Source organism: Lampris incognitus, chromosome 14 (assembly GCF_029633865.1).
Source record: "Lampris incognitus isolate fLamInc1 chromosome 14, fLamInc1.hap2, whole genome shotgun sequence".
Lineage (NCBI taxonomy): Eukaryota > Metazoa > Chordata > Actinopteri > Lampriformes > Lampridae > Lampris > Lampris incognitus.
Window position 1 is genome coordinate 25166376 of NC_079224.1, and position 142423 is coordinate 25308798.

The following is a 142423-nucleotide window of genomic DNA, read 5'->3' on the forward strand; positions in this document are numbered from 1 at the left end:
GCCTAGAGGTCGATTTATTGGGTCACAAAAAAACAACAGAGATGACGAGTCACCATGGTGATGTTGCCGCTCGATATTACCATCACTGGATGGCAAGAGAAAGCCAGTCAACAAACCTGAAGAAAAATATGTGTGACTCCACTGAAATCAAATCAGATCAAATCAAATCAATTTTATTTGTATAGCCCAATATCACAAATTACAATTTGCCTCAGTGGGCTTAACAGCAACACAACATCCTGTCCTTAGACCCTCTCATTGGATAAGGAACAACTCCCTAAAAAAAACAACCCTTTAACAGGGAGAAAAAATAGGACGACACCTCAGGGAGAGCAACAGAGGAGGGATCTCTCTCCCAAGACGGACAGCGTGCAATGGATGTTGTGTTCACGCAATTTACACAATACAACATTGAAAGAGGATAACAGAATTATAATGGACATAAAATTTATGAAGAGCATGATGCACAGGATGCCAAGCAGTGTCCACATGCCATCGGAACAGTCCAGGACCCAAGCCATGTGACCAGCATCACCATGTAAAAAAAAAAAAAAACTTATGAGAGGAGTGGAAGGGCAGGCAGCATCCAAATGGCGACCACCATCACCACGGCGACCTGGGAGGAGAGCCGACTGCACGTGCACACAAGGGAGACTCACATGACACCATTCAAACACAGAAAAAGAGAAAGGAGAAGACATCACTCAGAGAGAGAAAAGACATGTGAGAGAAGAGAACAGTTTGCAATAGTCATTAGCCATAATCAATTAAGTCACCAAGTAGTCATAATCGAGCAAGGTGTAATCTTTTATCTCCATCCCCGGCCTTGGATGACAGAATTCTGTCAGATGGAGGTCACATGTCCAATGTGGTGAACCATACTGTAGAAAGACACCAGCTGGGGAGTCCGGGTAGCGTAGCGGTCTATGCCGTTGCCTACCAACATGGGGATTGGCGGTTGGAATCCCCGTGTTGCCTCCGGCTTGGTTGGGCATCCTACAGACACAATTGGCCGCATCTGCGGGTGGGAAGCCAGAAGTGGGTTTGTGTCTTGGGGGGGAGGGGGGTAATAGCATGATCCTCCCACGCGCTACGTCCCCCTGGTGAAACTCCTCACTGTCAGGTGAAAAGAAGCGGCTGGCGACTCCACGTGTATTGGAGGAGGCATGTGGTAGTCTGCAGCCCTCGCCGGATCGGCAGAGGGGGTGGGGAGCGACTGGGGCGGCTCAGAAGAGTGAGGTAATTGGCCAAGTACAATTTGGGAGAAAAAAAGGGGGGGGGGAAAGACGCCAACTTACTAACACACACACACACACACACACACACACACACACACACACACACACACACACACACACACACACACACACACACACACACACACACAGCTGAAGTTTTGAGGCAAAGCTTGGAGGATTTAAAACAGGTACTGCTACATTAAACAGGGAACCTATGGCAACCTCCAAAAGACAAGCTCATTTGCATCAGTTCCTCTTACTCACTTTAAACCACTTTAACACAGAGGAAAATGAAAAGCAGTGAGGGGGGAAGAGTGCATGAGCGAGAGTGAGAGAGAGAGAGAGAGAGAGAGAGAGAGAGAGAGAGAGAGAGAGAGAGAGAGAGAGAGAGAGAGAGAGAGAGAGAGAGAGAGAGAGAGAGAGAGAGAGAGAGAGAGACAGAGAGAGACAGAGAGAGGCAGACAGAAAAACGAGGAGAGAGAAAGCACCACATACAGAAAGGAACAGGTTTTGAGAGAAATAATGGATGCTGAAACAAACGACACTTAAAAATCATCCTCATTATCCAGACTGAAAAGGCCCTTCACTTCGACTCTGGGCCACTCCAACACCGTCTATTACAAATAGACCAAAAACCCAGGATCAATATTCCTATTCTTTCTGATTTGCCCAAGTGTATGCCAAGCCATGTGGGTTGGGGTTGGGTGTTTAGCATATTGCAGCTGCTAGCTATTAGTTCCCAAGGCAGATGAGGGGAAGAAGTGGGCATGTAATGAATTCAATGAATGACTTGCCCTGTCTGCTGCAAGCTATCCCTGAAGGACCTTTTCATATTCTGGTGCTATCCTCTGCACCCCACAATCTGACTCTTTCTCTTATCCCAGTCCATGGGTGGTATTAATGGTAATCTTCCATACTGTGCAAGATGCTTCCCTCCTTTGTCCTTTCCCTCCCCAACATTTATCTTCATTACGCTGCAGTTTGCTTCCTATCCTTGCCTTTTCATTTGCTCGGGGAAAACCTTCATCCTGTTGGCACTTCATAGCACATGGTTGCCTATAGCTGTCCGAACTGTTTAGACTTTACACTAACAGTATGGAAATGTATGATGTTAGCATGCAAATTTAGAATGGGAACATTATGTGCATGCATCGTACATAAACACAAATACCGAGGATGGATTTTATGGCCATTAAACAATCAAAACCGTCCCATAATTCTTTGCACCTTTGTTGTTTCCGTGAGAACGACTGGCCAGGGGGAAATTTTCCAAAGCACTAAGGTGAACAACCATACAGTTTTGTAACAGTTTCATTATAAAACGTTTTCAACATAAAATACAGAGCTAAGTCTAAATTGAAATGGACAGAGCAAAAGCGACTAAGTTCTTCTGGCGTTACGAAGGATCATTCCTGTTTGGGTGTGAGTCCATCAAGTGTAATGTATGTAGTGTACACTGCATACTGTCTTCTCCATACTGAATAGTATGCCCCAATGGTATGCAGTATTAATTACATATACTTTGAGTGTATACGATGAACTAACAATTCGGACACTGCTTGTGTGTTCTGGGATGATCTGCATTACTCTCTATGGCAGTGGTTTTTCAGTCCGGTCCTCAGGGACCCTTAGTACTGCTGGATCTCTATTCTACCAGGTAGTTCATTACGTTTAGCTGTTGTGTCAGGTATTCCAGCCATCTAATCACAATAGGCGAACATAATTAACTATCTGGCAGAACAGAGAACCGGCAGAACCAGGAGTACTCGAGGACTGGATTGAGAACCACTGCTCTGAGGGAGATGCTCAGTATTTTGTGGCCTGTTGTCCTTTGCTCATTTCTTGCTCGTCAGCCTTAAATACAGGAATAAACTGGAGCTGAATGGATTGATGTTTTTTTCATTAAGCAAACGGCTTCACCTCAGTCAATAGAGTCAATGCATTTAAATGCACTGTGTTGTGGAGCAAGTACCTCATTGAGGACTCAAAGCCCTACACCTGCTCAGAATTACAGAAAAAAAACAAAAAACGTTTAGCGGCACAAGTAGGTCTACTTTCTGAGTCTACATAGAGAAGAGATCAAAAAACAAAAACAAGGAAGAGGGTCGTTTTTAAGAACATTAAGGATGTTTAATTATACATTAAATGTTAAATCTCCATCTCAATTAATTTTTTAAAACTGCAGCATTTTCTGTGGGAGGGCTAAAATCCTCAGAGAGTGCTTTTTCCCCTTCTAGGGGGAATAGCATAAAGATTCTGGCCATTAGCCCAGCACGGTCATTTTGCTCTTGCATTTTCAAATTTAATGGAAAGGTTTACGGCAGATGATCATTTTCATAAACACACACGAGAGGATAATGGAGGCATCCAGGTCCAAAAGTGGATCGGCGGTACATGAAGGGCTGATGAATGGAGGGTCAAGGTCCCACAAACAGGAGAGCTATGTCCTGTGTGTCTCCTATGATGTCTTTTTTCAGGGTTGTGTAGCAACAACTACAGGATGACAAACTCTAAATGGAAATCAGCCTGTTGCTACTTCCCTTCTGACCGGGCTGTGGGGAATTTACCAAGCTGAGCATCATTTATGCACACAGACAATGGCCTCTCCATTTTTGAACATTAATTTGGTGTGTCCCACTGACCTTTGTGTGTGTGTGTGTGTGTGTGTGTGTGTGTGTGTGTGTGAGAGAGAGAGAGAGAGAGAGTGTGTGTGTGTGAGAGAGAGAGAGAGAGAGAGAGAGAGAGAGAGAGAGAGAGAGAGAGAGAGAGAGAGAGAGAGAGAGAGAGAGAGAGAGAGAGAGAGAGAGAGAGAGTGAAAGGTTGTGTGATTGTTTTAAATAGAGCCTGAGCAGCTGTGTGTCCTCTAAAATGCAAAGTTTTCATGTCTGATATCATCTGGGATCCCTGTAATCAAGTTTTAGGATGTTCCCACCTCACCATCTACTTTATAGGGAGAGCAGCTTGGTGGCTGTTGACCAGAAACCATTTGCCAGCTCTCATTTGCCTAAATATGGCTGCCCTTCCTCTTCTTTGGGGAGAATGAAATCAGAAATCTTCTAGCAGAAAAGTAACTGAAAGTAGTACCAGGTTTAAAGGAATGCTTGGAAGTACAGGAAAAGCTCCTGGGTGTCCTGGACTGCATTTATATATCGCTTTTCTAGTCTACTGACCACTCAAAGCGCTTTACAATGTATGCCTCACATTCACCCATTCTCACACACATTCATACACTGATAGCGGAGTAAAGTGGTATTATTTAAGACCCGCACTGGACTCACACCCAAGTACATATCCGATCCTCTGACACCATACATGCCTAGTCGCAACCTGAGGTCCTCGACCAAGGCTCTGCAAGCCATTCCACAATCTAGGCTGAGGACCAATGGTGACCGGGCTTTTCTGTTAGGGCCCCCCACTATGTTCTGTTAGGGCCCCTACTATGTTCTGTTAGGGCCCCTACTATGTTCTGTTAGAACCCCCACGCTCTGTTCTGTTGGGGCCCCTACTCTTTTGTTAGGGCCCCTACTCTGTTCTTTCAGGCCCCCCCCCTCCCACACTCTGGAACAACCTCCCTGACGAGATTAGACTGGCCAGCTCCTTATCCTCCTTTAAATCCCTCTTGAAAACATACTTTTATAAGTACGTTTATTTGGGATTTGTGGTCTGAATTTATAATTTGTTTATCTCATTGACATTTTGTTACTATGTATTTACTAATTATGGATTAATTTAATAATTTTACATTGTTTTATTGTACTTATTTTATTTTCCCTAATATGCGGCTCCTCTTGCTTTTGTATTTCCTTCCCAGTGTCGTTTAACTTTTAAGCTTTTTTAAAATTGTTTTCTATTATTGTTTTCTACTTTTTTTGTCTTGTAACTTTGTTTTGAAAGGTGCTATATAAATAAAGTTATTATTATCAGTTATTATATTGCAAAAGCAAGCAGTATGTGTGGATTATGACAAGTAAAATGATTTGTGGCATTGTCCACCTAATTTGTAATGCAAATCCACTATTACACAAATCACTGTTGGCGATTTACTTATTGCACACGTACGCTAATTGCGCTTCACTCGACATGCACTTTTGGCTATAATATGAGTACTATCATGTGTGCTAAGATGCCTGTAGGTTGAAACTCAACTATATCTGCTAATTGCTGAGTCTCCTGTAAATTGCTTTGGATAGAAGCGTCTTCTCAATAAGACAATGTAAATAAAAATGCAGGATTATTTCAAAAGATGAGGAATTCTACAATGGATAAAAAGAAGAAGAGAATTATGACCATAGCTGAAGATAGTCTTTAATGATTTGATCTTGGTGTCTCTCCTTGCTAGGACAAAAGTTCACCTGCAAAATGAAGGAACAAAGTACAGTATACAGTGAACATACCATGTAAAACCCATTTGCCATCCATTAAAATTTGATTTATTCCAGTGCTACTACGTACATTATGCATTATGTGGCAGTGTACACAGAACAATGATGGTTTACATTTTTTCACTTTTTGGGGTTTTTCATTCTGGTTTGTTTCAGTAGGATATTTTGATGCTTGCTCTATACAGAAAGCCTACTTTTTCTCGATAGTAAAATACTCTGGGATGCATTTTATCACTTTCACTTATCTACCATCATCAGAATAACACCATGGATGTCCCTTGCCTCACTACGATGGTGTGGGCTTGTTTTTTTTTTCCTAGTGAAAAGAATTAGGTCAATATCAAATATTGGAATGGTGTTTGGTCAGTTCTTTGTTATCGACTGGTTGCAAAGGAAGGAGAGAGAAGAAAGTGCGATCACGATAAGGGCAAAAAAAGCAATCTGGATCATCATCTCCATCGGTAGAAAAAGGAAAAGTTATTTAAACAAATAAAACCTTCTCTCTTCATGTGTTTTAACTTTAGAGACCATAATGTCCCTTCTATATATTGTTTTGTTTTTCTACTGCATATCTGCAACATGCTGTGCATTTCCCCCATCCAGATATACCCCTGAGGTACACCATTTGTCCCGCTTATTCGGTGACATCTACAGTAAGGTCATATTCTTCGGGCACACACTCTTGCTGTTCCCAACCCCAGCGGGCCAAAATAGACATTCTGTCTATGAATTAGCCGCAACTCTTATATTTCTTACTCTCCATTTCACTTCCTCTCTTTCTCTCCTCTAGTAGTACTGGGTGAAGGTTAAAGTACAAACCTATTGGTAATAGTTCTCTCTCTCTCTCTCTGCTCTCTAAGGAAAAACCTCCCACTCTTGTGCTGCTTCCTGACAAAACTGAATATTGCACATTGAGGGCAACGTTGAACGTGACCCAGGGAGCTTTCCCCCCTGCCACATTCCTTTTCTCTCTCTCACTGGAACCACTCAAAGCTCTTTCCTGCAGGCCGTTCAGGAAGCCTCTTTGTGTATTGGGACAAATGGTCTTAATGATGACAGATGACAAACGAGAGGCTTAACTCTCCAATGTAATGAAGAGATGGAAACCTTTAGATGCGCTCCGAACAGACAGGTGAGGTCATAATGAAGCAGCTAGTCCTCCACTCGCCATCCAAGGCACTGACTCACTGAAGGACGCTGATTGGAAGTGAGCATATAATGAAATGATAGATCCCTTTATACTGAAGAGGCCTATCGGAGTATAGCACTGCGGGAGAGTTGGAGGGGCGGGGGCAGCAAAGAGTCATGCTTCATTAACTCAAGTTGAGAGAAAAAAAAAAAGAAGAAAGATACAAGATCCATGCTTGATTAAGTCCCATTCACAGTAAACCATATACTATGAGTATGTTTTTAAATGGAGTGCTCATCCCAGTGAGAACGGGTACTTGCTCACTCACTCACACAGGGTTTGATTTAGATCGGGTTTAGCCAAAAACATCTTAGGATTAAGATCATATTCGTCTGCTGGTAGTAAAGATGATCTCCATGCCAACATCTTTTTGGGGAAGCCGTGCTTTGGTTTACTCATACAAACAACCTATCATATAAAATTACTTTACAACAGCATGCTAACCCATGAACCCACCGATTTTCCTGATCTGCTGGCAGCAGTGTGAGAGCTGCTTTGTGCTCCGTGTTGCTAATTCATAGGCTAACTTTTGGGATTCTAAAAAAAACACCTGATTTTTCTCTCCGCGGACCAAACTGACACACACTTTTGTTGTTTTTTTGATTCAAGTTTTATCGTTGTTCATTTACCTTTCGGTTGGTGGTTCAGTATTTTTTTTTTTTTTGGCATGGAGAGTTAAATCCTTTCGGGCGAGGTGAGGTTCTGTAAAGACTGACTTGAGAGGGACCAATTCACTGCTCTGTAACCATCGACTTTTCTTCTGCAATTTTATTCGTTTTCCTGCGCGGTTCTCTTTTAAGTAGGGACTCTTCATCCACATCATTTGAAACAGGGAATGCATTGTTATATATAGTACTATCACGTTACTGCAGCTCTCTGGATTCTGCAACTCTAAAAATCCTAGGTATCCGATTAAAAAAAAAGAAAATTAAGTAAAAAAAAAAAAATATATATATATATATATATATATATATATAGGAAATCACCCTCCCTCCCCCCAAAAAATTAAGCATAATAAAATCAAAATCTTGTTAAACATCAAGCCATCCAAAGAAGCATTCGCTTCTCTGTTGTTTTCGCACGGATCCATGCAAAGGGGGTGGTGTTGAATTCTCAGTTCGGTGTGGCTAATGTATCCCCGGCAAACCTCAAGCCATGCCGTTATCTGAAGACCAGTGGAAGTTCTGACGGGTGGCGGTGGTGAAAAAGGCAGACTAACATATTATTTTGGGTACGGGTGTGCAGCTGAGCTAAAAGTGAACTCTTTGTGTTGACAAGCACACTCACCAACTCTCTCCAAATCTGTCTCTTATTACTCTCACCCTCTGATCTGACTTTTTTTGTTTGTTTTTTCAACGTGTTAGTATAAATAGAAGAAGGAAAAAAAAGTTTTTTTTCTCAAAACATTTAGAGTTACTGTGAAATGGAGGCAATGTTATGCAATACATTAAGACATTTTCTTTTGAAGTTTTGGAGAGGAATGTATCTGAAAAAGGAATGCAATGCTTGTATTCATACTGTTAACATTGTAAAAAAGCTCTGAAATTAGTAATTAAATAACCCTCTACTTTTTATACATTCAGGCACTGAAAAATCACATGTCAATATGTAACTAAAAAAGATAGTCACTCTCAACTTTCCCTTGATAAGAACAAGGAAACTGAAACCTTGAAGTTGGCAATTGTGTAAATTTTTCCTACTCAGTAGTAATGCCATGTGCATCTCCTTTGCTTCTCTTTAGCGGGACCCTTTGCCCTCTCCCTTAAGTGTGGTTCAAACACTGAACTGTGTCAGCGCTCTCAGAGGCTCTCCTAGAGCCATCTCTGTAGCTTACGGGGAAGAATCCATGACAGTTAGTCTTTTAAAAGGGAACTCCACTGCTTTCATTTGCTCCCCCTTGCCGGACAAACGGGTAGACAGACGGATGGATGGACGGATGGACACAAGAGTCCTCTGTCCTCCGTGGCCACGGCAGGCCAGCAGGTAAGCTGAAACCCTCTTCTCCACAGACCAACTTCTCCCCTCTTGGTTAAGGACTCTCCGGTGTGATAGCCAGCTCTCACCCCAGCGAACCTGAACTCAGTCATATTTTAACTATACAAGGGCTTTTACAAAAAAGCTAACTTGAACAGCCATACAATGGCTAAAACATAAACCATATCTCTACTTTATCTCGGTTTTTCAGTCATTTTTTAGATTTTTTTATTTGATATTTTTTTGGGATATTTGTATGTCTGTACTGTATGAATTTGTATGGATGTGGATGTGTTTGTGTGTGTGTGTGTGTGTGTGTGTGTGTTTGTTCTGTATTCAAGTGTTCTGTTGTCTTCCTTTGTTCCAATTGAGTACCTTCGATTCAGTGTTGCACTTAGACACTCAGTTACAGAGGGACTGGTTTTTGGATTCGATGTCTGGTGGGGAGGAAGGAGAGCGGGAATGGGCAGGTGGGTGATCTGGGTGGGGATAGGTTGAGTAAGTGGGTCGAGGGGGTAGAGAAGTCAAGATATGGGTTCTCTGTGACTCCAAATCTGGATTCACCGATGGTTGTAGGTTTCGTTTCCGATGGAATGGGATGGGTTGCCGTGTTGGTCTGGGAACAGTTGGGCTCAAAGGGGGCTTTGCCAGTGTTATCCACTATCAGAAGAGGTGTGTGGCGCTGTGGAGGGTGAGCGCCGCCGGCGGGCGGTGGAAGTCCAGGAGCGTTCGGAGCGCTCAGAGCGCTCTGAGCCTAGCGACGCGGGCCGGAAGCGGTGCACGAAGCCGTCCAGGAAGTCCTGCTGCTGCTGGGTTATGGCTTGGGAGATGAGGCAGGGCAGCGCCTGCAGGCTGCCCGTCACCGAGTCCAGCTTGTCCTCTAATGTGCCGATGCGCTTGTCCAGCTCCTCGCTGCGCTCCTGCAGCTCTGACACCAGGTCATACATCACATTCTGGGTCTAATGGAGGACAGAGAGTAAGCAGTAAATATGAAGAAAATAATGCCATGATTTTCCAAAAACACCCCAAATATCAAGATTAAAAATATCAGTTTACCATAAATAATTATATCATTGAACATAGTATAAATCATACCTACCTTGATATAACCATAACAGCATCAGAGAGTTTCAACATGGCAGTAAATGTACTAAAAGAAAAAGCTTGAAGAGCTCTAAATGCAGTTAAGGGAAATTTTTATAATTTCCAAATTCCAATTAAAATCTGGCTGAAAATATTTGATAGTGTCATCCAGCCCACCGCGCTGTATGGTAGTGACGTATAGAGTCCACTCAGTCATCACTGCTATTCCCATTGGGACAAACATCCAACAGAATCTTAACATGCAGAATTCTGCAGATTCGTTTAACACGTACACAGAAAAACACCAACAAATGCATGTAGAGCAGAATTAGACAGATACCCACTGATAATTAACATTCAAACGAGAGCACTCAGATTTTTTAATCACCTTAAATCCAGCCCCCTAGACACCCTCCATTCCAAAGTCCTTCAAACCCAAGAGCTGAGCCCAGAACAGAGTCCCCTAGGACAGTTGGTGCTGAGACTATCTGTCCCTTCTCAGACACACTTGGACCAGTATCACACCAACACCGCTGTCCAAACACCAACCAGAGTAAACCAAATTACAACACTATTTAAAGAAACTTATTCGGAACATTGGAAAGAAGAAACCAGAAGCCAAAGTGGATTATAATGTGACCTGGCCCTAAAAAGAGATTATGAATTGGCAGCATATCTCTCTACCCTCAGAGATAGAAAGCAGAGACAGATCCTAACCAAGTACAGGTTCAGTGACCACCAATTGGCAATCGAAAAAGGATGACAAAAAAATCATGGCAACCAAAAGAAAACGGAGCATGTAAGTCACTGTTTGACAGGTGAGGTTGCGACATAGATGCACATCCTCCGACAATGTAAAACATTCAATGAAATGAGGAACATTTACTTTAACAAGTTGAACTTTGTAATTTCAGATTCTAAAGAACTTAATGACCTCTCAAAATTAAAAATATTCATAGGAGAAGGAGACAGCATATCTTGCTGCCCAATATACACTCACCGGCCACTTTATTAGGCACACCTGTCCAACTGCTCGTTAACGCAAATTTCTAATCAGCCAATCACATGGCAGCAACTCAATGCATTTAGGCATGTAGACATGGTCAAGACGATCTGCTGCAGTTCAAACCGAGCATCAGATTGGGGAAGAAAGGTGATTTAAGTGACTTTGAACGTGGCATGGTTGTTGGTGCCAGACGGGCTGGTCTGAGTATTTCAGAAATTGCTGATCTACTGGGATTTTCACGCACAACCATCTCTAGGGTTTATAGAAAATGGTCCGAAAAAGAGAAAATATCCAGTGAGCGGCAGTTCTGTGGGCGAAAATGCCTTGTTGATGCCAGAGGTCAGAGGAGAATGGCCAGACTGGTTCGAGCTGATAGAAAGGCAACAGTAACTCAAATAACCACTCATTACAACCGAGGTATGCAGAAGAGCATCTCTGAACGCACAACACGTCGAACCTTGAGGCAGATGGGCTACAGCAGCAGAAGACCACACCGGGTGCCACTCCTGTCAGCTAAGAACAGGAAACTGAGGCTACAATTCGCACAGGCTCACCAAAATCGGACAATGGAAGATTGGAAAAACGTTGCCTGGTCTGATGAGTCTCGATTTCTGCTGCGACATTCGGATGGTAGGGTCAGAATTTGGCGTCAACAACATGAAAGCATGGATCCATCCTGCCTTGTATCAACGGTTCAGGCTGGTGGTGGTGGTGTAATGGTGTGGGGGATATTTTCTTGGCACACTTTGGGCCCCTTAGTACCAATTGAGCATCGTGTCAACGCCACAGCCTACCTGAGTATTGTTGCTGACCATGTCCATCCCTTTATGACCACAGTGTTCCCATCTTCTGATGGCTACTTCCAGCAGGATAACGCGCCATGTCATAAAGCTCGAATCATCTCAGACTGGTTTCTTGAACATGACAATGAGTTCACTGTACTCAAATGGCCTCCACAGTCACCAGATCTCAATCCAATAGAGCACCTTTGGGATGTGGTGGACCGGGAGATTCGCATCATGGACGTGCAGCCAACAAATCTGCAGCAACTGCGTGATGCTATCATGTCAATATGGACCAAACTCTCTGAGGAATGTTTCCAGTACCTTGTTGAATCTATGCCACGAAGGATTAAGGCAGTTCTGAAGGCAAAAGGGGGTCCAACCCGGTACTAGCAAGGTGTACCTAATAAAGTGGCCAGTGAGTGTATATCAACATGTCACAACCTGAGGGACAGCAAGTGATCTAGACACACACACACACACACACATACATACACACATACACACACACACACACACACACACAGGACATAGTGTACCCTATCCTCCCACTTTGAGTCACCTGATGTAAATGCACAACTATTATTTAATCCTAATATCAATGTTAGGTCAAAAAATAAAGAAGCAATTGTTAGCAAGGTCAAAATTAAGAAATCAACTCCTCTCTGGAATTAATTAATGTTGCTCACATTGCCTACAGTACACATTTTTATATATATATATATATATATATACACACACACACACACACACACACACACACACACACACACACACACACACCTTATATTATTGTATTGTTGTAACCCAGCCACTGAGGATGCATATTGCAGTGCATTCTTAGTGCCGGTCCCAAGCCCGGATAAATGGGGAGGGTTACGTCAGGAAGAGCATCCAGCATAAAACCTTTGCCAGATCAAATATGCAGATCAGAAATCAGATTTCCATACCAGATTGGCCGAAGCCTGGGTTATCTACCACCGCCACCAGTACTGTTGGCCAGCAGGGTGCCGGTGGAAATTAAGCTAGTGTTGGGTGAAGGGACAGCGGAAGATGCAGAGGATATGAAGAGATGGAGACGGATGATCCACTGTGGTGACCCCTAACGGGAGCAGCCGGAAGCAGTAGTAGTAGTAGATATTATTGTATTGTTGTGCTGTATAGTTTATAAGGGTGGGGATACCGGCAGTCAGTTTAGACTGAAGAGGTTACTTAGATGGGTGATGAAACATTTCTCTCAATAAATACTGTGTCCAGATGAACTGATTCAACTTTCTTTGACGTCCAAATATTTGGACAAATTGTACTTTGATGCTTTGGCAACATATATGTTCTCGAAACTTTCATGCCATTAAGCCATCTGTATTGAATTGAACCGAATACGCGTGTTTGGTGGGGAAAGACAAAGAGCAAAGGGGAGGAGAAGAGGGTAGCACTGCAAACATGGCATGTCAAAACTAAGACAAAATCTAGCATATTCAAGAAAATCTACAAAACAAGCAAAATAATCTGCCAGCGTGGTAAAATATTTCAATTAGCTAAGATTTCTTGAAACAAGATAAATATTCTTAAATCATAATTGTTTTTATATAGTTAGTTCTTGATGACCAAATGTTTCTTGAAAAACAAGATAAGATGTTTCTGTTGGGTTTTAAGATTGTCAGACTTGTTCAGATATACCATTCTTGCAGTGAATGCTATGAATGATGCTAATTACAGTTTATCTATCTGTTAGTATGTATACTGTTAGTGTATCTGTTAGTATGTCTACTGTATCTGTTAGTATGTATAGCCATGTAAGTATACACATATGTACTGTAGGCTATGTGCGAAACATTAATTGATTTCAGAGATGAGTTGATTTCTTAGTTTTGACCTTGCTAACATTTGCGTGTTTATTTTTTGACCTAACATTGATATGAGGATTAAATAATAGTTGCGCTGTTACATCAGGTGACTCCAAATGGGGGGATAGAGTATGTTCGGCCTCACAGACCTGCTCAACACATTGGTATGACTCACTGTTTACAAATGACTACAACTTGATGAATAAAGTGTGAAAATCTGCTATTTGAAACTGTTATGAAGAGTTTTGGACTTTCCTTGACTTTGCTCACCCTAGCGGACAAAAGCGTTTGTGTTTCAGGGAAGAAGAACATTTTGCACAAGCATTGCCTCTTGTTGCAAAGATCTACATTCACCCTCTGGTAGTTCGTGCATTTGTTTTGAAGAGAGGAGTGAGAGATATAGCAGTGTTTTGGAGAAACAGGTCTTTGCAAGATACAAAAAATTGAGGTAATGTATCTCTAATTGTGGCTATGTATTCAACCTGTGTGCTGTAAATCCTTTCATCAACTTTTGCGGGCAATTTAACTCCAAGACAAGGATTTGAAATCATTATATAGCAATATAATGTTAGTCATACAGAAGCATCAAATTAAATTGAGACTGATAATCAGCGGAAAACTTTGTTTTAAGCAACTTTGGCAATGCCTTACTTTCACTTTTTCAGTTTTCCGGCTTTGAGAGATTACTCCACTTCAATTTTTTCTACACAAACCAATTAAATGTATCATCAGGCTAAACTCTTAATATCTTGATTGCATAGCAGATCTTCAAATCATTGACCCATCGGTGTGTATACACTATAAAAAGCAGGACTGAAAGGGGTGGCTCTCTACAGCGATCCGAAAACAGACATGAGAAGACGCCTGGAGTTGAACTGCTGTAGGAAGTACACAGAGGGATCTGACCAGCAAGCGGGGGAAGGACAAGTAAACACACATTAAAGGAGGCAGCGTTAGGACCTTTTAAAGCAGGCAGCTGGAGTACAATTGCCATCCACTTCAAATGAAGCAGCAGCCTCCTGCCTGCCTTTGAACCCCTCTGTTCTGCTCCGGGCGGTCAACCCCGCTGTGCGCAGAGGGCCAGTGACCCAGGCTACTGCAGGGTTTGATTGATAGCAGTCACCCTCTTGCAATCAGATACCATATTTGGGGATATTATTCCAACTTTTCCAGCCCAAGATCCAAAGTAAGCAGATTTAGTCTCGTTCTGGGACCCAGGTCGGTTACGATATTACGAGTGTTGCCATTTAGGGAACCACCAGAAACACACCTACGATTCAGCTTGATGCATATCTAAAGTTGGACTGAAACTGAAATACTAATATTTTCTAACATCACATATTACTTTAGTCATCATACAGGTTTTTTTTTTACTGTCTTTCTACTGACAACATTATAGGGTATAATTCAGTTTTTCTGGTTTTCTCTTTTTAAAAGAGCTCCCTCTGTTTAAACTTCTCACAGCAGATCTTTGTTTCTGCTACTCATGATGTCATCAGACATGCTTATTTACATGCAACCTATCAGACAAATCATCAAAAATATGAAACCCCGCCCACCTTTACTGCCAACATGTACTTGTCACACAAAGGCTGGCTCATGAATATTAATAAGGATCAGACCACTCCCACACAGGTCTTGAGACAATTGAACCAGTTATGGATAAGGCTGTAAAAAAACCCCAATATTTGTCATTTGCAAATAAAACATCCCTGCTGAATGTTTTATTTTGTTGTGTTCATGGGTTATAGACATTCGTCTGGCATTATGTGCCCATTGCTGAATTGAGGATCTAAGAATAGAGGGTGTCATTCATTGTCATTTACTGTATCTACCTGTTTTTCACTGTGTTAATGTAAAGCCCTCTGACACGATTACTGAGATTCAGGGCTATGGAAATAAACCTGACTTGACATAACAAAATATGGTTGAGAATAAATGAAAGGTGGCAGGGGCAATAGGGGAGAAGCTACTCTATCATCCTAAAAGACGCCCCCCCCCCACCAAACTCAATTAAAATTGAACTGATTGAAAGTTCATGTTTGCCCCACATCTTAAGGACCTAGTAACAGGATTGTAGGCCAGAATCTTGCTTAGTATACCTTTAAGATAAGTGTGTTTACTCCATGATTGCACGGAGGTCAAATAAAAAAATATATATACCCGTGGTCGAACATTTATTTACATTCGTATTTTGTCAACCACCTCTCCATGGCCTCATCCCTCATCCGTAAAACAGCATAAACATCTTGTTCACCTTTGCCAGGTCGACCAAGGTGTTGGCCTGGTCGTTGAGTTTCCTCTGCTCCATCTTCACACTGCGCAGTCTGGATGGAGGCACAGGTACGTTCGATGGGGAAGAGGAGAAAAGACAAGTAGTACATAAAAGACAGAAGGACAGCGTGGAGGAGGAGATGGAGGAATGACAAGAGAAAAGACAGGAGGAGGATGGATGGATGGAGGATGTGAGCAGTAGGAGGCCAGGAGGAGGTTTGTTTGGGTTTATGGGGGGGGGGGGGGGGCAAAAGGGAGCAATTGGGAAGAGAGAGGGAGAAGGAGGGAGAATAACACACATTTTGTCAGCTGTTTTACCAGTGATACTGAGGAGAGAGAGAGAGAGCAGCCCACATGCATAATAGATGTATGGCTACAGATATAGATATGTATATATAAACAAGCATTCCCAGTCTTGGTCAATGCAAGTCCAACCAAAACATGCAAAATCACGGAAGCATACTACATTCATTCCGAAATACAAAGTAAAACAATAAAAAAAAAGGCTTTATCACTTGCAATAAAATAAAGAGATGTTTTTTTTAATCAAAATGATTGTTTTCTTGCAATAAAGAGAGTTTGCACACTCGATTGATTATAAAAAAACTTGATACTGACAAGGATCATGTTAGATTGAAAATCTCCATGAGAACCCATTTTTTTTTCAATAAAGTGTCTAATTTTTAAGAGGAAAAATGCTGTTCTCTTTCCTGAAAGAATACAATATGCTTCCATGCAACGCTAACAAAACCTGTGTTTGAAATCAACACAACCAATCCCTTCCCACTGAAAACAAATTGAGAAAGAAAAAATGAAAAAACAGTAATATGACATGCCTTCTCTCAGTGGTACAAACAACTCAGTAGTAAGCCATTAGATATACACAGTAGTCATTCAGTAAGCGTGCAGTGACTGTGGGTGACAGTACACTTGCAATGAAATATGTTGTGACTTTGCGCATATACCTGTGTTTTGGTTTCGGTGTGTGTGTGTTTCGATGGGTGTCTGTGTAGGTGCATGCCATAAAAGAGGATGCTTGCCAGACATAAGCCGTCTATTAGGACCGCTAAACACACAAAAACATACATTTCAACTAACTTGCTCCATATTAGACTGGGCATGTTTTGCGCAATATTACATCTCATTCTCTATAATCATATGTTATTCCATCATAAGAGCTGTTTTCATTTATGATGTGCATAATGTGTCATTGTTAATGGTGGCATCACGCAACCACAGCCTGGTTGTGAGCGAGGAAGAATCTCCCCATTCGGCAAATTAGGAGACAGGGCGACATTCAAGGGCATTCATTCATGTGCAAATCAGAGGATCATTGCAGAGAGGGGCATGCTAGCTTATGGCTCTATCTCTGTGGGAAATAATTTTCGGCTCACATTTATCTGTTAGTGAGGCTATATGCCTTGGGGCTGCTGGGAGAACAGGTCTTTATAAAAGGGTTTCATATTAAAACTAGAAAGCAACCTCAACGCTAAAAAAACACTCAGATGGTTCTTATTTCTAATAGGCCAGAGTTTGGTGCTGTGCAGCCATCTTTTGTAATATCAGTATCGTATGAGAACTCCTGTCCTTTTTTTCTGACAAGAATATGCGGTAATTTAAATTAAAATATAAATAATGGGGAAAAAAAAACTCAAACCCAAATTGTATAATAAAAAAAGCAATATTTTAACCTTTGTGCTAGATCCTGTGGTTGTATGTGAGTGTACATAGTGCGCGTGTGCGTACGTATATGTATATATATGTTTATACCATCACAACATCATCAAGTGTAGAAGATGAGTTCTGTCAGTGCACGTTAATATAGCCCTCAGAGGAGCTATATTAATCATGAGCAACATTTTACAGTACATGGCAACGCCATAGATGAATATGAACTGCTGGCCAGGCCAACAAGCCCAAAGCTCATTCTGTGCAAGATGCGTCTCTCACACACGTTCGCTCCAGACAACCAACCCACCACTACCGACACCGGTGGTAAAATGTTGATGCTTGTTTTTGGGTCATTCCATTCAAGAGATGGGGCGGGTGTGGGGGTGGGGGTATGGGGGTAAATGGAACACTGGAACACTGAAATAAACACAAAAAAAAACATCCGGGCATCCAGCATTTCTTAAAACAAACATTTTGTTTGTTTTTTGTTTTGTTTGTTTGTTTGCTGCTGTTTTGTTTGGAAATATTCATGCGTGTCAAATGCAGACATGGCGGGGGCGGTAGAATGTTGAGGAAACAGAAGGAGAAGGAGAGGATACATAGAAGACTCAACTTACTTCTGAGCTCTGCAGTGATAGAGCGAAACAAAGACAGAACACAGTACAGAGTTTTAACCTCACGACATTCACAAAACAAGTCAAACTATCAACACTTCTCACTGTAAGCACGGGGTAAAGGGGGTCGGAGGAGGGCAGGGAGGGGAAGAGGAGGGACCATTTACAGTACATTGTAGTTTAGACTGACAGCATTGTCGGTGCATGTGTGTGTGTGTTGGAAAACGTGTGTGAGCAAGATGAGAGAGACAGAGAGAGAGAGAGAGACAGAGAGAGAGAGAGAGAGAGAGAGAGAGAGAGAGACAGACAGAGAGAGAGAGAGAGACTGAAGCAATAGAGAACCAAGCAAGATAGTGAAATATATTGGGAGGGCAGAGAGAGGAGCAGCAGCTGAGGGATGCCATGTGTGTGTGTGTGTATAAGTCTATGTGTGTATGTGCGTGCATGTGAGCTTATAGTAACAGTCATGAAAACTGGCAAACAAGGTGAGGACATTTTTACAAGGGCTAGTAGTTTTAAACCAATGTAACTAAATCACCACGCTATAAAACCGACGTTAAAGACGATAACATAAATCGAACATCTTAGAATATAGAAATACTTCTCTATAGCCTGGCTATAGTGGTAGTGTTTGGCTTGCTGAGTGATCCACCTCGATGGTCCACAGTGTACAGTATTTCTGTCAAACTTCTCATCACATACTGCGTTTCATAAAATGAGTGCAAAGAAATACTTACTGGTGAATGGCTTGTAGAAACTTGCGCTGGTGTTTCCGCACCTTGGCATGATCGATCTTCTTGACCAACTTGGTGTGTTTGTAGATGAGCCATGTTTCCCTGAGTACATTGGCAGCTGTGTTCTTTACCTGTTGTGAAATGACAGAAAGACAACAAAAAGTCACCGTTTGCACAGTATTTGTTAACAGACTCTAATGCTGGTCTAACACATTACAACAGCATAACAATCAGGATGGGGGACCAAGCAATTAACATTCATTATCCTCTGGCAAGACAACTTTAACACAAGGTTTAACATTCCCCTACATTACCGGCAAAATGTGATTCTAAGAATTAGAGGTGAAAGTTGCACATGTAGCTCTGGCAGTATAATGAGATGATGCCAACCAACTGAAAATAACAACAATCCAGCTGTGCAGCCATACACATACATGTATAGCATCAGACATGACTTACTCGTTTGCAGAGTTGCGTGTCCATCATGAAGTTGTGGACATGCTTCTCAGCCTTGGTCAACTCGAGCTTCCTGGCCACCACTGCAACAACCAGTGCAGTGCACCCTGCACCCTAATGCACAAAGATTTGGTCTTAATCGGAATAGTTCTCTTGGTTTTGACTTTACGATCTCACAATGACATTAACACATGAAAAGGGATGTGAACACAATAAGATGTACTGATAGTTTGTGCGTATGTAGAAGTGTATGTGCTATGTTTAAATCTGTTGCTGTGGTACTTACTGTTGTACCACTGGTAAAATATAAATGATTAATCTGGCGTCCTACAGCACTAAAACCAAACAGTCCTTCTGTCCCCAGACAATGTCTTTCAAACATATTTCTGAATGAAAGGGGAGTGAACCTACCATGATCCCTGTCAGCAAACACACGCCTTTCCCACAGTACGTGTGAGGTACCATATCTCCATAGCCAATGGAGAGGAAGGTAATCGAGATGAGCCACATGGCTCCCAGGAAGTTACTGGTCACTTCCTGTTTGTCATGATACCTGAGGCAACGAAGATAAGAAGAAGCGAGAGATGCCCAATCAGTGAAACTGAACACCAGTAGTGGAACCTGAGCATGCCGTTGGATGGAGTGGTTGTGTATGAGCCAGCAGGGGTGGTAGGTGAGGAAGTACAGGTAGTAAGGATAGAAGACAAGAAAGAAAAGCTGGCGCAGGGTCTTGGACCTGTTTTGTCATGCCTTCACGGCACACAATCTAGAAATGTAACAAAAAAAAACATGTTTTTTGTTAAGGATGCTATCATATGTTCCCGTCTCCCTTTGTTTTTATTTTTCAGCCATTTTTCTGCAATTTTAATGGAGACCCTCATTTTTGGGGTATTAGAATTAAAATGACATGTCGGCAGCAAAAAGAAATGTAAACTGTAGCTGATATTTTCAAAAAATTCTGAACTGAGAGCAAAACATTGATCATCAATGTCCGTTCCAGTGTTTGTCCATAAACTTCTACCAGTATGAAAGATGAATGATGTAAAGGATTATTTTTAAAATGTGCATGAAGCCAATTTACTTACTGTTTCTGTACATTATAGTTTTTGAAAACATGATTGGAATTACATGGAGTTACGGCTACAAATGTAGCTACGACTTACCAGATAAAGAAAGTGTTGTGGACTGTAACTGGTTCTGAATATGACCACCAAACAAATGTAATATCAATTCATCCAAAAATGCACATACTGTGTCGCTGCAAAAAACAAAAACAAAAACCCACGCCTGTTTTTGTCACAGTTGCAGCAAAACTTCCTCCAAAGAGCGTACACTACCTAAAAAAGCAAAGGCCCAAAATTCCACATTGCACACACTTATACGTCTATTAAAACACTGTAAACAAAAAAAAAATCAGCGATGATGATGTCATAGCAGCATGACAAAGTCAATCGCAGAGGCAAACCTGCCTTGTCCACCCAGCCTCGCTCAAGTTTATTTACCTTGTCTCTTTTCAGTGGGCTGTCTAGGAGGAGATCAAATAAAACTTCAGTTTGGACTTAGACAAATATAATTAATTCAAGCAGCATGAGACAGCATCTCGCTAACATCCATATTAAGAAAAGAACACTGACGGAAATGGCAAATGGAGTCGAATTTGGGTACCAACGATTTGTCTTTCTTACAAAAGCTCATCTCTGGGGATTCTGGCTAATGCCAGTCATGAATTGTTAATGACTTGAAATTACCCAGTAGGGACCCAGCATGGGGAGTCTGAATGGTCAGCACAACCACCTCTAATTAGTGCATTAGCACAATTTGGAGCCCCTTGGGACCAGAGCATGAACCTCTTAAGGTTTCCCTTCACAAAAAGGCAAAACAGATAGTTGTTGTTGTTGTTGTTGTTGTTTTTTTTTAATGCCCACTCCTCCTTCTCCTCCAAGACAGTTCACTGTTGTCGAATATCATAAATGAACTAACCATGCCTTTAGCGGTGAAGAACTCCTGCTCTTGTGTGTCTACTCATGCTCAAAATTGGGGGGGGGGGGGGGGAAACCGTAGCAACTTTTTTCCCTTTGAATGACAAAAAAAGTGTAGTTTGTGGGATTCAAGCCTTTCAAATGGCATGCAGAGCAGCAGTCAGTACAAAATAGTCAGTACAATACCATGCAGAAATAGAAAAGATGTCTGCATCCTGCATGCTGAAAAGCCAGTATATTGAGAGCGGGGGAGCGATGGGAAAATCCTCTGGTCCATTAAGAGATGAAAAGCATCTCTGACAAATATTGCCAAGTGGAAAGGGGCTGTACGTCTTCTCGGACAGGCTTTCGTTTGTAAACGGTGGGGTAGGATTGGATGAGTAACAGAAGGAGACGCTCAGTGAATTTGACACCTCTGTCTCTTTTACCTGCATCCCAACACTTCACCACTAGCCCTTTGATAGCTGCCGGGGGGGGTAAACTTCATCAGCTGGCTAAATATTGTAATTACACGTGACTAATAAATGAATCTCATTCAACTTGTCATCAAAGAGGGCAGAGAAGTGAGCCATGCCTTGCAGACTGGGGTAAGGCTTGACACAAATCTCTAGCGCTGTGTCTTTTAACGCACAATGCCTTTATAGTGTGATACCATGGGCTCCTCTCCGTCCCCAATATTCCCTATTGAATAAGCATGGTGGGGAAAAAAATCACTGATCTGAACTTGAAAGTTATTTTCTACAGAACGTCTCCTCGGACTATATCTTCCGCCCTACTGCAATAACTTTGGAGCAAATGTTTACTCAAAACATGTTTCCTTGAAAAGGGGCATGTGACAATTTTTTTTTTCAAGGTCAACATCGATAGGGAAACAGAGACAGAGACCGGGGAACTAATCAACGGCATTTTGAAGCTCTCAATATACTGTGTAAAGTTTTAGAAGAGCATGGAGAAGAGCTGGCACCACTTTAAACCTAGTCCGGGACAAGAGGGGGATTGTCTAGATTACACGGTTGTCTCCCACCCCTTTTCAATTCTCCCCCTGAGAGATACTCCACGGCGAGGGCCCATAAAACGACGAGGTCTTTCTTCACACTTGTGTCGTTTTTGTGAGATCGCTCACTAGATTGCAGAAAAAAACCAAACTTTTTGCCCTGTACTGTGTAAGAAAATAAAAATAAAAAAAACTACACGGGCAGGAAAAACTTAAGCCCGACTTAGCTCTGAGGGCTCTGAGGGCTTTTAGCAGATACAAGAGGGTAGGATGAGAGTTAGAGGAGGGAGTACAGCTCAATTTAGGGAGTGTTTCGCATGGGTAAAAAGGTACTTCTCTCTGAGGTTCGCACCGCGAACGGAACAAACAGCCTTGCAAAAGTATCAGCTTAACACAAACCAGAACATAAACCAGAATCTGGCATGAAACATGGGATCCTATACATGATGCATGAAATTTGTTCAAACCCAGTATCATCTGGTCATCCTGGGAGGGGGAGACTTCTGAGTTAATGGGCCCTTGCTGTTAGGTCACCGATTGTAAAGGACCGCAGCAAATCCATTTGTATGACGGTAAGTCTGTGGGGGCTGTGTATTTGGCCTCTTAAACTCGTCCCAATATTTTAACCTTGGCTGTGTCTTATCCCCCACACTTCTAAATGGGGTTGAGCTCATGCAAGAGGCAGACCATAGGTCCTGGGGACATACAGTGGCAACAGCTGACAATTCATGATCTGTACAGCAAGAGAGAGGAACACAAATGACATTAAATCAAGTCTCTTCTCTCTTTCTTACTCTCTTTTCTTTCGCTTTCTTAACTGTTTCCTTCTCTGCTGTTCTCCCACTTTCTTTTGCTCTCTCTCTCTCTCTCTCTCTCTCTCTCTCTCTCTCTCTCTCTCTCTCTCTCTCTCTCTCTCTCTCTCTCTCTCTCTCTCTCTCTCTCTCTCTCTCTCTCTCTCTCTCTCTCTCTCACACACATACACACACACACACACACACACACACACACACACACACACACACACACACACACACACACACACACACACACACACACACACACACACACACAAATTCCATCCAAAACTTTTGAAGGGTGTAAATCCTAGATGCTATATTTACATTTGGAGGAATGACTGTCAGCTCAGGCTCACTACTCAGTATTTCAGAAACATGGATAAATACGAACTGTTTACTTTATAGTATACAGTTATATAAGGAGTGGTTGCTAACTTAAATGGTTTTTCTCAATACATTTCCCTTTTAGATTAAGCTTAATTTAAATTGTGAATATTGCTTTCAGGGACAAATCTCCTCATTAATTTAAAAGCTGTCAGTTCCAAAGGAAATGGTCACAACACTAAAATCTAGGGCTGTGATGTGGAAGCTTCCAGAGAAGATCTCATCACACAAACACCACTGGCTCATGTGTTCATAGGGAAACACACCTCCAGCAGAAAATAATCACTCTGTATCATGTAATACGAGCTCACACATGCATGCAAACCTGATGCAAATCCAAAATTCAAATTTCACGAGGAAAATGCTGCACAACAGATCATGTCATGGTTTCTGCTTCCTCTTTTATGAGCTCATCAACCACCCCAGTGAGGCAAACTATAGCTCCATATGTAGGGTGTCAGACTAAAAAGATGGATCATAACATTATCTAGCTCACGTCTGTGCATGACCAAAGCAAAAACGGCACTTTCCCTACATTAGCTGTATTTTGCTTTCGCATTGAAAAAAAAACAAACAAAAAAACAGCGCTGGCTAAGATTACTGGGGGACAGATATGTTGGGATGCTCCTTAGGGAGGGTGCTTGCTGCAGTGAACATGAGCAGATAGGATTAAACTGAAAATGATGATGACCAAATTAAAAAAAAAAGAAGGAAACACAAACCTAATAGGGTTTTTACAGTACAGCCAAAATGCAAAGCACGTAGGAGCAGCGACATGTTTGCAGGACAAAAGAAACACTGGGGCTGTTGCACTGTTAGAAGAGAGTATCTCTCAAAACCTCCGTTTGCTGGCGAAATCATGAAAAGCGGAGCAATTAAGCTACAGGCTAGTGTCTCAAGTGGGACTGAGGGCTTAACCCAATTAAAAGTGTTTTGATGCAGTTAATGTAATTCCATTCAGGTTTTCTCACACACCAGGCAAACTTGCTAAAACTGACTTTCAGTACTTTAATATAGAGCATGCAAAAGCAATCCTGGTCAAGTCTATCGCGCCACACCTGACAACGCCCAAATTTTGATATTAATTTCAATGTAATTCGAACTGACCTGAACCCAATTGTTAAAATACAGAATAAATTTCTGCTTGATTTTCTTTTGGAAACATGTGCAGATAGTGTGAAGTGACATCACATCACATCACATTAGGGTAAAAAATCTGATTCAGCTAGAAATGCACCTGCATCTGTGTGCTGTAATTATAGATCTATCTACTATAGATTTATCTCAATCTGCACTGTTACATCTGCCCTTCGGCGCCATATATTCCCTTTATTATCTAATGAAAGGGAGAGCAAAAGGCTCATGAAGCCTGACATTCGAGTAAAAATAGCCTTAGCTCTGCGGGCCGTGGTAAGACTCTCCCGCGCCTTAAGTGTAATTCACCCTGCGACATAAAATTGACGTAAAGGTCATCTCGTCGTGTCTCTGCACCTCGTCTGGAGGTATCAGTGAGCTGTAAGTAGCGCTGACGAGTGTCTCCGTGAGGTGCGTGCATTAATCACAGACAAAAGTGTCTGCTATTCAAAGGCCAGATTTCTGAGATCTCTGACGGGTGTTTAAAACACTCAGTGTGGCTTATCGATATATTGAAACGATGCACTTTGTGGAAGTCATGTGTGAAATTTTAATCTAGAGTCTGTAAACACCAAATTAAACCATTAACCATCTACAGCACTTCACTCGCCACTATTATCTGTCGTTCACATCGCTTTCTTTTAACAGCGCACCCCACCACTGGGCCAAAAAAAAGAAAAAGAAAAAGACAAAATAATCATGGTTGACATTGAGCATTGCAACGTGGCTCAAGTGTCTTGTGCATTAATGCAGCTGCTGAATAGAAAACATTCAGCTTTTCAGAAGAACGACATTTGAAAGAACTTTCTTTAAAATACTCCCTCTGCGCACTGTCACAAAGACAAATGCTTTCTGAGGTCATGGCGATGCAGATGACATGTTGGATGATTCCTTTCACTGTTAAAAAAGATCATGCCTTGTTTGCACTGTATGCTGCTTTGGCCATTAGAATGCCTCTGTCGCTGTGCATGAAGAAGAAAGTACACATAGTCACACAACAACACAGGATTGCTATCAGAACTTGAGTCATCAAAATATAAGGAATCCACTCACTGACAGCTTCCTTAGAGTTGTCGGTAAATCAGATGTAATGCAACACGTATGTCATTTCAAAGGGAATTTGTGAAAGGCTTAAAACAACTCTCGCTTCGCTGTGTCAACAGTTCAGACAAGCCTCTTGAGTTGGCGCAAAGTCACAGTCGTTTCCCTGTTTGCCTCTACAGTACCTATCAACACTTGACTAAAGAGTGTGCACAGCTTGAACTGCATGATTCATCTCAAAAATTGTGAATGGCAGTAAAGTTGTAAAAAAACAAAGCATGCCTGGATATTTCAACCAAAGCTCACTTGTCATCGGTGTGGGAACGTTCAACTTGTATTGGTATATCTCAGGTTAGATGAGTCAGACAGGGTACTTTCGGCTAGCAGCATTTGTATCTAATAGCTTAGCAATGACGCACCCTGGGTCTGTATGCCAGACGCTGGGAGTCGGTGTAGTTAACTAGTAGGTCAAGCCAAGTAACCCGGCATTATGCAGTGAGATGGCTGAACTTTCCAAAAACCCGACTGTTAGGTGGCCGACAGGCTTCACTGGAGGCAGATGAGAAACAGCAGCCTCACACTGACTTGTAAAAAAAACCCACCCAAATAAACAAGAGCTTTGTTTCAGAGTAACAGATGAGAGTTAGAAAGCCATAGAGAGAAAGAGAGAGAGAACTAGATGAGTTAAAGAGAGAGTTAGGGTGAGGACCAGGGAGGCAAGCAAGGCATGCATGCAAGTGTTTAAGTGAGTTCAGGCTGGATTAGGCCTCCTTATAATGGAAAAAGGAAGGGACTGGGCAATAAGTCATGTGGAGAGATTGGGAAGTACTGCAAAGCATGCTATATTAGATGGGTTCAATAGTAGGAGATCTGCAAAGGGTCAATCTGGAGTAGGAAAGAGAGGTGAGGAGCCTGATGGCAGCGAGGGAGAGGCCAAACGAGTTAAGCTAAGAAGCTTATTTGAGGTAGGTTGGCTTTGGAGATAGGCTACTTGAAGAGAGGAAGGAACAGGGTCATGTGACCAGTGTTAAAGACCTCTGCTGTAACCTCTGACAGTCCTACCGAATCCACCCTTCCTCCACCTCTCCATCCCTCCCTTTCTCCCCAGTGGTGTGTCTTTCATTCCCCCCATCTAGGCGTTTTCCAGACAGACTCCATGCTCATCCAATCTCACACCGTACGGCCCTTTGATTGGCTCAGGAGCATACTTGACAGTGTGCCAGCGCGTATGTGTAGCAGAGGATACACTTAGGAAACACACACAGCACTTTGGGAAACAAGCGCCTCTTTTGAAAAAAAAAATGGTAATAACAATAATTCAGCTCAGTTTTTCCTTTTGGGAGTGATGACATTGAGCGGTAAACATGAAAACTCCCATGCTGTTTCAATGTTTACTGAGGCCAGGATGGGTGTGTGTGTGTGTGGGGGGGGGGGGTGAGAGCATTCAATCCATGGATGGAAACTTAAATTGGAGACACCGCATCGGCCGAAAAACAAACTCCTCCTCCTACTCCAAGAGTGACTCCATTTTAGGCAGTGTGGAAGAATGGAAAGCGACACCCACGCTCACTGTTCACCTCCCTAGCGCAGGAATGCATTAACGCTTACTCATTATATATAGTGGTCAATACAAATCATGCTGTTCTAGACAGTGAGAACGTTCAAAACTGAGATCAAATTTGACATTAACAGTCGTGTGCTACACAAAATGACCTGACATTTATTCTCTCTTTGCATGCTCCAGGATGATTTTATCAGTATGTAACTCCATACAGCAGAGGAGATACTGTCCTAATTCCTAGATCAGAATGAATCATCTGGGGGGGGGGGGGCAGAAGCGACAAAAGTCTCTAAAAGACCGTTACAAAGTTGTTTAATTAATTCTGCGAGGGGAGACATATAATGGGATGGTAATGTGTGTGAACACAAGGAACTAAAAGGCTCTTTGCTCCTCGACACGTCTTTGGAATGGATTCTAATAGGAGTTAGTGCAACATGGATCTATAACAATTGCATAAGGAAAAAAAAAAAGACAAATTGCCCTCTGGCGCACTTGTGAAGGTGACTTGAAGGAGCTGCTCCATTTTAGCACAAACCCCCTCCCCTCCTTTTCCTCCTCCTCCTCTACCCCTTCACTGATCTGGCACAAGACAGTCAAGAAAGAAAGAGACGCTTGCTTCAAAGTGCTGCTTAAAGCTTACCCCCCCCTTGCTCCTAAGTTACTAACAACCTGGATAGGTCTTGTGAACACAACTCGGAGTTATCAGGTCGGTGCCACATTCATGCCAACTACAGGGAGAAACAGCCTAATCCTCCTTTACCATACGGAGTTTGGAAAGGATCGTAGGTTTATTGTTTTGGGCTGGGGGGGTGGGATGCTGCCCCTTCTCCCACTACCACCCACCCCCAACCCAACCCCGCTCAGGGCAGCAGTGGCGCCAGCTCGATGCAGAATGACAAGTTGGGTTTTTTGGTTTGTTTGTTTTTTTTGTCACGGCTAGAGAACGAGGACTCACATGGTATCCCTATGGAGCAGCGTAGTGGGGAAATAGAAAGTACAACATAACATTATAAACGCGCACACACACGTGCAAACACGTGTGCACACATTTACACACAAACACACACATACATATGCAGAACTCTGACACACAGACGTGTAGAGACAGTCACACCAAAGTACACCCGCATAGGCATGTGAGCACCTGGGCAAGCATACGTACATGCATGCACACAAGCACCCATACACACAACCACAGTAACACAAACTCACACGTACTCACATACACACACTAAAACAATACATACGCACAATCAAAGAAATAAACACACACATACATATACAATCACAATAACACACACATACACAAACACACAAATAAACACACACTCACACACATACAAACACATGTTATTCTTGAACTGAAATCAAAAGACGGAGTATGGGCATGCATTGCTTAGCCCCTTTATAGCAATGAGTGTGGTTAGCTCGCATTTCTGTGTGCATGTTTGTGTGTGTGTATATATGTATTCATGTGTTTGTGTGCTGAGAAAACCATAAACCAATCTAGCTCGACCTCATTAGAGATTCTGGGTTTCTCGTCTAATCATCCACTCCAGTTTTCTATCCCCAAATAGACACTATCAAAGGATTAAGACAGAGTGGTGTCAAGTATTTGCTGTTTTTTGATTTTAGCATGATCCAGATGAAATTCCCAGTTTTTGATAAGACGTCAGATAACTAGGTCTTTTCGATTTGTTGTGGGAAACTAAACTCGGCGTAAACTGTCTTTTTCACGCATTTAGGAAAACTAGACTCCTTCATGGTTGAATCTAAACCAGTGAGTAGGAGAGAGTGGTATATGCAGAAGCGGCAGCACCAGCACTCCCAAGATATGTCTCATCATACAGACGGGCCTTAAAGTCCAACCGAAATTTGAAATCCCCTAAAATTTTAATGTAAAAAATTATAGTGATATCAAAGGTATAGGACCATTTTTTTATTTTTAAAAAGGTTAACTATAATTTTGGAGTTGTATGCTGAAACGGCATCGAGACCTCACGCCGCGGAGTGGGCGTTCCCATGATATTCCACTACTTCCCTGGTCATACAGCTGCGCACGATTTTACAAGGCAACACATAGCACACTTTTTATTACCATCTAGCACGGCGAACTGTCCGTCGAATCACACCAATTCAGTATTTTGAATGACCAGTTGTGAGATGCTGCTCAGACAGCAATGGCACCCAAACCTTTACTCAGTGCTACTTTTTATGGCACTATTAATCAATAATATGACATATTGAAAACATACATATTCTAAAAACTTGTGCGTCAGGCAGCATTGTAGGGATATCCCCTGGTTTCAACAGCAGCTTCGAACCAAGGCTGCGGTTTCTGACCCCAGCTGATGAATGCAGCCGGTTTGAAGCTTGTTAGCTACACACTGGCTAGTCATTTGCAAAAGCCATTAACGTTAGCTTTACTGAACACTAAAAATCGTTACCGTGATCTGCATAGACGTCAATCTCGGAACATCCGGGGGCAACGCATGGATTAGTAGAACTACTATAATACATCCATGGGGCAACGGCCAATATTTTCAGGTGTAGCTGCTGGCTGCTCGCTTCCGTTTCCTACGAAAACTTCCTCTTCCATACATATGTCGTTTGTTTACAGTCGGATTAGCAATTTGAGACGCGACAATGGAGTTGGATTCGAGAGACGAGTTCTATCACCGGATTGTTTCACAAGTATTCGACACGAGTCGAACGCTTCGCCACACAAACATCGATTTTTGTAGGTGTTTTAGGTCCAGACAACATTTCAGCCAGTGCGTTTCGCCTCTTTCGCTCCCCACACGGACCGTTACCAACATGCAACCATGTTTGTATTATAGTAGAACTGGATACCAGATCTATAATGGCGCCAGTCTCTCGCGATACGGGTTCGCGCCGCGGCAGTTCCTGTGGTTGTCCCACGAATTCGCTACAATATGCTTTGTTTTTGAGAGAACTTTCCAGGTGGTTGAATAATTAATGTTTCTGCCCGCCAATGACCAAATATAACGGCTTAAAGATGTTACATTCTTTAAACGATTGTTTCTGTAACCGGTTGTTTTCTTTCCCGGGGCGGGATTCGACACGGAGTGTACTGCACCACAAGGCGACATCACTAACCGCTCGGCTAAGGGGTCAGACTCGTTAGCTAGGGGCTAACGTGTCTTATTAGTAGTTTACATTTCTAAAGCTACACGTGAGTGAATTAAACCTTTTTGAATGTTCCCTCTGTTAGACCGACGTATGGCTCTATTTTGCCGTTGTCATTTCTCGTCACCGTAGCTTGGTAGAGGACTCCTTTTGTCTGGCATTTACCTTCGAGGGGGCATGAGTCGTTCACACGGCAGCTGCAGTTGGGTGTCCGTTTGTGATGAAGGTGTCATTGATTTGTTCATGATTCTTGTGTTGTGGGACGATATTATTTGTTGACTGTTAGGCATGCAGCTATAACTAATTTTGATGGTGTTCTTATTGAATATATTCCTCAGTTGATGGTCCGGGGTGAAGCACTTCTCCAAAAGTTTAAAAAAACTGTTTACCCATGTTTGTGGTCACGGTGTCACTGTAGGGTAGGTAGGTTGTACCAGGTGATGTTTCGTCTTCTGCTACGTTTGTTGATTTGCTGGCAATCCGTATTTAATGGTGGGTTGTACTTGTTCTTAAAATTCTAGCCGCTCTTTTGTAGTAAAATGTGCAATCTATGTCTAACTGAAAAATATTTTATCACTTTCAAACCAGAAATATCTACATTGAATAACAGAAATGAATTGGCCAGAAGTTGCAGACATAGCTATAAGCATCTATTTTGTAATTATAAATAAATTATGCCAATAGACAAATACCATTAATCTTGTATGCAACCTACCCCTCCCCTTACTGGATGGTTAGCAATCACCATGTTTTTGAATTTTTGAATGTAGGCAAAAATTTGTGCTTTTGCCTTCCACATTGGACGTTGTACTTCCCCATCGGACGTCGTGCACGTGATGTGCATGTCGAGGCAGTTAATATGTTATTTCCCGTATAGCTTTATTGACAGCTGTTGACTGCTTATGGCATGAAACAGCCTTGTACTGTCTATTAAAGAATTTACTTGACTCTCTAGATTATTTGGCTCCTTATTTGTTGAGCACTTTTCCTAACGTTGAGTTTTCTTTTAATGAAGTTTTATATATAAGGATTACATAGACGTTGGAAGTAGGCGTGCCCCCCATTAACAGCGTTCTTTTACTGCAACAATTTTTTTTTGGTTTACCAAAGAATTGGTGCTTAAGTTGGTCTGACTTTAATTTCTGTCTTTCATATTTCCTTACAACATAAAGAATATATGCTTTCATAGCCTAGAGATGTGATTGTCAGAAATAAGTCTGTCTCCTGCCCAAAGCACTTCATGCGTCTTTAACTATGCAAACAAATAGCCAGGCCAGTGCGCTTCACATCATCTTGAGCCAAGAAGGGCTCCTTTGCAACCTAGCAAGAAAAACCGCTGACCCGTGTTAATAAAGTTTAATACAACATATGCTGCGTATTTCGTATTTTATGAATGCACATATAGCCTATATGTGCATTCATAAAATACGAAATAATTAATGAAAATGTGTGCAGTCGGTTATTGGCACATATTAACATGATGTGCACAAATATGCAGTCTGACGTGGTGACGTAGACGTATACACACACGTTGACAACCTGATTAGCTAGCAAGTGGGGTCAGATTAGGCTTGCGGTTCAAGGTCTCAGTACCCAATCCTTGCCGGCTGGGTATTATAACGTGCATGGATAAGTAGACACGTTAGCCCTTGGTTAAGGGGTCGGACCCTTTAGTCGAGCGATTAGCGATGTCTCCGGAGATACGGGTTCGTGTCCTGGCTGCGGTGGTTGCCCCCCGAATTCGCTGCATTGGTGTCAGAAGCGCTCGTGCACCCAGAGGAGTCACGAATAAGTACACGAATAAGAAGACACGTTAGCCCTTGGCTAACGGGTCGGAACCTTTAGTCGACTGGTTAACGTTGTCGCCTGCGGTGCAGAAAATACGGGTTCGCGTCACGGTGGTCCCGGACTGCCCCCCCCCCCGATTCGCTGCAATATTCTGCAGCGCAAATTTGTAATTTGTGATATTTGGCTATACGAATAAAATTGACTTGACTATATGGAATGGCCAGCCTTCTTTCAAGTCAATTTTATTTTATTTTATTTATTCAGAGGTGGTATCATTTTCAAGTAGGCTACAAATATTTGTACCTTCAAGTGCCTATGATTTACCTAATGACTTTTGATTTTGTCCTTTTTGTTAAAGGATCTTAATAAGATTTCATGTTTGATATGAGCATGTGTGACATAAGCTATGCCTCTTTGATATGAACCATTTTTTATTGTCATAATAATAAAGATGCTTTGTAAACATGTAAATCTTACCTCCTAGTCCTCAGGAACCATGACTTGGATGAATGAGAACATTCACAGACACTTACTTCCTAGTTTTCTTAATAGCTGTATACTTTTCAACAAATTTAGACTTAAAGCCTTGGGTTGGGCTCATTAATAGCTCAGTCTAACCAGAACTGCTGTGTTGGACAGCGCTGTCCAGGGCGGGGCTGCAGGGGCACCACGAAAGAGGTGATAATGGTGCGAGGGGTGACGTAGTCCAACCCCCACATCCCACCCCAATTTACAGCACTCCCTCCCAGAAAATAGTTCCAACGTCCCTGTTGGTCTGCAATCCAGACTCGGGTGTGTAACATTAGTTACAGAAAACACACACTGAAGTTGTTACTTGTGCACTGTTGGCACTGAGAGCAGAAGCCACTTTGTTTCTGACCCCAGTTGATAAAGCACGATGGAGCAAAGTGGAGGCTACAAATCCGCACCGCAAACTCTGACGTGACATGCTCCCCTTAAAAACCTCACCCATTCACATTTGGTGCCTGCAGGGACTCCTCACTACTGCACCACACTACACAACATCTAAACTTAGACACTGCAGGCCAGCCGAAGTTAGTGCGGTACACACATACAGATGTGTCGTGGTGTATAGACTGCTAAACCTGTTCTAACGGGCTGGCCTGGTGGGGGGGAGGGAGCTGTCCTCGAAATAAAATGTGCTGATTGACTATTACCAAACTACGTGATGGATAACCAAATCCACACCTACCAGTAGAAGCTGGGATAGGTGGCACCTTCATGAGAACAAAAAATCTAAAATGCACATTTCTTCCTTTTGAGTCGCGATTCTGTTTTTCTTAAAATGGGACTCGACAGACCACACACACAGAGCAGATCTCTATTTTTTTGTTTTGAAGAAATTCAATTTAATTTCGGTTGGACTTTAAACCAGGCAGTAGCAAGGAAGGTTTTCTGAGCTGGAGAGATGTTTTCAATTTGTGCTCGATGGTGTTGCTCCTCACCATCCTGCGTTTGGGTGCAAAGGAAGCTAGTGTCACATTTCAAGGTGACGTCTTCACTGCTGGTGTCCCCGTGGGGGTTTAAGCTAACCGAGGGAGTATGGGGTTTGTTGAGAGGACAAGGCAATCGTGCGAGGGGTGTTGGTTAGTGAGAGGTGTTAAAAGGGGGGGGGGTTGTAAGAACACAGTAGTCAAGGAAAGGGTAAGGGAGGGGGAGGGGGTCTTGGCAAAAGCAGGCAAGGTGAACTTCCGGAGAGCAATTTTACGAAAAAACGTTTGTGCTGAGTCTGACTGAGACTGTCCGATTGGCCAGTCCGGCTGCTGGTCTAATCGCAAATCCCCCAGTGAAGCGATGCTGGACATCATACAGCATGGTACGTCGCTAATGACGGTTTCATACGCGAACTGTGGCTGTGTCTTCCACTCTCCACCCATCCAACTCAAGTCTCCCTTCCACTCCAACTAAACCAAGATGACTTTAAAACATCAAAGCTGGCATTAACTTCTCATTTCCATATGCAAATAAAAAAAATGAGAAGACATTTTCACTTTTTTTTCCCCTGCCTCTTTCATTTCCAGTCAGAATCCCTGCTGCCCCCTTGAGATGCAGCTCGATGCACAGTTTTGAGGGGGGGAAAACGGGTTGGGGATCCGGGGCTGCTCCACATTACCAAAACAAACCATTCAGCAAACAGACAATTAGACACTCATGAATTATGGACAAGCCTGCTAAAATAGCCATAAAAACAAGGAGTAGGGAGTTGTGGAGTGATTGCTGAGCTAATGAAACGCAAAACAGTTGTTTTTTAACACTCAGGCAGTGAAGTGTGGCCGCATTAGCGTATACGTATGTTGCGCGCGCGTGTGCTGGTTGGCGCGTGAAGTAGGCTGTCCCACACGTTTCTGCGGACCACTTGGGATGAGCGATTGTGCTATGACGCAACACCGAGAAGGAGGAAGGCAAATAGGACAGCATGGAGGAAAAAGAGTGTGTCGTACTTCACAGCAGGTGAATGTGTCTCCGCCATTTAAAAAAAAAAATTTTTTTAAAACAAAATTAGTTGTGACCTCCATTGCGTTTTTACACCCTCTATTTACCTCTCGCAGACACGCACGGTCCATGCGGCGATGATCCAGGAGGATATACTGAACACCAGCAGAACGGTTCCTGGACAGATGGTCATGAGGGTCTTCATGACAAAGCGGGTGTTGAAGTTGATCTTGTTGAGGGCGCCAATACTGCGGGATGAAGCGTCCGTGAACAGCTTGCTGTGGAGTAACATGACCCTGCCGATCAGGTAGAGCCTCAGGAACATGGGGATGGAGAGGATGATGTCCACGTCAGCGTCTGCCACCGACGCTGTGTAGGTAAAGGCCAGCCGCGCTGTCCAGGTGAAGACGTACTGGCCTGGGATGGGATGGATGGCACACACCAGCAGCTCCAGCACGATGAAGAAGATCCGCTCATACGTCATGGCTATCCTCCAGTCGTCCGCACCGTTGTCAACCATGAACAGCTGGAGGAGAGCACGGATATACATGCTTGTTTTTCTGTTTGTTTGCTATTTGTTTTTGTTTTTTTAGCATCCAATAGCTAATTTAAAGTTGAGCTCTATCCACCATTAAAGTTACTCATGTCTATCTTGAAGCTCTCTACGAGAATTACAGTAATTCAGGACATCTTTGATGACTCAAAATAAAAGTTGCATATTGTCATTTAGCCAACTATGCACATCATACCGTTTAATCCCAGCATAGTAACAACATGATGGAAGCATGGTGAAATGCAAATAGGACTGGAAAGAGGACTTAACAATAAAATATTATGAATGATGCCAATCTTCAGGGACATGCTATCAAATCTGTGGGTGATCTTTGTAATTTCTACTGGAACTAGAGAAAGGCTGGAAGGAGTTTAGTTGGGTTTATTTTTCGCTAAATCCCTGACTGTACTCAACTTGCCTGTGTACAAAGTCATTAACACTGAGTTATTTACCTCTTTAAAAGACAAACTGTCGCAATCCACTCATAACAGGCACAATTTAATCTAAATGTGTCAAGATAATTGAGCTTGGCTTCACTGCATTCTGTAGTTGGATTGGGAAAATGTCTCATTTCAGAACCATCCTTATCATAAGCATCATCATTGCCACACGGAGTCCATAACATGATTGTGTAATGACTTCATTTCTTGCGATACACTCACCTGGATTTCCCGGGCATGGTACATTATTATAAGACCAAGCAATATAACAGTGGAAAGGCTGATAAGGCATTTCAGTGCAAATGAGTACGAAGATTCCTATGGTGAAAGACAAAGAAATGGGGGGAAAAAACGATTAGAAATTCACTTATATGATCATAATATACATTTTTCATGCCGATTTCTAATACATTACATCAGTATACAAAAAATGCAGTACAGACATACTGTGCAACCCTGTCCTCTGGCCTGCATCAGTTATACTATTTGCTGTAATATTGTGTATGTCTTCTTCCGTAGTTGCAATGCCTTTTTTCAACCTCAAAACACAATTGTACACTAAAGCCAGATCATAGCAACTATACGGCCTGAATTCTGCAGCTAAGCAACAAGATGAAACAAGATGGCCATGAAAGCAAAACAACGGATTCTAGCTGAAGCTGAATCGCTGCCCCGTAACTCTGATGTCTTCCAGATGGAAAAAAAAGGTAAAAATACTAAAAAACGGCTATTGTTGAGAAGGCAGATAATTATAATCATTTGAAGAGCTCCTATTCAGAGTGGCTGCAGTAGTAGTGTGAGGTTCACATCCGTGCCTTGGGGGAGTAAAACCAAGATACACCCACAAACACACATGTGCACACATGTACATTCGCTCCAGCAACTGAGTATATATGCGCGTCTCACACACACACACACACACACACACACACACACACACACACACACACACACACACACACACACGAACAACAACAACAGCAGTTATTATTAGCTTAAAATGCAAACAAACAGCAGATAATTGGTTTTTGCAAACAACACAGTCAGAATACTGCCAAACAATACAACTGCAGGTGCATGGAGAAGGTACAGCACTGTTCTCCACCGTCCAAACCACCAATTAATCAACTTCAAGCACTAAAAGGGGGACTTTCCATCTAATGGTAGGTGCAGGAGAGACAGGGCTAACATTAGCAGGAGGCCACCATACTGAGCAGTGCTGGTGATGAATAGACCAACAGGATACTAGTGCTGCAGTCCTCTCTGCGTGTGTGTGTGTGTGTGTGTGTGTGCGTGCGTGCGTGCGTGCGTGCGTGCGTGTGTGTGTGCGCGCGTGCGCGCGTACGTGTAGGGGCCATAGATCTTGGGAATGAGAACCTGTGCTACTCAAGTCACCCCCTCTCTGTTGGTAAAATGCCATTTGATAAATCAATTCGACAGCTGTGGTGTAAAAACGCCGCTCTGCAGTATACTAATGATGGAAGTACTTTTATGATAATCACAACATCCAGCAACAAATGACCGACACAACAAGTAGAAACATCACTCACAATCGTCACGTTGATGACAGTAAGGGCTCCCTGCTAACACTTTGTCCTTTGGTGGTCCTTATTAGAGATATTTAGCTATCAACTAGATTGCTTTGCCCCTTGGGTCTGCAACATGTTCTCAAGACACTCTAATGTCTGAGATTGTTTTGAAGAGCCCCTGGTGGAATAACATTGAGTAAACCAATTAATCCAGCCCAGCCCACCCCACCCCCGCCAGAGGTTCAAGGATATTTTGGTCCCAATGCCCACTGCCTGTTAACATGTTTCCCCTCCTTCAGGGCCTGGAGAACCTTGGCTGTGACTCAGATGTTTAGTGTGCAGTGTGACATGCGAGATTGAAAATGGACCATCCACGGTGGTGCCTGTCTTACTTATCTGGGCGAGCTGTGGTACCGCACATCAATGGGACTTCCAATTCTATTTCAGCTGAGGTCACCTTGATGAATGGAGGGAAACTCCCTCAACAACAGGCCTTTAAAGACAAACCTGCTGGCTGTCTAAAAACCACATAGATCATCCCATAGGTTATTTTATGTCATCAATTAAGAGGCACATCAATTTTACAGGGACACAATTACAATTTCATTTAGCAGATGCGTTTATCCCAAGTGATCTGAGAGGGCTTGTGTAGCATTAGGAGCCATAGCGGGGTTTGAACCCCCAATCTCTGGCGGGAAAGCCGGCAATCTTACCTACTGAGCTATCCAGTTGCCACACAACATAGAATAGAGAACTCTATTTAAATGTTTTCATTGTTAATATCCTCCAAACCTTACTCGCATATAGACTGCTTTGAAAGGACGCAGTGATCTGTTTTGCCGTGATTCAGTCGTGTGCTATGTATATCAATCCAACACTACACCTGCTGATTTCACCAATTAACACACCTTCAACCAGACAAGACTAATGATCTATCACATGCTATAGGACTGACTGTTGTATATTGACTTGTCAGGTCTCAAGTGAAAATGGCCTTGTAAAATATTGTAAAGGACCCACTTTTGTGTGCTCTGACAGTAAGCGAATGGGACTGACTCTCTTCAATATGCCCTGACCTAATGGAAGTGATTAGCTGATACAAGGGGCCAATGACGGGTCAAGGGGTATAGTGACCAGGTTGGGTCACAACATTCCTGAAACCAAACCACCACACGGAAGTCCGTGCTCGCCAGTTCCTCTTGTTCGCACTATGTTGGGTCACCGCCACTCAAACCAGCGGTCAAAGATATTGTCTGACAGTTTGAAGCTCATGAGATTTTACATCTTTTATTCCAACTGATCTTTATCGTCCTTTCTACTCATCTCCTTCTTTTCCCCTCTTTCCCTATTTTTTTTATCTCTAAACCTTTTTCTCTCCTGCCATGTTGTTAGGTTTAAGGGGCTGACTTCCAATTACATGACAAAGAAAACTCCAGTAATTATAATAAACAAGCATAGCTTCTACATGTTATCGTAGAAAATCCAATCAGTGTGAATGCCTGGAGGCCTCTAGTGGAGCTGTGAAAATCTTTTTTAAGCCTTTAAAATCATATTGAAATGACATATCGTTCAGACTGTCATAGTCCAGACCTTATGATAACTCAAAGAGTATATGAACCTATATGTCCATACTGACGCAAATCCGAAGTGCTGTTTTTCAAATAACTTATGTCAATTATTATCAATCAGTTTGGTAACAATGACAACTCCACAATGCAACTCACACCTTTAAAAAAGAGACATTGTAGATGTAATTGTATAGGTAGATATATAATCATTAACCACAATAACAACCGCAACACATAACTGCAGATTCACACACACACACACACACACACACACACACTCAAACCCCGCAAAACACATGCACATACCCACCTTAGTATAAACCCCCCATGACAGTTCCGTTTCCGTCACCATGACAACAATCCCAAACATCCCAAAGATGAGTGCGTAGTCGCTGAGCCTCTTGCGCTTCTCAAACAGTGCCCTCCGGTGGCCGAGCTTGTAGCCAATGTCCTTGTTCTTCTTCTGCGGTGCACCTCCACCTCCGCCCCCGCCGCCCTCCCTGACCAAGCTCTCATTGGACGCCTTGCTGGGGTCCTCGCCGCTGTTGCCCTTGGACACCACCACCTCCAGGCCAGAACTGTGCAGCGTCTGCAGAGGCTGCGTCTCCGAGTCGAGCTCTGCGAGGTTGCGGCGTGACGAGGAGGCCAGGCTGCCAACTAGTGGTCTCACCACTCCGCCATTGTACTTGCAGGTGTTCATGGCTATCTGAGGGAGTCGGCTGCTGCTCTCGGAGAGGGAGGGCTTGGATCCAGCATGGCTCAGCTTCTTCTGCTCAGTATTGGCCTGCCCAGCGGAAGGGAGAAAGAGAACACACGTCACATTAGAGGCAGTTTGTGTGTTGAAAACATACACAGGTACAGACTTGGGGATGGAGCAACAGTGTAGCAGGTTCCTGAGATGAGCAAGAGAGGGAAGGGCTCTTACAAAGCAAGTTTAGCTACATTTGGTTACGAACTCAAAGTGATTCAGAGCTTACCAGGACATGTCAGAAGTTAGGGGTAGAAAAATATCTATGACCTGATATTGTGCCACTGGTTACTTGGATTTAGAAAGGTCAGCGTACTCAAGGCCATTTTCCTTGAGTGTCATTTAGTCAGCGCTGACAATAGGAAGGCAATTTGTTTACTTATAATGCTTTGAGTGGATATTGGCTTTCCTCTACAAACAAGATGAAAAGCATTACAAAAGAAACAGGTATAGAATAAAGTTTGACTAAAACTGCTCACATCTCCATTCGTGTTTTCCATTGTACAGTATGTTGCATGTATATCAGCTTTCCCTCAAGAAAGTGCCTTCAAGATTGGATGGCTCAAAACTAGGGTGGCTACTGTCAAGGCCCCCAAAAGGAGGACACCCAAGCCCAAAAAGGGGGACATCCAATTCAAAAGACACATAATGAACACAATACCTATTTAACAGTTGCGATCAAATTGAACCAAAACCTGCTCTATAAACTGACAGGATAAAATAAATGTTCTACCCACAAAAGATGTCTACTTGTAATATGTACTCCTTTCCCAGCTGCTTCCAAGATTTTCCTATTGGAAAGGAATTTGTGGTACATCTCTATACACTCCTCTGGAAAGTTCAAACAGATTTGGAGCTCTGCCTTGACAGTGCAATATCATTGTCCCGACGGCCCACTATCCTGAAACCCCCAATAGTCTGAAAAATGTCCCATTGGATCGAAAGCCCATTTGTCCAACAGCCCGTTATCCCATTGTGGAACAGCAAATCATTTTTCTAAAGTGTGCATGAAGAGGAGCCAATCCAACTGAAAACAGCAGACACTGTGGCCCATGAGGATGTGGACGGGACCAACACAGAGGCCCACATCTACTCAACTGAGCACATAGGAGCAGTTCAAAGACAGGGAAAAAAATGGTTTGCCAACATAAAAATTAATAATGAGTCTCAGAGATGTCAGTTAGATTCAGGGGCAACCTGTAATGTGATGAGTCTAAAAGATAAGAGGAGACTGGCACCTGAAGTGAAGCTATTACCAAGCCAAACCAGGTTGGTACTGTACTCAGGTGAAACAATGTGCTCTATTGGGATATTCAGCACAAAGAGTGTAATGAGGGACAAAACACACAAACTGGACTTTGAGATAGTGAGAAGCAATCAGAGGCCCCTGTTGTCAGGCTCAACCTGCGAGCGCCTAGGGTTAATGCATTTCACCATCCCTGAGGAGCTTCTTAAGGTAGAGCATAGCAGAACAGATTCACTAACCAAGCAGCAGCTTGTCAATACCTATGATGATATCTTCAATGGCCCAATTGAATCGCTCCCAGGGAAAGTTCATTTTGAGCTAGACAGTAAAGTAGCCCCAGTGCAGGCTTCTCCATGTAAAGTTCCGGTGGCACTTAGAAATGCAGTTAAGGCCCAGCTAGACAAGCATGAGAGAGAGGGTCACTTAGCCCCAGTGTCACAGCCCACGAAGTGGATTAATAACATGGTGATAGTCAGACAGCCAGAGAAACTGAGGATCTGCATTGAGCCCAAGGCACTCAATAAAGCTTTGAGGAGGTCTCATTACATAATGCCAACCCTTGAGAATGGGTATATAAACTGCCCAAGGCTCACATCTTCACCCTTATCGATGCACGTGATGCCTTCCTGCAATGTAAACTAGATGAGGACAGCAGTTATATGATCACATTCTAGACACCTTGGGGCAGGAAGCGCTGGTTGAAGCTGTCATTTGGTGTATCCGTGGCCCCTGAAATATACCAGCGAAAGCAGCATGAACTACTGGCTGGGCTCAGTGGTGTGGAACCCATCGCAGACGACATACTAATAGCTGGCTGTGGGGAGACAGATGACACAAAGATGATAGCATTCATGGAGAGGTGCAGAGAGGTCAAACTGAGACTGAGTCTAAAGAAGCTAGGGTTAAAGGTCAAAGAGGTCAAGTTTTGTGGGCACATTCTGTTGGCAGAGGGACTCAGGGCAGACCCAGAAAAAATCAGGGCAATCCAAGAAATGCCCCAAATCCAAGAAATGCTCCACCCCACAGACACCAGGGCAGTGCAACGGTTCAAAGGGTTTATGACCTATCTCACAAAGTTCATACCACGCCTTTCTGAGGTATGTGAGCCACTACAGAGACTACTAGACAAGGACGTGACATGGCACTGGGTACCAAAGCACGAAGCAGCAGTTGAGGATATCAAGCAACTGGTCGCATTAGCCCTGATCCTGAGGTATTATGATGAGACCAAGCCAGTAACCATACAGAGTGATGCGAGTCAGAAAGGGCTTGGCTGTTGTCTACTACAGGAAGGTCAGCCAGTTGTGTTTTCATCCCGAGCATTAACACCAACAGAACAAAATTATGCACAGATCAAAAAGGAGTGCCTGAGCATTGTGTTCACATGCCAGCGCTTACACTATTATCTTTTTGGGAGAGGGGAGATCACAACAGAAACAGACCACAAACCACTTGTCTCAATCTTTAACAAGCCCCTCCTCGGCGCACCCAAGTGCTCCAGAGCATGCTGCTCACACTTCAGAACTACAGCCTCAAGGTAGTGTACAAGCCAGGCCTGGACATGCACATCAGCGACACATTGAGCAGAGCCACAGCACCATCAAAGAAAACAGACACAGAATACACACGCCATACAGTTTGCAAACTACAGAGGACACTAAACAGATAAATCAAGCTGATTACCTAAATGTCACCAGCCAGCGCCTGATTCGGATCAGGAAGCATACGGAGTAAGATGTAAATCTCCAGATACTGAAAGCGGTAGTGCTACAGGGGTGGCCGGACCACCGAGAGGAAACTCCCCTAGCAATCAGAGAATACTGGTCAATCCGGGATGAGACTGGTGCACAGGACGAAGTGCTTTTCAAAAGTCAACAAGTGAGTTCCAAAATCACTGCACACAGAAATGCTGAGACGCATCCACGCCAGTCATGTAGCAGGTGAAGCACACTACAGACAGGCCAGAGACACACTGTACTGGCCCAACATGCAAGGTGAGATCAAGGACTGTGTGAGCCAGTGCTCAGCATGTAATGAATACTCACACGAACTACAGCGAGAAAAAATGATGTCACATGCACTTCCCACACGGCCATGACAGATCCTTAGCATGGACCTGTTCAGACAAGACAAGCAACGACTTCCTGCTCATGGTAGACTATTACTCAGATTTATGGGAAATAGCGCTGCTCCCAGATCTCTTGACAGAAACCACAGCACTGAGATACAAAGGCCTATTTGCACGACACAGGCAGCCTGACTGGGTGATTACAGATTGTGGATCCTAGTTTGGCTGTCAAACATTCAGGAAGTTTGCAAAGAAATGGGATTTGGAACATGTTATGTAATCACCCAGACACCCAAAGTCTAATGGGAAAGCAGAGTCGGCTGTGAAGATAGTAAAAAACCTATGCAAGAAAGAAGCTAGTGCAGGTAATGACCCATGGATTGCCATTCTGCAGTGGAGAAACACACCCACAGAGAGCATGCATAGCAGTTCAGCACAAAGACTACTGGCTCAGAGACTGAGGACTCCTCTCGCAGTCTCTGACACACTTTTGGAGCCAAGTGTCATCGCAGGAGTCCCTGAAAGGCTGCGGATTAAACACCAAATAGTCAAATTCTGGTACGACAAGTCAGCCAGAGATCTGCCCAAACTGTCTATCAGCCAAGACATCAGAATGAAGCCTCTACCTGGAGACAGGACAGGCAGGTGGAGGAAAGGAGTGTGCCTTCAACAGGTGCATCCCAGATCATACTTGGTGGATGTAGAGGGGACACACTACTGATGCAATCAGGTGAACCTGAGACCAGCGGAGAGAGAGACTCTCAGACACCACCCTGAGCAACACAGCAAGCAGCACAGTAGTCAAAAACCACAATGGGCAAGGATAAGGATTGTGACACTGTGGACAGTGACACAAGCGACCAAGAACTCAGCCCAGCCAGGCAAATTGACCTGCCCCAGCCTGTAGGCAGCTCACCACTCACAGCGCACTACAGGACAAGTAGTGGCAGGTTAGTGAAAGTGCCAAACAGACTGAATGTATACAAAGGACTGGATTCTGGGCCATGGGTTTTGTTAAAGTTAGAAAAGTTGAAAGGGGGAGGAAGAAGTTCTGAATCTGAAAAATATGATTTATTGATAGACTTAAACTCAGTGTATAGGTGGTTACTCTTACACTGGAGGCACTCCGGGAATCAGTTATACAAGGGTTCATGTTAACTACAAAAAGGGAGATGTTAGATGGGACTGTTGGTCTAAGCCCCTCCCCGAGCATTGTGTGAATGATACACCCCAGCAGGAAACAGGGATTGGAGTTTTACGTCATACTAATGTCAAGTCAAGTCAAGTCAATTTCATATGTATAGCCCAATATCACAAATTACAAATTTGCCTCGGTGGGCTTTACAGCAACACAACATCCTGTCTTTAGACCCTCTCATTGGACTACAATAAAGAAGTCATGCATTGTACATACGCTGCGGGTCTCCAATGTGATTATTTACACAAACAGCAAGAGATGTGAGATTGCAATGGTTTGGACGTGCAGAGGAGGGATGCTGGGTACATTATCGGCTCGGGAAAGCTTGCAAAATGCATGAAATTCATCCTTGGCACTTTCGTAAAGAATGTATGTTCTTTACACCACTCAGGGTTATATACAGTTTTTCGTTTTGGCATTTTGATTGACTTTTGGTAAACTAGATGAGATAAGTTCAACGATCAGCTGGTGCCAACTTTAACAAAACTGTTATTACACTGCGTGTTTGGTGATTGGCGACCAATGAAATACAAGATCATTGATTTGACAGGTACATCAGCCAATAACCTGTACAATAATAATATTGACGATGAAAATAACTGCAATCATCAATACGTACTTTCAGAGTGCTCACACACACCATTAGCCAATAAAAACACAGACTTCTTTCACAGTAGCCAATAGAAGCAGTGTAACAAAGTCCGCTCTAGCACTCCGAATGAATTTATGAGCGCACACGATTTTTATTCATTATCATCAAGCGGAGGACAAATAGGCATCCATCCAGAAGTTGCACAAGACGCCGGACAGAGAGCTGAAAAACCGGTCTGTTCGTCCAAAGGCCAGACATATGTACCACCTTATTAAAAAAAAATAAGGAACAATATATGGAGTAAGACGTCTTTTTCGAAGCGCCTACATGATTTGATACTAAAATGGTTTTGTTCGTATCAAAACCAATAAAACAACTCACACCTTAAAGATACAAGAACCTAAATTAAGTCAGGAATATTGACTTGGATGGCGGCAAATCTCGAAAATGTAAATATAACTCAGCAAGGCCTGCAAACACCCCCCCCCCCCAATGCACGGTGCTTCATTTAGCCAAAATCAAGCCTCGCCCGCCCGGACTGAAGTTACAGTTATGACCGCTGAAGCAATCAAGTCAGATGCCCTATCATCCCTGAGAGGGCTACTTCTCCATGAATTGTCACCTTGTCTTGGTGGAGAAGCTTTTGATATCGTCCATGAACTGCTACTTATAAAACTAGAAGCTTATGACTTCAAACTCTCAGCTATTGACTAGATGAAAAAGCTACCTATTCAACAGACAACAACATGTCATGTTTAATGGAACTTTGTCAAGTATCAAGACACTACAATGCGGTGTTCCTCAAGGAAGTTGTCTTGGACCTCTACTATACTCAATATTTGTAAACGATATGCCACATATTTTTAAAAATGCTCACACGGCAATTTACGCAGACAACACTACAATATATGCTTCCGCAAAGAATGCCACAGACTTGAACAGTCTACTTCAAGACGAGTTAATGCAGATTTCTAATTGGGTCACTGAAAATAAGCTGAAACGAAATGTCTTGTTATTTGCTCAAAGCATGTTCAAAGAAAGGAACACAGACTGTGTATTTCTTTGCAAGGTATTGATATTGAACAAGTTAAGGAGGCCAGGTTGCTGGGGGTTACAATAGATGAAACACTCTCTTGGGCTACTCACATTAATAATATTGTAACAAAAATTGAGCAGAAGTATATCAATCATTAGAATGAGTGCCTACTTTCTACATAATACAACTACTAAGCAAGTCATACAATCCCTAGTCTTGTCACATCTTGACCACTGCCCAGCAATCGTCAAATGCATCTAAACAAAGAACTAAATAAAATCCAGCTTACCCAAAATAGAGCTGCAAGACTCACTCTGCATTACTCAATTAGAAAAAGTGTTGAAAGAATGCATAAAGAATTGTCATGAGCGTCCGGGTAGCATAGCGGTCTATTCCACTGACTACCAACACGGGGATCGCCGGTTCGAATCCCCGTGTTGCCTCCGGCTTGGTCGGGCGTCCCTACAGACACAATTGGCCGTGTCTGCGGGTGGGAAGCCGAGTGTGGGTATGTGTCCTGGTCGCTGCACTAGCACCTCCTCTGTCGGTCGGGGCGTCTGTTCGGGGCGGGGGGACTGGGGGGAACAGCGTGATCCTCCCACGCGCTACATCCCCCTCGCAAAACTCCTCACTGTCAGGTGAAAAGAAGTGTCTGGCAGCTCCAGGTGTATCGGAGGAGGAATGTGCCCTCCCCGGATCGGCAGAGGGGATGGAGCAGTGACCGGGATGGCTCGGGAGTGTGGGGTAATTGTCCAAGTACAATTAAGGAGGAAAAAAAAGGGGGGGGGGGATTGCCATGGATGAGAGTCAATGAGAGATTAGCTTGTAGCCTGATTCTATTTATGAAAAACATTTATACACTACATAAACCTGTTTGCCTCTCCTGTCAGCTGTTTCTTACTAGTGATGGTCATGACTATGGCACTAGACATGCTGGGAGGGGTCATTTCACCTTGCCTAAACCCAGAACTGATGCCTTAAAAAAGACTGTAACAGGGCAATTACTTACTGGAATGGACTTCCGCAACATTTGGTTTCAATTACCAGCAGAGTTGGATTCAGGAAGAGGCTGAAAAAATATGTAATGCAGAAAGAGATTGTTTTAGATTAGGTCTATTTTTACATCTGTTTACTGTATTCTGTTATACCTCGTGTCTGCTTTATTTTAATTATTTTAATTAATATTTTTTCTCATTCATGGTAATTGTTTTTGTTTTTGTCTAATTGGGTATGATGGATATATTGAATTTCGTGTAGTGCTCAAAGCTGTTTGATAAGTATAGTTTTGTGTGATGTTTCTGGTTATTGCTGTTATATTGATATATGTTCTGTTTTTGCTTGTTGACTTTTAAATTAACTATTGTACTGTTAGACCCCAGGAAGAATAGTCGCTGCTGAGGCAGTTATCTGGGGATCTGAAATAAAGAATAAATGAATAAATGGTCCTGAGCTCCCGAGAGCAAAGCCATCCGGAGCTATGCTCCTGGTATGGTCACTCATGGCATTAAGGTCAAGGGGGGGGGGGGGGTCCCTGACAAAGAGCAATCCAACCAAGACCTCAACGGTGGAACAGGCGGAGGATGATGTCTGATTTTAGGGAAGCATCACAACGGCTGGGAAGGCGGATGAAGGCTGCTGCAGAAATGGGCCCCCAGTCATCTTGGACTCCATGTCACTGGATCCTGACCCAGATCTGTCAAGGACCGTGTGGTGGCTGTCTGTGCACCACTCTCCCCACGTTAAACAAAGTCACGCACAGGCGTCCTCCATAAAGGGAATCCACCCTAACATCCCATTCCTGAGGGAAGATTGAGGGAAGAATTGAAGACTGCACTAGCTGAAGACTTTAATGCCCTGAAAGGTGAATTGCAAGCCATAAGATCAGAAATCACTGATAATACGATCGCAATTCAATCTGAAATGGATTGTATGAGGGAGCGTCCTCAGTCCTATGTTCCCTCAACCCCTATTTCATTTAATTGACCTAAACTTAACCTAACCTACCTTAACCTGACTTAACCTCAACCTCTATCTTACCCTAACCTTAACCTAAACTTAATCAATAGCTAACCGATTTGATAGCTAACCCACAGGACTGAGGGAACATATATATAGGGGCTGACCCCTTATATACAGACGAACTTTAAAACATGGAGGGAGAACTATCGACATGGTCTGACGAAGTGGCTTCACTACAGATTGCTGTTACCTGCCTTGAAAGCCAAGTTGAAAAACTTAAAGAAAGGAATGAAGACTTGATGGGTAAAATTAGAAAGGAGAATGTACAGATAGATGGAGACAATGACCAACCAGAGTCGAGTTCTCCCGCGGCTGTCTCCAAACTTCTTAAAATAAGTACTTGCAGATGGACTGAACAGGGTGCAAAGTACGGGGAGCCAATAAGACCCCGTTTACACTTGGTTTTAAAATGCTTTTGTTTTTCTTTGTTTCGTTTTTTTTTTTTTTTGCAATTGGATCACAAGAGGACAGCACTAAATACAAGTGTAAACGACCACCAAAACGTTTTGTGAACCGGTTGCTCAAACCACTTGCCGAGGTGGTCTGGGACGCATTTGACCACATACTATATTTTGCAGTGTAAGTGTTAATGTGTCCTGATGCGCCCCCAACAAGACGTAGACAGTAACAAAATCTTCTTCTTCTTCAGAGTAACGAAATCTGATCACAAATGGTCAGCAGGAAGCATTTGGAGATGCATGATAGACACAGGTGTAAACAACGATGTGTCTCGCTGTCCACTTGTGATCCGATTGCCCAAAACGCATTTTAAAACCAAGTATAAACAGGGTCTAAAACATGAGCTTCCCTGAAAACAGGATTTGTGAAATTTTGGGAGGGCTCTAAAATATTGACAATATGCTATGCATTTCTATTTTTCTGTGTCTTCATCATCATGGATCATGCGTAAAATTAGGCTACTATTGATGCATGAGTCATACATGAGGATCACTATTCCCTTTTAAGATACCGGCATGCATGCAATTCTTGTCATCGCCATCGAAGCGTGGCGGCGCAATCAGGGGAAAAAAAAACTCTCTTCGTCCCACTCAGCCTACGCGCCGAATAGCCATTATTCGTTTCTATTTTGTAGTCAGCATACAGATAGCTATGTCAAAAAGAAAACAAGGGAGCTTAGTCGCAAAATTTGGATTTACTAAAAAAATCTAAGCCAATCTAAGAGCAACCAGAGAAAAAGGCGTCTTCTACAACCGACGCTGATGCTACACCTGCTGGGGTAGGCTCCGGCAAAGTATGCTATTCTTTACACCATTCGGAGAGAGAAAAGTGGCATATCCATCCTAATACATAGACACGTCAATTTCTTTTTCTTTTTTTTTTTTTTACACCTTTATTAGACAGTGACAGTGAAGAGGCAGACAGGAAATGGGAGAGAGGGGGGGGTATGACATGCAACAAAGGTTGTCGGCTGGAATCAAACCGGCAACTTTGCAACCATGTGGCATACACTGTAACCATTCAGCTTCAGAGGCACCCCCAGATTTCACACCTACATTAATACCTAAAGAAAATTAGGGTAGGTATATCTTGGGTAAATGAGTAAATTGATGGTACTGAAATAGCCACCAAATATGAAATATCCACCAAATGATGATGAACCCAGATTCATTAAAACAATCTTCAACAATACAATACAACATAGCTCTGGACTTTTACTGATGGGATGTGATTTAAACTGTGTTTTGTCACAACTCATGGGTAGACAACCTGCATCGGAAACTCCCCTCCCCAAAATGAGTAAAATGCTTAAACACCTATTTATTGAATCGGGCCTTGTGGATGTCTGGAGAAGAAAGTTTACTAGGAACAGGGACTTTACGTACTATTCATGTAGACATGCATCCTATTCTACGATTGATTGTTTTTTCACTTCTAAGTCAGACTTGCATAGAGTAGTGGACATAGAAATAATACCCATTACTGTCTCTGATCATTAACCCATCGCACTTACGTGGGCAATAGGTCATACACCAACCTCTAAACGATGGAGATTTAATGAGTCCCTGCTTAATGATAAAGAATTTGCCGCCTTTATTACGACAAACCTTGATAACTCCCTATATACTAATATCTCATCAGAGATATTAGTAAGGACAACACACATGATTCAACATTTCTGTAAATGTGCCAGTGTTAGCCAGCTGGCTAATTTTCAACTGCAGTCTTTGCAGTCCTTAAAATCTATAAAATGATAAAATTACAGAATGAAGACAACAAGATGCCATACAGACAGCAACAGTAACAAATGAAAATGCTCAACACAGAACACAAGCCATGCATAGCAACGGGAAAGAGCAAAACATCAGTACAATAATTCAGCATTAGCAAACACCATTTTGGCACATATAGCCATGCCAGCAGCACAAAGCAACAAGATACAGCCAAGCAATACTGACCACAACCATCATTTGATACATGCTGACATGCAAAGCAACAATAAACAGTAGAAGATGCAGTTATGGGTTAGTAATACAGGAATATACCCCTAACACACACGTCATGCAACACAGAGTTGTAAGACACAACTATAGACAACTATACTGTGGGACTATGCTAAAGTGTACATCAGAGGTCACATTATTTCATTCACATGTGCTAAGAAAAGGATGCCAAACAGCGGGAACTGGAGGATAAAATAAAGGATTTAGAAAAACAAAGAAACCATATTTCCTAGTCTTATTAAAACTGTTAATGCAACCTGTAGAGAACTCATCAGTTTATAGTGTCTATCGGTGACCTGTGAGGGCACAGCACTAATGGCAGTCATTGTTAACACAGGCCTCGACTGATCTGGTAGTGAGCCTCGACCGATCCGGTATGGTCTACTCAATCCGCATAAGGATTTGGCAGAATTGTACGTGAGATGCCCTTCCTAACACAACTGCTAACCCTGTGGACAGGGGCACAGATAAAGCACTGGATGCCATCCCAGTATTCATGGACTTGCGCCCATGCCTGTCGTAATACTACAACATGCAATAAAAAATAATCAGAGAAGATGGAGCTTAAGATTCACTAACCAGCGATATCATGAATATAGTAACGGAGCAAGTAGATTACTGGCATTTAGATTGAAAAAAAAAACAGCACCCACCTAACAGTGTGTAGAATAAAATACAAGAACTCCAAAGTCCACACTAAACCAGATTAGATAGCAGAATCCTTCGCAGAGATTTACAACTCTCTATATAATAACTCAGACACTTGCTCTGAGGATGCACAACTTGAAACATTTCTGAAAGACATAAAATTGGCAGAATTAACAGAATCATTGGCCAAGGAATTAGATGAACCAACAGAGGAATGGAAAATTGAGCAGGTGATCTCCACTCTGAAAAAATAATAAAAGTCCAGGACCAGATGAATTTATTAATGAGTTTTACAAAACCTTTTAAGACATGTTATCTCTCCTGTTATTAAAAGCATACCATCATGCATTTGAGTTAAAGGTTATGGCCCCCTCCTGGGGAAAAAAACACCATAGTGGTAATACATAAAGAAGGTAAAGACCCTACTGAATGCCAGCTGTATAGGCCAAGATCACTATTGAATGGAAACTTGTGCATTTTAGTAGCAATTTTGGCTAGATGGGTCAGTAAGATTATCACCCAAATTATCTATCCTGATCAGACTGGTTTAATTACTGGAAAATACAGTGAAGATAATATCTGGTAATTACATAACATAAAGGATAAGGAAAAAGAAGCAGTAATCATATCATTAGATGCCCAAAAGGCCTCTGATTGTGTATCATGGCAATACTTATTTCAAACTTTAAAATGGTTTAAATGTGGCTCCAATTACACTGCTCAAAAAAATAAAGGGAACACCTAAAAACACAATATAGACCTCGATGAATGAAATATTTCAGCTGAAAATCTTTATTTATTAGACAGAGGAATGTGTTTAGAGCAAAATAACCTAAGAATGATCAATGGAAATCAAAATCATTAGCCCATTAAGGTCTGGATTCAGAATCATACTCAAAATCAAAGTGGAAAATGAGAACATAGGCTGATCCAACTTCTGTGGAAATTCTTCAAGGCGATTCAAAATGAGGCTCAGTAGTGTGTGTGGCCTCCATGTGCCTGTATGCACTCCCTACAACGTCTGGGCATGCTCCTGATGAGACGACAGATGGTCTCCTGAGGGATCTCCTCCCAGACCTGGATCAGGGCATCGGTCAACTCCTGGACAGTCTGTGGTGCGACATCGCGTTGGCGGATGGTAGGAGACATGATGTCCCAGAGGTGCTCGATTGGATTCAGGTCTGGGGAACGTGCAGGCCAGTCCATAGCATCAATGCCCTCGACATACAGGAACTGCTGACACACTCTGGCCACACGAGGACGATCATTGTCATGCATGAACAGGAACCCAGGGCCCACTGCACCAGCATATGGTCTGACAATGGGTCTGAGGATCTCATCCCGGTACCTAATGGCAGTCATGGTACCTCTGGCTAGCACGTAGAGGTCTGTGTGGCCCTCCAAGGATATGTCTCCCCAGACCATCACTGACCCAACGCCAAACCGGTCATGCTGGAGGATGTTGCAGGCAGCAGAACGTTCTCCATAGCGTCTCCAGACTCTCTCACGTCTGTCACATGTGTTCAGTGTGAACCTGCTCTCATCTGTGAAGAGCACAGGGCGCCAATGGCGAATCTGCCAACCAAGATGTTCTCTGGCAAAGGTCAATCGGGCTGCACGGTGTTGGGCTGTGAGCACAAGCCCCAATTGTGGACGTCGGGCCCTCATACCATCCTCATGCATTCTGTTTCTCACTGTTTGAGCAGAAACCTGCACATTAGTGGCCTGTTGAAGGTCGTTTTGTAGGGCTCCGGCAGTGCTCCTCCTGTTCCTCCTTGCACAAAGGACCAGATAGCGGTCCTGCTGCGGGGTTGTTGTCCTCCTGCGGCCTCCTCCACGTCTCCTGGTGTACTGGCCTGTCTCCTGGTACCTCCTCCATGCTCTGGACACTGTGCTGGGAGACACATCAAATCTTCTTGCCACAGCATGCATTGATGTGCCATCCTGGATGAGCTGCACTACCTGAGCAACTTCTGTAGGTTGCAGATACCGCCTGATGCCACCTCTAGTGGTGAGGGCACTAGCAAAATGAAAAACTAACCAAAGATCAGCCAGAAAAGATGAGGACAGGCAAATGGTCTGTGGCCACCACCTGCAAATCCATTCCTTTTATAGGGGTTGTCTTGCAAATTGTCTAATTTCCACCTGGTGGAAATTAGACAATTTACCAACAGGTGAAATTGATTCACAAATCAGTGTTGCTTCCTAACTGGACAGGTTGATATCTCAAAAGTGTGATTGACTTGGAGCTACATTGCATTGCTTATGTGTTCCCTTTATTTTTTGAGCAGTGTACATAAACTGGCTACAAACCCTTTATTCAGATCTGCACGCTGCTGTCAAAATTAATCAGAAATTGATCAGAGAATTATTTTCTTTTTTTGGGGGGGGTTCTTCCCATTTTTCTCCCCAATTGTATCCAGCCAATTACTCCACTCTTCCGAGCCATCCCAGTTGCTGCTCCACCCCCTCTGCCGATCCGGGGAGGGCTTCAGACTACCACATGCCTCCTCCGATACATATGGAGTTGCCAGCTGCCTCTTTTCACCTGACAGTGAGGAGTTTTGCCAGGGGGATATAGCACTTGGGAGGATAACACTATTCCCCCCATTCCCCCCGAACAGGTGCCTCGACTGACCAGAGGAGGCGCTAGTGCGGTGACCAGGACACATACCCACATCTGGCTTCCCACCCGCAGACACGGCCAATTGTGTCTGTAGGGACTCCCGACCAAGCCGGAGGTAACACGGGGATATAAACCGGCGAGCCCCATGGTGGTAGGCAATGGAATAGACCGCTACACTACCCGGATGCCCCAGATCAGAGATTTACATTAGAACGCGAATGTTGACAGGGCTGCTCTCATTCACCCCTCCTCTTTGCCATTAGTATTGAACCGCTTGCACAGCTCATTAGAGATGATAACATAAAAGGAACAGAAAAAATTAAGAAGAGCATAAGTGGTCCCTTTAAGCAGATGATATGCGACTATATATGATAGAAGCAACAACAACGATGCCAAACCTAAAGGAAGTTATTTCTCAATATAGATATTGTTCAGGATAAAAATAAATGTGGAAAAAACAGAAGCCATGGACATTAATAGTAGAATATCACAAACTATAAAACTCCTGAATGCGTTTAAATGGTCAAAAGATGGTATTAATTACCAAATCGGCACAAAACTTTTATGATGCCAATTATAAGGAAATAATCTGGTGCATTAGTAATGATTTGGATTGATGGTCCGTGCTCTCTCTGTCTCTACTAGGCCATATTACATATGAATGTTTTGCCCGGGCTGCTTTGTTTACTTCAAATGTTACCTATTGAAGTCCTGAAATTTACTTTTCATAATCTAAATGAATTTATTTCTCAGTTCATATGGCAAAGAAAGTGCCCAAAAATCAGGCTTAAAACATTACAGCTATCTAAGCCAGATGGGAGGCTTAAACTTCCTAACTTAAGATATTACTTTTAGGCCACACAGATGAAGCCTCCAGAATGGTACACATACATACTGGCTTGATATTGGAAAAAAAAGCATGTACCCAGGTCCTTACACATTCTACCATTTTTGATGCCCCTATAAAAGAAATGGGACAATGAACTGCAGTTACCTTGAAAATATGGGGAAAAAAATACAATCAGCATGTAGGCTACCCAAAATAATATCACCGCTAACAAGCACTTAATGTATGAAAACCTTTATGCCGAACAAGTTAGATAAAGGTTTGAAAATGATCAGAATAAGGTTTAACTAAATTACATCAGATATTGAACCGTCAATCTTAAGACATCTGAACAGTTAAAAAAGGAACTCAATCTCCCTAGGGCAGACTTCTTCAGATATTTGCAACCAAGACATTTTCTGACTACACACAAAGAAGGGGGAAAATTCATAAATCCTACCCCAATAGAAAATTGTATCATTGAATTCCAAATGGGAAACAGAGAAAAGAGAATAATTTGTAAACTATATCAAATATTTTTGACTATGAACCTAGATATCTCCTTAAATATAAAGCAGAGATGCAAATCAGAAATAATCGTGGGTATAACACAGGATACCTGGAAGGAAATATGCATAGAAGCAAACCTTGTGACAAATTCAAACACATGGAGGGAATTTAAATGGAAAGCAATCACTAGATATTTTTAAACACCAGAGATAGTGTCAAAGATGGGTCCAACACACACCAGTTCATGTTGGAGAAAATGTGAAGAACAAATTGGAAACCATACTCACATATGTTTGCTATGCCCTAAGTTACATGTCTTTTGGAAAGAGGTATATTTGATGCTCTTAAAGAATTGTTACAGCAGAATATTCCACAATATCCCATGGTGGCACTACTGGGAGTAATACCTGATAGTATATCTAGAGAGGAGGTCTAACAAATATCTCTTAGGAATACTACTAACAGCAGCCCTGAAATGTATTAGATGTAATGTATTAGAATTAGATGGATGAGACCAGACACCCCCCCCCCCACACACACACACACACGTGTAACTTATGGATCCAAAAGGTGTGGGATGTTGACCAGATGGAGCAAATAACATATTTATATTAAGGCTCCAAAAAAGTATATTTTTAAGCGATGGGACCCTGTCATCCCTGTCATGGATTTGCTGATACAATGACGGGTTACTCTTTTTTTATTTAATTTATTTGTTTGTTTGCTTGTTTATTTATCATTTTCTCTTCTCTCACTTTCCCCTTTCATTTGTTCTGTCTCTAATTTATAACACACCCCTTGCTTATGTGGCTATTGTTTTGCTTTGTGGTGTATTTCCTTTGTTGTTCGTCTCCTAATATTTGAAATTCAACTTGAAGAATGTATAGATACAGCTGGGAAAGGAAAAGCGTCTTTGTATGAAAATATATTGTACGATTATTTAAAACTAAATAAAGATTTAAGTAAAAAAAAACAAACCACATAAATAATGAATGGTCTTAGATGTATAAATAAACCTATATAACTAATAGGCGAACCTACAAAGTGCAGAAAATTGAATCGTTGCATGGTTCAGTTTTAGATATGAATGATTGATGCACAGTATGACCCTGTCTTCTGTGAGGAGAAACACTCTTCCCTGCAAAGATAGGCATTGGGGTGTCCAAAAGAGAAGAGAAAGTGGACCCTTTTAAATCAAAGGGATAGAATGTGAGTTTCTGCCCATTTTTACAACGAAAAACGGGGTCAAGTGTTTTCTTCTCAAAAGCCTTGCAGGACACTGTACACAGCACATCTCTCTTTTGGGGTAAAGACCTTTAAATTTTGCACAGGGCAAAGAGAACGTCTTGCAATGTCTAACATTCAAGTTTGATGGGGGAAAAAAAGCAATGCACGGGGCTTTTATCCATGCTGTGTTGTTGTTACTGACTCCTGCGTGTGCAAGTCACAAAACCAAGGGACTCGTATGTATCATGTATATTAGTCCACAAATATTGAATTCTACAACTAAAATGTGAACTTGCAAGATGATGTCATTCCCAAAACGATAAAACTGCAAACAACAAGTTAAAAACAGAGGAGGAAAAGAGAAGAGAAGAGTGGTTCTGACACAACCTTGGCCTGGATCAATTAAATGTTTGCGCAGCTGCAGTGGCATTTTTGTGTGCTCCTCAAATTGAGAAATTCTGATCTAATAAACAGGTGTACAGTGCATTAACACACAGGTGTCCCAAAATACTCTATGGGCAGATCACAGATCCATTGAGCTTTTAACCTTACAAAAAATATTATTATTATTTTTAATTTTTCTCCCTTTTCCTCCCCAATTACACTTGGCCAACTACCCCACTCTTTGAGCCGTCCCGGTCACTGCTCCACCACCTCCGCCGATCCGGGGGGGGGGGCTGCAGACTACCACATGCCTCCTCCCATACATGTGGCGTCGTCGCCAGCCGCTTCTTTTCACCTGACAGTGAGGAGTTTCACCAGGGGGACGTAGCGTGTGGAAGGATCACGCTATCCTCCCCACGCTATTCACCCCGACCGACCAGAGGAGGCGCTAGTGCAGCAACCAGGACACATACACACATCTAGCTTCCCACCCATAGACACGGCCAATTGTGTCTGTAGGGACACCTGACCACGCCGGAGGTAACACTGGGATTCGAACCAGCAATCCCCGTGTTGGTAAGCAATGGAATAGACCGCCACACTACCCGGACACCCCCCACAAAAAATGATTTTTTTTTTGGATGGTGTGCCAACTTCAGAGCACAAAAAACGGAGGACAGGTTGATCGAATGACTTTCCCAGTGTGATTTGCTGAGCCAGAGAATGCAAAGACAAACTGAGACTTAAGTTCCTAACTGGGGCCTCTTTGGCCTTTTGTTGTGAGCTGCACCTGCATTATATAATGGGATGATTATAGAGGACCACACAGCTGACAAGGAGAAAGAGGAGGATGGGATGGATGGTATATACATCCAGGTCACAGATGAAGAGCATTCAAAGGGAATTAAAAAAAAAATCCTGATGTATTTTTAAGCAACAATCAGAAATGTATTTTCTTATTGGTCTAAACATGATTTTTTCTTTAACTAACCCTTAATTTAATGACTGAATTAATTATGTGTCATACATATTTTCTACAGTAGACACCAACAGGCCTCCTATCTCTGTTTTTGTTATATGACCCAATATCAATAGAGAGGCCTAGCCTACCACGTATCATTTGCATTGGTATAATTTCCCGTGAAACATAACGGCCTTTGGCAGAACAGAATGAATGAAATTTGGGTATGGCATGTTTATCTTTTGGTGTATTGTCAACTAGACAGGGTATTGACTATGTTAACTTCAGATTGATTGCAATGAATAATGCTGCTTTTGCTCCTGCAACCTCGCACCGTGTTTCGAGCACCATCGAAGTGTCCAGGCATGCGCGGCAGGTATTGCTAAACCGGGTGCTGCAGCGAAACTGAGACGGCGTTTGGAAAAATCTCGGCAGAACTGGTAACCTTGTGTTTCCTACGAACGAATCAGGGAAGATCCCTGCTTCTGCAGAAAGAAAATGTGCAATCTCTACAGAGGCAGTAGGAACAGTCATCCCAGACACATCTATCTGCCTGTCTATCCGCTGCCCTTCGGAGACCCACGGGCAGATTATCATAATTGGTTATGAAAACTTCACATGGAACAGTGCTTTTTCCGAAACAAGTCGGGAGTGTGTGATAGCACTGCTGGTCCTTTTTATAAGGCTTGACAAAGCATCACTAATGCCTTTAAATGTGCTGGTGGGAATACAGAGGCCTGGGCCTAATGGAAATGTATTAAGACTGGTCCTGTGATGCTATCGCCTTGCACATATCGTGGCTTCATGAGAATGGGACTAAAGGTTAGGGATTAATGCAGCCCGTAGTGTTTCTAATCCCCTTTACTGTTCTAAATAGCATTTTAATCATTTCCATTAGGACCCCTCTGCAACTCTGAAGACTGTACGGTGAACTTTAGGGTTTGCATGGCAGGAAACAGATATGGCAGTAACATCCGTTTTCTTCATATGAGAATAACAAACAACAAGAAACAGAACAATGCAAGCGAGTTGTTTCTCTTGTTACTCGACCGGCGTTCACATACACCCAAGCCAGTCCCATCTTTTGTAAAACAGAAGTCACGTCACGCAGACCGGTGTGAGGGGGAATACCTAGTCTGGCAAACTACAGCTCATTGACTTTTATCATGTGGTAAATTCAGCACATCCTGTCGATGTAATCTGTTTATATCGTTCGTCTTTTATTGCGCGCAAACCACTGTGAGAAATAACTGGCGTGTCAGAATATCACTTGATCAGGTTGTTTCCCGCAGCACATGTTAAAGTAGTACGATTACAGCAGACTCTGCAAAAGCCAACAGTTATTGATCATCCCTTTTAGATTTCCCCTTTCAAAAACACTCTCCGTACATCGTGAGCAGAAACACTGAGAAATGACACGTGTACTTTGCTTTCCTACCGGTAATTACACGGTGATCAGTCAAAGTAAAAGGGCCATGTTGTGACTGTAATAGGACCACACACGAGCCTGTCAGGTGAATGGAGAACGCCCATGACAGCTTGTTCCAGTAATGTATATGTACAGGAATGATGGCGGACACCGGGGGGGGGGGGGGTAACGGCTGTTGTTACGTTCCCGGCTTCAGTTAGCCGTTCTTTTCTGTGGGGGAGCCAAAAATGCCTAATAGTACCTTGAGTCCATTTGTATGAATATTAACTGCCTGTCTAATGGCACATTTATTTCATAAGGGAAAGGAAAATTAAGTGTTGGCTCGTTCTCTCCCCCCACCCCCCTCTCTCCTTCCTCCCGTGTGTGTGTGTGCACTTTTGTCTGTGTTTGCTTGAATTTGCATGCATTTGGAGGAGGTTGAAAAGGAGACACAGGGAGAACCAGGAGGTAACCTTTCCCCTGGTTGCTCTCGCACAGTATGACAGACCTCCAGCTGAGCAAGACAAAGTCTATGGAAGCAGTTTTTTTTTTCTTAGGGTAAAAACCTATGGGTCCTTCATAGACTCAACAACCGGAGCCCCTCACATCATATTCCAAAACCTCACAGCACTTTTCCTGTTACTACTTAGCCAACTACACAAGGCCCTTTGCCATTTGCCCAACACCCAACATCAGAAGTGCAGTGGCAGGCCACTGTTGCCCTTGCCGTCCACTGATCCACCCCCAGAGGAGACACAGGCAGCCTGCCTGTTCCCGCCAGCCGACCGATGCTTCAATTTCACTCTGAATGGCGTGCAGCATCCCGGCCCTATGAAATGGAGCCACATAATCAAATAGAAAAGCCTCAGTGCAGAACAGTTTGAATGAAGAACTGCACCTCTGCCTATCTCCCCTCTCTCTCTGTCTCTCTCTCGCTCTCTTGCTCTTTCACACTTTCTCGCTCTCTCTCTTCCTCCCCGCCGTCCTCCTCTCTCTTTCTGTCTGTCACTCTCTCTCACTCTCGTTCTACTGCTCTCTCATCCACCCTGACATTTCTCTCTCTCCCTCTCCCTCTGTCTCTCTCTCTTTCCCACAAGCTAAAATCTAATAGAAACCTTCCTTTTTTAATATTATGCGGTGCTACTGCACTGCAGTTTTGAAGGCAGGCATACCCTAAAAATGGAACTGCTCATCATACAATCAAGTGTGAGCAATTATGTGTGTGTGTGTGTTAGTGTGCTTGTACATGCATACATGCGTTTGTACAAACATGTAAGCACCCGTTTGCTTAATTGTGTATGCGTGTGTCTGTGTTGGTGTGTTCAAACAAACAGTGCCTCAGCCAAGCATTTGATAATGGCCGATATTGATGCAGACAGTTGGCAGCTGATTAAGAGGCACAAGAACAAATGGTCAGCAGATAAGAGGTGTGTGCGTGTGCGTGCGTGCGTGCTGTCTTTTTTCTGTGCGTGTTCTCTGGTGTACACCCTGTCTGCGCCGCCCGGAGAAACTGATGCAAAAACAGGCAGGTGAAAGGGTGAGAAACGAGGTAGAGACCCAGAAACTGATGGAGCAAAACGGGAGAGAGAGAGAGAGAGAGAGAGAGAGAGAGAGAGAGAGAGAGAGAAGGAGAGGGAGGGGGAGAGGGAGAGAGAGGGAGACAGAGACAGCGACAGAGACAGAGACAGCGAGGGATGGGAGGGAGGACAGCCCCCTGTGGGTGTTTGTGCCAGCCCCTGCAGAGATGGAGAGCTGTAAGCTATAGCATCCAGTTTGTCCCTGCACATAAGACAGTGTCACATTTCCCTGACAGGCCAGCGGGCATCGGGGCTCCTCCGCCCTGCCTCCAGCAGCCTCCAGCAGCCTCCAGCAGCATGTGCATCATTACTAAGCACTGCCAGAACACAGGAGCATCCAGCAACTGGGCCAAGCATTCGTTTTAAAGAAACACACCGCCACTGTTTGAGAGTTTGCTTGTCTAATAAGAGCTTTTTTTTTTTGTCAAGTAAATGCTCATAGTAACATTTGGCTATTTACTAAGTTGTTCGATTATTCAAAATAGATAGAGACGGGTACAACACATTGTGTTTGGTGAACATACCGGGAATGAGGCGACAACATCCCTTCTCATTTGTGTTTTAGCTGGCGTGGATGCGCCCCTCCATGAGGAAGCAGCGTCTTCGTCCGATTCATTGGTTCGTTTTAATCCATCGTCTCTATTCGTGTCATCCATTTATTTGCCAAATTAAAACGTAAATGTTGTGCTATAAGGGGAAGCCAGGGCATCCCAAATCTCACCCTCATCTATTCCACGGGCCTCGTGCATATTTCTACCGGGAAGTCTGTTGGAAGGAGGTTGCTATGAATGCCTTTCACTTCGTCTGGGGAGCGGGGATAAATAATTGTAAGCATTTTAAATATTTTAGTAAGATAGAATAATCTTTGTCAGCCTCCGCCAGTCTTTTCGGTCTCGCTGAACAGAGACGTGGTGCACGACGGGTTTTCACAACATATTGCTTTGAAACACTTCACACAAGTGCAGATAGCATTGTATATGCAGGACACGTGTGTGCAAAGCCACCTATAGTGTGGATACGGGACATTACAGACACCCAGTCCCCTTTCTTTATTCACAATCAGTCAGTCCCAGGTATGCTGACGTCATATCGCTGCAGAATGTGCACATGGATTAAAACTGAGTCGATGGTTGGAAAGCTGATCGTCAGCAAGATGAATTTGGGGATTTTCCATGAAAAACATCAATGGCGTAGATGAGACATAAGATGGAAAGAGGCGGCACACTCATTTAACGCTGTGATTAGATGCCTCAATACAGAGAAGGGCCACGAGCAGGAAGTGACCTTATGATTATGCAGACCATGGCACCAGTTATATGTGTTGGAGCATTTTGGAACTTTTTTTCGCACAATGATATATTTATAATATCTATATTTCTTTTCTTTTTTTTCTTCTTTTTTTTTTTGAATTTCCCCCCTTTTTCTCCCTATTTGTATTCGGCCAATTACCCCACTCTTCCAAGCCATCCCGGTCGCTGCTCCACCCTCTCTGCCGATCCGGGGAGGGCTGCAGACTACCACATGCCTCCTCCCATACATGTGGCGCCGTCAGCCGCTTTTCACCTGACAGTGAGGAGTTTCGCCAGGGGGACATAGCGCGTGGGAGGATCACGCTATTCCCCCCAGTTCCCCCCCGCTATTCCCCCCAGTTCTCCCCCCCGCCCCGGAACAGGCGCCCCGACCGACCAGAGGAGACGCTAGTGCAGCGACCAGCACACACCAACATCCAACTTCCCACCCGCAGGCACGGGCAATTGTGTCTGTAGGGACGCCCGACCAAGCCGGAGGTAACACGGGGATTCGAACCAGCGATCCCCATGTTGGTAGGCAATGGAATAGACCGCTACACTACCCTGACGCCCCACATCTATACTTCTCTACCTAATAATACTGTAGCGAATTCAGGGGGCAGCCGGGAACCGCCGCAGCTGGGACGGGAACCCGGATCTCCCGCACCACGGGCGACTACATTAACCAGTCGACTAGGGTCCGACCCATTAGCCAAGGGCTAGCGAGTCTACACATCCGTGGTCATTACACTACCCCCCTCCTTCGGGAAGCGCGCTTCAGCATATGTATCAGCTCCCTCACGCCTCTGGGGGCACACACTTCCGATGGCCTCAGGGTCTCACCATCCCACTTCTGACACCAATGTAGCGAATTCGGGGGGCAGCCGGGGACCGCCGCAGCCGGGACGCGAACCCGGGTCTTCCGCACCACAGGCGACTACATTAACCGGTCGACTAAAGGATCCGATCCGTAAGCCAAGAGCTAGCGAGTCTAGTTATCCTTGGTCGTTACAATATTAATAGTAGTAGAAATAGTAATAGTAATAGCATTCTAATAGGAGTAGCCATAGCAATAGCAATAGTAATAGTAATGGTAATAGCTAAGTTTTAGGCCCATCTTGCTCAGAGAGATATGCATTTGCTGAGAGTAAGTGCAGAGGTGGATGGCTCTGAATTAGCTGGGCACAACAATAACTGGTAAGTCATGGGAAATGGCTTCCGGTTATCCTTATAACAGGCCTGCAGTCTACCACACACCCCTTGCCGCACAGCCGCCACAGAGTCATATGGCTCAAGTCACAATTAAACACTCACCTGACTTTAATAGCACGGGGAATGGTTCACATTTACATTTTACATTTTCTCATTTAACAGATACTTACGAGAGTCAGCAAATTAGCAGGTGTGTCTGTGCTTCAACCTACAGGCATCTTTGCACAATGGAGAGTCATCATATCATATTATGGCCGAGAGTACAAGTCGTGTCAAGTGTAATTAGTGTACGTGAGCGACTAGATCACCAATAGTGACACAAATAATTGGGGATCCAAAATAAAGATTAACTGGAGGGTGCTCCAGAGCAGCGTCACTGTCATGCCTGGGGTCGCCTATGGGTTAAATCAGCCCTGGATGGTCCCTTAGATCAGCTCCCGTGCATTGGTAAAAGGTTGATGGTTGTCTGCAGTGGCTCCCACTGTAAATGGGAGCCTACAGGGATTGCAAAGGTATGCGTCAGGGATAGGACCAATCCAGCACCCTAGATCAGTTCATTCAGCCAGAGACTTATAGGTTTCAGTAAAGCCAGTTACCCCCCAACAGAGCTATAAATTACATGATAAACGGCAAAACCACGCCGTAAAAGCCAGCAGGGACACATTTCTCCCCCTACAGTATCTGCAAAGATACCGTGGCCTTTATGGAAGTAAGGCCCATGACATAAAGCACCGATATCACAGGAAGAGGTCGATCTGGTACACAATGACAACGTTAGAAAAATGTCAATGTGTTTCTTCTAGAAACCATATGGGCACGATTTAGGAAGGACACCAAATGCTGTTTGCAAGAGAAGTCATTTGAGCAATTGTGCACGGTGTGAAAATACAGTGGCAGGAAGCGCATAAACAAGAAAAACAAATAACTAGTTTGCATGAATGGCATTTAAAAGCAAAATAAACTCAAGTGTTCTTATGCATGCATCTGCTCTGAAAACAAAGAAAAAAAACTGCACATCTGATGCAGGGATGTGTTTGTTCATTGGCTGCCATTGTACATGACGTCCAAACACACAAGGTGTAGGTGGAGATCATGTCAGGTGTAATTCTGTGGTAAAACCAGCTTCTGCATGATTTCTTCCCCACTAAGCATCTTGTTAAAAATGAGAATAGTTTGATAACAAAGACAAGTGGAGAGCTCGTTGTCTCTTTTACCTATTTGCCCATCATGCTGGAGATTAAAGGAGAATGAATCATGCCTCCAACAAGACAAAAAAAAAACACCACGGGGAAAAAGAGAAAGGTACTTGCTTGTGGGGACGTGTCATTGTTAGGGCTAATAATGCACAAGGTGTTCAACAGAGACACAATGCTCTTGTGGATAGAGCCAGCAAGGTGACTTCAATGGGTATGCGCGTTTGCATGAGTGTGTGTGTGTGTGTGTGTGTGTGAGAGAGAGAGGGGGGGGGTGTCTGGTTGTGTGCGCAAACATTTGTGCGAGCATGTGTGTGTCTTTACAGCTTCTAAGCATACAGTGTGTGTGTGTGTGTGTGTGTGTGTGTTTGTGTATGTGTGACACTTTGCATATGTGGACGAGAGCATGTGTGTGTGTGTGTGTGCATGACTTTGCATATATGACGACAGCGTGTTTTGTGTGTGTGTGTGTGACTTTGCATACATGGACAAGAGCATGTGTGTGTGTGTGTGTGTGTGTGTGTGTGTGTGTGTGTGTGTGTGTGTGTGTGTATGTTGTGCTGTTATGTGAATGTGAGTGTATGTCTATGTGTGAAAGTCTGTGTGATCATATGTGTTTGTGTGTGTGTGTGTGTATGTGAGTGTATACGGGCAGAATGAGTGCGTGTGTGTGCTTCTGTGTGCGCGTTGTTAAGTAGGTCCCAAGGAGGCTGTATGAGGCTGTGGGCAGATATGGGGGGGGGGGGGGTCCCTCTCCCTGTGGGAAACCCACTGCCTCATTAGTGACATAATGTACTTCAATTTCCAACAAATTAAAGATGGGGTTAGTTGGAAACTTGATTTGGAGATTGGGGTCATAGACGATGGGCTATTCTTGGTGAGAATATTAAGAAAGTTATTTGTCGTGTTGCAGATGTGTTCCAAAATAAATGAAGTTTGGATAGGACGTGATCGACTCCACCCCATCCATACACTTCCTGTATGTAGTTCCAAAATACACTTAAAGGCATAGTTCACCTTTTATTTTCATTGGTAAATCGGTACCTCTTTATAACAAGACTACCCTCATAAATGATTGAAAAATGGTTTATAATTAGGTTATTTCTTGGATTGTGAACACTATAAATTATTCATAAACAATTCTAAACAAGTTGTAACAGTTTTCATACATCGATGCGGGCTCGCTCTTTCGCAAGATCCAGTTACGGCTGCACTTTTTATCTACCTATCCTTATAGAGTTCAGATCTTGCTAGGCGCTAGCAGGTCTTTCTTGTGTAACAGTCAGCCCGGTAAATATAAATGCAATTCCGAATAGCGCCACAGCGTGGCTCTTCATTTTTGTTTTGTTGTGACGCGCTGGAGTAGAGCCGTTCTCAGTGCTGCTTCGACCGACGTCCACAAGAACGAACTCTCACCGCAACAAGTTGGTGCAGATTATGGTTTTTATATCTTACTGTTCATGTATGATCGGTGAGCATAGTGCCGTGGAGACCTGTCATTGTATGGTCGATGTATGCAGAGGTGGAAAGTAACGAAATACATTTACTCACGTTACTGTATTGAATACTTTTTTTGTGTATTTTGTATTTTTTAAGTACAATTTAAAATCGGCATTTTGTATTTTACTTGAGTACGTTTTGACTCAAGTATTGTACTTAGCTACTTTATAAATCCTATCCGTTACTGAGTAAAAATAACAATTCAACCTACAGGGGAAAAATACGCGCCAGAACCATAGACAGTAAACCAATGGCCAGAACCAACAGTGACAAATGATGATGTGATTAGCACTGGCGCGTGAACATAGAGGGCGTGCGCGGACAAGCTAGGTTAGTGGGCGCGAAGTTTTTAGTTTCTAGTGCTAGAATGGAGGTCGACAAAGCAGACACGGCCAGCGGTCGCGGTCCAGAAGACCCGGACCTAGAAATAATAGATGAAGCTCAAGCTGAAACATCGAAGTCTGTAGAACTAGATGCAGAAAAAAATCCTTGGCCACATTTGGAAGATTTCTTTTTGTTCAAGCGTAGGAAAGGCAACAGCATCATCATGCAGTGCAAGATGTGCCTCCCAGCAGTGAAGTACCTGTCTGCTTTCAACAACTCCACTTCAAATCTGCAGAAGCATGTTTTGGTAAGTATTTCTGCTGTCTCATTAGTAGTTTTATTTAATATAGCCAACCCAGGCTCACCCCATTTCGTGGGCATTTTTATGCTAGCACCTGCAACCATTGACAGTAGAAGAAACACACAGCTAGCCAGCACATTCTAATTAGCTGCTATGCTAACATAATCAAACGTGACACATCATTAAGTACCAAATGAACTCGCTCCAGCCGACAACCCGCATGTTTATCGTACTTCAAACAGATACAAAACGCGTAATGTATATTTGCAGTCTGTTTAAGTCTTTAGGACATTGGCTAAATTTGCATAACAGCTAGCCCCTGGTACTTGAGTGTGTAAAGGCTAGCTGTTAGTTGCTAGTAGTCTTGAGTGGACTCGGGGAAATTAGCCTTGGTTAAGAGGGTCCCACACCTTTGATGTCCTTGCAGGGGCACTTGACGACATACACTGTCAGTATAGAATTAGGGGCAAAGTGGTGAGAACCACAACAGATAGTGGCTCAAACTTCGTTAAAGCTTTTAGTGTCTTCGGAGAACATAGCCAGAATCAGATGCTGAGTCGGACAGAGATTCAATTGATGATGAGCCCACAGCCAACTACCTGGACACATTCAGCCTCCTGGAGCAAGATAATGGCCTGGAGTACCAACTTCCTACACAACAAAGGTGTGCATGCCATCTTCTCAACTTAGTTGCCACAACAGATGCTGAGATAGCAGAAAAGAAGATGGACACATACAAGAGACTATCACGTGCAGCCTTTGGGAAATGTCAAGCCATGTGGAACAATACGGGTCGTTCATACATGGCAGCAGAAGTTGCGGAAGATCATTGCCGACTCCAGCTCATCCGACCAAATCAAACACGGTGGAATTCAACATTCATGGCTGTGGAGAGAATCATACGGATCATACAAGAGAAAGGGGAGGATGCAATCAGGAATATTTGTGAAGAATTCAAATTGAAAACGTAAGTTTTAATTTGCATTTCAACAGTATGAAAGTGTGAATGTGTATTTACATACTTGAAACTTAACTTTTCCTGCTTGATTTCCTAACAATTGTTTGTATTCTATTTATGCCAGGCTGACTCAAGCAGAAATTGCTTTCCTGACTGATTACTGCTCAGTGATGAAACCTCTGGTAAAGGCCTTGAACATACTTCAGGCAGAGACCAACACACACTTAGGGTGGCTTCTTCCAGTGATATGTCAGCTACAAGTAAAACTCAAAAGGCAAGAGACCTCATCCAAGATGTGTCTACCACTCATCAAAGCCATTCAGGATGGTGTCCAAAAGCGTTTTGGTGAGATGATGATGGACCCAGAACTGATTGCGGCAGCAATACTTCTACCGAAGTTCAAGACCACCTGGACAGAGAGGCCTGATGTCATAGAAACAGGTATGATTGCATCTTATAATAAACTGCTTTTCAACAGTTTATTGGAGATCTACTTTGTTTTATACTCAATACAACGTGGTCAGTGCTATAAGGCATTATGCATTATGGTGCACTCTTGGTAAATTAATCAAGTCTTAATTGTCAGAAATGTGTTGTTTGTCACTCGACAGGTCTGGCTTATGTCAGACAACACCTTGACCAGATGGCAGAGGTGGAAGTGGAGCAAGTTGGATAACATTCCTCAGATGAAGATGATTTCTTCTCCTCAATGAAGTCCAGAAGGTCAGAAGGTACAGGGGAGTTGGAAGGGTACCTAGCCTGTATCCCAAACGATATGGATCTGCTAAACTCCTTTCCAAATTTAAAAAAACTCTCTCTGAAACTCAACACTGGCCTGCCTGCTTCAGCTGCCTGCGAGCGGCTTTTCAGTTGTGCTGGATTACTGTTCACTGCAAAGCGAGCAAGGATGAGCTCAACTAACTTTGAAAATCAGCTGCTGCTTAAACTGAACAAGAAGTTTGTAGACTAGGTTATAGGTGATTTAGGGTGTCACAAAACTAGTGGCCTTGATTTGCAATATTCCTCTCTGGAATATTGCTGCTCTTTTATGTTAGTTTCTTTAATTTTGTAACACTTGTGAGCGTCATCATGTGGACATTACTTTGTAGTTTGTACCTCTGTGAGAGAGAAACAGAGAGAGAAAGTAGGCGTGCACAAGCCTGTTTAATGTTTTTTACCACTAAATGGATGAGCTCAATTAACTTTGAAAATCAGCAGCTGCTTAAACTGAACAAGAAGTTTGTAGACTAGGTTACAGGTGATTCAGGGTGTCACAAAACTAGCGGCCTTGATTTGCAGTATAACAGCTGTTGCTGTTGGTGTTGACATGTATGTTATTGTAATTACACTTACATTTGTGTAGGTATTCTTTGTTGTTATCGCACTTACACACACATGCCCTCTATAGCGCTCTTGCAGCTGTGGAGATGGCATTAACACATTCTCATTCTCTGACGGTTTAACAAACACACACACAGACACACACAGACACACACACACACACACACACACACACACACACACACACACACACACACACACACACACACACACACACACACACACACAAGCATGTCTCCTCTGGAATATTGCTGCTCCTTTATGTCAGTTTGACTTTGTAGCAACACTTATGAACGTCATCATGTGGGCGTTACTTTGTACTTTTTACCTGTGTGTGTGAGAGAGAGAGAGGGTGAGAGGGAGAGAGAGGGAGAGTATGTGCGTGTGAGAGAGTGAGAGAGAGAAAACGTGAGAGTAAGCATGTTTAATGTTGTACCACTAAATGGATGAGCTCAACTAACTTTAAGATGCTACTTAAACTGAACAATAAGTTCAGTTGTTGTGAAGTTGTTGTTATTGCGCTTACATTTGTTACACTTGTTCTTTAATTAAAAACAAAATAGTTATGGATTTCTGACCCCTTGTCCTATTTCTACTACCCTCACACCCCACACAAAGAAAGTAACTAAGTAACTTTTACTTAAAGTACATTTCAAATGAACTACTTTTTACTTTTACTTGAGTACATTTTCAGATGAGTACTTTTACTTCTACTTGAGTAATATTTCATCAAAGTATTGGTACTTTTACTTGAGTACAATATTTTTGTACTTTTCCACCTCTGGATGTATGTATGCTAGAATAAAGTAGCAGTGTGGAAAGCCTCATCTCGTCTGTCGACTCTGAGCTAATCATCCATCCTGGGGCTATTGCTAACTAGCCACGTATAGTCTCTCCACCTACATCAGCCTGGTGGTACACTAGGCGCTAGCAGATCTTGCTAGTTGCTAGCTAAATAACCAGTAAGAGCTGAGGCTTAACAGTACAGATAAATGTGGGCTCACGATTTGGCAAGCAACGTGTCCCTGTTGCCCATTTTCTCTAATATGTTATAACAGCTTATTAATGATTTATGAAGCGTTCACAACCTAAATAATAAACTAATTATAAAACCTTCATAAGCGTAGTGTTATTGTGAAGGGGTACCGATAAATCTTGTGTTATCTTATCGTAGCGCTCCCCTCAACAATTATATCAATAAGGGCAGGGCTTTTGGGTTCTTTTAATAAATTTTAACCCTGATTAATTCAGTTTTAATTATTGTCCTGGATCCCTTTTTACAGTAAACACCTGCGGTTTTTTAAACCTACCTATTATGAACTTACCTTTAAAGCTACCTTTAAAGTTATTACATTACATTAGTCATTTAGCCGACGCTTTTATCCAAAGCGACTTACAATAAGTGCATTTAACGTAGGAAATCAGGAGAACTACTAGTCATCAGAGTTCATAAGTGCATCTAAACAAGCATCTAAGAGCAAAACCAGTGCTAAAGTAAAAGTGCAAGAAAGATTTTTTTTTTAAATGAGTGAATACAATAAGTGCTAAGAACAAGTAACAGGTTGGTAGTTCTTGAAGAGGTGAGTTTTCAACCTGCGCCGAAAGATGGGCAGCGACTCCACTGTCCTGACATAAGTGGCGAGTTCATTCCACCACTGTGGGGCCAGGACAGAAAAGAGCCGTGACCGGGTCGATCGGCAGCACGGGCCTCTGAGCAATGGGGCAACCAGGCGTCCCGAGGCAGCAGAGCGAAGTGGTCGGGCAGGGGGGTGTAGGGCTTGACCATGGCCTGGAGATAGGAAGGTGCTGTTCCTTTCACTGCCCTGTAGGCTAGCACCAGAGTCTTAAACTGGATGCGAGCAGCTACTGGGAGCCAGTGTAGGGACATGAGAAGGGGAGTTGTGTGGGAGAACTTAGGGTGGTTGAACACCAGACGAGCTGCAGCTTTCTGAACAAGCTCCAGAGGTCTGATGGCCGACGCCGGGGTGCCAGCAAGGAGGGAGTTGCCGTAGTCCAGCCGGGAGATGACCAGAGCCTGGATGAGCACCTGTGCCGTCTTGTCGGTGAGGAATGGGCGAATCCTCCTGATGTTATAGAGGAGAAATCTGCAGGAGCGAGCAACCGATGCAACGTTTTCAGCAAACGGCAGTTGGTCGTCCAGGATCACACCCAGATTCCTCACAGTCCGATTTGGCGTCACCACGGTGTTGTCAATGGTGATGGCCAGGTCTCCGTGTGGGCAACCTTTCCCCGGGAGGAACATCAGCTCTGTCTTGTCCAGATAACCATAACCAGACAACCATAACCAGTAGTTATGGTTTTAATAAAGATTTCTAGTCTGTATGTCTCCTTCAATATGAAATCATTCCCTCTAAGCAGGTAAGTATAATAAAATCACACAACTCAGGTTTTACAGAAAAATAAGTCTCAATTATTTACTTAACTAAGGTTAACTTAAGGTTTTTCAACACTGTAAGTGCATAACAAAACACTACACTTTAACACCAAAATGGATTCTCCTAGAAAATCACAATTAACCAATCTCAACGTCACTTAAATTCAACCAATATAATTCGTGAGCCCCCCCCCCACACACACACACACACGCCTGGATACTGTCCCCTAAAGCCGGCAAAACCAAAATTATGTTAAAACAAAATATAAAGTTGCAGGCTTGGTTCGGTGCTTGTGATTGTTGTGGCCCAAAACTTAATGGCCCCTTCGCTCCTCCGTGAGCAAAAGAACAAGTGTGGTACCTGAGACGATGTTCCCGGTTTGTCTTTCTTCAACGGTCACGGTTGCAGGTTTAGCAGCAGGTTGGCATCTCGCACAGTCACCGTCTGATGTCTATCCTCTCTCCCGCGTCGCCAGAAACACGCTGAGCGAAGCCCTGGTTGCTCCACACTTCGTCTCAGGTCTCTGCTCTGCCCTCTGGTTGGAAGCAGCAGCTCACCCCTCCAACAGTTCAACTGAGCTAGTTAAACTTAAGCTAGCAAATGTCCGTCCACGGCTAATGAACAGACTCTATGCTACACGTCGAGCGCTTAGCATTAGCAGTAGCACACACCTGAACGGTCTTTGAATTTCGGGTAGAAATTCCTCACGTTCCGACAACATAAAATTTATACTCTCACCCCGACTGTTGTGTAAACAATCCTAAAATATAAATTACACAATGGTTTGTACACTCTAAACTTAACATACAACACATAAGTTATCTGTATCGCGCTCACTCGCCACTATCTTCCGGTTCCGTCGTCCACCGTCCCTCCCCTCTCTCGTCCGTGCCGAAACACCTCCCCGACCGGTACTCCTGCAGCATATCATTAACCCCCGTACATGCTGGTTTAGACAGTTTCCAGGAAAACATTGTACTCTTTAATAAACAAAAACACATCACACTTTTTAAAATGATTTTAACCTTGTTAAAGCCTTTTCAACTAAACCTTATTTAAATTTTTAAACACTATTCATACTATAGCATCACCCCTTATAACCACATGTTTTAACTGGGTTACATCATGAAACGGCATTTCTTTCAGTCCATTCATAAAGCGACTGCTCCAGTTAAGATGCCGTAGTGAAAGCCAACCAGATTGGAGATCACTGCTCAAGAAGAAAAAAACCGTGTAGGCTATTGTAGTCCAAACCATTTTTATCTGTTTCACAGGATGGCCCCCCACATACTTCTCTTCACGGAACTGGTTTTGGATCTCAGTGTCTTACATTATCTCACTAACGAGCTGTAATAACCCAAACCAGTATTTCCAGTTCTGAGCTCTGATTGATGGGAGTGACCCCTCTTTTAGATCGCCTCTGTTTTGCACTGCGATGCACGTATGCTCGGAGGAGTACGTAACTCTTTCCATCTTTCCCCTGACGGGGATATGTCCACTGCCATATTTTAGTGTAATAGCGATTGCATGTCATAGCCTGTTCTTTACAGTTATTCTGACCTTGAATTGACATGAGGATTTAAAATTAAAATTCAGAGAACATTTCGGGACGGTTAAGTCCCCTCCCCTACTTTCATAGCCTGGTCTTGTAATTTTCCCGCTACTTCCCAAAGGTATGTGCCATTTGTGTCATATTGCATGTAGCAAATCAAACATTTCTGCCAATCTTTTCTTGGATTACAGTGAATTTACTGTGTCTCTTTTAAATTCACCTTGGAGAATGATGTGTGCATATTTCTGTGATGATGAATAAAGAAAATCTATTGGAGCGCAATGTCTGTCTGAAATTTTGAATGTTGTACTGTCAGATTTTTTCCAATGATGACTTGTTTTGTTTGTTTTTTTTTCATTTAATTTATGCCCGTTCCTTCATGAAAAACATGCTTGGCGGATAAAAATTGCTGATTTTCTAGGTAAATATCACACAAGATTCTGAATTTTCAATGCCCAATACATTGGTGCAAGTCCATTTTTGTATGGGCTCAAAAGCCACAAATCGATTAAGATTCTGGAAAGGCCTTGTTGGTTCTTTTAGCTTCCCTTTTTTGTAAATGTATTTTAAAAACAGCAAATATGCGGCAGCCCTGTGTCAGACCAGTTGGTCACTGGTATAACTCCCATTAAACCAATCAAATGGTGTTCCAAAGGAGTTGAATCAAGTGCAACTGGACTTGGTATATATCCGTGAAGACGTTTCGCCTCTCATCCAAGAGGCTTCCTCAGTTCGTGCCTTTCTGACTAGACTAGCTTCGTCTAGTCAGAAAGGCACGAACTGAGGAAGCCGAAGCTAGTCTAGTCAGAAAAGCATGAACTGGGGAAGCCTCTTGGATGAGAGGCGAAACGTCTTCACGGATATGTACCAAGTCCAGTTGCACTTGGTTCAACTCCTTTGGATAACCATGACCTGGACGAATGAGAACATTCACAGACCAATCAAATGGTGGTGTGCTGACTGATGGTGTGAATCACACCACTAGCTTACTTCTTGACCTTTGACACCACAGATAGAAAGGATAGAATTAATCCATGTAAAAAAGGCCATTTTGTTTTAGCTGTGCAAAATGTTGGCACATTTGGTCTTGCAGACTCCAGCGGCAGCTGGTTAGCGCTGATAACCTCCACATGAAGGCCTCTCTCTAACTGGCCTCTAACACGTTCCCACGGACCTGCATCATGCTCATACGGCTCGCCCACGTCGTATGGACGTTGAAATATCACCTAAGCCAATCCTGTGGACCCAAAAGACCAAGCAATCTTCATTAGGTGACTGTTCCCCTGGTGGCTATTTGACATCCCATTATGGCTACTATGGGCGCGCAAGTTTTGTGTCCCAGAGATGATTGCCCCTAAAGTGCCATATAACCCATAATACAAGCACGGGGTCTTTAACCCTTACGACACCGCATTTTTTTGTGAAATTCAACAACAATAATGATGTATTAATGCCAGAAACTACCCATTTCTTTTTTCGATGCAAAGGGGGGGGGTGTTGTAAGTCATTTTAAAATCGTCCCTCGGTAAATTCAGGCTGAGGCAGTTTCTCTTTCCTTCCAGATGCACAAACATCGATAGCCGGGAGAGAGGCCAGCTAGGACAACCTATAGCATAAGACAGATCAATAGCACAACAAACTCAGTAAAGATTGACTGGAGAGCTGCCTGGGTATGCCCTGGTCTAGATTTATGATAGGAGGGGGGCGCGAGCCAACAGGAGAAGGCAGGGGGGGCAGGGGGAGCGCGAGACAGGGATAACCGATAAGGACTCGATGTGATTCCAATCTTTCAGCATTTTAGGGTCGCACACAATCCTCACCGATGTCTTTTGGAAGGCGCATCCGCCTCAGACATGGGCGTTTAAAAAAAATACCCGGATGCGTCACCACCCCTGCTCATCCGCATGCATTCTCCAGCCGGAAATACACACGATTAAAAGCCCGCCTTACCTCACAACCGCTCACACTTGAAAGCCGCCCTCTCTTATTTCGCGTATTTTTAGATGTCTTCCGTCTCTATCGGTTCGCAAAACCGGAAAGGGAATCGCCATATTTCATCCGCAGAGAATAACGAATGCGATATCTAGGGCAGCAAACTGGGCACTCCAGGTTTTTCTATTGACGGGTAACTTGCTGAAATAGGCGCGAGACGCCAGGAGGAGGTCTTGGGTTTCGTTGTTCTCCCGCTGTGACGGAGAACCTCCACTGTGTTGTCCCCCAGCACCAGCCAGCATGCCGCCACTGCTGCTGCAGCCTGCTGCACCCCGAGTTATCTGAATAACCTCATCTGCCCCCCCCCTCGTTTATCTGGTAGATCACACAGAGACCATGCGAAACATCAACACATTTCCCCTCACCCACAAGACCTTTCTCATAGGCCGTTATAAGGGCTATGTACATAATGCACCACACACACACACACACACACACACTCACAAATGCAGCTATTATACTTCACAGCAGCGATCGTGTGTGTGTGTGTGTGTGTGTGTGTGTGTGTGTGTGTGTGTGTGTGTGTGTGTGTGTGTGTGTGTGTGTCAGTCATGTTATGAAATTAAGTGCCGCAGTTTGTATGCCCTCTGGGCCCCTTACAATAAATGGAATCTGTTTGAAAGAAAAGTCTTTTTTTTTTTTAGTCTGATGAAGGAGAGCGACGGCTGGGGAGCTTAGGTGAGAGAAAGAAAAACGCTTCTCGGGGAAAGAGGAGGAAGCTCACAGAGAGAGAGAGAGAGAGAGAGAGAGAGAGAGAGAGAGACAGAGAGAGAGAGAGAGAGAGAGAGAGAGAGAGAGAGAGAGAGAGAGAGAGAGAGAGAGAGAGAGAGAGAGAGAGAGAGAGAGAGAGAGAGAGAGAGAGAGAGAGAGGAGGGCGGCTTGGCTCCTGAAAGGGTGAAGCAGAAAATCAGTGACAAAGGAGGTGCCGTGTATAGCGCCGGGCCATGAAGGGGTTAACAATCAGAGAGAGGCCTATAATGGTGGCTCTCTAGGAAGTACAGCACAGAGGAGGAGGAGGCAAACACCATGGAGAATACCAACGCAAACCACGGGCTCGGCTTCAATGCGGACAACCCCATCTGAAGATGGACACACAGATGCAGCCCCAGTCCAACCAATATGCACACACCCGTGCAGTGCAACCGAAACAAAGCAGGAGAGACAAGGAGACTGAGGGAGGGAGGAAGAGAGCGACCCTCTCTCTGTTTTCATTTCAACACGTTATCTGCAGGAGCTGCGTGAAAAGCAGCATATTGAACAGCGCCCTTGCGGACCACACGCTGATATTCATGGATTTCCTCGTGAGCGTAGATATTGGCTCTCGCACATGCTAAGCCCCACGCAAACGTACGCGCGCAACCAGCCGCGAGTGTACACGCACGCGCCTTCAGACGCGCATTCACCCCATTTATTTATTTTTTGTAAACAATATAGCTGCATAATCAGCTGCGGAACCAGATGCTGCGACTCAGAACAGGAAGACACTCCGGAGGGCGAGCGCGGCTCGCACACGCACATCCTTCACTGGAGAGGAAGTTGCGCCAAAAGACCTGAAGGAGCGGGAGAGTTAACTTGACCTTTAGCATCTTAAGGCAAGATTGTGGCATCAAGATGAGAATGATGCACTAAAACCTATCCTCCCACTCATCCATTCACTACTCCCTCTCTCTCGCTTTCTCAACAAGCCACACACATAACGGCATGCATGCACAGCACACATTATCACAGAGACACACAAACACATGCACACAAGCTAATGCGCGCTCGCACACACACACACACACACACACACACACACATACATATAATGGCATGCACAGCACACATCACGCACACAAACTGATGCGCACATACACACACACACACATACACACATAACAGCATGCATGCACAGCACACATTATCACAGACACACAAACATATATACAAACAAACTAATGTGTGTGCGCGCACACACACACGCACGCACACACACACACATATAACAGCATGCATGCACAGCACACATTATCAGACACACACAAACACGTACACACAAGCTAATACGCGTGCACACACACACACATAATGGCATGCATGCACAGCACACATCACAGACATAAACTAATGCGCACATACACACACATAACAGCATACATGCACAGCACACATTATCACAGACACACACAAACACATATACACACAAACTAATGCGCGCTGCGAACACACACACATAATGGCATACATGCACAGCACACATTATCACAGACACACACAAATACATACACACACACTAATGCGCGCGTACGCACACACAAATACATGCACACAGTCACAAATATTTTCAATATTCAATATGGGAAACGGCTTACTGCTTTGTTTTCAATCAAACAAGACCAATTCAAATCCCTTCATTGTTTTTTATCTCCTCCTGTTTCTTGCATTTCGCAGGCAATTTGCACTCTGTCTGCAGTTTCCTCCCTGTTCCATAAAGACTTTTGACTGGATATACCTCCTGGGAATGGCAAAAAATGGGCCATTTCTTAAACCTACTGAAGAGCCCCCCCCCCCCCCCCAAAAAAAACATCAGAAAGTTCCCGAGGCAACAACAACCGATATGCTGCAGAGCAGTCTCCGGGATGCGCCCCTTGTCATCTCGTAAAACAAATGCAACACATTAAGCCAAACCGTAGCCTTTAAATGGCTCTTGTAATCATGCGGCCATCGCCTGCTTTGCCAACTGCAAAGACCGCGGCGGGGCCATGAGTCACGTCGCTGCCACATTATCATCGATGTGACCACATTATGATGCTCTGCGTTATCTGCTGTACTATACGCTGCAGTTTGGTTATAATGGGTGGCCGAGTGGGAAAAAGAAAGGAGCAATAACAAAAAAAGAGCAGTTGCAACTTTGTGCTGTATGAGTTGGTGAAGCCTCCCCGTGGACAGGGTCTTCTTTTCCCCCTCTGTGACTCTAAGTTGGATTAAAGGCAGCAAGATCTGGTTTTTCACAAACAGTTGAAGGTAGACTACCTAAAAAAAAAATCAATCCTTCCTTTCACCTCAACTGAGCTTTTTGTTCTTCGCTGGAAGTGTTATCTGCTGGCCAGAAGGCTCTGCGGCTGAGCTGTATAGAAACAACAGCTGCAGCTCAGGAGCTTGGTATGAAGAGGTGAGGCGGCTATCAGCAGTCAGACCCTCACCCGAGGGCACGAAGACCTGACGAGGATGAGGGTCTGACCTCAGCACAGATGGGTAATACAGACACCTCATAAAATCATCGGGACAAACACGCACGCACGCACGCACGCACGCACGCGTACATACATGCATGCACACATGTAGAGACGCACATGTTCACACACAAGCATACTGTAATACACACATCGGCATGCATGGACATGCACTACACAGACTTGCAAACACACACACACATATTTTGGCATGCACGGACACGTACTGTACAGACTGGCAAACATACATACACTTACAAACACACACACACACACACACACACACACACACACACACACACACACACACACACACACACACACACACACACACACACACACACACACACACACACATTTTGGCATGCACGGACACGTACTGTACAGACTGGCAAACACACATACGATTAGAAACACACACACACACACACACACACACACACACACACACACACACACACACACACACACACAAACCTCTCTCTATAAGGAATTTCACAAAGATGATTGCATTTCTCACAGTGGAATTTTCAAGGGCAAACAAAGTGAAAAGCATCGGGACTGTCGTGTGGAGAGAGAAATCAAATCGCGGGTCTCCGCGGTCCACTCCGCTACTCCGTTTGCTGCAGAAACATTCAGGGAGAGCCGTGTCCTGCTGGCATAAGAACGGGATCACACGTTGGTGATAATGTGACGAGTTAGGAGACGCGAGCGAAGTGTGCACGAACACAAACGAAGCCATTATGAATGACAGATATCTCCTTACAGCCACATTACTCGTGTCCTCATACTCTTGTGTTTCCTGACGATGCCCTAACGCAGGAACAGCCCCAGATCAATAACCTAATTAGCCATAAAGCATATGCACTGCCGTAATAAATTATATGTCCGACATCACTTGGCCGGGACCGCGAAGGAATTACCATATAAATGAACCCGGGGTCATTTATTAAGCAAAGGGCAGCGGTAGGAAGGCGGCGTGATGGGGAAACGATAAATACATAGAAACGTGCCCGTTGCTAAACACACAAGAAGAGGGGAAACACCGAGAAGAAGAGGGTGGAAACGTCGGCGTTACGAAGATGCAGTGACGGCTGGCGGAGCGGAAACACCTGCCACGCTGGCATCCCTGCCCCACGGCGCGGCAGGCGGGGAGGCTCACACCGCCACGCTCTGGGCGACCCGCAAACCCCCGCCAGCCATTGTATTTAACCGGGCTGCAAGTAATCCAATACACACCTCTCCTTGTAAGAACTCACTCAGATGACACACGAGACGGGGAAGACAGAGAGAGAGAGAGAGAGAGAGAGAGAGAGAGAGAGAGAGTGATGTCAACTACATCGAGTGGAAAATCATCTGAACAAGTCACAATAATAGTTTGCATGCAAGCACATATTTAGTGCGTGCGTGTGCGCGTGTGTGCGTACGTGTGTGTGTGTGTGTGTGTGTGTGTGTGTGTGTGTGTGTGTGTGTGTGTGTGTGTGTGTGTGTGTCTGGTGACACAGGTGAAAGGAAATCGAATCCCAGATCTTCAGTTCAGCAGAAGAGAAGAGAGGGAGAGCGACAGAGAGAGAAAGGGGGAGAGCAAGGGAGGGAGAAGCCTCGCGCCGCCATACAACACCGGCTCGGGCTCTCCATAGCAACAAACGTGGTAACGCAAGGCTATTTCAGAACAGGAGGAGCGCATACAACCTAAATGCAGCGGACGATATTTAGGGAGAAAAACGGCGATAAATTATTAAGGGACCTTAATGTCATACTCACTCCCCTCCGCGGCGTCAGCTATAGCGGTATATGGGGGACCCGAACAACCCGTGCCTGCCTCTCCGCGTGCAGGCGTTATCGCACATCTGCAACCGCTCCTTTTGCGCGCGCACCGGATGTGTGTACACCCCGTTCAGCCGGAGTTCTTGACGTGGGTTCTGAGGCGTATGTTTACTTTCAAGGTGTTGGCCGGTCCTGCAGACGGGAGGTTGAGGCCGGGGAATAATGAACGGCCGAATGGCAGGAAAACAAAGGGCAGCCTCGTGAGAACCCCGGGGGTAGATGACCGATAGAGAAAGTTTAAATCAACACCACGTTACTCCGAGGCAGGCAGGTGCCTGCTAATCACAACACTGCAAACGCGCCATTGTCCACGTCAATGGCTCCGAAATCCATCCTTAATTGCCACAGCATTATTACATCAGGCCATATAAATACACAGCCACTAAGATCTTCTTTTGTTTTGTTTTTGTTTTGTTTTGTTAGGGAGAGTGGACTTGTGTAGCATTCAGATAGTGAAAGAGCTGAGAGGGACGACGAGCTGACCAGAAACAGGAGCAAAGGCCCTGCAGGAGTCATCCCCGGACCCCAAAGCCTACGTTAGAAGTCTTAGATACTGTGTCATTTGTCTAAAAAGAGGAGGAATAGATAAGGTCTCCAGCCGGAAATCTCCCACCCCTCCATGCCACCCCACCCCAGGAGACCAAAGACCAAAGAAGCGTATAAATGAACTAACTGTTCAAATTTGCCTTTTGTGGAAGAAATGTTCCCGTTTTGGCGGCACGGTGTGGTTAGCGTCTCACAGCAAGAAGGTCCTGGGTTCGAACCCCGGGGTTGGCCAACCTTGGGGGTCGTCCCGGGTCGTCCTCTGTGTGGAGTTTGCATGTTGTCTGCGTGGGTGCTCCGGTTTCCTCCCACAGTCCAAAAACATGTAGATCATGCGAATCGGCCATACTAAATTGTCCCTAGGTGTGTGTGTGTGTGTGTGTGTGTGCGCGCTGCCGCGCGTGTGTGCGTGCGTGCGTGCGTGTGTCGGCCCTGTGATGGTCTGGCGGCCTGTCCAGGGTGTCTCCCCGCCTGCCGCCCAATGACTGCTGTGGATAGACTCCAGCGTCCCCGCGACCCTGAGTACGGATACGCAGTTTGGGTAATGAATGAATGTTCCCATTTTTGAAGCTGCCTGGGATGTTTAGTTTTCAGCCCACTGACGAAGCATTTAGTTTCAGACCGAAAACGCCTTTCCATCTTTTCCACAGGTCAACACGTATCAATCCTCCGAACAACGTCAGGGAGCCCGTCAGCAGAGCCTGTGGTACTCCAGTTCGGTCGAAGGGTTTTTCCTTTTCCCTGTCACGGTTTTCCACCCATCCTGATGCCCCACGTACCGCCCAGTGCGCCACTGGGCTGCCGGCTGGCTCTCCATCAGCACACACAGATAAACCTCAGTGGACGCAGGATACGACAGTGGACCAAGACAAGAGACAAGCTATAGAAAGGCATGTGCACAGTTCATCACAGATGTGAGAGGCGAGTCACAAGGAACAGGACACGGTATCGCCTGAAAATTCCCCACGTCCCACGTGCACCAAGTCGCCCACTGTCCTCCCTGCGTCCCCGCAGGGGAAACCGCCATAGCAGTAAGTGGCAGGAATTAGAGTGCTTACACAGGGCATCACAATGGAGGCAGCGAGGTACCTTTCAGAGCACAATGTTGCTGCGGCAGGACGCAATATCGTAATACCTGCCATCAGCTCAGTGGGCCGGCTATCGGGTTTCGGGGTGCATTGTGGGCTCCTGTAACCGTATACCCCTTATCGGTCTTGCGCTGTCGCAAGTGTTTTGTTAAAAGGTTTCAAACGAGGTGGGGGGGGGAGCGAGCTCATTAATGGCGAGTCAATAAGATGTAACCACGATCCTACAAATAAACATGCTAGATAGCTCGCCTGGCCCTATCGCAGTACGCGCTTGGCAGGGTCCGGTCCGGATGAGCGGGAAAGGGGTCGGGCGCTTTGGAAGGGCCTGTCATGCTGAGAGGCCCTCTGTCTTTCAGACAGGCTGTTTATGGCCAACCTGGGAGTGTCGAGGGAGTCTCTTCTGAACGACAATAGGAACTGACAGAAGTCATAGTCAACTCCTTTCACCGTGTGAGTTGGATTCAGATGATACACTGTGTAATATAGCGTCTCCCTCGGCCTAATGACCTCTTCCTGTCACGTGTTCCTGACTGTGGGTATCATACCAACGCCTGGCATCATGCTCCCTCTCGTATCCTTTCCCTGGTTTGCATTTTAACTTACCTGCCAGATCTGGGCAGCAGGGGACTACCATGATTATCTGAGGTCTTCATAAAGGGGATGTTTGATGAAGGAATGAGGAGCAGTTTAAGACGATGATCGATGATGTCGCGCGGGAAATCCTGATGCATGACACGCAGTGCAAGAATGTGTTGCAATTATGTCAACTCGTTTCCACTGCACGCGCAAAAAACAAACAAACAAACAAAATTCGTAAGAAAACAAGAGACTAGAAACACTGTGCAGAGAAATAAACTACGCATTAGCCTTATAAGTGATAATTTGCCTTTTAATAGCCCCACACACACACAGCACACACACACAAGCACACACAAACACACACACAAGCACATGCACACATGTTCACACATACTAACACACAATCACACACACACACACAAAGTACATGCACACATGTTCACACATACTAACACACAAACACACACACACACACACACACACGCATTCATTCGCTTGGGTAAAAAGATCGACGAAGCCTCTTTTTGTTTTTTTTAACGTGAAAGTGTGTTAATTAATCGACGAGGCCTCTTAAAGAAAGGGGGACATCCTGCTCCATTTAGAAATACTCTGTCCTGCAACTCGCCACAAAACCCACGTCTCTCATTAACGCTTTCCACTGAATATCGTTAGACTTATGAGGGCACATTAGCATTATTAATTATTCTACCCTGCATGTAAATCCAGGAATTTCACTGACTAACCTTTTAATGATCTCCCAGTTACGCTGCATTCTGGACAGGCAGCGGTTTGTTGTGGTAAGTGGACGGACACCAGAGGAAACACGCGGTGGTCCTGTTCTTGAGGTTTGTGTTTTGTTTGTTTTTTTTGTTTTTGTTTTTTTTGTTAAGGGGGCTGTAAAATGTGCGAAAGCGATGGAAGCAATAGCTGACAGGCATCCGTGCGACGCCTGTGACCTGGCTCCGCTCTACGCTGGACTGCAGCAAGCCGAGCTGGACAATCACAAGCACTTGCAGTTGCATTTGACACGCCCCCACACACACACACACATACCCCCCCACACACACACATACCCCCCACCCGCCACAACGACCTCTGCTCTGCACACCGCATCACATACGTGGTGACGGTGCAGGCCGAATCATGCTCACGTTGTCAGTTTCCGGATCCCGGCAGCCGTAACGACGCGGGACCCGATGGCCTCGTAATCTCCAGAGACCTCACCTGAACCACGTCTTGACCTGGGCGTCAGAAACACCAAATAATGACTCTGTCAAGTTCGCCGTGACTCAGGCGCGCGGGAAGATGTTTTAAGGAGGGGGGGGGCTGCCAACTGAAACGGAAAGTACTGTGGCGAGCCGGCGTGAGTCGACAGGCAGAGATCTCCTTTCAGTCGCAGCCCCCTGCTCCATACTCCACGCGACCCGGGAGCGCTCTCTTATTCACACCGGCCAGAACGGACCAGAATGGACCAGAACTGACAACAACGTAACGAGCCCCCCCCCCCCCACGTCACAAGTGGCGACATCAGTCCCAGCACGGTCCTACAGGTACTTAGCCAGTAAACGGTCTCCTGCTTGGTCTGAGTCAAACCCCCCAAAACAACAACACAACAATAACCGCAACACGAACACCACGTCATTAAAACACCATTTTAAATCTAACACTAACAGTCCCATCAGCCATTGCGCTCCCCAGCGCAGAACTGCCAGCAGTCAGGGCGACCGCCTCCCCCGGTCGCTACAGTATGACGTCCTTGTTTTGTTTGTAAGGTGCGTGTGTAGCAGATTTGGACTGGAGTGTTTACTCACTTTATTATTAAACATGTACATCCCACACAGCCCGGCCCGCTGTTTAACATAAAGGCACTGTAGCGAATTAGGGGAGCAGCCCGGGAACCGCCACAGCCGGGACGCGAACCCGTGTCTCCCACTCCGCAAGCGACAACGTTAACCAGTCGACTAAAGAGTCCGACCCGTCAGCCAGCGGCCAACGTGTCTACTAATCCATGCACGTTACAGTATGTTTTCTTTTGGTGCATTTGTACGTTAGGAAAAGTTAGGCATACTGTTGGGTCTAAGATGTTACACAGCTACCTGCCACTACTGGGAGGTGCAGCCCCCCCCCCATCTCCCGCGCTAATGCCGTGACTCGTGAAATCTCAGGAAACAATTTGTTTTGCCCACCTTTTCCAGTAATGTGCAACGTGGCTTGGCACGTTATGCCCGATACCTCCGGTTCATTCTGGACGTGCAAAGCAGCCAATGCATGTGGAACATAGTCTGAGACTTTGACTCCTCTGTAGTACACTGCAGCCTCGTCTATGTTGTCTCCTACCGATTTCATCCTCTCATGTAAAAAAAACAAAACAAAACTTAACTTCTTCCTGAAGCAAACACAACACTGGTCTCAGGAGACATCTCAAATGGTTCCAATCAGTGCAACAAAACATCTTGAAATATGAAATGAACTCAGTCACAAATATGGACAAAACAAAACCCAACCAAGATATTCTACTAAACAAATGCCACATGACAAATATGCCGAGTCTCACCGACCAAGCTTGCAGGAGCAATGACCGACACGATTCAACTTGTAATATACACATCTGCCATTTTTCCCACAAAGTGACTAAAAGTCTACAGGTCATATCAACAAGATCATGACAGGCGACTTTCAACACATCTAGTTTTCCTGTATCTCACGTCCTGGGACATGACTTCTACCTGTCCTCAGGAGCCGTGTTCATGAAGGAAATTAGATTCACTACTTAAAAAGCTATTTAATCAAACCAACATTTGCGTATAACCCTGGACATCCCAGTCGACTTTCAGCGGGATTGACGGGTTTATACTCACGACACGAGAAACTCAACTTGCACTTTTCACAAAACCCCAGACAGACTCCTTCACCGTCACTCCTTCAAAACGACACGGATGATTTCCACTGTGCAGCAGCTCAAGTCAAATTCCAAGTGAATCCACGTCTGTTGGCAATTTCAGATGAGCTGTCTGGTTTGCCAACAAGCCCAAGATGCCATGAATATTGAATAATACCTTTGTACAATGACGTGATACTGACTGCAGTAGGAAGTCTGCCATCACGGGAAAACTAATTTCCAAGCAGCAGATGCAACTTGAAAAGATGAGTTTTCATGTATGAACACCACCCAGTAGGGAACTGCTCTTGCTGTTAAGCAACTTAACACTAAGCATGTTTTTCATAATAAGTGGCTGGAGGCCAAAACATCCAGAGTCCCTAGCTGAGACAAATACGGCTAAGAGGATGCAACAGACTGCCGAGGAGACCCGTTTAAATAGGTTCAGCAGAAAGAGGCCTCAGCAACACCGCAGCATTTAACAGGTGTGTGTGTGCGCGCGCGCGTGCGCGCCAGATCGCACATATGCATGCGCGTACAGCCAAATTAAACAAAGACTAGCTTAAAAGGGACGAGCGTTTCTGTGTCGGGATACAAACGTGTCACAGTTTACATTGTTGCTTACATTGTTGCTTTTCAGGCAAGCTGGCAACGTATGAAAGCCTACCTGGGAATTAAACGTGACCAAATACACAACTACCTCCATCGAACCGAATACCCCCCACAACAACACACACACGCACATACACGCACACAAACGCACGGCTGTGGTTTATCAAAACCAAATGACAGGCGTGGTCATTGAGTGGAATCGTTAGGGAACTGTCTGTGTTTGTTATAAGAGCCTCGTCAGTTTCGATTTTGCAGCGGCACGTAAAAAAAATGAAATAGGCGACATCAAGCAAGCAAAAAAAAAAATCTACCTTGTGTTGATCGATGCGTATCCGCTCCTCTCCTTTATGCGGGCTCTCGGGCCACAGGTGATAGCTGGAGCCGTAGTTGGGGCTGTTCTTGCCGCTACCGCTGCCAGCCGCAGACGAGTTGCCCGCGCACGCTTGCCGTGTCGCCGCGGGCTTCACGCGGGGCTCGCGGCTGCGTTGCTGCGCCTGGTCGCCTTGCGCGGCGACTCTGCCGGACTTATTGCGGTCTTGTTCACAGTGCTGCGGACGCTGGGGACATGGCCCCGGTGCGCCTTGCTGCTGCTGCTGCTGCTGCTTCTGCTGCTGCTGCTGCTGCTGCTGCTGCTGCTGCTTCTGCTGCTGCTGCTGCTGCTGCTGCTGCTGCTGTTGCTGTTGCAGCAGTGGAGCCTGGTGAGTCCTACATATCTCTCCAGAGCCGCTGGCGCAGTAGTTGATAGGCAAGCTGCTCCCCACCAGTAGTTGTTGTTGCGCTCGTAATTGCGGGAGCTGTTGCAGGTCCTGAGTCTGACACTCGAATGCTCTCTTGTTTGCCTCGGTTGACTCACATACATTTAAAGGGCGCCCTTTCTGCGAGTTTGCACGGATTCCTTCAGGGGAGGGGTCCCTGTGCTGGAGTCTTAAATGACTCCGCTGTTGACGCTGCTGCTGCTGCTGCAACAACTGCCTCTGGTCTCGGTGCCCTCCCGCTCCTCCTCCTTCTCCTCCTTCTCCTCCTCCCCCCCTGCAGCGTTCCACGATGCTCGCCTGTTGGTGATTATTGGCGCTCCTTCGGCAACGATTCCCCCTTTTAGAATCCCGGGAAAACGGCAGAGAGGAGGAGCGGGAGGAGGTGAAGGAGGAGGAGGAGGTCGGTGGCGGCGGTAAAGGTGGCGGAAAAGATGGGAGGGCTGCGGCGAAGGATCGAGGGGCTGGCGTTGGTGATGAGAGAGACTCGCCTCCTGCTCGGAAAAACTGCAGTGGCAGCTTGGAAAAACAGGCTGCCTCTCCGACTGCGGCGGCGGCGGCGGCGGCGGCGGTGGCGGCTGCTGCTGCTGCTGCTGCGAGCCGGCCGCGGCCCAGGGATTGTGCTGCAGGTGCGCCGGCTGCCCGGTGTCGGTTTCACCGCCCCGGTGCGGAGGTCGCCGGACGGTGTCGTAGCTGACCAGAGGAAGCGGGTCGCCGCTGCGAATGGGTCTCCGGGAAGGCTGGCTCAGACAGGGCAGCTCCTGGAGGCTCTGGCGTACGCGGCGGTGGTGGACGAGCGGTCCTCGGTGGTGAGAGGAGGGCGGGGGGCGGCAGACTGAAAACAGGGGCAAATGGTGGGTCTGGACTTCCTTGTTTTGGGTCGGGGGTCTGCTGCTGGTGGACAGCGCCCGCGTGTCGATGCCGCATCCCTTGATCGCCGCGTCTTGCTGTGCTTGCTCCTTTGCCGTGCAGAGCTCCGACACCCGTTCATCGCGATCAGTCCCAGCAGAATAAAACCGACTTGTATCATTGGTAGGTTTGGTCAGAGACCTGCCTTAAAACGTCACCGTACAGCCAAAACACCGCCTTCGGATGAATATTGGTCCATCTTCTGTTAAGCGCACAGGTTACGTGCAGGATCAACCGCTCCGCAAACCGAAACAAAGCTTAAACGGTTTTAAGACATATGACGAGGGAAACAGGATTACCGTGGAGACATGAGGGTGTTTAAACCCTGTTAATGTTGGCTGATCGTCCTAAAATCGGCTGTGGATCTACTAGATCGACTTTCTTACTGTTGCCATAACCACCATGCATAATCAGAAATCACTTCTGCCCCTACACGTTATCACCATAAAGGCTTTTCAAAAGATATAGACTAGACTGGATACGCGCTAAACAATCGTCTCCCCGCATATCATCATATGCGGACCATAATGAATGAACAAACGTGACGGGAGGTGTGGGAATCATGATACGAACATTAGACAGACTTTCATCGCGTTTTCCAAGCTTATTCCCACTTGTTGGCCGATAGAAATACGTGAAATGAATGAGGCGGTGCACCATTGCCTGATGCGATGACGCCCGAGTCCCGGTGGGTCAGTATCGTGTTTGATGACTGAACAACAGCAGAATATGCATGGGGGTTTTATATGCATGCACCAGGCAGGGAAAAAAATGTTGCATGTGTGATGCATTCACAGAATCCAATCGGCTCGAAAAAGCGCAGCCGCGGTTTGGGTAGTTAGGGAGCTGCTACCTGCTGTCATTGCGAATCGTGAGTGAACGTCGGGGCTTCATCTTCCATCGCCACCGCAGCGATGATGCCCGACTCTCAGAATGGACTGCATTCGAGCGCTCGTGATCATTTAAATATCTGAGAATCAACTCTAGAGAGGAGGGGGGGGGGTGTCTGGGCGCATGCGTGCGCTGTCCACGGTGCTGAAAGCGTGAGGAGGCATGTCACCGAAATACATGGTCTCTACCGGCGGTGTCAAGTCGCCAAACGATGGACAAAAAACAAACAAACAAAACCAAAACAAACGCGGAGAAGGAGAGTACAGCCCGACATCCCCTCCGCTGTGAAAGCTTTACTGCTGATGACTCTACTCTGCAATAGAAGTACTATACATGCAGCGGTACTTCATCAGTTGTTGCCAGGCAAAACCAAAATGTTAGCCCACAAGAGAGGAAGACAGAAACGAGGCCGACTCGGGGAGCTAGAAACGCTAAGGAGGCCGGGTAGGGAGCCAAGTTTTACATCATACATTAGCCGTTCTTAATAAGTAATAATGCTTTCGTAAAGCTTACTCAGCCATTTGGACTTTTGATATGTCTCATATACTGCAGCACAGGCACACTTTGCCTAACCACCCGAAGAAAGCTTGGGTACACTCTGTTTTATAGCCTCCGTGAGTGACTGCCGAAATTTGGAGTTGCTCCGGCCAGGGCCGCATTAGAAACCCGATCATTTTCATTAAGTAATTGGTCAGTGTGACCTGTGTGGGTTCCTTGGCAAGATGGGGTTTCATTTGCTGGTTTGGAAGCAATGTTTCTGCTTTCACATAAATAATTAAAACAAACTTACAACTTCCGTCGATACACTCTCTCTCTCTCTCTCTCTCTCTCTCTCTCTCTCTCTCTCTCTCTCTCTCTCTCTCGTTCGCTCTCTCGCTCTCTCTCTTCTTATTCACTAACAGCTATGAATACCACACGTGCAAACGTACTCTCTCTCTCTCTCTCTCTCTCTCTCTCTCTCCTCTCTCTCTCTCTCTCTCTCGTTCTCTCTCTCGCTCTCTCTCTTTCTTATTCACTAACAGCTATGAATACCACACGTGCAAACGTACTCTCTCTCTCTCTCTCTCTCTCTCTCTCTCTCTCTCTCTCTCTCTCTCTCTCTCTCTCTCTCTCTCTCTCTCTCTCTCTCGCTCTCTCTCTCTCTCTCTCTCTCTCTCTCTCTCTCTCTCGCTCTCTCTTTCTTATTCATTAACAGCTATAAATGCCCACACGTGCAAACGTACACACAAATCTCTCTCTCTCTCTCTCTCTCTCTCTCTCTCTCTCTCTCTCTCTCTCTCTCTCTCTCTCTCAACAGCCATGAATGCACACACACACACGCACACAAAACCTATCAGAAACTTATCAGATTTTTTTATTTTGAATGTGTAAAAAACAATAAAAAACAGATAAAAAATCAAGAAGAATATGCACACAAACAAACAGAGAAGGAAAAAACAGTCCCTAATACTCTTCTCATTCTGCTGTATCTCTCTAGCAAAAACTGCCACCAAAATGTAGGGCTTCTTGGATTCATCCCCCTTTTGGCAGGATCTCCTGTGCTAAAACGCATATTGTATGTCTTTCTCTGGTGACATACTGTGTTGGCTCCTGGAAGGAACACAGTGGAAGCTCTGTGACACTAATGGCAGAGGAGGGAACATGGAGGAGGCCAATGGCTCCATGTAACACAGGAAGCAGATAAGAGGCCTATAATTACAGGGAAAGAGAAATCCAACCAGGAGAGGCAGGCACTATGTGCATTGTATATGTGTGTGTGTGTGAGAGAGAGAGAGAGAGAGAGAGAGAGGAGAGAGAGAGAGGAGAGAGAGAGAGAGAGAGAGAGAGAGAGAGAGAGAGGGAGAGAGAGAGAGAGAGAGAGAGAGAGCAAGAGAGAGCAAGAGAGAGAGGGTGAGAGAGAGAGCAAGAGAGAGAGGGTGAGAGAAAGAGAGAGAAAGAGGGAAAGAGAGAGAGCGCTTGATCAAGAATGAGTGAAGTGTGAGTGACAGAGAGAAAGAGGTCACGATGAGTGAAATCTAAAAGGAGCAGGTACACGCGTGTGGCGTACAGCAGATGAGCTGAATTGAAAAGGAGTTGAAAGGGACAGAAGTATGTTGAACAGTCAAGCTACCAAAAATAACCATTCACACACAGCAAGATACTAAACACTACAGGTCTTGAAGCCAAAACATTCCTCTCTGAAAATTAAAAAAAAAAGCATCCAAAGTTAATGTATTTGTTTTACCAGGTGATGACAGTGGTTCTGGTGTCTTTCTCCTCTATTCATCTTTTATCCATACCCACGTAGTCTAGTCCAGGGTTGCACGGGGTTTGAGCCTATCCCAGCAGGCATCCGGCAGAGAGACGCCCTGGAAAAGTCAGCAGTCTTTCCCTGGGCCTTATCACATAGTAGATACCCATCACACTTATGTGCAATTAGGAGAATCCAATTCATCTAATATGTACACTACCGTTCAAAAGTTTGGGATCACCCAAACAATTTTGTGTTTTCCATGAAAAGTCACACTTATTCACCACCATATGTTGTGAAATGAATAGAAAATAGAGTCAAGACATTGACAAGGTTAGAAATAATGATTTGTATTTGAAATAAGATTTTTTTTACATCAAACTTTGCTTTCGTCAAAGAATCCTCCATTTGCAGCAATTACAGCATTGCAGACCTTTGGCATTCTAGCTGTTAATTTGTTGAGGTAATCTGGAGAAATTGCACCCCACGCTTCCAGAAGCAGCTCCCACAAGTTGGATTGGTTGGATGGGCACTTCTTTGAGCAGATTGAGTTTCTGGAGCATCACATTTGTGGGGTCAATTAAACGCTCAAAATGGCCAGAAAAAGAGAACTTTCATCTGAAACTCGACAGTCTATTCTTGTTCTTAGAAATGAAGGCTATTCCATGCGAGAAATTGCTAAGAAATTGAAGATTTCCTACACCGGTGTGTACTACTCCCTTCAGAGGACAGCACAAATGTGATGCTCCAGAAACTCAATCTGCTCAAAGAAGTGCCCATCCAACCAATCCAACTTGTGGGAGCTGCTTCTGGAAGCGTGGGGTGCAATTTCTCCAGATTACCTCAACAAATTAACAGCTAGAATGCCAAAGGTCTGCAATGCTGTAATTGCTGCAAATGGAGGATTCTTTGACGAAAGCAAAGTTTGATGTAAAAAAAATCTTATTTCAAATACAAATCATTATTTCTAACCTTGTCAATGTCTTGACTCTATTTTCTATTCATTTCACAACATATGGTGGTGAATAAGTGTGACTTTTCATGGAAAACACAAAATTGTTTGGGTGATCCCAAACTTTTGAACGGTAGTGTATGCCTTTGGACTGTGGGAGGAAACCGGAGTACCTGCATGAAACCCATGCAAACATGCTCCACACAGATCGATTGGGATTGGACCGAAGGGCCTCTCAGTCAGGCACCACACGGGGGACGTTTGGTCTCATCTGCTGTGGTTTGGAAATTTGTCGTGACCCTGTAGCTTATCCTTTGAAAACTCCTCATATGATTTATTTATTTATTTATTGTGCAATACAAGTGACCGACGTGAAGACACATGTGACACAGCATAAGACAAGAGGGAGAACTAGACTCAAACAAACCAAAACAACGGAGGGGGGGAGGGGGAACAACAGCAATCATAATAACAACAACAACAAAACAGCCGCACAACATTATATCAAAAACAACAATATAAAAAAAATGTTTGGCTTAGATTGTCTTATTGCAGTACGTATGCAAGTAGCTAAGTGTGTGTGTGTGTGTGTGTGTGTGTGTGTGTGTGTGTGTGTGTGTGTTCAGTGTGGGAGATATAGAGGGGAGCGAGAACAAATGGGGGAGACAGTGTTAACCAAAAGAAGAAAGATAACAGCTTTTGTAGCTATGATAACATAGCTACAAAAGCTCTTGGAGGGCATCTCTGGTTGGGCTCCATAAGGACGAAGAGGTTTTAGTCCCCCCCCCTCCTCTTCCTTGTTTTCTTTGCTCTTGCCTGCTTTAGGCCCTCAGCAAACCCATAGGAGGTGGCTGGCCTGTTGCAGGTCAGACCCCTTTTAGAACAAACCCCTCCCCTACAGGTGGGGGTCTGTCCAACTGGGTCGGAGGAGCAGCTTTCTGTTTGTAGAGGGGCTTTGTGGGAACCAGGGGTCTCACGTATCAATTGTTACTGTGGGCAAATTTGTTCGTACACACCCATGGCATTGTTTAGCCTTCATGATTGTCTAACGGTCAGTAGCAAGGCATGATGGTTATTTGTAATTCCTTCCTCCTAACATCTATTGTCTACCTCTTGCAATGAGCAATCACCCAGGCCTGCAAAGACATCAGTGTTAGGCAGTTGGTGTCTAAATTCAGGGGTTACCCAGGTTCTACACTGGTCTCTGAGACAAACTTCAGGGCAAAAAAAATCCCATGGGTGTGTGAGAACAAATTTGCCTATAGTAACGATTGATACGTGAAGCCTCGGGTCCTCTGACTCGCCACTGTCCCAAATCAGCCCAGTCCCCCAAGCCCCCCCCCCGAGTCACAAGGGCCCAGTCTGAGGTGGTCCCATCATTCAGATGGTTGGGATGAAGGGATGAGCAGAATGCTAAAAAAATAAAAAATAAAAAAGAGAGAGAGTGAGAATAGAAGGAAAAAACAACAAGTAGGTGAATAGGGTGGGTTGTTGAGTAAGGAGGTTCGGTGTAAATGTAAATTATATGTCTGTGTATGGCCTGAACATAAAGAGGTCTGCGCATTGTCGTGCTTGTAAAGTGGCAGAAATGAAAACAGTTAAGTAGGTTCAGTAACTGAACTGAACTTAAAAGAATGAAATTCGTTCTTTTACCAAATACTAAATTGTTCTTAATTCTTAGAGTGATATCAACAATGAATATTAATATCCATAATAGTAATAATAATAAGCATGACATTCTAATAATAGTATTGTTATATAACATTGTCATCATCATCATCACCATCCTATTAATATGTATAATAATAATAATAATAATAATAATAGTAGTATCATCTTTTTCACCCTAATAATAATCTATGCAATAATGGGTAGTCCATTTGTGTAGTAATAATAGTAGTCTATATGATGATAATACCAATACACAACCTCATCCTTCTCCTGACTTCAATAATGGCTCATGTAATAGCTTTCTTGATAACTATACTATAATAATGATAATGATATAACAATTATAATGACAAATGAAAACAACAATCATAACTAGAAAAGTGCAGTTTCTGGGGAAACTGCGTGGGCTAGCTAAAGGCTGAAATCATTTGTCAAGCATTGCTGAAAAAGGCTTAAATCTGAGCTGAAAAGGCTGAAATGCACTGCATTGCTTTATTGACAATCCTGGAGGCTCAAGTGTAATATTTGCAGAGTTGGAAACTGAAGTCAGTACCTAAAGAAGATGGCAATGCTGAAATCTTAAAGTTCCCCTCCACACAAAAAATGTGGTTTTTCTTATGTTTGTGTCTCCTAAAATGTCTGGCCTTGACTACACCGACTTGTGCAAAGTTTGTCACCAGAGCTGTTTTCACATCCTCTACTGGAGGAGGAGATGCCTGTGCACTTCGCTGAAACCTGATTCATACGTACCCCGGGCAAGCTCGATTTGGTACGTCACAAATCCAGAAGCCAATCACTGTCTAATATGCAAATGCAGTGCGGACAAAGAAAGCTGAAACCTCCTGCGCAGAGCGGACTCGTCGGTACGGAGAGTCAGGTTGCATTAGTGTAGTAAGACCTTTGACAGCGAACATGGTAGAGTGAACCGTTTTTGGACGGAAACCGGACCCTGGCGCTTCCATCCCACTGTGCTGCTGAAGAGGCTGGGAGTTATTAACAGACAGGCTCACGTGCCTACAAACCTGGACGAGCCGTGTATCTGCAATGTTCATTTCAGGGAGGAGTGTCTCCATAACCTAATGGGTTTTCACAAGAAATTAGATTTTAAGTCGGATGCTGTGCCGGCTATGTATCCTGCGACAGCGAGTGGGAGGGTCGGTTATGTATTTCTTCTACTCAGCCAACAGTCACATGAAAGCTTTCTGTATGTGACGTGTTCCTTTGTGGCTTATATAAATAGCATCACCTGTGTTATCTTTGTGCTTACATGTTTGGTAACAGTAAAACTGTAGACTACGTATCGGACTAATGTTTGGAAGTTGAGCCATATGAAACGGGGTGGTCGTTTTTCAGCCGTGAAACGGCGCGGTGTGTGATGTACTCCTCTATTCTAGTCTTGACTTGGATCCCAACCGGGGGCGGGTGGGTGCGCGTGCTCCAGCGGCGCCACTACAGGCGTCCTTCGTCGTGTGCTCCGAGGGTTGAAGGAGCGGCAGCAGTGGCGTCGGGAGCTGTCGGCTGTGGAGGGGGGGGTCGGGGGGTGTTCCTCCTCCTCCTCCGGGCTTGGTCCAACCAAAACAAAACTCTTGGAACTGTAAACTAAAGTGAGGTGCAGGTGGCCTCGCCCTGATGTCCCGCCGGTTTTCAATTTTAGACCACTGCCAGTGAGCCAGTTCCCAGGCAAACGTGGTTGGTTGTAAAGATAAAGAGATGTTACACGTCATATAAACATCTCAGCCAGACTGAGTACATCTCTCTGCAAACTTTGTGTAGACCTCTGGTATATAATTAGGTCATAATGTGACAATGTGAACACACTGTAACATCGTAGCAGATGTCATTGTATGTTTCACAGCCACTGCTGCGTCAGCCACCGCGTGTTACAAACTAACAAACAACATATCAATCAATCAATCAATCAATCAATCAATCAATCAAGTTGCATTTTTAAAGCGCTTTTCTAGCTGCAACAGCCACTTTAAGAGATGCTAACTACACTTACCATTCTGATGCGTCTGATAGCCGCCACTTTAAGTGCACAACAGAGTCTGGGTCTGGGTCTGACTGAGGCTCAATCACGTATGACCGAATCTCTCCGATGTTTGCTCTAACGCCAGCCATCTTGATGCACCGCTCACTCACCGGCCAACCCAGCGCAAGCAGTGGTGGTGGGCGGGGCACGAGACCTGGGATATTTGCATATTCATAGATCCTGAATTTCTCAATGAGGGAGAACGAGTAGATGTGCTTCCAGCCCTTTTCAGGGATTTTTTTTAATGTGGGAAAACCATGTTAAACAATATATCAATTATCTCAGGGTATTTTTAAACTCCAAAATGTGTCTGGAGGGGAACTTAAAAGGCATTTGCTGGAAAAAACTGGAAGCTGAAACATAATCGCCTACTGGCAAAATTGGGAGTTGAAGTGCATTCCCAAAAGAAAAACACTTGGGAAGCTTAAGAGCTGAGAAGTGAACTGTTTTTGCCTGAGCATGGAGCTTAATGGCATTGCCGGAAGAAGCTGAAAGGCTGAATGACCCAAACAAACATGTGCCAATGAAAAATAGGATAAATACATTGAAAGAAGTAAGAAGAACATTAGTTACCCATAACTCTGTTTTATATTATAGTTCACACATGCACAAGAGGCCATGTGATGCAATGACAAGCTGTCAAGGGTGTCTCCCTGCCTTCCAACCAAACATCTGATGGATATACTTCAGTCTCCTGCAATGCTGAATTGGATTAATAGGGTATATGGATGGACGTGTACAATAGTGACACATAAATTTGAATATCGTCTTAATTCTCATTTTGAGCTCTGCAAGTTGGGAGCAAAGCAGCCAAGGTCCTGACTGCTGATGTTTTCAACAGACAAAAGCTGAGCTGCTCCAATAATGAACTGGAGACAGAATATGTGACTGTATGTGTTTTTCAATCCATTCAAAGCTGATCTCACTGTTGTGTCAAAGTGGGTAATAGTAGTGTAAATTTGCCCTAAATCCCCTCAAATGATCTGAATTACAGTCACTGTGCCCACAAAGTAAATCTCCTATTTACACAGTTAAAATAAATCTTCTCTCGATTACATTCTCAAGAGCATTACTTAACCACGTGCCACGGAGAGCCACGCGTAAGCAGGTTTTCTATCCAACCCAACACTAAACACCGTAATTTCCTTAATTAATCCTCTTCTGTGTGATACAAGGTGCGTTAATTGGTGAAATCAGCTGGTGCAGTGTTAGTTTCAAAAGAAAACCTGTGTGCACGTTGCATGAAGCATGATGGAGTGCTAGCGATGCATTCTCATCCCACGGCTTTATGTGTATTGACGCTTTGCTGCGGCGTCGATATCGTATGACGCACAAGGTACCCTTCAGGTGCTCCATACACTCCAAAGACAGACTTCCAGTCTGGTATATGAATATCATTGAAATATAGGTTAGGTAGTGGTTAAAGTTAGAGTCAAGCTTAGATAGTGATAATACCGCTGTGTCTTATACAGATGCCAAAGGGGGCCTTGTACATCATATTTCAACACTTTAGCCCAAGCGTCGTTATACACTGATGAGCCAAAACATTATGACCATTCACTGGTGAACCGAATAACGTTGATCATCTCCAAACAGGCGCACATGTCAAGGTCTGGGTAGATTAGATGGTAAGCAAAAAAAAAAAATCAGTTCTCGTAGTCAACGTGTTGGATGCAGGAGACATGGGCAGGAGTAAAGACCTGAGCGGCTTTAACAAGGGCCAAAATGTTATGGCCAGACGACTGGGTCAGAGCATCTCTGAAATGGCAAGGCCTGTGGGTGCTGAGTACCTACCGCCAGTGGTCCGAGGAGGGACAAACCACAAACCAGCGACAGGGTGTTGGGCGCCCAAGGCTCATCGATGTGTGAGGGCAACCAAGGCTATCCCGTCTGGTCCGAACCGACAGAAGGTCTATGGTGGCACAAGTCACAGAGAATTTTAATGATGATTACAGGAGGAGTGTGTCACAACACACAGTGCATCACATCCTGCTGTGGATGGGGCTGCATAGCTGCAATCTGGTCTGAGTGCCCATGATGACCCCCGTCCACCATCGAAAGCACCTACAATGGGCACGCCAGACAGACAGGCAGATAGATGGATAGATAGATAGATAGATAGATAGATAGATAGATAGATAGATAGATAGATAGATAGATAGATAGATAGATAGATAGATAGATAGATAGATAGATAGATAGATAGATAGATAGATAGATAGATAGATAGATAGATAGATAGATAGATAGATAGATAGATAGATAGATAGATAGATAGATAGATAGATGATGCTTTATCATTGCCACGCAGCAGTGTTGGTGGTAATTGTTTTGGTGCAGCATGGTAATTCAGTTCCAGTGCAAAAAGAAAGAGAGAAAAACAAGCAGCATCATAAACCTTTACAACAACAACACACACACACACACACACACACACACACACACACACACACCACACACACACACACACACACACACACAAACACACAAAGGAAACACATGAATGTGAGAATATGTATAGTCAATATGTATGATATGTACAGTTCAGTTCCCCAGCATATCAAGTAGCCCAACAGGGAGAGAGCACAATGATTGGTGCACCAGTGAAAACAAGTCCAGTCTGAGTTCAGTCCAGTGCATCCAGTGCATTCAGGTCAGTATATGGGATCTTGTAGCAAGCGGGGCTAGCAAGGGATGTTAAGTGTTCTGACTGCTGTAGGAAAGAAGCTATTCTTGAATCAAGTGGTTTTGGTTGATATGGACCTGTAGCGCCTTCCAGAGGAGGGAAGCTAGAAGAGGTGCTGGGCTGGGTGGTATAGGTCACTGGTTATTTTAGCTGCCCGGTTGAAGGTGCGCTTTTTATACAGTGGGTTGACTCGGGGGAAGGGCCCCAACCAATGGAGGCTTTATTAACAATCCGCTCCAGTTTCCTCCTGGTGTGACTGCCTGAGCTCCCATACCAGACAGCGAGAGATGATGTGAGAATACTCTCTATGATAGCCTTGTTAACTTTGACAGATTTAATTCTGTTTCTAAGAAAGTCCAGTATCCAGTCACACAGAGCTGGGTTGATGTTCATGTCTAGAAGCTTGGTGAAGAGTGTGGAAGGATTAATGGTGATGAAAGCCAAGCTAAAGTCTATAAAGAGGATGTGTGCGTAGGTGTTGGTTGATTCCAGGTGTTGCAGAGTGAAATGAAGAGCCAGGTTTATAGCATCCTCAAAGGATCTATTAGCCTGATCTGATATGGATCCATTAGCGAGAGTCGGAACTGGACCTTTGAGCAGTGGAAGAAAAGCGCCTGGTCTGATGAGTCTCCTTTTCTTTGAGATCACGTGGATGGCCAAGTACGTGTGTGCTGTTTACCTGGGGACGTGATGGCACCAGGATGCACTGTGGAGAGATGAGGGGGGAGAGGTGGAGGGAATGTGATGCTCTGGGTAATGTTCTGCTGGGAAACCCTGAGTCCAGCCATTCATGTGGACATCAATTTGACACATGCCACCTACCTAAACATCGTTGCAGACCAGGTACACCCCTTCATGGCAATGGTATTGCCTGATGGCAGCGGCCTCTTTCAGCAGGATAATGCGCCCTGCCACACTGCACACATTGTTTGGGAATGGTTTGAGGAACATGATGAAGTGTTCAAGGTGTTGCCCTGGCCTCCAAATTCTCCAGATCTCAATCCCATTGAGTAGTATCTGTGGGATATGCTGGACAGACAGGTCTGATCCACGGTGGCTCCATCTCGCAACTTTAAGGACTTGAAGGATCTGTTGCTAATGTTCTGGATCCAGATACCACATGACACCTTCAGGGGTCTTGTAGAGTTCATGCTTTGGCAGGTTGGCGCTGTTCGCGGAGGACCAACAGCATATTAGACAGGTGGTCATAATGTTTTGGCTCATGAGAATAAGCCCATACTACTGCTCTGGAGAGATTTGGTTAACTGGTTTTGAAACCAGTTTAGGCTGAACTGCCCAGGATCACTGAAACACGGGCCACTTCTGTTTCGGGTTGGAAGTTCCTGTAGTGAAAGCTGGACTCTTATGGGGATAAAGAGGTTCAGCCATGAGTCATGAAAACCAAGTTCCTGATGCAAAAGGCTGGATTACCATGAGACACTGGTTTCATTTAAACAAAAAGGCGACCTATCTTTGTGCAACCCTTTACAACCTGGGATATATGAACAGTAATTGTAGGCAATATACAGTCAATAGGCAATTAACAACTTTGATTTCACGAAAAAAACTTTTAGCTGCTTGTGGTTCTTTGCAGTATACACGCATGTATCACGGTTTTCCAGAGGCAATATATGAGAAGAAAAAAAAACATTTGTCATTTAAGCCCATTTACATTCCTTCCTCGGTCAGAGAATGATGAGCTTTTTTTTCTGTCTCCTGAGTAGAAAAATGTGTGAAGTACTGAAGGCCTCTTCATGAATCTATCATACGTAAGGAGATGTGTGCTCTCTCTCTCCCTCCGTCTCTCTCGCTTGGCTCTTTCTCTTTTCTCTCACATATTTAGAGCTTTCCTCGTTATGTCAAGCAGTTTGACAGTTGTGGTGGAGACAGGAGGAAGGCAGACGGAGAGAACGCGACAAAGAGAGTGAGGTGAGAAGGGAGGAGGACAAGAAAAGCTCGGAAAACTGGTAAGTGCTACTGGGTGTCCGCAGCTGATTTTAAAGAGATACAGAGGACAGAACTTTCCGAAGACACCTCACCCCCTGCCTGTGTGTGGCGTCGAGCAAAGTGAGAGCCTTTACACTTGCTCTGCTTTGCTTTACACTTTGCTCTGCGTTGCTTCACACTTTACTCTGCTCTGCGTTGCTCTGCTCTACTTTACACTTTGCTCTGCCCTGCTTTACACTTTGCTCTGCTCTGCTTTGCTCGGCTGCTCGGCAGCCGTGGAATCCGAGGCAGCCATCTTGGATTACCCTGTCAACTCACAACATGCTGTGACTGAGCAGCGGCGGTGTTATCTTTCTCAAATGTGACAAACTGAAGTGATGCCTCGAGGGCGGAGAAGTGTGCGGCCACCGAAGTGAAAGGACGCCTCGATTCACTGTTTTGACTCTTGAATAATGTGACACACATTTAACCGGACCGATGCAGTCAGGCTGCATGACTGCCACAATGCTCAACAAATTATAAACAACCAGCGATCCTAAGGATAACGAACCAGTTCTCACTCAATTGAGGCATCTGGCATCCCTAACATCCAGTACAGCATTACAGTGGGAGGATGCAGAGGGCAGGCTTGAGAGAGCACGTTGGGGGCGATATGGGCTGCCAGCGATAGCAGCAGCAGCAGCAGGGCCCCACGCCCAGTGGTGGAATATATCTTGGACAAGTAAGATCATTAGATAGATTCGCCCCGGCTCCTCAAATGACTAAGCAGCTTCGCCATCATTCAGGTAAAGGCAGGTACACGGCGAGCCTTTGTTAGATATCAGCTGACAAGTTAGCATCCTGCGCTCCCATAAATAAGTGGGAAGACTCGCGAAGGGGTAGACAACCTTGATGAAGTGTTTTCTATTACCTCCACAAGCCGTGCCAGGGTGCAGGGGAATGATGAAGTGGCCTGCACAGACAGCAGCTGTAATGCATGGCCGTGCCAGGCAGCGACCCTGGATGAGACGAGATCCTATTGAGGGAAACATGGGATGTTGGAGGAGCACACCCCGGGTAATCCTCGGGAGAGACTGTTTGGAATGCAGGCACCAGCCCAAAGACAGGCTTGGGAATAACGTGACCTCAAACATCTGAGGATGGAGAAGGGGGGCGACCAGCCGCCTCCTTCTGCACATTTGCTACAGCCGCCACTGTCACCGCTCCCACCACGTCATCCCTTGGCAATTACATTCTCTTCAATGATCCTTTATAACCGTGTCCAGGAGAGTAAAATAAATATTCACCAAGATGCAGATTGAAATGTCGAATGTACATAGGATTATAAACCATTAAGTCACAGGTTTTGAGGTTTATGACAGCCTACATACAGTTGCAAGGTGACTGCCACTGAGATAATAATATTTGAGTCAGATACATGTAAAAGATGTCCTACAGAAGTCATGAAGCGGTTCTAGCTAGCCTTGAAACAGCGCCTCCTGGCCAGCTCTACGCGAAGCGGCGCTAGGGGCTTGTTTGTGCAGGTTGCGTGGCGGCAAGAAAAGCATCAGCGCTGTTTCATTTTGAGAGAAAAGGGAGTTTCGTCTCGTGATCTTCTCCAGTGACAAACCAGTATTGTGCTCTGAGCGGTTGGTGGCTGTGCACGATTGGTTTTGGGCACACTGCACCAATCAACATCCCCCTTCCTTTTTTCCATAACGTCACCAGGAGAGGAATCGGACCATCAGCCTCTTTTCACAAACCAGAATGATGTCGCGAGATAAAACGGGCCAGTCAAGGGAAGGGAAGGTCATCGGGACCCACGGAGAGACAAAGAAAGAGGAAGAACGGGGCGAGGTCCATCCATAATGGAGTCTGGCACTGCCATGTTTATCTTTGTGTTTGGGTGTGTGTGTCTGTGTGTGTGTAGGGTGATGGACTATGTGCGCAGGTGAATCAAATGTGTGTGTGCGTGTCGCATGTGCACATTAGCGTACATCCTGTGTGTGTGTGTGTGTGTGTGTGTTTGCGCGCGAGCATATGTGCATGCCTGCGTGGGCAGATGGGACCAGTGTGCAACAAGAGAAGAAGCTCAGTCTCTCTCTCTCTGGGTGCAAATTATGGTGATGACAGGGAGAGAGAAGAGAGCGCTCATCACTGATGCAGAGGTTCAAAGGCTCGGCCCTTGTCTCATCTTCACAGCCTCAGCAATCACAAAGGAGATGACCAACTGACCCCCTCATTAACCAGCAACACAACGGACAGCACACTCTCCCATGAAGGGCATCGTCTGTGATAAACCCCCTTTTACTATCCCTAACAGACTAGGGGTAGTCTAGTCGTGCCTATAGGGACTCTGGTCCTCCGCCTGAACCCTAACGCAGGGAATCTGCCTTCGCGTTACACACCTCGCATCCACAGCAGCTGAGCTCAACATCAGCTGGTTATCTTAAGCGTAGATGTTAGCAGACAATTTGCTCAAACAAAACGCCAGTAAATCGAGCAATGGGGCTGCGGGTTGCAAATATTAAACCAGGCGAATGTAACTTAATCATACATATTCATAAAAAAGGAATGAAATGAGAAGGAACGAAATGAAATGACGTCCCTAGGATACGAAAGTTGTAGCCTATATACAGGACTCTTCTCACGACAGCAAGAGATACAAAACAATAGCCTCTTACCCAGAAAAAAAGGGGGGGGGGTCTCCCTTTCATTCAGCCTCCCGTAGCTTGTGCCATTGCAACGGGGAATACACCCGTCGGATAAACGGTGGCAGCGCGACGCGGATGCTGCTCCGCTGACGTTTTGCGGGAACGGGTTTGTAGTGATTGGCTGTTCCGGGTTTCCTGCGTGATGCCGCGTGTGTGTTTTCTCTCCCGCTCGCCACGTGTTTGCACATTGATAAAACTGGCTATTGGTCGTTTAGAACACGCTTTTTTTTAACACACACACACACACACACACACACGTCTGAACCCTTGTCGCGGTTAAGAAAGCCCGTTCTTTCCTCGGTGGCACGACAATAATAAAGGGGATGGGGGGGGGCTTTTAATATGATTTACAAGGGGTGGTCGATACGATTTCGACTGTTATCAGTTTATCAGTCAGCTGAGCAAATAAAAAACCGGACGTGTGTGCGTGCGTATGCGTGCGTGTGTATGTGAAAGAGAGAGACGCTGGTTTAAGATGTGACCAATAAACAAGCACTCGGGGTATTTTATGACCTTGTGTGTGTGTGTGTGCTGACGTTGCCCCCCCCCCTCCTCCTCCTCACCACCACTCCCTCCCCTCCTCTAAATTGATGCGGGGATTCCTGATTCTATTTTTAGAATGTTGGCGGTGGAGAGTCGCGCGTGGGTGGAGGAGAAGAGGAGGAGGCGGAGTGTGTGTGTGTGTGTGTGAGAGAGAGAGAGAGAGAGAGAGAGAGAGAGAGAGAGAGAGAGAGAGAGAGAGAGAGAGAGAGAGAGAGAGAGAGAGAGAGAGAGAGAGAGAGAGAGAGAGAGAGAGCGAGCGAGCGTGAGAGAGCGTGTGTGTGTGTGTGTGGGGGGGGGGGGTCCCATGCGGACTTCAACTGCAGCAGGCAGCACGAGCACAAAGGAAGCCCCGGGCTGTGAAGGCTGTGAATCGTGACCAGGCAGTCGGATAACAACAAGCAAGGAGGGCGCGTTCTGCTTGTTTTGGTTTGGTTCTCCTCACAAGGCGGGTATTCCTTCCTCTAATCGGGATCCCCCCTCCCCCCACTGGGTCTCAGCTAGGTCCTTTCGAGATCATTTGCAGGTGAATTTGATCTAATAGATGTTGAATTAACGTTTTCTGTTTGGAAAAAAGAGGCAGCATTAACAAATGAACGTACGGGGTTGTATTGGGCGTTCAGGGGGCGTTGCAGACAACAAAAGGGGCAAAGGGACGCTGGTCAGGGAAAGCATCTAAAAACAAATCCTCTGTGCTTTTTTGGGGGGTTTGCTTAAAACATGGCTTTTGTGCATTATTGTTGCATAGGCCCGTGTCGTGTCTTTACCTATATGATGAAAATGACTGATTTCAAGACTTAAATATCTAATTATAACAATTATTGCAATTATAATGACCTAAGTCGTGACACGCAGTCTAGAAAACATTCATTCTATGATGAGGACCAGGACTGCAGGAAATATTCTGACATTTATCTTCAACATGTAGCCCGCTGTTACGCAGCCTGGCGACGCAGGGTGGAGGGGACAAGTTTATTATTCATCACCAGCAGAGTATTTTTAGATGTGCAAGCGTCGAGGATCTCCGAGCACATTCATGGCAGGCATCCCCGTCATAGGTCAACACACAGTGTGTGTGTGTGTGTGTGTGTGTGTGTGTGTGTGTGTGTGTGTGTGTGTGTGTGTGTGTGTGTGTGTGTGTGTGTGTTGGGTGGGGGGTAGGTATTACCCATTCCTGCCTTGTTTAGCCAGGCGTGTAATCAGCCGTGTATAATTACAGAGACACCACAAAGCAGTAAATTGCCATAGAAGGGACGTCATCCATAAGACATTAACAATATGAAAACAGGGGAAAAAAAGATGGGTACATTTGGTTGGTCGTGAAATGCATATATTGTATTTGACTTCCATATATCTGCTTAGCTGGGGGTGCATTTGGCATTTGGCATTTAAAATGTACAGCCACCATAATTCAGTTACAGCGCTGCTGCCGCAAAGACCACAGCCCCATTACATGATGGGTCTGGGTACTGGCCAGCTGACCAACAAAAAAAACAAAAGATTCAGAAAATGTTTTTTTTTAAAATACCACTATGTCATTGCTCACCAGTGTAAAGCTCATTACATTGAACCTCGCAGAGATTGGCTAAATCAAGGCACTCAAGAACTGATTGAATCCCCCCCCAATCAGGACAACTGTGATTAAATGCTAAAAAAAAAAATAGATTGAGCAAGGAGCAGCACTAGATAAGCTAGCTCTCTAAACAGGGGTCAAGACATTAATCAGGCCGCCATGGTGCATTATTACTGCAATGAGAAACATCAAGAAATGGGGACTCATCGAATTCCCCCCATGTGGTGGAGCCTAACTATGAAGATAGCCTTCTTTTTTGGTCTGTTTTCCATACAGGCGGAGAGAAAGAACAGGGGGAAGAGAAGAGAGGGAGAGAGAGGGAGAGATAAAGAAAGTGTAAGGAGACAAAGCAGGAGACTTAAGGGGAAAAATGAAAGTAATGGAGCAGTCTTAAGAGGTAAAGGATAAAAGAGGGGGCTGTCTGATAGTGAGGGAGAGGGGAAGAGAGACAGATGGTATCGGAGATGATGGGAGAGTAGCGATAGAAAGGGGGTGGAGGATGGGGTAAATGTTCTGGATGATAATGCTGCCTTATATCCTAATGAAAAAAGAACAGATCCTATCTGGCTGCTGGTAATGTATAACCTCTCTCTCTCTCTGTCCCCCCCCTGCCCTCCCTCTCTCTCTCTCTGTCTCTGTCTCTCTCTCTCTCTCTCTGTCCCCCCCTCCCCGCTCTGTGCTGGGGGATGAGGGAGTGACTGGGACCAGGTTTTCTTCCTGAAGGGCCCTAGCTAACTAATGGTGGCTGGGGATTAGCTTCAGCGTCTCCTCTCTAGCAAAGTGTCCTCGAGGTGTGGAGAGTGGGCCAATCCATCCCGCTGCCTGCCTGTCTTTCATCCTCCTCTCTATCTCTCCGCTTGCGAGGATTTTCCCCCCCAGACAGCTTCGCCCGTATGTCTGCCTATCTCTCTTGATGCGTGTCTTTGACATCCGCTTGCCTGTCTCCCGGCTGGTCTGTGGCTGGATGGCCAGCTGGTCTATTTTCCATATTTGTGTGGTTGACTCTGTCGTCCTCATTGACAGCCTCTGTCTTTACACTTCTGCACATCAACGCTGTGTGTCACTCTGTTTGACTTCCAAAACCTTTGCTGGGCCTCTTCACCACCCTTCTGTCTGCTTCGCTGCCTTTTTTTTTCCCCCGGCCTTCACTGTGTCTCAGCCTACTCACCCGAGAGACAAATTGTAGCAAGTGGAGTGGACCCAGTGCTTAATTTGTGCCAGATTAGACAGGAGCAGCATCCGGCACCACTCAGGTTTGGACCACCTGCGTGCCGGCATCTATCCCTCACCTCTTGTGGCAAGCAAAGTTCATTTTTTGTTTGCTATGTTAATTATACAAACACTGGCCACTTTATTAGGTACACCTTGCTAGTACCGGGTTGGACCCCCTTTTGCCTTCAGAACTGCCTTAATCCTTCGTGGCATAGATTCAACAAGGTACTGGAAACATTCCTCAGAGAGTTTGGTCCATATTGACATGATAGCATCACGCAGTTGCTGCAGATTTGTCGGCTGCACATCCATGCTGCGAATCTCCCGGTCCACCACATCCCAAAGGTGCTCTATTGGATTGAGATCTGGTGACTGTGGAGGCCATTTGAGTACAGTGAACTCATTGTCATGTTCAAGAAACCAGTCTGAGATTATTCGAGCTTTGTGACATGGCGCGTTATCCTGCTGGAAGTAGCCATCAGAAGATGAGAACACTGTGGTCATAAAGGGATGGACATGGTCAGCAACAATACTCAGGTAGGCTGTGGCGTTGACACGATGCTCAATTGGTACTAAGGGGCCCAAAGTGTGCCAAGAAAATATCCCCCACACCATTACACCACCACCACCAGCCTGAACCATTGATACAAGGCAGGATGGATCCATGCTTTCATGTTGTTGACGCCAAATTCTGACCCTACCATCCGAATGTCGCAGCAGAAATCGAGACTCATCAGACCAGGCAACGTTTTTCCAATCTTCTATTGTCCAATTTTGGTGAGCCTGTGCGAATTGTAGCCCCAGTTTCCTGTTCTTAGCTGACAGGAGTGGCACCCGGTGTGGTCTTCTGCTGCTGTAGCCCATCTGCCTCAAGGTTCAACGTGTTGTGCATTCAGAGATGCTCTTCTGCATACCTCGGTTGTAATGAGTGGTTATTTGAGTTACTGTTGCCTTTCTATCAGCTCGAACCAGTCTGGCCATTCTCCTCTGACCTCTGGCATCAACAAGGCATTTTCTCTTTTTCGGACCATTCTCTGTAAACCCTAGAGATGGTTGTGCGTGAAAATCCCAGTAGATCAGCAATTTCTGAAATACTCAGACCAGCCCATCTGGCACCAACAACCATGCCACGTTCAAAGTCACTTAAATCACCTTTCTTCCCCATTCTGATGCTCGGTTTGAACTGCAGCAGATCGCCTTGACCATGTCTACATGCCTAAATGCATTGAGTTGCTGCCATGTGATTGGCTGATTAGAAATTTGCGTTAACGAGCAGTTGGACAGGTGTGCCTAATAAAGTGGCCGGTGAGTGTATATTCTGTGTTGCATACTGGGAGGGGGGGGGGGAGAGCCAAACGCTGAGTTTTTCTGTTTCCCTCTTAAACACTTACTTGGCTCTCGTCTCTGTGAGGGCAGGTGATGGGTTGATAGCTAGCAAGCCACTCCCAGCATGATCATGCACCACACGGCTGTCAACTAACTGCTTCTGTCAAAGTGAATGAGCAGCGGCTGAAACTCATGTTCAGATGGCCAAAAAAGCAAATGTGTTGGTCGACCCTTTCTGTCTTGATTTGTGTCTCAACACTTGTGTATTTGCTCATAAATGAGTTGGCGGTCCTCCGTTGATGCGAGATTGCTTTCACATTGCGAATCTTAACGTAGGGTACGGCGAGTATCCGGACGCTTGTGCTCCACAGCTGTAACAGCTGAATGTGTTTGAAGGCTGTAATATAGGTTGGCAACCGAAGTTAAGTCAGTGTAACACAGCTGATGCCTGTTATCGTTCCAGTGCAACACCAGCGTGGTGGTGTCTATGGCGTTGGCTGCACAGATGTGACGGCACATTCTGGGACGTCTCCCTGTTGGTGTCTCTGCACCTCATGGCTTACAAATTAACCGATAACTAGACCCACCCTAGACAATGTTATTTGTGCTGTATTATTCATGCTACAAGCGTACGCGGGGCAAGTTCAGGCTTTGATTCCTCTGCCCGGGTTTCTTCCCTGGCATTTATGGTATCAAATATAATGGTTATTTTGCACCTTTAGCAACAATTTCCAGCGGGGAACTGCCCTTGTAGCAGCAGTAAATCGTACATTATGAATATGTGCAAAACAGTATCACCACCCTTTATTAAGTGGGTTTAAGAACTGAAAATATTTCCCCCCGCTAAGCGCTTGCTGGAGAGGAAGAAAAAAAAATGAAATGGAATAAAACGAAAATCTTGACAATCCCCACAGTAGTCAACTTGATCAAGAGGAGTGCATCACAGTGCTTTTCTATCGCTGTAGTAATGTGTATTCTGTCATGTCTACGGTCTACAGACGCTACTCTGGTCTATTCTTGGCTTGCCTCTGAATGGGATTAGACACATCAGAAGAGGCCAGACAGGCAGTTGTACTGCTATCCATCAGCCTGCAGCATCTTCCAAGTCTTGCCCACACTCTGTTTCCCCGTGGCGCCACCGCTCTTTAAAACGCATTATTATATTTTTCTGATATTTCCCTCTCTCTGGGGAGTGGAATATGATTTCACAGGACATTAAGTGGAGGGGCTCTATGGGAACAGCAAGGAGAAGGGATAGGGTGAGTGGTGGTGCACGTGTGTGTGTGTGTGTGTGTGTGTGTGTGTGTGTGTGTGTGTGCGCCGCGCGCGCGCGCACTCACGGGGGGTTAATTTGGCCTAATTCAGCACCTCCTCCTCACCGCCACCGCCACCACCGTCCTTGACTGTCCATCGCAACCCCCACCCCTATCATGCTCACAGTGATGTTGGTGACTTTTGCCGTCAAGTGTGAAGGGCAAAGGGAGTATCCCTCAAATCATAATCCGCCTGATTTGGGGAGAAAAAGGATTAGACTAGCAATCGCCTGGGCAGCCACGCAAAAGGCTTTCACACACTTCTCAGCATCTTTCCTGTTTAACCCTATTTCCTCCCTGTCAGACTCAGAGAGATGGAGGGAGAGAGAGAGAGAGAGAGAGAGAGAGAGAGAGAGAGAGAGAGAGAGAGAGAGAGAGAGAGAGAGAGAGAGAGAGAGAGAGAGAGAGAGAGAGAGAGAGCGAGCGAGAGAGAGGCGGGGGGTGGGGGGGTGTACAGAGAAACATTAATGCACCAGAGCGTTGAAGGTTATTCCTCATCTTCCTTGAATTACATCAGTACGTGCTGGCGATGCAGCCACAAGGTCATATAAATCAAAGCAGTGTACTGCATCCAAACCCCCATGTCTGTAATATAATGCAGTCTAGTGTAATCTTGTCATCGTTATGATGATGCCCCTCTTTGTTGGCTCTACACTAGTGGTTTAGATGTACTCCGCATACAGTAGAAGGCGTGACCTCATGTATTCTTAATGGCTCTGACCCAGGTACGTATCTTTGCATGGTTGAGTGGCGCCATAGCCGAGCAAACTATGCACAAACCCTCTGTTACTCCGTGCTTTTCTCTCCTCACAGCACCACAATGGCATCATTGCCTCCCACAATTGCCCCCCCACCCCCCATCAGTACAGTGGTTCAGCCTCCAGAGCAATGAATGTTGAGAAAGTGAAAACCCCAACATAGATCATGGAGGGACAAAAAGAGTGGAGATGTGCACGTGTGCGTGCACGCACGCACACACACACACACACACACACACACACACACACACACACACTCCATTAATATGTGGTGTCACATGCATATACACAGACTGCTGAATTGACAAATGGCTGCGAGTGTCCATGTCATCTACACGGAGGTATGGGACAGGTGTAGAGAATGGGCAGTCAGGTGGGGTGAGTCCTCCAGCAAACACATGCCCACTCCCGTGTATCGGGCATGGGGGTCGGCCAGGCACCAAAAGGAGTCTGATTGATGGCACTGCCATGATAAACCCTTCATCAGGGACCCACTGCACAGGGGTGGGTGCCTATAGGAGAGCATTGATGGACGAGCCTTTGGACGCTACATATAGAAAATTGAACCCCACAAATAAAACACATTTTCACTTCACTTTTTATACGATAATGTATTAAATAGAAACGTGTTTTGTAAGTTCCTGTCCTGTATTCCTATGACTGTGTTCCTGAGGACAAAGATGGACGCCCCAAAAGAGGAGACACAAAACAGCAGCAAGAAGGTGGCTCGCAGGTTAGCAGAATAGGCAACGTAGAGGGTGGTTGGGACTCAAACGTATCTGGACACACTGGTTTATCCATCAACCCCTCGACCCTAGCGGTACCCAAACAGCTGTCTGGATTGGCGGTGCTCCGCATCGAACATCACGGGGGCCTAAAACTTGATGTGAGGGCTGTCAGTAACAGGTCTGCAAGGCAACGCATGGAAGACATGTCCTGATGCATGTTCAATAATCCAGGTAAGGAAATCACGGAAAGTTGGACCAGTTCTTCTGGACACACATCGTTTAGAGGGAGAACTATTTGCTCCCTCATCTAAGTGACTTCTTCAGACACACGGCAACTACTCCCCAGTTCTCTGTGGAGACATGACCGTGTGACGAGACCTAACGTAGGCCTTTCATAGTTTATGGTGTTTTACAGGCATTTTAGGCCGCCTTATTCAAAAGGTGACTTCCATGAATAAGGTCACCCTAATGACCCCTAATGAAGATGTGTGCTCATCCTTCATCTCATCTTGCAGGGCAGACTATGAGGTGCACTTTGGTATGATGTTCTGCTGTTTGGACAGTATGGGGAATCATTGTGTTCATCAATTCGTGTTATTGGAGTTATAAGATAGATGGGCTAAGACGGACACTGATTATTAACATTCGCTGAGAGGATGCAAACATACTGAAGAGGTGTCCCATGGACTTCACTCTTGGGGGATCGGTAAGCTCAGCCGACGCGCTGCAGTGTGTGAGCAAATCTAAAACCCCATTCTCAGCCGGTCTTCTTCGGTGAGCGCAGGTTACACAGGAGTCGGCATTTATTCTGTCCTCTTCCTTTAGTCTTGATCTCTGTAAAACAGGAAAGGATGGGTCATTCCGTTTGTCTACTTCCATCACACGCCACTGAATCTGGGTTTGTTAATGATGGCCCACACAACTGCAGCAAGTGGTCCAAGTCCCCAAGTGAGCACAGCTCCCCTGCTGCCTCTCCCTGCTGTCTATCCGCCCTGTTTTTTTTGGCATTCATACCCGTGTGTGCGCACTCAAACCCATGCACACCGGCACCAGGAAGACAGGGAGGTGTCATGAGGAGCTGCTTCCCAGTGGTAACGTCTGTTCCGCCACCCCATGCATGTCTCTGCCTTGCTCTCTCTATCTCTCTCTCGCTCTCTCTATCTCTCTCTCTATCTCTCTATCTCTCTCCCTCTCCTTTTCTTTCTCTTTCTCTTTCTCGCTTACTCAAACTGCTTACATAAAGACACTAGATGACAGCCTCTCTTCCACACTTGGCCATGGCATGTGACATTATGCGACATTTTAACCTATATAACACATACTGTACATAAAATTATTAAATAAATATAGTTTTTTTCACCTTTGCAATAGGAAATTAGTGTGACATTACCTCATGCACAGTTTCAGTGGGTGACAGCTGTATGATATTGTAATGACATTTTATTTATTTGTTTATATATGTTTATATATATATATATATATATATATATATATATATATATATATATATATATATATATATATATATATATATATATATATATATAAGTATGAGTCCAACTTTATTAGTTTGGTGACAAGACAAACCCTTCTCAACCCTTACCCTGACTAACTTATTATTATTATTATCATCATCATTATTATTGCTGTTCCCATTATTATGATTGTGGTTATCGTTGTAATCATCATTATTACAATTATTATTATCAGTTTGTGCATACCATGGTTATTAACATGCACTCCTACATGACCCTTCTCCTCGCGTGTCACCTTTTGCCACACACATGCACACACGTGCAGGTATACACACATGCACAAACACGCTCGATGCCGCTTGGCTGCAAGAAAAAAATGTGCACGTGGACACCCATGTGTAAACCGGATATAGCTTTGGATCCGGACCGACCCACCTGCATGCACACATAACAACATACGCCATCTCAGTGCACCGTTAGCCTATCAAATTGATTGGACGTCGCGAATCTCCCAGTACCTAATGAATTTTAAATGGGAAGGGATAATGCCTCGACTGAGGAGGGCTCCCCCCACCCAGGCAAGTGGGGCTGCACGCTCAGCAGTGTAGCGCTGCCTGCTGAGGCCACACTGGGGCTGGTAGAAATTCCCTTGCATTTGTGTGGATGATACTCTATAATTGTAGATGGATATCATGAAACTGTCAAGAGCAGAGGAAGAGTCCATATGCAAGTTTGTGTGTGTGTGTGTGTGTGTGTGTGTGTGTTTATAGATATATGTATGTGTGCATGTTCATGATCGCGCGCACGCTTGCACACACACACGCGCGCAGAAGAGAAAGAGTGAGAGAGAGGGTGAGACGAAGGAGAGAAGTATTCATCTCCATAAATCTCCATAAACCTCCCGTTGGATTTTACAGCAATTGCCTCTCCATCATGAACTCCGGTGGATTGTATAGCAAAGCCCCAGCTGTACAGGAGGGGTTTTATGGCTTGAAATCTTTCCCCATGTGCGAGAGAGTGAGAGGAAGCAGGGGGAGAAAAAAAGCAAAAAAAGAGAAAGCGGGCATCAGAGATTTTGTATATGAGTGTGTGAGGACACGTGCACTATCTGAGTGTTGTGCCACCAGAAGGAAATATGAAATTTGGGATTGCTGAGCATACATCTGACATGTAAGAGCTTAGAAGCTAATCTCCGCTAAGTGAAGTGTTGAAGACCGAGGTCGTTTTGACAATGCTCCCATTACGTCAACTCGGTCCTTTTTTTAGAGCGGTGACTAAAGCACTCAGCGGTGATTTGAATAAGTGGGATGGTGTATTTAAAACAACAAATGAGATTTGAACCCGACGCCCGTGTTCCTCTGTTAACGCCGAGTATATGCTACGCCAGCCGCTGTGTGCTTATAACAGAACCATGTTCAGAAGGCCTCGCCTGAGAAGCGCACGAACTTTGACCCGGTCAGTTGGTGCTGACACATTACAGCCATTAGTCGGCTGCACAGTACAGCACCGATACAGCAAGCGTGAGACAAAAGGCTAAGAGGAGCTCACTAGCGGGACAGTGCAGACAGGGCACGCTGCAAGCCAACGCGTAACACTCGTCACGCTTTTGCCTAAAGCTGTTGGGTCAAAATATTTCAACTCAGTTTAAGGATGGATTTCCTGTTTGGGCCTTAGCATGCATTCAGCTCACCTCTGTCAGAACAAGGACGCAAGAGGGTCCGGGTGGCATGGCGGTCTATTCCGTTGCCTACCAACATAAGGATCGCCGGTTCCGTGCTACCTTCGGCTTGGTCGGGTCGTGTCTGTGGGTGGGGAGCTGGATGTGGGTATTATTGTATTTTTAAATCACGTCAGGACACAGCGCTGTCGCTCGACACAACCTCTCCGTGGCATTCTTTATTTAGACTGACACAGCATCAAAGGCAGACCCGATCAAACAACCCAGAGCCCGCAGGCATCACCAATCGATCCCAGCACAATAGAACAGCACCAAATCAAATGCAGCACTGTCGATGTGTGCATACATAACATTCCCCCCCCCCCCAGCAGGATTTCAAACATGAAAGGTTGACACAAAGTCCTCTAGGTGGCCAGGGCGTAAACGTGTGCGAACAGGTCGTGGGGCGGCCTGAGGCTGGGCAGGCCGAGGGGGGGAGGGAGAAGGCAGGGGAAGCTGAGGCCCAGGAATGTCTGGGGCCCGTGTAGGAGCTGCATGAAGCCCCGGGGCGTCACGCCATGCTGAGGGAATGGCTATGGTTGTGTCACCAGCTGTGTGTGGCGGAGCTGACACCTTCCGTAGACGACTGGAGTGCCACCGAGTGCCATCGCTGAGGAGGTAAGTGGCTGGGCCCAGCTGACGGGTGACTTGGAGAGGAGAGGACCAGTATGAAGCCATTTTATTGTCCCTGTGAGGCCTGCGGACCCTGACCCAGTCTGACACATTGATGTCTGGCACCCTGGTTCGTTTTGACTGGTCAAACCGTTGCTTCATCCGCGTCTGCTGACGAGTGACTGAGGCTCTGACCCCAGAGGGAGGTGCCTGAGGTGTGGAGGGGCGGAGCCTGTCAAGGGGCATGCACAGTTCCCGGCCTAGCATGAGAGAGGCTGGGGAGACGCCTGTGGTCGAGTGCTGTGTGGCCCGATAGTGCAGCAGAGTGTGACGGATGGCCTGCGTGAAAGAGCACCCTTGGGCCATGTGTGCTCTGAGGCCCTTCTTCAGTGACTGGTGAAAACGTTCAACGCCGCCATTGGCCTGGGGGTGGTAGTACGCAGTGCGTATATGACGGATGCCCTTGCTTTCGAGATAAGCAGTGAACTCAGCAGAGACCAGCTGAGGGCCGTTGTCAGTGGTGATGGCCTTTGGGAGGCCCCAGCGAGAGAAAAGAGAGTCCAGGAAGTCGATGATGATCTGTGAGGTCACAATGCCGGAAGTGGTGAGTTCAGGCCATTTTGGGTGTAGATCGTAGGCGACCACCATGAAGCGTTGGTGGTGGGGAACTCCATGGATCTCACCACAAATGTCCAACTGCAGGTGTTCCCAGGGCTGAGAGGGCCAGGCGAGAGGTTGCAGGGGTGGGGGAGCCTGGTGGCCAGTCTTGCCACTCACAAGGCAGGCAGAACAGTCCTTCACCAGAGCCTCAATATCTCTGTCTATCCCCGGCCACCACACCAGGTCTCGGCAGCGCTGTTTCAGTTTCACAATGCCCAGGTGGCCTTCATGCGCCGTATTCAAAACACGTGCACGGAGAGCAGCTGGGACCACTGTGCAAAACCCACGTGCCACGCAGGTGTCGTTCCAGCAGGAGAGCTCCTGTCTGACTCGGGCGAATGCAGCCAGCTCCTCTGGGACCTGGTGAGGCCAGCCGTTCTGGATGTAGGTGCGGAGCTGGGAGAGGACAGGGTCCTGTTCGGAGGCTGCCCTCAGCTCCTGCAGAGAGACAGTGGCCTGGAGGGGTGTGTGTAGCATTTGGACAATGTCCTTTTCCACACAGTCAGTGTCCGTCTGTGGAGCTGGGGTGGAGACAGAGCGAGAGAACAGGTCGGCGACAACATTATCTCTGCCTGGGGTGAACTGCAGGCTGAAGTTGTACTGGCGGAGGCGGTCAGACCAGCGGTGCAGCCTCAGGGGTTTGTGGCCTGTCCCAGATGTGGACAGCAGCGCTGTCAGGGCCTGGTGATCTGTCCTGAGGGTGAAGGAGCGGCCATAGAGGTAGAGGTGCCACCTTTCACAAGCCCAGATACAGGCTAACGCCTCACGCTCACCCACGGAGTACCGCTGCTCGGTCAGGTTGAGGGCACGGGAGGCGAAGGCAATGGGCTTCTCCACACCGTTCTGGGTTTGAGACAGCACGGCCCCTATCGCTGTGGCTGATGCGTCACAGGTCACAAAGGTGGAGCTGGAGATGTCGAAGTGAGCCAACACTGGTGGTGAAGTCAGTTGAGTCTTGAGATCACGCACAGCGTCACTGCATGCCTTTGACCACACCCATGGCTCGTCCTTACGCAGCAGCTGGCGCAAGGGGGCTGTGGTCGCAGAGTACTGGGGAAGAAACCTCAGGTAGTAACTTGTCATACCCAGGAAGGAGGCGACCTGGGCGGCCGAGCTGGGCTCAGGGATGGCCTGAATGACGTCCACGTTGGATTGTAGTGGAGTTACACCGCTCGCTGACAGCCGGAACCCCACGAAGTCGATGGCTGGCACAGAGAGGACACATTTCTCAGCATTGAGAGTTAGCTTGTGCTTGGACAGGGCTGCGAAGACCTTGTTAAGGCGCTTGTCGTGGATTTCACTGGTGGGCCCGTGTACCACTATATCGTCCAGATAAATGGCCACGCCCAGTATGCCAGCCAGCACGGAGACCATGATTTTCTGGAAGCAGCTAGGGGCGGAGCTGAGACCGAAAGGCATCCTGGTGTAGCGAAACACTCCTGCATGTGTCACAAAGGCTGTGAGGTTTCGGCTGCTGGGGTGGAGGGGCACCTGTAAGTACCCCTGTCTGAGGTCGAGCTTGGAGAACACCTCAGAGCCATAGAACTGAGCAGTGAGTTCTTCTGAGGTGGGCAGTGGATACTTATCAGGGACCACTGCCTTATTTACTGCACGTAGATCGACGCAGACACGCAGGCCCCCCGACTTCTTCTTAGCCACCACGAGGTTTGAGACCCAAGGTGACGCGTCCACCGGTTCAATGATGCCAGCTTCCAGCAGTTGTTGCAGCTCGGCGGAGACCCCATCACGGAGAGCCAACGGGATGCGGCGCAGTGGTTGGATGACAGATTTCACAGCAGGGTTGAGGAGAGGTTGATGGGTGAAGGCGGAGAGGCAGCCCAGCCCCATAAACAGCGATGGCCACTTCTGCTGCCAAGGTGTGGCGACAGTCAGGATTGCTGCCCCCCTTGTGTCTAAGAGGGAGAACCCCAGAGCGGAGAACAGGTCCAGGCCCATCAGGTTGGCCCCACGGCGTGCCACATGAAAAACTGCATTGGGCACCAGCTTGGTTCCATAGCGGACAGTCACTTGGAGAGAGCCAACCAGATCGATTTTGGAGTCACCATACCCACAGAGGACAGCTGAGGGTGCGGACAGTGGCAGTGAACCGAAAAATTGACTGTAGGTATCAACATTCAGGAGAGACACACTTGCACCGGTGTCCAACAGCAGGGGGATGCACACATCATTAATGTTGACTGTGCATGATTTGAATGACACTGGCCCAGAGCTCACCTTGTGAATGACGGCGGTTGAAGACTGGGGGGTGTGGCCCTCTGACCCAGCCGGGGAAGATCGACAGACGTTGGCGAAGTGATTGTGCTTACCGCAGCTACGGCATGTCTGGCCACGGGCAGGGCAATTCTGAGCCCTTGAAACATGAGACCGAGACCCACAGTTACCACAGGACTGTTGAGGGCGGGGCCGAGAACGCCGTCGTTGCAGTTGCAAGACGTCCCCAGTGGAGTCGGCGCCCGCCTCGCTCTGGTTGGGTTGCGTCCCGAGGGGCAGCCGTGAGTAGAGGGAGGAGTCGTTGGCAGCTTGACTGGAGGTGGCCACTTGCTGTGTATTTAGCATAGCAGCACACTCAGCTGCTACCTCAACCTGTAGTGCGATGGTAATTGCTCTGGACAGCAGCAGATCGTCTTTTTCCAGCAGGAGAGTCTCACGCACCTTTGCGTTGTTGGTGTGTTCGATTAGCTGGTCGCGAACCATCTCGTCCTGAAGCGCGCCAAACTTGCATGAGCTAGCTAGCCCTCGCAAATTAGCTACGTACTGCCGCATAGACTCACCAGGCAGTTGGTGTCGCTGACGGAATATAAATCGCCGAAGGAGGGCACTCTGTGGAGCAGTGAAATGGGTGCTCATAAGTCCCACAGCTTCGGCAAAGCTTGTGACGTTCCCCAGAGTCCCGAGCACACGATGACCCTCTGCTCCCAAGCAGTGTAGCAACAGAGCCGTCTTCCTAGCCTGGCTCACGTCGTCGAGCCCTGAGGCGATGATGTAATTTTCAAAACTATGTAGCCAGCGAGTCCATGGTACCGGAGGCTCGCCAGGTAATGCCAGGAAGGGGGCAGGTGGTGGGAGAGAGATATCAGCCATCCTCGTCGCCAATATTGTATTTTTAAATCACGTCAGGACACAGCGCTGTCGCTCGACACAACCTCTCCGTGGCATTCTTTATTTAGACTGACACAGTGTCACAGGCAGACCCGATCAAACAACCCAGAGCCCGCAGGCATCACCAATCGATCCCAGCACAATAGAACAGCACCAAATCAAATGCAGCACTGTCGATGTGTGCATACATAACAGGTACGTGTCCTGGTCGCTGCACTAGCGCCTCCTCGGGTCGGTCGGTCGGTCGGGGCGCCTGTTCGAGGGCGAGGAGGAACTGGGGAGAATAGCGTGATGTCCCCCTGGCGAAACTCCTCACTGTCAGGAGAAAAGAAGCGGCTGGTGACTCCACATGTATCAGAGCAGGCATGTGGTAGTCTGCAGCCCTCCTCGGATCGGCAGGGGGGTGGAGCAGCGACCGGGATGGCTCGATAGAGTGGTAATTGGCCAGATGCAATTGGGGAGAAAAAAAAGAAAAAGGGGGGGGGACAAAGATGCATAGTGTCATGGATGCCAAGCAAAGCTGTTGTGTGCCTTTGGTGATCAGAACAAGCAGTATGTTCATTCAGCAATGCGCAGCATAGTAGGTCTAGTACTGACTGCACATTTTCAATCGCGTAGCGAACGTTACATATCGTTTACATAAAATCCTGACTGGATGCTTAAAATTGACATTTTAAACGTTTCTTGTCGGACCAGTTCACCAGAGCTAACGTTTTAGCTCGCCTGAATCACGTTTTTGGAGCTAACCGGCAACCCAGAAACCGCAAGCTGACACATCAGAAACCCTTGAAAAGATGTTATCAGTGTTATCCTACCTGCATCTCCTGCACCTTAGTGTTGGACACCAGCACCAAGCGATGGAATACGAGTGAGAAGCAGAGAGAACAGCAGTTTTGATTTTTGATTTTGAGATGCTTTATTAATCCCCGTTGGGGGGATTATGCTCTAAATTTAACTCATCCTAGCTGTGTAGCTAGCAGCAGTGGGCAGCACCCGGGGACCAACTCCAGTTCGTCTTGCCATTGCCTCGGTCAGGGGCACAGACAGGAGTACTAACCCTAACATGCATATCCCCCCCCCCTTCTCCCCAATTGTACTTGGCCAATTACCCTACTCTTCACATTCGGCTTCTCACTCGCAGACACGGCCAATTGTGTCTGTAAAGACGCCCGACCAAGCCGGAGGTAACACGGGGATTCGAACCGCCAACCCCCGTGTTGGCAACGGAACAGATCGCTACACTACTCGGGCGCCCCCTACATGCATGTCTTTTTGATGGTGGGGGAAACCGGAGCACCTGCAGAAAACCCACCACAGACACGGGGAGAACATGCAAACACAGAAGACGACCTGGGATGACCCCCAAGGTTGGATAACCTCGGGGTTCGAACCCAGGACCTTCTTGCCGTGAGGTGACAGCACTAACCACTGCACCACCGTGCTACCCACCCTTGGGGTGCAGAAAAAATACATATACTGTGGCAATTTTCTTGCCAATAACGGTTATAATGTCAGTTAAAAAAACATTCAAAATCTTACACAGCTTCTAACAGCAGGAGACAAATGTAAGACTACATGTCTGACTGAGTGCGGGAGCGAGAGCTTCTCGATGCTCCACATCTAGATGCGCACCAGCTATTAAGGTGGATGTCGTTTCACGTGTCTCAACCAAATGTAACACACACACACACACACACACACACACACACACACACACACACACACACACTCGTTTCTCTATCCTTATGAGGACCCCTCATTGACTACATTCATTTCATAGCCCTTAACCCTAACCTTAACCACGCAAACTACATGCCTAACCCTAACCCTTACCCTAACCTTAACCTTAACCCTAATTCTAACCTTAACCCTAAAACCAAGTCCTAACCCTAAAATAGACCCCTGTACTTGTGAGGACCTCTAAAAGGGCCACACAAGGTAGGTGGTTTCTAGTTTTGCTATCCTAATGAGGACATTTGGTCCACATTAGGATTGTTAAACATGCACACACACACACACACACACACACACACACACACACACACACACACACACACACACACACACATCAGCATTGTTTTTTTTCAAGGTACTGTGTTTGCTGGAGAGTGGCAAGACCACATTTTGACAGACAAAATTCGTGTTGAATCCATACACCAATATCTTCCCTGTTCCAAGACACCGGAAGAGCTTTATTGTAAATGGAAGAGACTGGCACAACCGAAGTAGCATATCGAAGGCTCTCCCCAACAGATGGCCTCTAATTATGCTCAGGACTTGGCTCGCGCCGCTGCTGTGGAAATGTCTGACATGAGATCGGCCTGCTTCTGCGCTCGTCACTGCAAAGACATGGCACAACATGAAATAAATGCAGCAACTGCGACATCGCATCATGATTTCCCTTTCACAAATCCCAAGAGAAGCGAGTGCATCAATAGAAGGCTTATAAATCCACGGTATGCATACATCCATAATGAATTGTAAAGAATGAAATAAGAAGTAACGACTCGAAATATTTCCCTCTGCAGTGTATTAGGAATTGTCATCGAATCTTGTTGCAAATGCATTCAATTTCCTTTTCTCGGCGTTAGCGGGTCATTTCTTATGTTACTGAAGCAGTGATATCCTACTCTAATGTCCGCTATGGTTGAGCGGCCAGCCAGCTACATTACCGTTGTACACCCTGTAAGGCCTCAGTGCCGGGGACAGTGCTACCAGCGGGTCAGCGGTACAGTGGCTATTGGAAAACACATTAGCTGATCAGCCGGGTTACCCTGGCCGTATGTGTGATGGTACCAATACAGTATTGGCTGACAAGCTGGTCGCTCATCATCTCGATGGGGATACATAATACGGAGGCAAAACCTGAGAGCAAACTTAATAAAGTCAGAATGCAAGCGGGAGTGTTGGCCCATCTGAGTGATGGCAAGAAAGGGTCAAAGAAGTCCGCCAGTAGGGGGCGCCCCGGTGGCTCACCTGATGTAGCGTGTACCACCAGCCTTACCGCAGCGGCCTAGATTCAAATCCGGCCCGGGCCCTTTACTGCATGTCATCCCCTCTCTCTCCCCCCTGCCTTTCCTGTCTCTCTCTACTGTCGCTGTTCAAATAAAGCAGAAAATGCCGGAAAAATAAAGTTTAAAAAAAAAGAAAAGAAAGAAGTCCGCCAGTTGTTTCCTTCATAATGGTTGAAAAATCCATCCATCCACCCATTCATTACCCGAACCGCTTGTCCTGCTCTCAGGGTCGCGGGGATGCTGGAGCCTATCCCCGCAGTCACTGGGCGGCAGGCGAGGAGACACCCTGTACAGGCCACCAGTCCATCACACAGGGCCGACACACACACACACACACACACACACACACACACACACACACACACACACACACACACACACACACCCCTAGGGACAATTTAGTACGGCCGATTCACCTGACCTTCATGTCTTCGGACTGTGGGAGGAAACCGGAGCACCCGGAGGAAACCCACGCAGACATGGGGAGAACAGCATGGTGGCGCAGTGGTTAGTGCAGTCGCCTCACAGCAAGAAGATCCTGGGGTCGGGCCCCAGGGTAGTCCGGCCTTGGGGGTCCTCCCGAGTCATCCTCTGTGTGGAGCTTGCATGTTCTCCCCGTTGTGATGTATACATGTAATCTAAGTAACATATTTGCTCAAAATTAAGGAAAAAAAACATGTTCAGAATGGCCTCATCATATTTGATGAGAAGCTTTCCATCTATGATGCATCTTAGCTCTATTAACCTTAAGTCAAAGTTTACAATATAATAAATTGAACATGTCTTTCATGCAAAAGGTCTTTTCAGCGTTCACTGGAGAACAGGTTTCCTACTTGAGAATGTAGAGAACAAGGAGTAGCAACCACCGATCAGTTCTCCATCATCACCATGGGTTACTTTAAATGGTCATGGCTGTAAGGTGTGTTAGTAGTATGTGAATATTTAAGGAGTTAATTCTTACAGACTCTACATTTTAAATCTGATACCATGCTACTGAATGAATAGAGAGGACAGCTGCGTCGAGGTAAGTCCATCAACAGAACCTACCGCTGGTGTGTAAATCCCATTATCTCCAAGACCACGCAAAGAATCCACACACCTACCAACAGAAGAAACAGATCCTCTTCACCGAGGCACAGCAATTAAACCCGCCTTCACAGAACAGGAAATTACCTCACAATTATGCGTAGAGAGATGTCACCAGACAATTATCAAGCTTAGTACTCCCAAAATTGTGGGGGGGAAATCATACAGTACCAAGTTATTTACAAGGATCAGAGATTTAATTATGCTGGTAGAAAGCAGGTGTAGTTAGGTGGAACCCATACATGTATGTATATTTGTGCTGAGCAGATAAACCATTTATGTCACTGAGGAAGATGTGATGGAGCCATTTGACGTGTCCTGTATGGCACTTGTATGGTGGCACTTGTCTCTTTGGAGGAGCATTATGGTGATGAAAGGAAGCTAAAGAAAAGTTTTCCAGCACCTTGAGGAAACGACTCTTTTTTCCCCCTATTGGGGACCATTGTGGATCAAATATCAACACCTTCAGTTCTGCTCTGGGAGACATAGGAGTTGACAATGACAAATGTCTATCAAGCCAATGCTGAATGAATACCATATATGAACTTTTAAATGGTGAATGGCATATATCAACTTTTTTCTCCTTGTAAGTGACTGCACTGGCAAACTCCAAACCGTGTCTTTCTCAATCCAATGTTTTTACTTGACAAAAAACAACAACAGGTAATTGGAGGGGGGGGTGTCTGATATTTTAGCAATGTGTAGCCACTGAACTCACTGAACTAACATGCACATGTACATAGCACTGTTAAGGCCTCTGATTTGCCTGGATCAGAACCAGAATCAGAATCACAATACTTTATTCATCCCCAAGGGGAAATTGGGTATCAGGATCAGAATCAGGCCTGGATCAGGCCCTGTGCCACGGGGGGTATTTTCTGCCCCCCCCCCCCCGTTTAAGTTTTATGCATCCTATCCACCTCATTCTTAGCCCCCATGATGCTTTGCATGAATTATGGGCGCGACTTCCGGCACGTCCCGTCACTGAATGGGAACCGGCGTTTTCCATGGTAACGGTACGCTAACAGGAACAGAGCTACGCAAACACAGTGTAACGATGTCTCTTTACTTTAATAAAAGTACTAATACAACATTGTGAAAGTACCCCACTGCAAGTAAAAGTCTTGCATTCAAAACCTTAAGTAAGAAAAAAGTATGTATAATCAGTAAAACCTACTTAAAATCTGAAAAGTAAAAGTACACATTGTGCAGTAAAATGTTCCCTGTCAGTGTTTTTACTATCATATTTGATGTTTTTGGATTAATATTACTGCTGCATTAATGTGTGCGTTGCATTTTACTGCTGTAGATGTTTAAAGACAAGCCCAGCTGCACTACTTTTTATACTGCTTGTTACTTCAATCTACAGCAATGCATCATATTCTGTAAGATCATCATATGTTTGTAGCATGGCTGTCCTGTGAGAATCATGTATCTCTAAAAAAAATTTTAGCAAAACAGCCTGATTTCAGCTTTGTGATTGATAAGGATTTTCCAACTAATTCCAAGAGGGTTTTAAATAGTTTATTCAGATTAAGAAGTAGGAGAATTTTCTCAACCCAGGAAGGAAGACGTCATCCTTCAGTTTATCACAAACACTCAAATTCAACACATCTGGGTTTCACTGGACAGCAATGGTATGAACAATGATCTGAAAAGTAACTAGTAACTAAAACTGTCGGACGAATGAAGTAAAAACTACAACATTTGCCTCCGAGATGTTGGGAGTAGAAGTACAAAGTTGCATAACATAGAAATACTCAAGTAAATTACAAGTACCTCTAATTTGTATGTGAGTAGAGTACTTAGTTACATTACACCACTGGTGGTTAGTCATGTTGACTGTGTTAAGTCATTGTGTCTATTCCCTAGAAATAAGCTCTCCTCTCAGATTTACAAGAGCTGCACAGATTTTCAGTATCTTGTCCATTTTAGGGACCAAATTAATAGACACAGTTTGTGGGAAGATCTTGTACACCTTAAAATGCCTTATTGCTCATCCAACGTGAATGCGAACATTTGCAATGCGTCGTATGCGAGTGACCTGCTCATTTGTCAGTTAGCATTTCTTGCGCGTAGATGCAGGCATGGTTAGGCGTACATTCCGTTCCTCTAGCAAGTCCCTAATCGTGAAGCCACAGTCCCCCATCGCCTCATCTCCAGCATGCACATGGTCAAGAAACCCTGAGTCCTGTGTAATGAACCTTTCACTAGTACATGTTACCGTAAGCCTGTGAAATGAACATAAGAATTCCAGATGGAGCGGTCACTGCAAGATACTTGACAGGATTACTGGCATCGTAGTGACTGTAGGATTCAGCTCTTGAGTCCAGATTTTTAGCTTTCTGCAAAACACTTTCTGTGCGGTCAATTACACAAGTTGTGTTTGGAAAATTGTCCTTAAAAACCTGTGGCAAGGCGGCCTTTATTGTTTCACGAAGCAGCCATGGAATGGGGTCCTTGGTGTGCTCAGCAATCACATCTATCCAGAATCTGTTGTTCTACTGCCCTGACCAGGTGACCTTTTGAGGCGTCTGGCTAAATCAGCTATGACAAAGTTTTGTCTAAGTTTCATCAGCGTCAACAGGATTTGGTCTACAACTGGCATTGATGATGATGTGGGGGCAAAACCTAGTAAGCGAGACACAAGAGTGCTGAAATGGGACTACGCAGAACATTTTGGACAGATACTCCAGGCCTCTCTAACAGCAATGCCTCCCTCCTGTGATGACGGCATGGAAGCTGGGATGAACATTTGGAGCATCCACGGAAACTTGCGAGAACTCTTCTCCGGCATTGAAATGTGTACTCAGGGAGCACAGATGGAGCATGCTTCACAGGAGGAAAGCGCCGCTGATTCAACTGGTGCTTGAGAGGGACCTGGGGAGGGGAACGAGAGACTGCTGAGGAGGTTCAGCACAGCACCAAGGCAGCTGCAACTCTTGAATCAGGGTAAGAGGCAGCCTGGTTGGGCTTATATTATTTTGTAGCTTTTTTAAAAAAAAATGCGCGAGAAACGTCAGTAATAAGTATAGACACTATTTCATCATCGGCATTTCTGCCAAGAAGGGGATGCGATGTTAACGATGTTTTCTATTGGTAGAATAGGTGCTTTGCATTACATCGATGAGGGTGGGCAGACCTTGACCAATCTCTGCTGTTGTCATACGCGGCGTATTACGGTGCTCTAGTGGCAAGCCAGCTTGGTAGCTGCATTCTACTGATAACGTTTTCGAGGCGGTTGTGAATTACAAGTCCAACAAGTCCACGATTTTAAAGGGGCAGTAGCCTGTATTTCGTACGGCAACACAGCCGTGCGTTGCTGCAAATACATTGTGTGTAATTGTACTATAGATTATGATCCCTCCTGTGTTATCAGCAAGCGAAAAATAGATGTGCCCCCTCAGTCATTTCTCATGCCCCCTTGTTAGGTTAATCCTGCCGGCAGGCCTGCCCTGGATATACCTGAAAGAGCACTAAGTCGGCTGATGGGGCTGCTGCATTGTGTATTGATGAGGCTGACTGCATAAGGTGACAACATGAAGTGAAACCAGATACCCTTTTCTGTATGAGGCGGTGGAAGGAAGGGGGAGGTTGTGGTGGAGGCAGTGTGATTTAGTATTTCCCCATTGTCTCTTAACAAGGCCGGCCTGGCAAACCACCCTAACATGAGTCTCAGGTGGGGTGGTGCTGGGGGGTGGTACATAGGTAAGGACGGGATGGGGGAGGGGGGGGTCAAGTAACGGGAGAGAGGTCTGCCTTCTCACCTCATGCTCAACATCCCCTCTTCTTAATTGCAGAGAGGAAGTGAGAGAGAGAGGGGTGGACAGAGCGAGGGAGAGCAATATAGATAGATGGGGGGGAAGAAGCGCCTCCACTTAGAAAACTTAATTATGCATAACAGTGCAGCTGCAGCAAAAGAGAGGGGAAAAAGAGATGGATAGAGAGGAAAAGAGAAAGAGAGTGACTACACACAAAAGGAAGAGGGGTGGGAGAAGAAGGGGGCTGTGGGAAGGGGCAGAGGAGATAGGGCGAGTGTGAGGTGGATGGGATGGGCGACGGTGGGTTTACCGTTTGCCCCTTGTTCTCAAGCGATGCTGCGGCCGCTGAGAGCCCATGTTATCTGACCAGATCAGGGCACTTTTGCTTTCGCACAGAAATTCTGGTTTGCACAAGTAGGAAAAGGTGAACCGAGGAAAATGACCTTTAGTGATTTTTCTATAGACAAGCAAACACTCTTTGACACCTGCAGAGATCTTGAAATCTTTAGTTACCTATTAATTGCCTCTCAAAACTGCCTACGTGATTTAAAAAGGAAAATAAAATCCATTAAAACGTGCTCAGCAGTGAAGTCGGGGGGGGGCACTACTAGAAGCCACACTCTTGCAGAGCTCATCGAACACATGAGGATCAGGGAATAATAAGACACAAGACGGGGCTGCCCACCTCACCTAACACCCCTACCCCCACCCCCAAAATAAGACCAACAGTAAAACACACCGTCACCCCCCACTCTCTCCTCTTTTTACACCTGTCGGTTTTACATGAACCCACTTTAACAGGGCATTTAGCACAGAGGGGGCCAAACCCTAAACTGTTACGCTTGCATAGTTTCTAATGGGGCCACTTAAGTGGCAGGAAGGCAGTGGTTTAATTTCTTAAAAAGGTGCTCTACTGTGTCAAGCCTGCTCTGCTTCCCCGCGGCTTAGATGTCACAGTAAAATGATAACACATACACACACACACACACACACACACACACACACACACACACACACACACACACACACACACAAACGCTGATACTGTTTGTCTGCAGACACACATACACTCCCTCAAACAGGCACGTTAAGAGACACCAACAGTCTCATAAAGCCACACGTACACACACAGGTATCCTTGGCAGCTGAGTGCTTGTACAGGATGGGAAGCAGAAGCAGAAGTTACACAAGCAGCTTAGCTCTGATTAGGTGAAGTGTATTGAATGGACTGCTCATGTTTTAACAGCTGCCTCCCTCCTAGATAGACCTGGCTGATAACACTGACAGGAATATTGAAGGAAGTGAGTGTGTGTGTGTGTGTGTGAGTGTGTGTGTTCATGCGCACACACGTGTGTCAGCAGGAGTGCACACGTGCATCTGCCTGTACCATGACTGAAGTGGAAGTCAATATGCAATGCGCATCTTTTTTTCTAGATTATGCTTTTATCATATGAGAATCCATCATGTAGGGGGCATCTGGGTAGCGTAGCGGTCCGTTCTGTTCCCTACCAAAACGGGGATCAGCGGTTCGAATCCCTGTGTTTCCTCCGGCTTGTGTGCTGGTTGCTGCACTGGCACCTCCTCTGGTCAGTCAGGGTGCCTGTTGGGGGGGGGGAATAGCATGATCCTCCCATGCGCTATGTCCCCCAGGTGAAAGGAAGTGGTTGGTGACTCCCCATGTATCAGCGGAAGCATGTGATAGTCTGCAGCCCTCCCCAGATCGGCAGAGGGGGTGCAGCAGCAACTGGGACGCCTCAGAAGAGTGGGGTAATTGACCAAGTACAATTGGGGAGAAAAAGGGGGGGGGAATCCCCCTCAAAAGAAAAAGAATATGTCCTGTATGGTGCAAGGGCTGTAGTCAGCCTACTAAAAGGAGTGGGTCTTTTATCCCAAAAAGTGAGTTTTTATTCCAAGTACAGGATACCTTATGCAAGCCAGCCTTTGACCTATCATGACAACGAATACACTATAGTAAAACTCGTAATTTAATGGAAGGATCACCAAATAACGGATATTTCAGGCTTAAAAACATAACATGGTAGTGATGATGAGCTTATTTTGCTCCTAAGGTAAATGCTGCCTGGTTTTAATTGAATATACTTAAGTTGGACTTTTGGACCTTTCGTAACTTGGAGTAGGTCAAATGACCCAGCCAATCCTTCCTTAGCTACACCAACCAGTGTACATTTGTGTTAGCAATAACATGCAGTAAACAACAAAAAAAAGGCCAGATGAGAACAATCAAGATAAAAAACTTTAATAGTCAATGTTTTATTTAGCCTGCTTTCTTACTTAAAACATTCCAACACACTTTCAATAAAGATAAGAAAAATAAGCTGAAAGTCCTGATTCAAAAATGTCAACTGAAGCCACTTTTCTAATTGATGCAGCAAAAGCATGCCACAGGTGGAGAGCACATTATTTCTTGATAAGTTGCCTGCATCTTGTGAACAAAAGTTGTATGGTACAATAAGATAAGAAAGGGTAAAACAATGCCAGACCACTCGATGCTTTGTTATTTTAATAAAAGTACCTTGAACTCAGATTTTGTACTGGCAGAAAGTGTAGGGAGGCCACAATAAGAGACATTATATAATTGAATTTTCTAGTTTTTGACATGGCTGCCTCATTCAGCATAAGCTGACTAATTTTAATGGCTGATTTTTTTGGGTTTGAGAAGAAAACATTACAGTACTCTAACCTTGATAAAATAAAGGCATGTTTTAAAGTTTCAGCACCATCTATTGTTAGAACTGGACAGACCTTGGTGAGGCTGCAAAAATTGAAGAATACTGTCTTAGTAATGGCCTCGCTTTGAGAACCAAAAAACAGTGAGAGGTCAAACACAATACTGATTTTTAATATTATGGCTCTGTGAAAGTTTTGTCAAGGCATGCCTCTAAAACTCAGTAACTTGAATAAGTCATTGGGCCTTAAAGGTAGGTACAGTGGCCCAGTGGTTAGCACTGTTGCCTCACAGCAAGAAGGTCCTGGGTTCGAACCCCATGCCATCCCAGGTCCTTTCTGTGTGGAGTTTGCATGTTCTCCCTTCCTCCAGGTGCTCCAGTTTCCTCCCACCATCAAAAACACATGCATGTTAGGGTTAATACTCCTGCCTGTGCCCCTGACCAAGACAATGGAATGAAGAACTGGAGTTGGTCCCCAGGTGCTGCAGCTGCCCACTGCTCCTATACAATAGGTGGGTTAAATGCAGAAGTCAACTTTCATTGTACCTGAATAACTGTACAATGACAAAAATAAAAGTGGCTTTCTTTTACAACTAGGTTCATCAGCACAGACATGAAAGTTAATGCTATGTTTCCAAACATTGTCTCCAAGGGGTACCGTGGAGATGGAAACTGATAGGGGACCAATAGCCAAACCTTGTGGAACACGAATTTTTACACTTGAAAAGTATGACATCAAATGGTTAAAAAAAACACACACACATTTTGTCCCACCAAAATCAAGACCAGAGCCAAGAAGGTGCTGATCTTTGGAAACCAACATGTTTCTTCATCCATCCGTCCATCCATTATCCAAACCGTCAGGGTCATGGGGATGCTGGAGCCTATCCCTGCAGTCATTGGGCAGCAGGCAGGGCGACACTCTGGACAGGCCGCCAGGCCATCTAAAAATATGTTGTGGCCTGGTCAGTGGAGTTTTGATAATATGGAGAGACCTAAAGCCAGACTAAAGTCCTATTCACATGGGACTAGTATTACCTGGGGATGTCATGTGATTTAGAAATTACCTCCCATGTCTGTGTTTCGTGTGGTGCATTCTCACAGGTTAAATGAAGTCTGTATTGTATTCAAATTTACTGACATTATCCTCCCAGATATGATTGAAAATGTCAAGGCTCTGCCTACCATCCGCTACTGAAATCTTCGTCCAGCTTCACCCTGCCCAGGCATAGTTCACCAATTTTTGGGTCCTATCGCACACGCTCACACGCTACGTCCCCGATGGTGTGGGCAAAATGGGCCAGTGGTGTGCCCAGCACCCGAGGGGCCCGTGTTACATCAAAATCTGTGACCCGTCAGATTATGTGACCCTGCCCTAAAAATACTCTATTTTGGCCAGCCCCCAGATGCTAATCCTAACCACACCAAAACCCTCAGCTAATATCAGATGTCTCCAACCCAATATCTAAACTTAACCATCTTGAACTTTATGCCAAAACTTAACATTATCTAAACTGCCATTTCCTGGCTGATATAGTGTGTTTTAGTGGAAGGGTCACATATTCTGACAGGCCACAGATTTTGGTGTTACACCAGGATTGCACCGCAGCCGATGCATGCCAGCCCTCACTTTCATTGCAGAGATTTTGCTCTTCTGGTGGATTTGAGTTTACTCTTTCTGTGAATGGGTCTCCATGCTGTGTGCGAAATGAGCCTCCTGAATTTGCACCCAAAATGCTGTCAAAACAGTCATATATCATTTCCACAGCGGCCTCCATAAGTCTCGAGCAGGAAAGAGGCAGATAAAAAGGCATGGAGAAAACAAAATACCTTGCTAAAAAAAAAAATTGCCCCCAAATTACAGAATTGCCAGTTTGCATGGGGTTAATATTACCAGATGACCTCTGCATTTTCCTAAATATGGTAGGTAATTTGCGCTGCAATTTTTACTTAACAAATTATGGGCATGGCCAATTTGCAGGGTATTACAATCACAGATGACCTCTGCAATTATTGCAAATTACTAGAAGTCCCTAGGTAATACTAGTCCCGTGTGAATAGGACATAAAAGGCCAAAAGCCAGAAAGAATCACATTGTGCAATTTCCCCAGTCTCTAAAATCAGGGTAGATGAGATTGTAGCATCTCGTCTTAGTGTAATTCACTTCTGAGGCTCGATAACATCATCCTCACATCACTGAAAACAGTCTGTGACACCAGCAAAGCACCGGCACTCATCAGTGTTTTGTCAACATTCCATCAAACCTCAAACAGCCGAGTCACACATGAGCATATGGAGGGATGAGCCGGATGTGGAGGGTGGAGGGAGCGACGGACTGAGGGATTGAGGTGCAATGGAGCGATTGGGAGCAGCTGTGAAAGAGCAGCTGGGGTAATCGTTTCTCTGGTCCTGCCTACATGCTCCTCTCTCTCTCTCTCTCTCTCTCTCTCTCTCTCTCTCTCTCTCTCTCTCTCTCTCTCTCTCATGTTTTACTCACAGTGAATTAAATATCACCCAGACACTCAAACACACACACACACACACACACACACACACACACACACACACACACACACACACACACACACACACAGGCATATTTACCATTTTTGTCTCTCTTTTCCCTCTAGGGTCCTCTAGAGGCAGATCTCACTGAGCGTGTTTACATCTAAACAAATAACCCGATCACAAAGCTAGAAACAGTCATAAAAATGGCTTTATCAGGTTATCGTTATTGAGGTCGGTCAAAATGAGGGTAAGCATAACCTCATTATGGTACCTTTGTTTTTCCTCAATCTTATAGTTGGTTTTTTCAAAGTGCACATGAGAAACGTCACAAAATGCAGTGAACCAGGGTGTCTGGGTGGTGTGGCGGTCTATTGCGTTGCCTACCAACACGGGGATAGGCGGTTCGAATCCCCGTGTTAACTACGGCTTGGTCAGGCACCCCTACAGACACGATTGGCCGTGCCTGCAGGTGGGAAGCCGGGTGTGGGTATGTGTCCTGGTCGCTGCACTAGCGCCTCCTCTGGTCGGTCAGGGCGCCTGTTCGGGGGGGAGGGGGAACCGGGGGGAATAGCGTGATCCTCCCACGCACTACATCCCCCTGGTGACACTCCTCACTGTTGGGTGAAAAGAAGCGGCTGGTGACTCCACATGTATTGGAGGAGGCATGTGGTAGTCTGCAGCCCTCCCCGGATGGGCAGAGGGGGTGGAGCAGTGACCGGGATGGCTCGGAAGAGTGGGATAATTGGCCGGATGCAATTGGGGAGAAAAGGGTGGGAGAGAAAAGAAGACAAAAAGAGGCAGTGAACCAGACCTGAAATGCAAAATAGCTGTTAATCAATTGGGTCCGTACACCATGGCAAAAGGGAACACACAGCATTTTTTATACACTTCCTTCCCTGTATGTGTAGCAGTGTTAGCAAGCCACACAGTAAACAGGTGAATGGCTTCAATATAAACGAATGCTGGTTTTATATTTAGCGAGCGAAGACGGTGTGTGGGTGTTCATCCTTTTAGACCTGCTACAACTCTTACGCACCTGTCACTGGCACCCCCCCACCCCCCCAGGTGTACACAGCACCTGAGACGTTTTGATCACAAGTAGGCTGGAAAACAGAGACGACATGACTGGAGAGAGGAAAATACTTCCCTTGAATAGTCTCCAGCTGATTACCCAGATTACCTTGATTTTGTGCTGACCCCGTTATAAGATAACCTAGTTAATCTGTTGATGTGACTTTCTAGTGGTGTTGTAACGCCTTTATCAGTTTTGGATCGAGTTATTCATTCAACTCATTCGCTGTTCATTTAAACATGCTCAATGTCTGCTGGAGGACCTGTCCCAGTGAAATACTGGAACAAGAGTGTGATGGCAATATGTATGCTAGGGCTCTCTCGCTCTCTCTCTCTCTCTCTCTCTCTCTCTCTCTCTCTCTCTCTCTCTCTCTCTCTCTCTCTCTCTCTCTCTCTCTCTCTCTCTCTCTCTCTCTCTCTCACACACACACACACACACACACACACACACACACACACACACACACACACTCACACTCTGACAAACAAATGCACATATTTATGTACATATGCATGCACATAAGAAGCAGGGTAACAGCTGAGCCTGTGTGAGCCTGTGCACCCACTCCAATCAGTCTCATCTTCCAAAAACCCTTCGGAAGACACCAGCCACAACACCCAGAATTGGAGCCGAGCTGAGGCCGGGGTAATTGCATCACATTAGAGTTAGTGCTGCCGAGCGGGGTGGCGTCATGTTGCAGTTATTGCAGTGCACACGGGGCGATAGCGATACTGGAGGGGAGGGCAGGTAGCGGAAATGAAGTGGTTGGCCCATTTGTGTGAAGGACAGTCGTGTAAGTTTTGATTCCCGGTGTAGCCTAGACCTGAAAACTACCACTCTGCATTTTCAAATTTGGATTTTCTTTTCCTCCCTCTAATTAAGGTCATTCTTTAGCCATGAGCCTTCTAGAAAGGTTTCACTTAGACTTTCGAAAATGAAAAGGCTACAAGGGCATAAGATGCCACAGACGCGTGTTCCCTATTCAGAAGCTGTGCCTCATTAAGGCTCTTTCTGTACAGCAACACATCGAGGGATATCTTTTGTGCTACTAAGGCATCATCACAAGAGGAGTCAAGTCAGGTATGTTTCACACAAAACACGTTTAAAACAAACCAACACTGACCAACGTGCTGATGAATATCATAAAATGCAGAAAACAACACTAAGTACACGAACACAAAGTGGTGTACATGTTTGCAAGTACAACAAAACAAAGCACCGGCAATCGAGAGAGACAAAACAGCAGGCATGAGGGGATGCAGCACATACACTGTGTGCGCATGTGTGTGTGTGTGTGTGTGTGAGTGGTTCTTCGTACAAGACTGAGTACATGTATTTGCTGACACAGGGGAAATTCTAACCTTCAATTTTAAAAAATATAAGAGGAGAGGTTAACGTGATCAATTTGAAAACTCATTCATAGTGAGAAACGAGCAGCTCTGAGTTTGTTGCCTGTCCAGAAAGTAACAACCAGCCATAAAAAGATATGGCCGGTTAGGTTTGGGGTTAAGCTTAGGATGAGTGAGCACCTTAAAGATGGAGGACGGGTGTCCAGGTGGCGTGGCGTGGCGGTCTAGTCCGTTGCCCACCAACACGGGGATCGCCAGTTCCAATCCCCGGGCCTCCTTACAGACACAATTGGCCGTATCTGCAGGAGGGAAGCCGGATGTGTGTATGTGTCCTGGTCGCTGTACTAGCGCCTCCTCTGGTTGGTCAGGGCAACTGTTCAGGGGGGAGGGGGAACTGGTGGGGAATAGCATGATCCTCCCACGTGCTACATCCCCCTGGTGAAACTCCTCACTGTCAGGTGAAAAGAAGTGGCTGGTGACTCAACATGTATCGGAGGAGGCATGTGGTAGTCTGCAGTCCTCCCGGATGAGCAGAGGGGGTGGAGCAGCAACCAGGACGGCTCGGAAGAGTGGGATAATTGGCTGGATACAATTGGGGAGAAAAGGGGGGGATAACAAAAAAACCCTTAAAGATAGAAGACATGGGTAGGTATTTATTTCCCCTCTTCAAAAGGGTTGCCTGTAATATTTCTAAATTAAAAATGCCATATTTGACACATTTTTCTGCTGCTATTTTTGCAGCAGCAGCCATTCAGTGTATTAGCATTCTGTAATTGCTCCTCTATGTGGTATTTTCGTCAGTGGAGGTGGGGTCCCCCGGTCCTGCCAAGTATTCAAATGGTGCATGCGCCATAAAAGTGTTGAGTCTGCCACAAAGGGAAAAGAAGAAGAAGAGGAAGCAGGAACTTCTATGTTGAATGCAGAGTAGCAAGCAGGAGAAGGAGGCAGGAGAAGAAAAATACTGTATCATCCCCATTACAATATATCCATCCATCCATAATGCAAACCGCTTGGGGTCGCAGGATGCTGGAGCCTATCCCAGCAGTCATTGGACGGCAGGCGGGGAGACACCCTGGACAGGCCGGCAGTCCATCACAGGACCGACACATTCACACCTAGGGACAATGTAGTACGGCCGATTCACCTGACCTACATGTCTTCGTACTGTGGGAGGAAACCAGAGCACCCGCAGGAAACCCACACAGACATGGGGAGAACACGCAAACTCCACACAGAGGACGACCCGGGACGACCCCCAAGGTTGGACAACCCCGGGGTTCGAACCCAGGACCTTCTTGCTGTGAGGCGACCACGCTAACCACTGCGCCACTGTGCCGCATTACAAAATATCATTTTTGCAAACTGTTCATACAGCGACTCTTTCGTGTCTTTCAGGCTTCTCTCGGGTCAGCGGGCAGGGTCCAGTGTATCCTCAGCGAACATAGAGGCATAGATATATGACTATTATAACTTATCTAGAAAAGGCCGAAAATATTACTCCTCTATAATAAAAGTGTTATACCTGTTTTCACTGAAAGCCCAATGGGGCCTTGGCCCTTGGTTAAAGGGGCTAAACTGTACTTCCTTCTTTCTGCAAGCGAGAGATGTTCTCACATCAAAATGTTATATGTTGACCGTGGGTTAGCACTAACCCTAACATGGATCTGATCGGATAATTGACAAGCCAATCTGGGGTCATCGTGTCAAATGTTGATCAGAGGACATCTCTCACTTGCAGAAATAAGGAGAGCTGGATAGCGTGCGACATGTGCCGCAGCTCTTTCAGCACTCAGCCTTCAAAACATGGGGCGCCGACATCAGATAAAGCTCAAAGCAGCAGCGTAGGGCATCACATCATCTGTGCTTTACTCTGCTGCGGCATTCAACCGTGCAGCTCCTGGTGTACTGAAGTAGCTCGCAGTCAGTCGGGTCTAGCAGTCTCTGCTGCTGCCACACTGCCCTCTACCAAGGTACCGGAGCTCAGCGCTATTAGTTAAGCTTCACCACCTCCCAGTGGCCCCAAGGTTATGGAAGAGTGTGGGAGTGTGTGTGTGTGTCCCATCACTGGCCTGATTAAGAGGCTATAATAACCTGCATATGGATGAACATATACAGCTCGAAAGGGTTTAAGGGAACTGAGTAATTATTGGGCTTCGACTCCGAGACCACCAACTGCAATATTCCCAAGACGTTTCAGGCTATGGAGTAAAACAGAAAACAGTCCCTTTTATATTAAATAATTCATATCGATTTTGTCCATTGTTTTCCACGGCTCCATTAGAGCAATTAAAAGCTTTTCACAGAATACGAGTCAAGACCCCATTACAAGGATTTTATTGGCTCCATTTCCTTTACAGCTTGACGTAACTGCCTCTGTTTTTGGGGGAGGAACATTTGGTTTCGAAGTGATGAGGGGATAAGGGAACCCCAATAAGAGCAAACGGTAATGCTGGAGACCCCAGGGGACTCGTCATGCGGGGGGATAAAAATACCACAACGCTTTCACAGAAATAGCTGATCTGCAGAAATCTGAACTCGACTGCAGAAATGAAGGGAGAAATATGAATGGAAAATGTGCATGGTGACGCCGGCAGCGGCCTTGCTCAAGGGGCCACCGCCGCCATGTGACGGTCATGTCCCTACCACAGCATCCCCCCCATCACCGTGGACCAGTCTATAAAATCACACTGCCAGCCAAAGTCACATTCACCCCATTCGTTTCACTGTCAGCCCTTTATATGTGCCCATCCTCATGATGTGCAGACTGTTTGTATAGTTTTATATTATGGCAAAGATATAAAAAAAACTTTTATGTTCATATCCCAATCTATGTTTGAGTCACTATGAAAATAAATAGCTTCCCATCCATCTGCAATTTATACCTTGTTTATATCACTTTATTCTATTGTCTGTGTTTGGGTCCGCCTCTACCGAGCATAACAATTAGACTGTCCATGTTGGAGGGGCAAATAACTGTGTGGTGTGCTAACATGTGAGGGAGGCGTTAGAAATCAGGTAGTCTAAATATGCCGCTTTGTTTTCCCCTGGCCCGATGATACAATCTATTCCCCACTATACACAGTGGCATCATCTAGTAAAAACAATGCTATCGAAAGTGAAATATGAATTGAATGCAGATGAGAGGAGATGAGCGCACACTGATGGTTCCTTTGCTAAATCTGCCTGTCTCCGTCTCCACAGCCGGTCCCCTGGGTTGCCTAATCACACCATGCTATTGTGCCGAGAGGATGACTGGCCCATCAAATCACAGAGCGAGATGGTGGATGATGGAGCAGGAGAGATAAGGACAATTTGAAACAAAGCACACATTACATGCAATCATCTTCCGAGAGGCTTTTCACAGACGCGAACAGAGATGAAACATTGAGATCACCATTGTCAATGTCTCGGGCCGGGCCTCGTCGGTCCTTGAGGTATCGGCGCCAATATGCATGCCGTTTTGCTCTTCGAGAGCAATTTTGTGATACTTTAGGTCACGGAAAGGTAAACACTTTTGGGGGGGGGGGGATTTCCCCCCCCCCAATTGTATCTGGCCAATTACCCCACTCTTCTGAGCCATCCTGGTCGCTGCTCCACCCCCTCCGCCAATCCGGGGAGGGCTGCAGACTACCACATGCCTCCTCCGATACATGTGGAGTCACCAGCCAGCTTCTTTTCACCTGACAGTGAGGAGTTTCACCAGGGGGGATGTGAGGTGTGGGAGGATCACGCTATTCCCCCCAGTCCCCCCCCCCGAGCAGGCGCCCGAACCGACCAGAGGAGGCGCTAGTGCAGCGACCAGGACACATACCCACATCCGGCTTCCCACCCACAGACACGGCCAATTGTGTCCGTAATAAAAATAATAATAATAATAATAATAATAATACATTTTATTTGTGGGCACCTTTCAGAGCACTCAAGGACACCTTACAGAACATAGTAAAAAAAAAAAAACAAGCAGCGCTGTATCAGACAGCATAAAATCAAAACAAAGCAGGGTAGACAATAAAAAGTTAATACAACAGATAGGTATAAAATCATCATCTGCACAAAACCCAATGAAGCGTGGATCAGACTGAACATGCCGGTTTGAGAAGGTACGTTTTGAGATGGGATTTGAAGGTTGAAAGAGGGTCAATGTTGGGAATGTCTTGTGGGAGACAGTTCCATAGGCGGGGGGCAGAATGACTGAAGGCTCTAGACCCCATGGTAGTCAAGCGGGCCGATGGTGTAGTGAGTTGGAGAGCAGAAGAGGATCTGAGAGTGCGGGAGGGTGTGTGGATATGAAGGAGTTTGCAAAGATACGAAGGAGCTAGGGTTATTAAGTAGGGACACCCGACCAAGCCAGAGGTAACACAGGGATTCGAACCGGCGATCCCCGTGTTGATAGGCAACAGAATAGACCGCGACTCTACCCGGACGCCCTGGAAAGGTAAACACTTCTAATGCAATCCACTTTGTTTCACAGACCAAAAATTACCAGCAGACATGAGTGAAACTAACAAAAGGACTGGAGTTTATATCGGCACAAATGCACCCAAGTCCCATAGATATGAAGCGTTTAAGAATGACTCTTAGAAATTACAACTATACAGTATAATCAAGACTAAAATGCTCTTAGCTCAGAGTAGGAGGAGAGAGTTATGAGATGAAGCTTTCTAGGTGCACTTTTTCTTCCTAAGAGACACTATAGCATCACAAACTCTTGAGCTGCAAAGTAAAATTATAATGACAGGTTGTAGGTTTCTCTGCAGCACACTCTGCAGTATCTTCTTATTTTCTTAGTTCGGTGTAAACAGAGTTCTCCAGGCTAGTGTATGTTTCCCCTGTCTTGGTTGCGATCAACATGAGGAGGCAGTGGAAAGGGGGTCAGCAGCCACCTCTAGAAGAAAGCCAGAAGAGAGCCACTTTATTTTGTCATTGCAAAGGTTCCAGTGAAATTTGTCTTCTGCATTTAACCCATCCTATTGTATAAGAGCAGTAGGCAGCTGCAACACCTGGGAACCAACTCCCGTTCTTCTTTCCATTGCCTTGCTCAGGGGCCCAGACAGGGGTATTAACCCAAACATGCATGTCTTTTTGATGGTGGGAGGAAACTGTAGCACCTGGAGGAAACCCATGCAGACACGGGGAGAACATGCAAACTCCACACAGCAAGGACCTGGGACGGCCTGGGGTTCGAACCCAGGACCTTCTTGCTGTGAGGTAACAGTGCTAACCACTGGGCCACCGTGCTGCTCTATGATGCATAGCTCTGGTCACTAAACAAGTGACACCCAGCGGGTACGTACTCAGTGGTGTCTCAAACAAAAGTTTGGGAGAGCTCTCGACGAGTACCCTGGAGTCATGTGTAGACCCAGGCCATCTGGCATCCAAATCAATAATCAAATAGTTTGCGTTCATCCAACTTTTGGGTGTTTAGGTTGTGGTATTGCTAACGGTTCACAAATGCATCCTGAGATGGTCTCAGTGTGTTCCATCAGCCGCACCAATAACTCCTCGAGACCAAGCGACTCACATAGAGTCCACTCATGTCCGTGTTACTTCCTTTTGAGTAGAAGGCAAATGAATTAATCTATGCATTATTGGAGGATGTCCCGGTAGAGTCTGATCCATTATTCTGCTGATGGGTGTTCTGGAGGGGCCTAACCCATCACTGTTGCATTGCTGCATTGTTCTGGTTGCCGCGGAGCATAAAGTTGCGAGAATGTTTCCTCTGACATGAAACGAGATGTAGATGTTGATGGAAAGATCTGCATCCCCTGACCGAGTCGGTCGAGAAGAAGTACTCCATCCAGATCAGGTCAATTTCTTCTCATAAGCCTTCGCATTGATTGTCAGGAGTTCCCAGTACATCCTTTCTGCCAGGGAGTGTATGTGCACTTCTTTTTCTCCACATCATCTTCTGGGAGCTCCTAATGGATTAGGATACCTCACAAGTCCTCTTAAATACTGATGGATTCAAGAGAGCTTTCCTCAGATGGGAATTTATAAAATGCTCTCACTCCTATTATGACCCAAATTGCATCAGTTGGGACCGATTTCCTCCTCTAAGACGCTTTGATAACTTCGAGCCCCGATTATTTTTTTCACTCCACATAATTCCAAAATACTACACAAATACATAAATGAGATCGCATTTGAGCAGAGGATCTATGTCATGTACTTTAGATGTAATTTGTGTTAATGATAATGTTGTGTTAAAGCCCACTGAGGCAGATTTGTAATTTGTGATATTGGGCTATACAAATAAAATTGACTTGACTTGACTTGCCTTGCCTTGAATGTCATCTTGGATGCTACTGTCTCAGTCCTAATTCAAAGCTGGCCAACAAGACAAAATCAATATCAATTCCCGAGGTTTGATTTGATGCAAGATCTAGAAATCTCCTTTTTTGAACAGCTAACATTGGCCCCACTATAAGCACGTATAGAGAAAATTGAGTGGGCTCACGTAACAATGGACACACAGAAACTGTTATGTCAGTCTGCATGTTCACCTCTGTTCCCCAAACCCACACATGTTCAGCGGTAACAGCACGGCACACAAACATACATCTTTTTTTTTTCCGGCCAAATTTGTGTTTGCCTCCCATAGCGTAACTATGCACATGGGTTCATGCCTTTGCCTGAGCATATACATATACACGTGCATACACACACACACACACACACACACACACACACACACACACACACACACACACACACACACACACACACACACACACACACACACACACACACACACACAGCATCTTTAGCCTTGACACTTTTACTGTTGGAAACAAGAACCCTGAGAGCCATTTCATTTACATGCAAATTGACACCCACCAGTCCACCACCCACTCGACTGTCTGTTGTGCTACTTGGTCTTTCCATGTGCACACATGTTCAGACGTAAAGGTGTGTGTGTGTGTGTGTGTGTGTGTGTGTGTGTGTGTGTGTGTGTGTGTGTGTGTGTGTGTGTGTGTGTGTGTGTGTGTGTGTGTGTGTGTGTGTGTGTGTGTGTGTGTGTGTGTATACCTGTAAATGTGTGTATGAGTACTCATGCAAGTTGTGTAGCAACTCTGCTGGCACTCAGTTAAGGGGATATTCTGTCCTGCTGCTTTTCCTCTCCACTAAAACTAGACCACAGAAATAGAGAGAGGGAGACAGTCACAGAGAGAGAGAGAGAAAGAGAGAGAGGGAGAGAGAGAGGGATGGGGGGGAGAATCCTTTTTTTAATTGTTCGATTTAGCAGCTTTGAGTCCATTAAAAGAGTCCACGCTGTCACATAAAATAGGATACTTGTCATCTTATGTTCATGCTGAATAGTAACACACTGAAGTGTTGAAGTGTCCTCTGAACAGATCTCTCTTATCAGAAGGTGACAAAGGGTCACTCGGGGTTTTTTGCACATTCTGCAGTAAAGGGGTTTTGAAGACTGATCGTCACAGATGAAAGGGAACTAAGGGAAAAGATAGCTAAAATAGGGATATCGTGATTTTATCAGACTTAACGGGCACTTCAGTAAAAGAGAGGGATGAAAAGTGAGCTTGTCAAAGAACAGTGCGGATAGAGACGTTCGAAGTCAAGATCTCCGATGCCCCCTGCTGGTTAAATGGCGGACACTGCACAGACGGTGCTCGGGTTTGTTATCCTTCCTCCTCAAAGGTGCGTTTCACTCCTTAGTGCAAAGATATGTGCATTTTCTAATACGATGTTATTCACATAATCATTAGGATTGATTTACTTTTGTTTCTTTGCAAAAGATTTTTAGCCTTTTTTTTTTAATCCTTTAATGGAGAGCACAATGAGGAGACAGGGTGAACAGGAAAGAGGGACATATACAGCGAAGGTCGCCGAGGATGCTGCAGCCAGGTCTGAGCTTGGATGATAGGTTTTTATCCATATGAGCCACCATGATGTCCCTTATAATTTATTTCCATGTATCATTTAGCTCAAAGTAGCACTTTCTTTATTACAGATGCTCCATGTATTTTTAAATCGGTTTCCTTAGACTGATACAGAACAAGACAGTGTCCTTCAGTATGTTCTCAAATACAGCCGAAAAGCCACTGTTCCTTAATGATGCTAGCATTTCTTTTTTCTTTTTTTCTTTTTTTTGCATTATCTGGTAATGTAGCCCACCAGCACATCTGGCTCCAAGGCCGTGGTCAGGAGACAGTGGAGGCCGGTTAGAGGTGTACGAGGTTCAAAGTTAAAAAGTCATGCATGAAAAATGAACCCCACAAGAGTAGATGGTGTGACCTCTAAGATATGATGGATGTATTGTTGTAAAGGGCTGGCGTAGGATGTGGCTCTATTGCTTCATATTTCTCTGCAGTAAGTTCCACTTCCAGGAGCAATCATCGCATTGGAAACCTGATTATTTTCCAGATGCACTGTCTAAATACGAACAAAGGAAAACCAATTATATGGACAAGCATTTGTATAGCACAACCCAATCCCTCACTTCACAAATATATTCAATTAACCAATCAATTAACATTACGCTGATTTCATTTGCCAAGATGAGTTATTTAGCCAAAGCTGCACTATAGAGGGGCAAATCATCTGCACCATATTTTGATTATCCGCTAGAAAAAAAACCTACATTCCCCAGTGAGAGGGGACTGAATGGACTAGTGAGATTATTTCTATTATGGTCTTGAATTGTCTGGCTAATGGTTTCAATCCGATTTTTCCCTCTCAGCAAGCATGCTGCTGTACTGAACTGGTCTGTATTATGCAAGTCTATGACTATGTCTGTATATGCAGTGTGTGTGTGTGTATGTGTGTGTGTGTGTGTGTGTGTGTGTGTGTGTGTGTGTGTGTGTGTGTGTGTGTGTGGTTCTTTGTACACGAATGAGTGCATGTATTTGCTGGCACTGGGGAAATTCTAACCTTCAACTTTAAGTGTATCTTTGCAAGTTCAGCGGTGTTTCCTCTGCAGGTGTTACTCATTTTCAATCGATACTGGAATAAAACATTAGCGAGTTCCTGATCAGGGTTGATTTCTCGGCTTTCAGGCAACAACAAACTCCCACTAGCTTCCATTATCCCTTGTAAGCAAAAGTACCTTGAAGCTATAGGTCCCAGTTAATACTTTTGCTCCAATAATAGGAGGAATGATTTGGAAAAACACAACCATACCCTCCACCGGGGGAAGCTTTGTGCTACACAAACTCATTCATTCATTCTGTCATTTATTCATCTTCAGCCGCTTCTCTGGGGTAGGGTTGCGGTGGCACCAAGCTAAGTAGGGCACTCCAGACATCCCTCTCCCCAGCAATGCCCTCTAGCACCTCCTGGGGGATCCCAAGGCGTTCCCAGGCCAGATTGGACATGTAGTCCACTCCAGCGAGTTCTGGGTCTACCCCAGGGTCTCCTCCCAGTTGGCCGTGCCCGGTAAACATCCAAAAGAAAGCACCCAGGAGGCATCCTATTCAGATGCCCGAACCACCTCAAATGGCTCTTTTCGACATGAAGGAGCAGCGGCTCTAATCCAAGTTACCTCCGGATGTCCGAGCTCCTCACCCTATCTCTAGGGCTTTTACGACATGTACATTTAAGTTTTGTCTTTAGGTCAACTCCAAAGCTTGAGTTGTCCATCATTTTGGTTTTCTGAATGGCTGCCAATCAGAGTTTGTCTCTCTTGAATTATAATTGTACCAGTAACGAGTGGAAAACAGCAACAGTAGTAGTAGTAATAGTTGTACACCATCCCATTCTGTGGGGATTGGAAATCAATCCACTGTCGAATAAAACAAGGAATGGTAGCACCCCTTTGTCCATGGGGGAGAAAACATTGGCAGCAATGCATTTTTTGTGCAGGTGAAATCCAGGTTATTTGCAGGGAAATCACCGTAGAGTTATAATATACATACATACATGCATATACACATATACTTCATTAAAAGAAACACTCAATGGTAGGGAAAGTGCTCAACAAATAAGGAGTAAAATAATCCAGTGAGTCAAGTAAATTCTTTATGAGACAGTCCAAGCCTGTTTAATGTGATAAGCAATCCCAAGTAGCTTTATTGACAGCTGATGATTGCTTATGACATGAAACAGTCTTTAAACGTCTCATAAAGAATTTACTTGACTCACTGGATTATATATATACTATATATATATATATATACTATATATATATCACTTTTCTTAACAAAGCCACAAAGTGCTCAACAGAAAGAAAAAAGA

The 142423-nt window shown here is 45.3% G+C and overlaps 1 protein-coding gene across 1 annotated transcript; it reads right to left on the reverse strand.

Moving 5' to 3' along the window:
* Window positions 1-8981: 8981 nt before the first annotated feature.
* Window positions 8982-86634, reverse strand: kcnn1a (potassium intermediate/small conductance calcium-activated channel, subfamily N, member 1a). The gene is given in 12 exon segments (XM_056293282.1): window positions 8982-9742; window positions 15759-15828; window positions 18798-18925; window positions 19254-19364; window positions 19662-19803; window positions 34640-35058; window positions 35748-35843; window positions 38933-39406; window positions 85267-85533; window positions 85615-86133; window positions 86136-86535; window positions 86537-86634. Coding segments are annotated over 12 exon segments (3030 nt in total). The 3' UTR covers window positions 8982-9436.
* Between the last annotated feature and the right edge of the window lie 55789 nt (window positions 86635-142423).